The 144179-nt window shown below is 38.4% G+C and overlaps 2 protein-coding genes, 1 long non-coding RNA gene and 1 pseudogene across 11 annotated transcripts in view; 3 read left to right on the top strand and 1 right to left on the bottom strand.

The window, feature by feature from the left end:
• The window catches only part of LOC306641113 (PRELI domain containing protein 3B-like), a 1233-nt pseudogene extending 841 nt beyond the window's left edge, over positions 1-392 (top strand). The window contains exon 2 of the transcript XR_013766852.1: positions 63-392. The product of XR_013766852.1 is annotated as a PRELI domain containing protein 3B-like (transcript). The remainder of the gene's footprint in view (positions 1-62) is intronic.
• Positions 393-12986: 12594 nt separating this feature from the next.
• Positions 12987-17329, top strand: LOC306642259 (apolipoprotein R-like). The gene is made up of 4 exons (XM_079107904.1): positions 12987-13389; positions 15306-15476; positions 16152-16327; positions 16919-17329. Exons 1-4 carry the CDS (start codon positions 13305-13307, stop codon positions 17072-17074), a joined length of 588 nt encoding a protein of 195 aa, XP_078964030.1. The 5' UTR covers positions 12987-13304; the 3' UTR covers positions 17075-17329.
• A 17666-nt stretch (positions 17330-34995) lies between these two features.
• On the bottom strand, positions 34996-79727 carry LOC306642267. Of its 5 annotated transcripts, XR_013758453.1 has the most exons (8): positions 78819-79727; positions 61899-62036; positions 56311-56364; positions 54719-54803; positions 52651-52731; positions 51973-52034; positions 36854-36930; positions 34996-36652 (listed from the first exon to the last, which is right to left on the bottom strand). It is a non-coding gene; the product is annotated as an uncharacterized lncRNA (long non-coding RNA). The 5 variants fall into 5 exon arrangements; XR_013758454.1 differs by lacking the exon at positions 56311-56364; XR_013758455.1 differs by lacking the exon at positions 56311-56364 and having other exon boundaries at positions 52651-52727.
• A 241-nt stretch (positions 79728-79968) lies between these two features.
• CD55 (CD55 molecule (Cromer blood group)) lies at positions 79969-122877 on the top strand. 4 transcript variants are annotated; one of them, XM_079107893.1, is made up of 12 exons: positions 79969-80082; positions 80807-80992; positions 83578-83769; positions 84312-84411; positions 85483-85568; positions 109292-109480; positions 112398-112460; positions 113211-113294; positions 113857-113877; positions 118986-119058; positions 121016-121121; positions 121974-122877. In XM_079107893.1, the coding sequence occupies exons 1-12, from the start codon at positions 79983-79985 to the stop codon at positions 121986-121988; spliced, it is 1215 nt and encodes a 404-aa protein (XP_078964019.1). In that variant the 5' UTR covers positions 79969-79982; the 3' UTR covers positions 121989-122877. The 4 variants fall into 4 exon arrangements, with proteins under 4 accessions (XP_078964019.1, XP_078964018.1, XP_078964020.1 ...); XM_079107892.1 differs by lacking the exon at positions 121016-121121; XM_079107894.1 differs by lacking the exons at positions 118986-119058; positions 121016-121121.
• The last annotated feature ends 21302 nt before the right edge of the window (positions 122878-144179 follow it).

Genomic DNA, 144179 nt, shown 5'->3' with positions numbered 1-144179 from the left:
TACTTGGGAGAAATTGGCGTTGACATTGAGTCTCCTTAAAATAGAATTTTAACACTTTTCAGACATTGGAACTGTACCTGACATTGGACCAACTCAAAAACCATGCAAGCAGAGCCCCTACATGCTCACCTTGCTAATACAGACTAGAGTAGCCAACGTGGGGGAAATGACTCTAAAAGGAGGAATTGTATAGTGTTGAAAGACATTAAATTGTATAAAATAACTTGCTCTGCTAAAAACCCAGTGTTTTGATTTGGTACTTAAATGATATTTTTGGAGTGAAAATCATCACTAAGTCTAATATGTGACTTCAACATAAATAATATTTTATTGTATTAAAGAGTACTGTATTGATTTGCCAAAGTTTTGTAACTTAGTAAAGGTATTACCTTCCTTGGGGAAAAAAATTGACAAAAGAAAAAGTTGGTTCTTTGAAAAAGTAAACAAAATAGACAAACCCTTAGCCACACTGACAAAGAGAAGGAGAGAGAAAACTCAAATTACTAAAATTCGTGATGAAAATGAAAATATCACGACAGACACCACAGAAATATATGACATAATGAGAAGCTACTTTCAAAATCTGTCTTCCAACAAAGTAGAAAATACTGAAGACATCGACAAATTTCTAGAGACATATGCTCCTCCCAAACGGAACCAGGAGGACATACACAATTTAAACAGATCAATATCAAGCAATGAAATAGAAGAAGCCATTAAAAATATACCATCCATGAAAAGCCTAGGATCAGACAGATTCTCAGCCGAGTCATACAAGACCTTCAAAGAAGAACTCATTCCAATACTTCTCAAAGTATTCCAGGAAATAGAAAAGGAGAGTGCTCTACCAAACTCATTCTATGAAGCTAATATCACCCTCATACCCAAACCAGGCAAAGACACATCAAGGAAAGAAAATTTTAGACCGATATCCTTGATGAATATAGATGCAAAGATCCTTAACAAAATACAGGCAAACCATATCCAAAAACATAATAAGAAAATTGTGCAGCACGATCAAGTGGGGTTCATCCCTGGAATGCAAGGATGGTTCAACATTCGTAAATCAATAAAAGTAATCCATCGTCAATAGACTTAAGGATAAGAATCATATGGTTATTTCAATTGACACAGAAAAAGCATTCAACAAAATACAACACCCCTTCATGCTCAAAACACTAGAAAAAATAGGGATAGTAGGAACATACCTGAACACTGTAAAGGCTATTTATGCTAAGCCCACAGCCAACATCATTCTTAATGGAGAAAAACTGAAACCATTCCCTTTAAAAAGGGAAACATAACAGGGTTGCCCTCTTTCACCACTTCTATTCAACAATGTACTTGAAATACTAGCCAGAGCAATTAGGCAGACTAAAGAAATTAAAGGAATACGAATAGAAAAAGAGGAACTTAAGCTGTCAGTATTTGCTGATGACATGATTCTCTATTTAGAGGATCCAAAGAACTCCTCCAGAAAATTTCTAGACCTCATCAATGAATTCAGTGAAATAGCAGGTTATAAAATCAACACGCATAAATCTCAAGCATTTTTTAAAATTTATTTTTATTGTAAACAAATGGGATACGTGTTGTTTCTGTTTGTACATGGAGTAACAGCATACCATTTGCATAATCATACATTTACATAGGGTATTGATGTTTGATTCATTCTGTTATTTTTTCCTTCCCCCCACCCCTCCCACCCCTCTTTTCCCTCTATACAGTCCCTCCTTCCTCCATTCTTGCCCCCCTCCCACCCCCCATTATGTGTCATCATCCGCTTATCAGTGAGATCATTCATCTTTTGGATTTTTGAGATTGGCTTATCTCACTTAGCATGATATTCTCCAATTTTATCCATTTGCCTGCAAATGCATTAATTTTATTATTCTTTATGGCTGAGTAATATTCCATGGTGTGTGTGTGTATATATATATATACCACACTTTCTTTATCCATTCATCAATTGAAGGACATCTACATTGGTTCCACAATCTGGCTATTGTGAATTGAGCAGCTATGAACATTGATGTGACTGTATCTCTATAGTATGCTGATTTTAAGTCCTTTGGGTATAGGCCGAGAAATGGGATAGCTGAGTCAAATGGTGGGTCCATTCCAAGTTTTCTAAGGAATCTCCACACTGCTTTCTAGAGTGGCTGCACTAATTTGCAGCCCCATCAGCAATGTATGAGGGTATCTTTTTCCCCATATCCTCACCAACACCTATTGTTGGTTGTATTCTTGATAATCGCCATTCTAATTGGGGTGAGATGGAATCTTAGGGTAGTTTTGATTTCCATATCTCTTATTACTAAAGATGGTGAACATTTTTTCATATGTTTGTTGATTGCCTGTAGATCTGTGAAGTGTCTGTTCATATCCTTAACCCATTTGTTGATTGGGTTATTTGTATTCTTGGTGTAGAGTTTTTTGATTTCGTTATAGATTCTGGAAATTAGCGCTCTATGTGAATTATGAGTGGCAAAGATTTTCTCCCACTCTGTAGGCTCTCTCTTCACATTGCTGATAGTTTCCTTTGATGAGAGAAAGCTATTTAGTTTGAATCTATCCCAGTTACTGATTCTTGCTTTTATTTCTTATGCTATGGGAGTCCTGTTAAGGAAGTTTGATCCTAAGCCAACAAGTTGAAGATTTGGACCTACTTTTTCTTCTATAAGATGCAGGGTCTCTGGTCTGATTTCAAGGTCCTTCATCCATTATGAGTTGATTTTTGTACAGGGTGAGAAATAGGGATTTAGTTTCATTCTGTTGCGTATGGATTTCCAGTTTTCCCAGAACCATTTGTTGAAGAGGCTATCTTTTCTCCATTGCATATTTTTGGCACCTTTGTCTAGTATGAGAAAATTGTATTTATTTGGGTTTGTGTCCGTGTCCTCTATTCTGTACCATTGATCTACCTGTCTATTTTGGTGCCAATAACATGCAGTTTTTGTTACTATTGCTTTGTAGTATAGTTGAAGTTCTGGTATTGTGATACACCCTGTTTCATTCTTCCTGCTAAGGATTACTTTAGCTATCTGGGTTTCTTATTCTTCCAGATGAAATTCATGATCGCTTGCTCTATTTCTGTAAGGTACATCATTGGGATTGTAATTGGAATTGCATTGAATCTGTATAGCACTTGTGGTAGTATGGCCATTTTGACAATATTAATTTTGCCTATCCAAGAACATGGGAGATCTTTCCATCTTCTAAGGTCTTCCTCAATTCCTTTCTTCAATGTTTTGTAGTTTTCATTGTAGAGATCTTTTACCTCTTTGGTTAGATTGATTCCCAAATATTTTATTTTTTTTGAAGCTCTTGCAAATGGGGTTGTTTTCCTCATTTCCCTTTCAGCTGTTTCATTGCTTGTGTATAAAAATGCTTTAGATTTATGCGTGTTGATTTTATAGCCTGCTATTTTGCTGAATTCATTGATGAGGTCTAGGAGTTTTCTGGAGGAGGTTTTTGAATCCTCTAAATATAGAATTATGTCATCAGCAAATAGGGATAGTTTGAGTTCTTCTTTTCCTATTCGTATTCCTTTAATTTCTTTGGTCTACCTAATTGCTCTGGCTAGAGTTTCGAGGACAATGTTGAATAGAAGTGGTGAAAGAGGACATCCCTGTCTCGTTCCCGTTTTTAAAGGGAATGGTTTCAGTTTTTCTCCATTAAGAATGATGTTGGCCATGGGCTTAGCATAAATAGCCTTTACAATGTTCAGGTATGTTCCTACCTTCCCTATTTTTTGTAGTGTTTTGAGCATGAAGGGGACTTGTATTTTGTCGAACGCATTTTCTGCGTCAATTGAAATAACCATATGATTCTTATCCTTAAGTCTATTGACATGATGGATTACTTTTATTGATTTACGAATGTTGAACCATCCTTGCATTCCAGGGATGAACCCCACTTGATCGTGCTGCAAAATTTTCTTAATATGTTTTTGGATATGGTTTGCCTGTATTTTGTTAAGGATCTTTGCATCTATATTCATCAAGGATATGGGTCTAAAATTTCCTTTCCTTGATGTGTATCTGCCTGGTTTGGGTATGAGGGTGATATTTGCTTCATAGAATGAGTTTGGTAGAGCACCCTCCTTTTCTATTTCCTGGAATACTTTGAGAAGTATTGGAATGAGTTCTTCTTTGAAGGCTTGTAGAACTTGGCTGAGAATCTGTCTGATCCTGGGCTTTTCATGGATGGTATATTTTTAATGGCTTCTTCTATTTCATTGCTTGATATTGATCTGTTTAAATTGTGTATGTCCTCCTGGTTCCGTTTGGGAGGAGCATATGTCTCTAGAAATTTGTCAATGTCTTCGGTAGTTTCTATTTTGTTGGAAGACAGATTTTGAAAGTAGCTTCTCATTATATTATGTATTTCTGTGGTATCTGTCATGATATTTCCGTTTTCATCATGAATTTTAGCAATTTGAGTTTTCTCTCTTCTTCTCTTTGTTAGTGTGGCTAAGGGTTTGTCTATTTTGTTTACTTTTTCAAAGAACCAACTTTTTCTTTTGTCAATTTTTTGTATTGTTTCTTTTGTTTGAATTTCATTGATTTCAGCTGTGATTTTAATTACTTCCTGTCTTCTACTACTTTTGCTGTTATTCTCTTCTTCTTTTTCTAGGGCTTTGAGTTGTAATGTTAGGTCATTTAGTTGTTCACTTTTTATTCTTTTCTTGAATGTGCTCCATGCAATGAATTTTTCTCTTAGTACTGCTTTCATAGTGTCCCAGAAATTTTCATATGTTGTATCATCATTCTCATTGACCTCTAAGAATTTTTTTTTATCTCCTCACTGATGTTTTCTGCTATCCCTGCTTCATTCAATAGCATATTATTTAGTCTCCAGGTGTTGGAGTAGTTTCTGTTTTTTATTTTGTCATTGATTTCTAATTTCATTCCATTATGATCTGAGAGAAAACAAGTCTGTATTCTATTTTTTTTTTTTTTTTTTTTTTTTTTGCATTTCCTAAGGTCTGCTTTGTGGCATAACATATGGTCTATTTTCAAGAAGGTTCCATGTTCTGCTGAGAAGGAAGTGTATTTGCTTGTTGATGGATGGAATATTCTATATATGTCTGTTAAGTCTAGGTTATTGATTGTGTTATTGAGTTATGTGGTTTCTTTGTTTAGTTTTTGTTTGGAAGATCAATACACTGATGATGGCGGTGTGTTAAAGTCACCCAGAATTATTGTGTTGTGGTCTATTTGATTCCTGGAATTGAGGATTTGTTTGATGTACATGGATACACCATTGTTTGGAGCACGAATATTTACAATCATTATGTCTTCCTGATTTATGGTTCCCTTAAGCAGTATGAAATGTCCTTCTTTATCCCTTCTGACTAACTTTGGCTTGAAGTCCACTCTATCTGAGATAAGGATGGAAACACCCAATTTTTTTTACTGAGTCTGTGTGTGGTAGTTTTTTTCCCATCCTTTCACCTTTAGTCTGTGGATGTCTTTTTCTAGGAGATGAGTCTCTTGCAGGCAGCATATTGTTGGGTCTTTCTTTTGAATCCATTCTGCCAGTCTATGTCTTTTGATTGATGAGTTTAGGCCATTAATGTTCAGGGTTATTATTGAGATATGATTTGTATTCCCAGTCATTTGGGCTTATTTTTGGTTTGTAACTTGGCTTGGTTTCTCTTTTGAATGGATTTTTCTTTAAGGTAGTTCCTCCCTTTGCTGACCTACATTGTTGGTTTTCATTTCCTCCTCATGGAATATTTTGTTGAGAATATTCTGTAGCACCGGCTTTCTATATGTAAATTCTTTTAACTTTTTGTTTATCATGGAAGGATTTTACTTCATCTTCAAATCTGAAGGTTAGTTTTGCTGGGTATAGGATTCTTGGTTGGCAACCATGTTCTTTCAGAGCTTGAAATATGTTGGTCCAGGCCCTTCTAGCTTTTAGAGTCTGGGTTGAGAAGTTGGCTGCTATCTGTATTGGTCTCCCCCATATGTAATCTGATGCTTTTCTCTCACAGCCTTCAAAATCCTATCTTTATTTGAATGTTAGGCATTTTCATTATAATGTGCCTTGGTGTGGATCTGTTGTGATTTTGTGCATTTAGTGCTCTGTAAGCCTCTTGTATTTGATTTTCCATTTCATTATTCAGGCTTGGGAAATTTTCTGATATTATTTCATTGAATAGGTTGTTCATTCCTTTGGTTTGTATCTCTGTGCCTTCCTCAATCCCAATAATTCTTAAATTTGGTCTTTTCATGATTTCCCATAGTTCTTGGAGATTCTGTTCATGATTTCTTACCATTTTCTCTGTTTGGGCAATTTTATTTTCAAGATTCAATATTTTGTCTTCATTGTCTGAGGTTCTGTCTTCCAAGTGGTCTAGTCTTTTGGTGATGCTTTCCATTGAGGTTTTTATTTGGTTTATTGTTTCCTTCATTTCAAGGATTTCTATTTGTTTTTTTTTTTTTTGTTTGTTTGTTTGTTTTGTTTTGTTTTGTTTTTGTTTTGTTTTGTTTTGTTTTTTTTTTGAGAATCTCCATCTCTTTGTTGAAATGATCTTTTGCTTCCTGCAATTGTTCTTTCAGCTTATTGGTATTATCATTCATTATCTGCATTTTCTCTCTTATCTCATTCTTTGCTTCACAAATCATCTTAAGCATGTATAACCTGAAGTCCTTTTCTGACATTTCTTCTACCATACTGTCACTGGATTCTATTAATATAGAATCTAGATTTGTTTGGATCTTTTTCTTCCCTTGTTTTTTCATGTTGTTCACGTATCTTCCCCTCTAGCAGTGCAGATCTGGGGTATTGCAGTTTCCTACTTGTAGGCTTATAGTGACCCTATAGGTTTCCAAAACCTTTTCTTTAAGGGGGAGATCAATATTAGCAGTGCCCAGTTCAGACAGTATGCAACCCTAGACCAAATAGTCCCTATGAGGATATTAACAATATTGTCATAATAAGCAGAATGAGTTCAATTATTATCTTCAGTATAACAAATATATTTGCAATAAGGTCTGTATTTTCCAACAGAGGACAAAGAGGATGTGGAGGGGTGTAGGATATAGCTGTTAATGGGATAAGAAAAGAATATATAGAAGTTCTAGATAATAGAGTGAGAGTGTAATCAAAAGAAGTTGGTTGTTAGCATGGGAAAAGGGAGAAAGTGACTGAGGGAACAGGTAAACAAAAGCAAAAAAGAGAAAGAAAAGGAAAGAAATAAAAATTTAAAATTTTTCTATAAGGGGAAAAAAGAAAATACACTACAATAGGCATATAGTATTAAAACCTCCAAGTCTTCAGTAGTCTGATGTATGAGAGATACCTTACAATGAGCTTCTAGGCTCCAGCAGGTGTCTCAGGATGGGATTTGCCCTACCTAAAGATGGAAGATACAGCTTCCAGGATTATCCAAGATGGCTGCTGTGGCTTCCAAATGTGTTGGCAAATGGGGAACTGTAGCTCGGGATGTGGGCATGGTCGGCTGTAGGTCCTGGAGGCTTGGTGCGGTTGGTCGTGCAGGGGTCCTAGAGGTGGGGTGTGGTTGGTCTGGTTGTGGAATCCTGGAGGTGGGGTGCAGTCAGTCAGTCTGGGGGTCCTGGTGGTAGGGAACAGTCAGTTGATGTGAGGGTCCCGAGGCAGGGAGTGATAGGTCGGGCTGAGTGATCCTGGAGACAGGGCTCAGTCAGTCTGACCAGGGGTCCTATGGGGCCTGGCTGTTATCTCAAAATGGCGGCAGACACATGTAACCAAACCTGTAGGTACTGTGACAGTGAATTTCCAGGCAGCAGCAGGCAGCTGGTGCTCCACTGGCTGTCTGCAGTCAGTTTGCTGACTACTGTTGTACAATTGAGAGGTGAACCTTGGGCGATGGGTGATGGATAGGTTAAAGGCAGGCGATGGACAGGCAAGAGGCAGGCAAATGGCGGATGGTAGGCGCCTGACAATGAGCAATCTGCACTTAAAAAGGTGTTGATATGCTGGCAGACTTCAGGTGATCACAGTAGACAAATGCAGTAAACAGCAGGGGATCGATAAGCAGCAAAAACTGCCTCACCAAGAAACAGATATCCTCTGCTTGAAACCTGAGTTATGGAGTGACAAGGAACACATCCTCCCTCTAGTCTGCCCTTTTGATACTTTTTTATAGTTTATCTTTCTACCATTATTTTTATCTTTCTATTCATTATCAATCATTCATACCTTTCCGTCCCTAAGCATAGCTATTACAGCGGTCTTAAAAGCCTTCTTTGCTAATTCCAACATTTGGATCCTCTTAAGGACAATCTCCATTGATTTTCTTTCCCTTAAGAATGATTCAGGTTTTCTAATTTCTTTATATGTCTAGTAATTTTTTATTATATCCTGAACATTGTAAATGGATTCTATTGTATTACTCCCAAGATAAACCACTTTTCTTATTTTGCTTTGTTTAAACAGACAATTGACTTAGTTGTACTCCAAACTGAAAACTCTCCCTTGCATAGCAGCTCAAATCTCATTTCAGTTCTTTTATTCTCAGCTGGGCTGTTTTCAGCCTATTGTGCCCATGGATAACTTAGAGATTAGTCAGAGGTAGAGGCAGAGTTGAAACACAACACTGTAGTTTGTCTCCACCAAAATGTTGAGGATTGGTTCTGTAATGTACAAAGCTGCTCTCTCCGCCCTTTCCATTGCAGCCATTTCCCTGCCTCCCAACTACTGTCAGTCTGTGAACATCCTAGCTAGCTATTGGTTCATCAGTCAGCTTGCAAGTATCCTTCTCCATTATTGGTCCCCTGTTAGCCCTGTGGAATTCAACTGCTTCACAGTAGCTACCCCGTCATCTTTCTCTCTTGCTTTTCTCTCCTACACACTTGCTTACTTTCTCCTCCTTGCTTTTCCACTCTTCCTTGTGCACACCCTTTCTCTTTCTTTTCCTCTCATTTTCTCTCTTACCCTGCAGGGAGACACTCTTTTTGCTTAATAAACTCCCTTATGTGATTTCCGTGTCCGGCATGGTTTCCATGAGATTCCTTACAGGTTCCAATGTAATGATGTTGAGAATTGGTAGGTTTTTGATTCATGAAGGACCCACCCTCATGAAAGGATTAATGCTGTATGGTGAGTGAGTTCTTACTTATGGGACTAGATTAGTTACCATGAGAACACATTCTTAAAAAGTAAGGTTACTCCTCGTGTTTTGGCTTTCCCACACATGCCTTTGCAGGGAGTCATCCATGGGCTTGTAGGAGAACCAAGCTTAGTTGACATTTTAGGCAGGAGGATCTGACCTCAGGAACTGCCTGAGTCATGTGGTTATCCGGCATTGGTTCACCGCTGAAGTTCAAATACAAGCCCTGGCTGAGGGAATGACCCACTAGAGCCAAATAGCTTGCTTAACTTCACCCCCTATCCTGTTTTTCTCAAAGAAGCTCCTACCAGTCCCCTTTTAATCTTCTTCCTTTGTTAGAGCCAGACTCTTACAGACAGCTCAATTGGGCATGCCCCTGCTTTAAAGGTAATTCTGTCTCCTGTCATTATTTCTGATAAATACATTTTATAGCTTTTATTTTTCAGCCAGCCCATCCCTCCTACAGGAATGCTTTCCCTCGCCCACACAGGATGTGGACAGAGATCCATTCTTACCTTTCTGCCATCCCTAATGAGTTGAAAGAGCAAGTGGCCCTAACCAGATGAAGCCACTCGATCTAGAACATTCCAGTATCCAGAACTGTGAGCTAAGAAAGTGGACTTAGGTGCATAGCATGGGTTCCCCTTTTCTAGGCTCTTTAACTTCTGGGTTTCCCCTTCATTTTCCGGTGGTTGCTGCTGCCCCACGAGTTCACCATTTCTTCAATCTGGAAAGGCTGTTGTTTTTCTATAAGCATTTTGACCACCCCACATCATGCCAGTTTTGATCTTCTCTCAAAGCTAAAAGGTATAACAAATGGGATTCCTCTTTATGCTTGCTCCTTTCTCCCAAGAGTTGACACTCCTCTAGAACATATTTGCTTTCATTCACTCTATGGTCCCTTCAGGTAGAATTTTTGTTATTTTCCTGCCTTTTTCAGAGATTGTTATCTTTGTGAGGGAAGAACCAGAAACTTACACAGCTGTATTGATAATGGAACTCACCAGGAGCTTATTTATATTCAATCTATTTTTTGGCTCCAGGGATCAAAGCCAGGTACATGTTATCACTGAATTACCTACCCAGTTACCTACCTACTTTTTTATGTTTTATTTTGAGACAGAGATCTGAATTGCTTAGGGCCTGGCTAAGTTGCTGAGGCTAGCCTTCAACTTGGGATCCTCTGACTCAGCCTCCCTAGTTGCTGGAATTATCACTCTTTTGTACTTGTGGACATTATGTTCTCTCTTCAGAGAAAGTTTTCCCATGAATAGTTGCATGACTCACTTTCTAATTCAAGACAGGTCATTTTTTAAATGTCACTTGTTCTGACAGGTTTTCTTTGACGGTATTACCTAACATATGTCCACCCCACCTCACACATTACTTTCCAGTACTTTGCATTCCTTTCTTTTTAGACCTTCTCTTCCTGACCTTATGCTATGCATTAATTCATATTTTGTTTATATTTATATTCTTTACTAGTCTCTAAGCTCCATGAACAAGGGAGTTTTTGTTTGCTTTTGGTGCTTTTGGCATCCCAAGCACATAGAATAGTACTTGGCTCCTATCAAGTGCTCAATAAATATTTGTTCCATGACTAGTAGATGCTAGACACATAAAAATACATCCACACAGAAATCTGTTCAACTAATTTTTTACAAATGTGAAAATGCAAATCAATGGAGAAAGGAAAGCTTTTCCGGCAGATAGTGCTAGAGTCACTAGACATCTGTAGACCAAAATAATTAAAAAATTAAAAAATTTAAAAATGTCGATCTAAACTTCACATCTTATATTAAAAATTAACTCAAAATGAGTCCTGTACTTAAATGCTAAATATAATTTTAAACATTTAGGGGATTAAAAACACAGGAGAAAAATCTATGACATTCAAGAATTACATACAAAGTATAAATTTTTTACAAAAAAAATTGAAGGAAATCTTAAGGGACATGATAAGGAAACATGAATTATTTTTAATTAAAAGTACTCTGCTATATTCATAACCACAGAACACTGCTTAGCAGTAGAAAGGAAAAGAAACCAGACTCAGAAAAACTTGAATATCAGTAAGTGGGGAGCGTGAATCGGATCAGAAATTGTGGCAAGCATCAATATTCATTCATCTAGTAACTCTTTTCTTGGTACCTGGGATTGAACCCAGGGGTCTTTAACCACTGAGCCACATCCCCAGCCCTTTTTTATATTTTATTTAGAGACAGGGTCTCACTGAGTTGCTTAGGATCTCGCTAAATTACTGAGGCTGGCTTTGAACTTGAGATCCTCCTGCCTCAGCCTCCTGAGCTGCAGGGATTACAGGTGTGCACCACGCAGTTGAGCTTTGATCCTTGATTTGTTCTTGATTTGTCCTTTCATGATAATGTGGAAGGAGGAGGCAGTATTTCTGCTTTCTAGATATTAACATTTCCTATCTTTTTTGTCTCTACCTAATCACCTGGGTTTTGAGGGTTTTTTTTATATATATATACATAGTTATTTATATTATTTAAAAGTATTAGCCAAGTGCAATGGCATCTCCTATAATCCAGGCTACTCAAGAGGCTGAGGCAGGAGGATGGCAAGTCAAGGTCAGCCTGGGTAACCTAGTGAGATCCTGTCTCAAAACAAAAATAAAAAGGGTTGGGGGAGTAGCTCAGTGGTTGAGAGTGGTACTCTGTGGCTCAACCCCCAGTACTGGGGGTGGGAAAAGTAACAGATTTTAGTGGAAATCTGAACGTATCTGATCCTGGTTAGCTCAGACACTTATTTGTAAACTTGTGGGCAAGTGCTACTTAACCTATACAGAAAAAGGGTCTTAAATTATGGAATGATTATAAGACTAAACAGAATCATTTAAGGAAAGTTCTTGGAACATAGTAGGTGCTTAATAGGTAGAAGGAGTCATTTGAAATGGTCTTCTATTGAATGTTTTAGTTTGCTTACTTCTACTTAATATTCTGTGATTGTCTTGGATACTCTTTCTAAAGTTAAGTAAATTCGTGATGAAATTTATTTGCTTTCCTTCTCTCAGGGAATGCTGAAATTTAGCCATATCATAATCAATATTACATCATAACCTACCGGGGTGTTTCTGGTCAGTGGCAGCTAAGCCTTTGGCGTTTTGAACTCCTGTAACTGTCTTTGCAGAGCTGAACAGGGTGGGAAGGTCATTTGCAGGTCTTTTTCCAAATTCGTCGTCTTTTAGTAAACATCAGCATATCTTTCAGTATCACTTCCCATGAAAGATAACACTCATGCACTGAAACAACTTGTCTTTCACAGTTTCCGCTGTCAGAGAACAAGGGAGACTGGATGTACCCTTTGGCTGACTGAACGCCATGTGACTCTCACAGTCTTGGGGACTCTTCCTCCCTGCATGGCTGCCACTCCAGCTCTTCCCATGTGTGCTGGTGCATGTATTTCAGGGCTTCAGGTACCACTATTTCCTCTTTTAACAGACGAGAATGGTACCAATGAGTGCTCTACTAGGCGACGCTGTTAAATCAGGGATAACTAGAAGAAATGTCCCATAAGAATGTCTGTATTTTGGAATTTTTTCATATTTCTCATTCCCCACTGGGCTCTAGAACTTCTCTGAGAGGAAATTTCACTTTTTTCATCATTTTTTTTTGTTTGTTTCATTTTTTTGTTTTTTAATGTCATTCTTTTAAAAGTCACAACTTCTCTTGAGTAGGCAGCCCTTCACAGATGTGACTTTCTGTTCCACTGTGGTGCCTGGATTCTAAGGGAACCTCAGACTCAGTTTTATTGTCCTCCAGGTTTGTTTAAGGGTGACTGACACTTTGAACTAAAGTACCCCCTCCAGTTTTTTTCCAATCTTTGTGTCACTCAGAAAGAATCACTTATATTTCTTTGAAGCCCCATTCCCACGGTGAAAAGAGCGGAGCTCCACCATGTTCCTTGCTCCAGTATTGGAACCTGGTTGCTAGAACAGAGATTTCCAGGGCCCTTTGACTTCACTGATTCCAGGAAACCCAATTCCACCCTCTTCCCCTAAGCTTCTTCCTAATTCAGAGCTCACTCTTGACCCAGTTTCCCCCAGGGTTTAGCTACTGCTGACTATTACTCGTCTTGCCTCCAGTTTGGCAGGTGCTGCTACAAATTTGCTCTTTCCTCCAGATAGTTCCAGGTGGAATCTGCAACCTTTGAACTTCTATTGGTCGGAAGCAACACCAACATGAGGCTTGTGCCAGGGAGTGGTTCCCTGTCTCTGTGCCTCCTGGGGCTTCTGATCTTGCTCCTTTGCCCACCCAGCCTGCACGGTGAGTGATATGGTTACTAGGGTCCCAGGAAAGCAGGAGGGATGAGAACAATCAATGGAGATGAGGTAGCATCTTTATTCCACATTAGAAAATTAAAGGCCTGGTCAAATTGTAGTAAATTGATACCAATGTGTGGGAGAGAAAACACATGATTATATTAATACCAATACTTTACTTAACAATTAATAAATTAACTATTAATGGTTTAATAAATCATTGACTAATTTCCATCTTACTAATGGAAAGGTTTAACTACAAAATATTTTTTCAAAGGGTATAATACTTTTAGATACCTGCTATTCCCATTACTACAGAAAAAAAATTTAGTTTGTATAAATTTCTGGGACTCTATTCTAATAAACAGGTAAGAATAGATAGCAAGAACTTCATTTTGTTTATATAAGTACAAAAGTGTTTAAAATTCCTTTTTTTAAAAATGAGTTAACTATCCCTTGCTTTACATATGTTTACTAATTGGTTTTCAGTTTTTTGCCATCTGTAAAGCAAAAGTGAAATGACTATTGTCACAAATTCTAAGATAATTAACTGGAATCTGAATTTATAAGGTATGTATGTAAAAGTTCTCTGTATCATAAGACGTTATACAAATATAAAGTTTGAATTTTGCGGTTTGGTAGGTAATTTTTTTATTAAAATACGGAAAGTAATTTTTCCCTCTGATTCTTTTCTTTAAAAAATACAAAAACATAGAATATTCTTGGAGTTGATGGATGGGAAGGTGCTTGGGGATTCTGGGTTTGTGCAGCCCTTATAAGTTTTATTAAAAACCAATGTCTAATCATAAATGTTTCTTGAGTGGAAGATGCCTCTGTCACTTTAAATCTAAAGGTCCTTCTTTGTCCACAGATAGAAAAAACTCTTAGCAGAGTCATGTTGTGAAGCTTATGGACCCTGTGGGGCAAACTACACTGCTTCTCACTAGCTACCTTGGGAATGCTGCTTTACCCCTCTATGCTTGTTTTCCTGTTTGTGGGATAGGGACAATTACAATGCTTATTTAATGGAGTTGTTTGGGGAGAATTACATGAATTTATGTTGGTTAGATGCCTTGTACTTAATGATACATTTTGCTAAATATTTAAAATTATTGAAAATCAAATAGTTCTATACTAGGAAAACAGTTAATTCCATCCTCCCCCGAAATACACACATACATGCCCACTTTCCTTAATTCTCAACCGATGGATGATATGAGAGGTGACATCTCCTTTGTTAATTATGCTATGGTATTCCAAAAGCAATGAGGCAGGGTAGAAGTCTACCAGCAAATCCCTTTAGGCTGTAGTTTGGCTCTTGAATATCCAATAGGTACATGTGTTAAAAGCTTGGTCCTCAAGGTGGTGCTATTGAGAGGCGGTGGAATATTTAAGAAAGGGGAAGTCACTGGGGTGTGCCCTGAGAGGGGCCTGTGGGGCCCCAGCCCCCTCCTCGCTCTCTGCCACTTCCTGGCCTCGAGTTGAGTGGTTTTGCTGTGCCACACCATGGCACTTCCGCCTTCTACAGACCTAAAAGCACTGGTTGCATCTGATCATGAACTGGAACCACTGAAACTGAGCCAAAATTGACCCTTTGACACTTCAAACTATTTTTTTTTTTTTTTTCTTTTGTACCAGGGATTGAACCCAGGGATGCTTAACCACTGAGTCACATCCCCAGTTCTTTTTTATATTTTATTTAGAGACAAGAGACTCGTTAAGTTGCTGAGGCTAGCTTTGAACTTGTGATCCTCCTGCCTTAGCCTCCAGGAGATGCTGGAATTACAGGGGAGCACCACTATGCCCAGCAATAATTTTCCCTTATCTCAGGTATTTGTTGGAGTGGAAAGCTGGCTAACATATCTTAGTAATGAGTCAGAAAATTCTTTCTCTCCCTCTCCCTCCGTCTCTCCACCCAAGGCTGCAGTCCCCCGCCTAGGATTGCACACGGGCACTATACATATGTCAGTGGCTATCTATCACTCACCACTGTCGTGCAGTACGAGTGCCAGGAAGGCTATGCTCTCGTTGGAGCAGCTGAAATCTCCTGCAGGTTTTCAGGATGGTCGTCTCCAGCTCCTCAGTGTAAAGGTAATCAAGCTCCCAGGGGAAGTGACTCAGGGAGAATGGGTCCTGCCTGGTCATGGTTCAATTCCAAATATCCAGGAAATAGCACTCTTGGGTTCTTAGGCAGTCCAGAGCTTTTCAGGAGACAGTGACCTCCCTATAGGTCACCAGGCTGTTATGGCAGAATAAGCAAAATGTCGGTCAGGTTATGTCCATAATTTCACCCTTAACAACTCCAGGACCTAAGCTGCTGTCACTGCTTTTGGTACACACAGGAGAAAACAAAGGCAAGAAGAGAAGTCCTGCAGTACAGGAGAGTCCAGAACCTGGAATTAGACTGCTTGGGTCTAATCCACACTCGGGCTCTGCCACTTACCAGTGCTGTGTGTGACCTGGAGCAAGGCACTTAGCTTCTCCACACTTCAGTTTCCTCATCTCTATTATGGGCTCCCTCATAGTCTTTCCCTCATAGGGTGGCTAAAGCTTACGTGAAAGAATGCAGGTGAAGTGCTTGGCACATGGGTGATAGGTAGCAAGTGCTCAGTAAATGCTATCTAGAAGCTGGTGGTGGTACTGGCAGCAGTAGAGTCAGAAGAACCCACAGAGCAGCATTATTTCCTATTCCTTTCATTGATTATCAGTGTCAAAATGTGTTCTCTGAGATAAACAAGGTGCTAAGATAATGTGTTTTGATTACAGCTCTGTGCCTAAAACCAAAGACACCCAATGGAAAGCTATCCGTTGAGAAGGATCAGTATATCAGCCCTGAAGCTGTCACCATCCAGTGTGACCCCGGCTACAGGATGATTGGCTCCCCGCGTATCTCTTGCTCAGAAAACAGATCTTGGAACCCGGCTGTGCCCAAGTGTGAAAGGGTGAATACTCCTTCAATGACTTTTATGTCATGTGACATGTTATAACAAATCACAAGCAAGATGGTTTATAAAATAGGAGAAGCAATGTGTCCTAAGGGATGATCCCAGCTGTCTGGGTTAATGTATATGGTATTTATAGGGACTGGATCCATCCACCTTGGTAGCAAGTTGATTGCACTCATTGTCCAGCAGGTCAGCCCAGAGAGACAGGAGAGTATTAATAACCAGGGACCTTGATGAATTACGCTCTTCCTTAGCCCCAGGACTCAGAATTTTCTCTAATATCTGTCATACTTTTGCTCTATTTCTGTTTGGTCAGCAGAACTCACATGCCAGGTGTGCTTTCAGACATTTTTGGAATTACCATGGAGCTTAAACTCCCTGTCTGCTTAGTTGATGCTAATGAATCAATTAAGGACAGGTATGGATTGAGCTCTCAGGGAAATATTTGTTAGGGCACAAAGTATTTTTTCTGGCATTCCCTACCCACCTATCCTGGGGTCATTCCATTTCCCCATCATCCTGAAGGAAGCACAGTCCTTTACAAGGAATGGGAAACGGCGAATTCACTGTTTTGGTTTTCTTTTTCAGGAAGCCCCTGAAGATCGTGATATAGTGCTGGCAGGCAAAAACCTCTTACAGTGTCTCCCAAGCCCAAGGGACTCAAAAGTGGCCCTGGAGTTACATAAACTGTCTCTGGAGATTGAAAAACTGGAGCGAGAGAGAGACAAGGAGAGACACATTTAATACAATACACCTCTTTTTCTGAGAAGATAAAGGATTTGCTTTTCTGGACAGTTCTAGAGAGAAACCCTCAGTTTATCAACTCCATTTAAGCTTCGTCACTTATTGCAATAAACAACGTGGGTAAAACTTGTTCATATGTACAGCGACCCTGGAATGTGGAATTATTGATAATTTATGTCATTATCATTCTGCTTGCATTTTTACACTTCTGGATTTGGCAAGCCAGCTAAAATAAATAATCACCTATAAAGTTTAGCTTGTCCTCATTTTTATTTGGATATCCGTCATATAATATGAGTGCCCTGCACATATCTACTCCCTAAATAGTTGAGTTTCTTTTCCATTTTAAGATATCTCTGTGGTTGTGAAGGGGGATGCCTTATCCAATAATGTTCCTGTGATTCTCTCTTTCCAGACACCAGGGGCAGAGTTAGTAAATCACATTTCTTAGTTTATGAGAGACTGTTAACCTTGGTCAATGTGAATACCTCCCTCCCTTTTCTTATCTCCTCTCTCTCTCCTTTTTTTTTCCTTTCTGGTACTGGGTATTGAACTCAGGGGCACTCAACCACTGAGCCACATCCCCAGCCCTATTTTGTATTTTATTTAGAGACAGGGTCTCACTGAGTTGCTTAGTGCCTCACCTTTGCTGAGCCTGGCTTTGAACTTGTGATCCTCCTGCCTCAGTCTCCCGAGCCGCTGGGATTACAGATGAGTACCACCACTGTCTCTTCCCTTATCTCTTGATTGTTATTCCCATGTCCTTCTCTCTGCCCCGCAGGAATCCACTCTAATGTGTTTGGTAAATGTCCTTAAATATGCACATTCCTCATCACATTCCTCATTCCCAAATGCCCCTAAGAGGTCATAATATGTGTTCCCCATATTTTGTTTACTCATTCCCCTTGTGATCAATATCGAGGTGACCTCCAGCTCCCCCTTTACCCCAAATGACTCCGTGATGAGCGTCCTTGTATGTGTTTCTTTACAAAACTACTTGAGGCCTTCTTTGGATTTATATCCCTAGAAGGAGCTACCGTATCAATTTACTTCTCTGTGCAAAAGAGTGTTTTTCTATATATATTCACAAAGACAGTAACCACCTTATGATTTGCTTTGGCCAATGAGACAATAGCAAATATGCAAATAGAGACTTGGAAAGCACTAGGTGGTCTAGGACTTGCCCTGTTTGCTGCTGCTGGAATTCTGTGCCCATCATCAAGGGAGTAAGCCCAGTCTATCCTGTGAGGTGATGAAAGTCACGTGGTCCTGCTTTGCCCCAGTTGATAGTCATCCAACTGTCAGACATGCAAGTGAGACCATCAGATCAGACAGTCCCCAGACAACTTACCAACTTACTCTAAGCACATGAGTGAGTCTGAGACCAGCTGAGCCTGGGCCATACCCCAGGTTGCCCAGAAGAATCTCTGTTTAAATAAATAGTTGTTTCAGGCTACTCCATTTGGGGATTATTTTGCAGCAAAGTCATTCAAAACGCCCTCTAATTTGCTCCAAGTTTGTTAGACGGAGGCACAGAAAAGGTTGCTGTGGCACACGAGTGATCCAACAGACTCATTGTATGTGAGATAGATTCAGCTCACAAAGAACTGATGGAGTCTTTGTCACATGAAATAATTCACTTTTTATTGTTTTATTGAGGTGTCAGTAAGTGTGGTCTTTGTGTTAGACTATACTAAAAAAATAAAAATAAAAAATAAAGGCAAGCCCTTGAAGGGAAAGAATGAGGCAGGGCCCTCACCCCAAGCAGCCTTTCCAGGGGGTGGGAACCAGAAGATGTGGGCGACACTGACGCAGGACGTGAGTAAGGATGGTAAGGAAGTGTGACAGAGGCTTGTTCCCCTCATGCTGCCACAGACCCTCCGATACCAAGGAGACTGTAGGATGCTGCTGGGAAGGGCTTTGGAAGCTAGAGTGAGGATCTTCCCAGCAATGAATCAGGACCAATCAAGGAAGCAAGGACACACAAGGGATTTCAGAGGCTTTACCTGCAGCACTCTGGGAGAATATGGGTTCAGAGTTGTAGCAATGAGGGTTATGTCTCAAATTAACTCTTATTTATGTCTTCTTTCAATTTCTTTGAGGGAGAATGGTATAACAGATTTGTTGGGGTAATAAATAATTTTTTGGAGAAATGTAGCAAAAGATAAAGAAATTTTTTATCAGGAAAAGTTGGTCAGAGGGGATGGGGACAACACTCACACAGAGTGTATATCTAGAGCATGGACCTCTGGAAGGGGCCCTGAGTCCTCAGCTGAGCCCTGGGAGGAGGATCACTGAGGAAGCCCACAGGCCACCGTGGGTAGCCACACAGCACACCAAGAGGTCCTTCCTTGTATTCGTTGGGAGGAACTGGGTTTACTGCCATAGCAGACAATCTGCAAATCTCAGGGGCTTTAAAAATAAAAGCTTACTTATTGTGAACACTACAGCCCATCTTGGATTGGGAGGGAGAAGAGGTGGACTCTGCTCTGGGACCCAGAGAGAAGGAACCTCTGCTTCAGGGGGAAGAAATATGACAGTTGTATGTCAGCTCTTTAAGATCCTTGATATATGAGTCTTGTAAATGCTGTCCACATTTTACTGGCAAAATCAAAATTCTTTAAGGGTACATTAAAGGAAAGAGGGAAGAACAATCCTACTATGTGCCTGGAAGGAAAAGAATCAGAATCATTGGGAACCACACTACCACACTGGGAATACAGAAATTCGTCGCTGGCTCTTTGCGGTTCCAAAATATTTGTCACTGCCTGCAGCAACAACTTGCACGGGTCTTATGGGTGGTGGAGTAGAAACTGAGGCACTTCTATCTTTCTCTTTAGTGCACTGCTTTCTTGCTTGTTTACTTATAGAGGATAGAGGAAATGAGGTTTACTTGCTTTGAGAGGAGAGAGAGACTTTGCTTAAGAGAGAAACTTTGAAAGACAGGCTTTGCTTAGAGCTTAGAGGAAGAGGCTTGCTACACCTTAAAGTCTTGCATCCTGTGAACTAAGGGTACGTCCACCCAAGGTGCCCTAGTGATGCGTCTCAGTTCTCTGTTCCGCGATCTGCCTTTCGCTGCTGCCCCTACTTGCTGCTGTGTTCTTTCTTCTGGCTTTTCTGCTAATGGTTGCTGCAGGCGCGTCTTCTCTGTCTACTGCCTCGCCGCGCGTCTTCTGCTACTGCTTTTCTTCTAATGGCTGCTGTCCGTGTTTTTCCCTCTGGCTGCTTCTAATGGCTGCTGTGTCGTGTCTTCTTCTCTGGCTACTGCCGCGTCGCGTGTCTTCTGCTACTGATTTTCTGGTAATGGCTGCTGTGTCTCTGTCTCGCTCCGCCTATACTTATATCACCTCCAGGATGCGGAGAGCAGGGCCACACCTCTTACGCAAAGATTAGGCGAGACGCTCCCAGCAGGCAATTAGTGCTCCAGAACACATGCACATACATTGTGTGCGTGGACAAGAAAATCACCTGAGTGTGCTTATATCTATTAACCTCCTCACTGCCGATGTGATCAGGCGCCATCCCGGCGCCGCCAACATAGCACAGCCCCCAACAGAAATTTCCAGCAAAAGCTATACAATTTTGTATCTTCATCTCTTAAGTTTCTTGTCAGTACCAATCAAGGGCAGTTTCTCAGTTGATTAGCACAGGAAGTAAAGCCTATTGTTGTAAACATAAATGTGAGAGTAGAGGTACTGAGTCAGAAGGATGTAAGGACCAGGAGATGCAATTGGAAAGGAACATGGCCTTACCTGGAACCATTCAGACTAAGCTTATCTGTAATAACAACAAGCTGAGACCACCCACATGTTAATCAACAGAGGTTTAGTGATCATATCTAACCTCTACTGAGTTAAACCAGTCATTGGTTTAAATACGATGTGCTTACAGTGGGATTCACTCATCCATTCACTCACTAAAAGTTCATACAGTCCCTACTATGTGTCAGGTGTTGTTCTAGGTACCAAGGATAGAGCAGTGAGCATTAAAAAGTCACTAAAATCCTAATTAGAATGCATTATACTCCTGGTACGTATAATATGTCAAAATGTACTCTACTATCATGTATATATAAAAAGAATAAAAAAACCACTAAGACGAAAAACAGCTATCAAAAAGGATGGTGTATGTTTGCATGTGTTGGTGTGGAAAGATACCTAAAATGTGCAAAATGAAAAAAGTCTGTGGCAAAACAATATGTATCATATGATCCCATTTGTGTGAGAATCTTACTCACACACACACATACACATTTATATCTACACACACTTAATTCTTGTAGTGATTATCTCTGGGTTATGTGTTTGGGAAATGCTTAGGAAGAGAGAGAATTAATTTGACACTTGATACTCTTATGTGCTATTTGCAACCTAAGCATGTTTTGATATACAATATAGATTAATAGGTAATATAATAAATTTTATTTCTATCTTTAGAACAATAATAGAAAACACAACTATAAAATAATTTTAAAGATAACAAAAAATTATATTTGGCTACTAAAGAAAGAACAGAGAGGAGACATCAGGTTAATGGACAAATTGGCTACAGAAGACAGAGGGAGGCCGAGTAGAAGAGAGTGGGATGAGAAAATAGGTGAAAGATTTTCCTGATAAAGCCAAAGGAGATGAGACTCGGGGCTCACTTGGGGGAAAATGACCTCAGATAGGAGGATTGGCATCTCTGACTTACGAGGATGGAAAGGAAAAGGTGGGGTGGATTCTCTTTGGTTCTATATCAGGTGTCTTTTATGTTGGCATCTATTCTCTCACTGAGGCAGGAGGTGAGGTCACCTTTCCAAAGAGGGAGAAGTGGAGAAGCCTGCATTTCAAGAAAAGGAGAGAAAATGTGGGAAGTGTAGCAGCAAACTTAAAGAGAGAATTCCAGAGCCTCAGAGTGAGGGCCCAGGTGAAATTAGTAGCCATAAATGTAGAGTGGTACTACTCTGCTTAATTCTACATGTTTGGTTTGTTTTTCCCAGAGATCTGTTGGCATGGAACAGTAGATTCCTGATTCATTCAAGGCTTGAGATTTTGTTAGATGAATGATGAAGGGATAAAAGGAACAGGGAGGTTTAGGATATCAGTACAAGGTTGAAATGGTGCACCATGAACTCAGCTGGAGAGGAAAGAAATGGTATTGAAGAAAAAGTGTTCAATGGCAAGCGATTATTAGAAATGAACCAACTGGAAAGTCAAAAGTTGGTGGCCACAGAGTGGGGTATCTGAATTTTACACTCTTCACAGAACAGTCCTGGGTAGGGACAAAGTCTAGGGAGGCCATTGCAGTGGAGAGAAAGTCAGAGTCCAGCGAGGAGGAGAATGTCAATGGAGGTGTGGGGCTCAAGAAACTGAAAGGCAGGTCATGGCTGGGGAAATTTCCTGACCTATGCCTTGTAGTTAGGAAGCCAGGCCAAGGGGGCAGGGATGAGGACAGAGTGGTGGCAGGGAAGGGGGTTGTATTTGGCAAGCAGAATTCAGATCTTCCTGTGTCCCTGGGCAGACTGCTATTTATTGTCATCCAAATCCCTGTGTGGCATCTAATAATGATCCCTGCCTTAGCTTCTGCCTCCTGGGACCTAAAATTCCATCACTGACCTGACTGATCTTTGTTCCAGTTCCCCTGGAGTGAAGCCTTGGATGTTTTTCTGTAAATCTGTGCTTCTTTCAGGATGCCATTTGGTAGACCTCGTTTATGGTCAATGTCTCTTCACTGCCCTTGGAAAACATGGTACCAAGAGAGGACCAAGAGGATTCAAGATGGCGGACTAGAGGGTGGCTGCATTTCGTGTTGCTCCAGGACTCAGGACTCAAGAAGAGGAGATATAGAGAGCCTTGGGACCAACTCAAAGCAGCCGGGCGAGAGTCTCCCACTGGGCAGGCGTCCCGGATGGGGCAGGCGTCCCGGACGGGGCGGTAGCCCCGAAAGCAGGGATCTTTGCAAAGTAGAGCTGCTGGCGAGACGCCCCTCCCCCTGCCGGAGCAGGGATCGCAGACAGCTGGGAGCATTGGAGAGGTGGCTGTTCACCACAGCGCTTGGACTCGGCGCAACCCACCCGGGCTCTGGGAGGCTGCCCAAAGGAGAAGGTGCTTGGTGAGCTGTTTGGACTGAAAGTGACCACCCCTGAACACAGGGGGCTGCCCAGAGGAGAAGGAGAAATACGGGCTCGGCACGTCGCTTGGAATTGGAGCAGCTGCGCCAGGGCTCTGGGCGGCTATCTGGTGGAACAGCGTGGTGAGTGGTTTGGTCCCAGAGCATCCGCTACTGAACACAGGGGGGTTGTCTGGAGAAGGAGGAGGAGCGCGGCGGGGTGCTTGGGCTCGAAGTGACTGTACCAGGACTACGGGTGGCAGTCGGGACAAGAAGGTGCACAGTGAGTTCTTGGGACTCGTGACACACCAGATCTCTGGGTGACTGCCTGGTGGAGAAAGAGGTGCATGGTGGGTCACTTGGTCTTAGAGCGACCGCACGGAACAACAGGTGGCTGCCAGAGGAAAAGGCGTGTGGCGGGTCACTGGGACTCAGAGTGATTGTAAGGGGCTCCAGGTGGCTGCTCAGAGGAGGGGCCGCATAGCCAGGCGAAAAGTGCAGAGCAGGGTCCTAGACGGCTTCTTGGTGAAAGGACCCCACAGACAAACTGAGGGGCGGAGCGAAGGCTCCAGGACTGCAGGCAGCTTCTCTGAGGAGAGGCAGCCAAAGGAGATTCGTTTGCGAAGGCTGAGGCTTCCAGGCCCAGGAGGTAGGTCTGGGTCCCTGGGAACATTGCAGAAGAAGGCTGACCAGCCCAGGCGGTAGTTGTAAATTGAACGGAACCTCTGGGAGGAAAACCAACCAGCGAGACCTCCCCACCGGGTGACTCCTCCCTGTTGGGTGAGGTTCTCCCAAAAGGACTGTAAAATCAGAGACACAGGCCCAAACTGGTCTTGCATCAGCTCACATCCTACTTCCCTTCTGGATGACCATTCATCAGCAAGTGAAGGTACCTCTGCCCACTAGCAGGGAATATACCCCACTGGAAGGCCACCACCCCTAGGGAGTCAGCTCCCTTGTGGAGCACTGCATTATCAACTTCCTCCAAGATTTCAGGCTACTGAAGACTAAGAGGGGGTATAATAGAAATCTTCAGGGATATTATAAGACAATAGAGGAAATCTGCAATATCACAGCGGTCAACTGATACCTGAACAATATGAGAAAACAAGGAAAGAAAATGCTGCAAACAAATCTAGATGTTACATCAATGAAACCCAACGACAGCATGGCAGAAGAAATGACAGAAAGGGAGTTCAGAATGTACATAATTAAAATGCTCAGGGAAGCAAATGACGAGATGCAAGAGCAAATGCAGGCACTGAATGATCGCACCAATCGACAGTTAAAAGAGCAAATACAGGAAACAAAAGATCACTTCAATAAAGAGTTAGAGATATTGAAAAAAAACCAAACAGAAATCCTTGAAATGAAGGAAACAATAAACCAAATTAAGAACTCCATAGAAAGCATAACCAATAGAATAGAACACCTGGAAGACAGAACATCAGACATTGAAGATAAAATATTTAACCTTGAAAACAAAGTTGAACAAACAGAGAAGATGGTAAGAAATCATGAACAGAATCTCCAAGAACTATGGGATATCATGAAGAGGCCAAATTTAAGAATTATTGGAATTGAGGAAGGCTCAGAGAAACAGACCAAAGGAATGAACAATCCATTCAATGAAATACTATCAGAAAATTTCCCAAATCTGAAGAATGAAATGGAAGATCAAGTACAAGAGGCTTATAGGACTCCAAATATACAAAATTACAACAGACCCACACCAAGGCACATTATAATGAAAATGCCCAACATACAAAATAAAGACAGAATTTTAAAGGCCGCAAGAGAGAGGAATCAAATTACATTCAGGGGGAAACCAATACGGATATCAGCAGATTTTTCAATCCAGACCCTAAAAGCTAGAAGGGCCTGGAACAACATTTTTCAAGCCCTGAAAGAAAATGGATGCCAACCAAGAATCTTATACCCAGCAAAACTTACCTTCAAATTTGATGATGAAATAAAATCCTTCCATGATAAACAAAAGCTAAAAGAATTTACAAAAAGAAAGCCAGCATTACAGAACATTCTCAGCAAAATATTCCACGAGGAAGAGATGAAAAACAAAGAAACAAATCAGCAATGGGAGGAACTATCCTAAAGGAATTGTCAAATAAAGGAAGAACCAAGTCATCTCTAAATAAATAAATAAATAAATAAATAAATAAAATGAACCAAATGACCGGGAATACTAATCATATCTCAATAATAACCCTGAATATTAATGGCCTGAACTCATCAATCAAAAGACATAGACTGGCAGATTGGATCAAAAAGAAAGATCCAACAATATGTTGCCTGCAAGAGACTCACCTCGTAGAAAGAGATACCCATAGACTAAAGGTGAAAGGATGGGGGAAAACATATCATGCACATGGACTCAGCAAAAAAGCTGGGGTATCCATCCTCATTTCAGATAATGTGGACTTCAAGTCAAAACTAGTCAGAAGGGATAAAGAAGGACATTACATACTGCTTAAGGGAACCATAAATCAGCAAGACATAACAATCATAAACATCTATGCCCCAAACAGTGGCTCATCCATGTATGTCAAACAAATCCTTCTCAATTTCAGAAACCAAATAGACCATAACACAATAATACTAGGTGATTTTAACACGCCTCTCTCACCACTGGACAGATCTTCCAAACAAAAATTGAACAAAGAAACCATAGATCTCAATAACACAATCAATAATTTAGACTTACTTAACGGACATTTATAGAATATACCATCCAACCAAGAGCGAATACACTTTCTTCTCAGCAGCACATGGATCCTTCTCTAAAATAGACCATATATTATGCCACAAAGCTAATGTAAGCAAATACAAGAAGATAGAGACACTACCTTGTATTCTATCAGATCATAATGGATTGAAGTTAGAAATAAATGAAAGAGTAAAAAACAGAAGCTACTCCAACACCTGGAGATTAAACAATATGCTATTACATGATGAATGGATAACAGAAGATATTAGGAAGGAAATTAAAAAATTCTTAGAGGTAAATGAGAACAAAGAAACATCATATCAAAATCTTTGGGACACTATGAAAGCAGTACTTAGAGGAAAATTTATTTCATGGAGCGCATTCAATAAAAGAAGTAAAAATCAACAAATAAACAACCTAACACTTCAGCTCAAAGCCGTAGAAAAAGAAGAACAGACCAACACCAAAAGTAGTAGAAGACAGGAATTAGTTAAACTCAGAGCTGAAATCAACGAAATTGAAACAAAAGAAACTATACAAAAAATTGACAAAATAAATAGTTGGTTCTTTGAAAAAATAAACAAAATTGATAAACCCTTAGCCACTCTAACAAAGAGAAGACGAGAGAAAACCCAAATCACCAAAATTCGGAATGAACAAGGAAATATCACAACAGACACGATTGAAATACAAAACATAATTAGAAGCTATTTTGAAAATCTATATTCTAACCAAATAGAAAATTTCGATGACATCAACACGTTTCTAGAGACATATGAATTGCCTAAATTGAACGAGGAGGACATACACAATTTAAATAGAACAATTTCAAGTAATGAAGTAGAAGAGGTCATCAAAAGCCTACCAACAAAGAAAAGTCCAGGACCAGATGGGTTCTCAGCTGAGTTCTACAAAATCTTTAAAGAAGAGCTCATTCCAATACTTCTCAAAGTATTCCATGAAATAGAAGAGGAGGGTACCCTCCCAAACTCATTTGATGAAACCAATATTACCCTGATAACCAAGCCAGACAGAGATAAATCGAGGAAAGAAAATTTCAGACCGATATCATTAATGAACATTGACGCAAAAATTGTCAATAAAATTTTAGCAAATCGCATACAAAAATATATTAAAAAGGTAGTGCACCACGATCAAGTGGGTTTTATCCCAGGGATGCAAGGTTGGTTCAACATCCGGAAATCAATAAATGTAATTCACCATATCAATAGACTTAAAGTCAAGAATCACATGATTATTTCAATAGATGCAGAAAAAGCATTTGATAAAATACAACACCCCTTCATGCTCAAAACACTAGAAAAAATAGGGATAGTGGGAACATTCCTTAACATTGTAAAGGCCATCTATGCTAAGCCCATGGCTAATATCATTCTAAACGGTGAAAAACTGAAAGCATTCCCCCTAAAAACTGGAACAAGACAGGGATGCCCTCTTTCACCACTCCTATTCAATATTGTTCTTGAGACTCTAGCCAGAGCAATTAGACAGACCAAGGAAATTAAAGGAATACGAATAGGAAAAGAAGAACTCAAACTATCCCTATTTGCGGATGATATGATTATATACTTAGAGGAACCAGGAAATTCCACCAGAAAACTGTTAGAACTCATAAGTGAATTCAGTAAAGTGGCAGGTTACAAGATCAATGCTCATAAATCCAATGCATTTTTATACATAAGTGAGGAATCCTCAGAAAGAGAAATTATGAAAACTACCCCATTCATCATAGCATCGAAAAAAATAAAATACTTGGGAATCAATCTCACAAAAGAGGTAAAAGACCTCTACAATGAGAACTACAGAACACTAAAGAAAGAAATCGAAGAAAACCTTAGAAGATGGAAAGATCTCCCATGTTCTTGGATAGGTCGAATTAATATTGTCAAAATGGCCATACTACCAAAAGTGCTATACAGATTCAATGCAATCCCAATTAAAATCCCAATGACGTACCTTACAGAAATAGAGCAAGCAATCATGAAATTCATCTGGAAGAATAAGAAACCCGGAATAGCTAAAGCAATCCTTCGCAGGAAAAATGAAGCAGGGGGTATTGCAATACCCGAACTTCAACTTTATTACAAAGCAATAGTAACAAAAACGGCATGGTACTGGTACCAAAATAGACAGGTAGATCAATGGTACAGAATAGAGGACACAGACACAAACCCAAATAAATACAACTTTCTAATACTAGACAAAGGCGCCAAAAATATGCAATGGAGAAAAGATAGCCTCTTCAACAAATGGTGCTGGGAGAATTGGAAATCCATATGCAACAGAATGAAACTAAACCCATATCTCTCACCCTGCACAAAACTCAACTCAAAATGGATTAAGGACCTTGGAATCAGACCAGAGACTCTGCAGATTATAGAAGAAAAAGTAGGTCCCGATCTTCAACATGTCGGCCTAGGACCAGACTTCCTCAACAGGACTCCCATAGCACAAGAAATAAAAGCAAGAATCAATAACTGGGATAGATTCAAACTAAAAAGCTTTCTCTCAGCAAAGGAAACTATCAGTAATGTGAAGAAAGAGCCTACAGAGTGGGAGAATATCTTTGCCAATCATACTTCAGATAGAGCACTAATCTCCAGAATCTATAAAGAACTCAAAAAACTCTACACCAAGAATTCAAATAATCCAGTCGACAAATGGGCTAAGGAAATGAACAGACACTTCACAGAAGAAGATGTACAAGCAATCAATAAACATATGAAAAAATGTTCAACATCTCTAGTAATAAGAGAAATGCAAATCAAAACCACCCTAAGATTCCATCTCACCCCAATTAGAATGGCGATTATCAAAAATACAAGCAACAGGTGTTGGCGAGGATGTGGGGAGAAAGGTACACTCATACATTGCTGGTGGGGCTGCAAATTAGTGCAGCCACTCTGGAAAGCAGTGTGGAGATTCCTTAGAAAACTTGGAATGGACCCGCCATTTGACCCAGCTATCCCACTCCTTGGCCTATACCCAAAGGATCTAAAATCAGCATACTACAGAGATACAGCCACATCAATGTTCATAGCTGCTCAATTCACAATAGCCAGACTATGGAACCAACCTAGATGCCCTTCAATTGATGAATGGATAAAGAAACTGTGGTATATATACACAATGGAATATTACTCAGCCATAAAGAATGACAAAATTATGGCATTTGCAGGCAAATTGATGAAATTGGAGAATATCATGCTAAGTGAGATAAGCCAATCTCAGAAAGCCAAGGGACGAACGATATCGCTAATAAGTGGAGGATGACACATAAAGGGGGGGAGGGAAGGGTTAGTGTTAGGGTTAGACTTAGGGTTAGGGAGGGGGGCAAGTATGGAGGAAGAAAGTACTGTATAGAGGGTAAAGAGGGGTGGGAGGGGTGGGGGGAAGGGAAAAAATAACAGAATGAATCAAACAACATTACTGTATGTGGATTTATGATTACACAAATGGTATGCCTTTGCGCCATGTACAAACAGAGAGGCAACATGTATCCCATTTGTTTACAATAAAATAAAAAAAAAAAAAAAAAAAAAGAAAGGACCAAGCCTACCCTCTCAAGGAGGGAGCAACCCTTGAGGGCTAATTAGCTGATATTCAGCTGGAAATATTTTCTCTCTTACACAGGCCCTTCTTTGTTCAGCTTCCCTGTTCTCCTTGTTTTCTACCCCCTGGGGCTGCAAAATTTGCATGGGAGAGTAATTCAAAGTAACTGCAAGGCTTATTGTGCAATATTTATCTCTTATAAATAATATGGGTTCTTGGTATGATTGGAAGAAATGGAATTCTAATGTCTTATTTTACATGGAAGGTGGAAAAAATAAGTGTTCATTCATATGAAACCTAACTTCCAGTTCTCAAGCACAGAATGGTGAACACTCTTCACAGGCATGCCTAGCCTGAGGTCTTGGGTAATATTATCTTTTTTTATTTCTACTGTTATAGCACTGGGGCCTTCTGGAAAACTGAGGCAGCATGAAGGCCCCCTCCAAACTCCTGATCAAATCAGGATTTCAGATATGTCGTTCAGAGTAACAGGTATGAGTTTATTAGAAGGGAAAGGGGAAAAGGGGACAGTCTCAAGGGAGAGGATGGGTCCTCTCAAAGAGAGAGGAACAGCATGCCTCTCCTACATTCCAGTTTTATTAGGGTCCCATGAAAGTTTCCAGAGAGTCCAGTCCAGGTTCATCTCTTGACTTTTAACTGACAGTAGGATGACATCAGACTTTCAAGTCCCCACTGGCCATGACAACTCTAGATGACTTTGGCCCATGTTGACCAGTTCTAATTTGGAACCTGTACTTACAGATCTTATCGTTAGGGAGAACTATCCTTATCTCCCTGAGTTCCAGAATATGGGTTATGTAACAAAAGTTCCTCTCCTGCAGGAGAGCTTGTGTTCTCCTTACCAGCATTTTGGAAACTATTTCTCCTGCAGATAGCAGGTAGTTTCTTGAGGAATGGAACATGTCCTATCCACTTAAGCCAGGCAGGGCTGTAGATAAATTGCTTTTTAAAAGAGAAAGAATGTGGAGGTCAGCAGAGCAGGCCCCTTTTATAGAATTATTCCCTTAAGAGATCAGTAGAATAGAGGAAAGGGACCAAGTGAAGGGAGGAGGGGAAGGAAAGGGGAAATACTGGGGAATGACATTGGCCAAGTGATATTATTATATTGTGTGCATGTATGAATATGTAACAACAAATCTCACCGTTAGGTATAACTATAATGTACTGATAATAAGATACGAAAAAAATTCAATTAAAAAAAATAATTCCTTTAAATTCACGTTCCCCCAGATTCCCCCTATCACTGCCAAAGTGAAGAGAATTTTGGTAATCTTGCATCCAAATGCTTCCCCAGAATTTGTCCCCCAGAACAATCTAAGCAGTTACAGTGTACTTCAGGCATACTGAGCAAGGCCTATTGGGTTTTGGGCCCCCATAACTGATAGCCTTGACTGATGACATGTGTAGCCAGGCTAGAGCTGCATGCACCAGCTCTGCCCATGTGTCCCAGGAAAAGCATCACACTAGCTTTAACAATAAAGCAAGTCCCCTCAAGCTCGTAATACCAGTTTAGGGGAACAGACACCAGAGATGCCCTGGTAGCCCCAGTATTTGACCATAGTTTACAATTCAGCTTTGTCACCTGAAAGTCAAATAGCTCAATACTTACTGCAAAGCAATTTCTCGCATCTTGAATACCACAACTCTCAGACTAGCAATGTTGGTAATATGCAAAAGAAAAAAATGTCAATTCAGATTCACAGTCAATAGTGAACATTGTTTTTTAAATATAAGTAGGCATTCTAGATGTATCTCAGGATGAAAAGTCTCCTTATGTGCATTATATTAAGATTCAATCAGTTGAAGAAAAAAATACTATACAAGTATTGTTATAATATATCCTATATATGTACTATTGTGATTAATGATGACTGTTAAAGATATTGATTGCATATACGATGAAAAATCTTTTTAATATTTAAATAAACAGATAAATAGTTGGACAGTTAATGTAAATATTGAGAATGCATTATTCAGATGACATTAGAGAAAACAAAAATTTTCAGCCAACAAACATCTAATAAAATTAAATGACTATACAACATAGAATAATGGGTTAGACTGTATCAAGGTGATAACTTTTCTATAATTGTTCAATAAACTGGCACACATTGTATTAAAGGTAGTGACCTTTAATATCTATGTTGAGTAGTTTTATTTCATTTAGGCCACTATACTTTTAAAAATAGGTTCCATGGGGACTCACCAGAGCAGAACAAGGAGGAGAATGTCAATACTGCCACCTCACAATTTGACAAAGGAGAAAAACTTCCAAATCATATATAATATTCACGGTAAGTTGTCATCAGTATGAATACAATAAATTATTATCAGATGTATGAAGGAAAGAAGAAATTGTTAAGAAAAAAATTAAATATTCCCCAAATACCTTACTCTTCCTCTGCCCTTGATTTAAAGCTAGACCTGCATCACTAATAAGCAGTAGAGTAACCATGCAAGTAATCAGGCAGCTACCAGTGTTAATAATTCCTGTTCCTGCAGGAGAATATCACTAAAAATGTGACTACTGAATTTTCATAATATATTTGCGCTAGTTGTTCAACTACTTAGGGTAAAATTTCTAAATTTTTCCAATTTCATTTCTTGATACTGACAACAAGCTTTGGGCTCCTCTTTGCATAAATATACTTTAATGTTTGGCCATTAGGTATTAGACCAAAGTGTATATTTGATTTCCCTCTCTAAGTTCCCTTTCCAAAATGGTACTCTTCTAACTTACAACTAAACTTCAAGCTTTGCCAGGCATAAGTCATTCTGCTTCCAGGGCTACCTTGTCACTTGCATAACTTCTCCCATGTTTCAGAATTTACATCAAGATTCCTTTTTTTAAGAAACAAATTGCATTTATTGTACATGTTTAAGAGGTACCACATTCTGTTTTGCTGAACATACACATAGTGAAATAATTACTACAGTCAAATAGACCTACCTGCCCATCATCTTCCATAGTTACTTTTCTCTGAGTTGTGCAAGCACTCTCTTAGCAAATGTTCAGTATCCAACAGGATATTAACTACAGTCTTCATACTGTACATTCAATCTCTAGACTTACTTATCTGACCTAACTGCAAATTTGTACCCTTTGACCTACTTCTCCCCAGTACCTCCCTTTTCCACCCCTGGTAACTTCTGGTCTACTCTGTTTCTATTTAAAACTCTTAGAGGAGAACAGGGTAAAGCTCCTTGTTATTGGCCTTGGCAATGAACTTTTGGATATCACATCAAAGGCCCAGGCAACAAAAGCAAACATAACAAAGTGGGACTAAATCAAACTAAAAGGTTTCTGCACAGAAATAATTCACGGAAGAAAAAAGCAGCCTTTATCTGGGGGAAGAGATTTGCAGACCACGTATCTGATAAAGGGCTTACATTTAAATTATATAAGGAACACCTACAACTCAACAGCAAAATTAAAAATCCAATTAAAAAATAAACAACAGAATTGAATAGACATTCCTCCAAATAAGACAGACAAGTGGAAACAGCTTTGCTAATCAGGAAAGTGTAAACTCAAAAATACCGTACCCCTGTTAGGATGACTGTCATCAAAAAAATTCAAGAGGGAAGTATTGGCAAGAGTGAGAAGGAAAGGGACCCCTTATATGCTGTTGGTGGGAATGGAGAATAGCATAGTCATCATGGAAAAGAGTACAATGATTCCTCAAAAAATTCACATTAGAACTATCATTTCACAAAGCAATCTCTATACTAGGATATATGCCCAAAGGAAATGCAATCTGCATCTTGTGGAAATGCCTGAATTCTCATAATTAGTGCCGCATTATTCATAATACTCAAAGATATAGAATCAGCTTGTTTATCAAGGAATGGATGGATAAAGAATGCATGATATATCGATAATGGAATACTATTTGGTATTGAAAAAGAGATCTAGCCATTTTCAACAACACAGGTGAACCTGGAGAACATTACATTCAGTGAAACAAGTCAGGCACAGAAAGGTTCTTACTCAAATGTGTAATGTAAAACACAAAGATCCCCTTTAACACCCTCTTCACTGCTCTCCATATTTGTCCACCAAACAGTCACACAAAATGAATCAAATTAACTCTGGAATAATTCCTCACTGCTGCCCACTGTGCAGGCCACAACAATTAGGGCCCGCTTTCCAGCACAGTGTTTTCTCTACATCATCTTTATCCTCGCCTGCAGAACACATGCATTTTATATACAGAACTATTTTCACCCAAACCACAGCTTCTTATAAAACCTGACAGAACTCTCTGGAAGACCACCAGAATATTTACCAAAAGGTCAGAGAATAATATAAAGCACATTCGTTTATCCACCGAGAACCTGAAGGGGAGGAACCATCAGAAAGCTCACTGACTCTTCTCTTCCTACATAGGCAGATTGCAGCCCTGGGAAGCCCACGGAGTCCACTCTGCATCTGTTCTTGTAACACCCTGACCCACAAGCTGAAGTCAGAGTACGGCAAGCAAGACTCTCACCTTGAGCATAAAACTTAATAGGGGGAAATCCACAACTCAGTAATGAAGATAATATTGTAATGCAATATTTTTTAATTACAATTATTGGCAAAAAGTCATGATGAATGCCTTAGACAGGAAAAATGTAAAGTAAACCCTCCCATTATTTTACTATAACATCTTGTTTTTCCCTTCATAGCTCTTATGATTTATATGTATTTATTTCTCTACCCATTTGTGCGTCTCCAACCTCAGCCTCCACCAGCAGAGTGTGAGCTCTACTGGCATAGACACAGTGCTGGATTTCCTGTCCCTCCACACACCGGCCCACAGGCATGTACCATTGCTCTCAATCCTAAAAGGGAAGGTCCAAGCAGATCACCCTCATTCTCTAAAAAATTCAAAATAATAAACACTAGCTGGTATTTAAAAAGCATAAGAAAAAGTGCTCAGGATACATCATCATCTATAGTTTATAACAGCTCAATTCACAATAGCTAGATTGTCCTTCAACAGATGAATGGATAAAGAAACTGTGGTATATGTATACAATGGAATATTATTCAGTCATAAAGAATAATAATATGGCATTTGCAGATAAACGAATGGAATTGGAGAATATCATGCTAAGTGAAATAAGCCAATCCCAAAAAACCAAAGACTAAATATTTTTCCTGATCAATGGATGATGATACATAATGGGGTTTGGGGGGTGGCGGGTAAGAGAAAAGTGGAGGAACTTTAGATTACATAGAGGGAAATGAGAGCAGGGAGGGGGCAGGGGTATGAAAGATGGTGGAATGAGACAGACATCATTACCCTGTGTACATGTATGATTACATGAATGGTATGAACCTACATCATGTACAACCATAGTAATGAAAAGTTGTACCCCATTTGTGTACAGTGAGTCAAAATGCAGTCTGTCAAAATAAAATAAATAAATAAATAAAAATGAAGGATATAATTTTTTAAAAAAGAAATTAATCCACCACCCTTTGTCTCTATGATTTCTGGGTGATGTGATTCAGGGACACCAACTGACTGACAAACCCTTTTATTTGGCAGTGAGAATTCTGAAACCATACAAACATAATGTAACACTGTTGCAAGGGACAAGTGATAAGTATTATTTAAACATCCTGAATATACTTACAAAGATGTTCCCTGGTTTGGAAAATAAAACCAATAAAAACTAAATAAATCTAATAAAATCTAAAGAGAGAACATGAACACTATAGAAGGAAACATTTTTTGGAACATGAAAGCCAGAAATAAAAGATCTTCAAAATGTTTTTCAAACAATATTTGATAACTACACCCATAAAAGTGACCACTACCCTTTACGAACATGACTGGCGAAAATACAATAAAAGATAATTCCAAATATATCATCACAGTACATTCGATGTAATGTTCCACATGCAGAATCTGTGATGTGTTGTTAACTCAAATTCTGGGTTCTCCACCCACATGCTGTGTATCCTAACCTCTTTGTATCTTCATCCCCTTATTCATAAAATGAGGATTTTTTAAATATTACCTAGTTCATAAGGTTGTGGCTAGTCAGGAAACAAATATTTACTATCTATTAGGTTTTTATAGTGAGGTGTGAAAAAAAAAAGACATAAGTTTGTTTCCTTATAGAATTTATATCCTGGAAAGAAAAGACAGGTAATGGACAGCAAGCAAAATAAAAAGTAAATGATATACTACATTAGAAGGTGCTTTAAAAAGAAGAGAAAGTATAGCAGGTTAAGAGTGATTGGAGGACTGGGGCTGTAGCTCAGTGGCAGGCAGAGCGTTTGCCTGGCACATGGGAGGCACTGGGTGTGATCCTTAGCACCACATAAAAATAAACAAATAAACAAAGCCATGCTGTCCACCTGCAACTACAAAAACCATTTTTTTTAAAGCAATTGGAAATGGCAGGAGTTTGTGAGGGTGTAACTAAATAATATGGTAAGAGTAGAGCTATAAACAGTGTTTGGATCAAGAGGATAACATACCACAGTGTGCGACACGCTGTAAATACTATTAGCTATGATGATGATGGTGAGAAGGCAAGTGATACTAATCTTAGAAACTGTAACATGATTTTAACACACATTTCTGTTACTGGAAGTTAAATCCTCTCCATTTTACTAAATAAGTATTGAACCACAATTCATATAACAACTTAAGGTGGCACCAATTATTTAATCCCCCATATATCTCATTTTGGACCAGGATCCTCAGAGACCAGATGGCTCTATGACAGATGTAATCGCTACTCCAGCCAGATCTCATGCCTGATGCAGGAGAAAGGAGGTACAGCAGCTGACCAGTTCCAGATGTGTGTCAGTCTGCCACCGTTGGATTTGTTGTTATATTTGGATGTTTGTTGGAGCATGACTCACACAGTAGAAAAAACTCATACACCCTATAAAGTGATAAATTGCCTTCCCGGATGCACTTCTGGATATGTAGAGATATGTCCATGACTCTGGAAGTGGGTGGGCAGGGTTAGGTTTCCCAAGAGGAGGCAACAAGTGCAGAGGGACAAGACAAGAAAGTGCGTGTCGTCCGTCTATAGCTATGTAGGCAGTGAGGCTGCGTTCAGTGAGAGACTGGGACAGGGAGTGGCGTTCAGAGGACAGACTTGAACAGATGCCGTCAGAAAGACTGTCCACATGTGTGAGAGGTTTGGAATTTGCCCTATAGGTTACAGGAAGTCATTAAACAACTTAAAAGGGAGGAAACAGTAGAATCATACATACAATTTAGAAAGATTTTTTTTCTAGGTCCTGCCTTTCTGATGCATTCTTTGAGATAAGACAGGAAAAAGGAAATGACTTACAAAATTACTATAACATTTGTATAAAATAATTGATGAAGCCAGGTACATGGCACACACACCTGTAAGCCCAGCTAGTCAGGAGTCTGAGGCAGAAGGATCACAGGTTGGAGGCCAACTTGGGCAATTCAGCAAGACCCTGTATCAAAATAAAAAAAAAATAAAAAGGGCTGGGAATGGTCCTCAGTGATAAGAGCAGCCCTGGGTTCAATCCCAGTGGGGGAACAAGAAAGAAAAAACGAAAGAGAAAGAAAGGAAAGGATTGATGAGACTAATAACTAGATTTTATTAAAACAAATACAAATTAGAAACCAACTCAGTAACTAACTTATGGGGACTAATGACACTACTCTGTGAATTACAGGTGGAGGGATGGGAAAAGGGATTTCAAAAAGAAGGATTTCAACCCTTCCTGAAAATGCCTCCTTATCAGGAGAATACACACCTCATCGGGGAGTGGATTGACAGGTCAGTTCTAGACCTATATAGAGAAACAGAGGCAGCACTTAAAAAAGAGTTTTAAAGGAAGAAGAAAAATAGGATGATACAGGAGTTAGGGTTAGGGACCAGCACAACCGCTTTAGGGTGCGGAATGTTTTAAAGTCAAGGAAAAGGAGTGGATAGAAGATTATAATGCAGGAACTAGGAAGCCAAAGAAAGGAAGTAAGAGAGGTGGCATTCTGTGAGCTAAGAGTGAAGCCCTGGAGCTTGACAGAAATAACCCAGGAAGATCAAGGGCACCTGCCTGTCAGGTGAGATGACTCAAGCTTGACTGGGGGCGGTCATGACATGGCTGCTGTGGGAAGGATCTTAGGAGATCAACAGATGATTCCAGAAAAACACAGCAACCTTTTGTCTTAAGAAAAACATGAACTACAGGGGGAAAAAAGAAAAAAAAAAAAAAAAAAAAAAAAACAGGGATATATATTACAGTCCTGGGGTGGCGGAGAGGGGGCAGCGGATGGTCAAATATTTTATTGCTGTTGCCTGGGCTCTGTCTCCATGAAACCTGCTTTATCTTGGAAACCAACCTCCTCCCTTTTTCTGAGGTTCTGACCCTCTCGTATAAGGGACTCTATGATTCAGCATTCAGGACAGAGGAGATGAGTGAGACCCCTGGGGCTAAGGGCGACTTCCCTGCTGTTGTTTTCTTTGGCTCTGCTTTCCTATTTAAGACACTGACCACCGCCTGATAGTGCTGCCTCTGGTGTCCCTCCTGGGTGGCCTCTACTACACAGCTGCCCTGGCCACAGCAGCCACAGTTGATCCTGTTGGAGGCTCCTGTTCCACAGAGTTGCTTAGCAATCTCCTCCAGTGAGATCCCAAGTTCTCTGCAGCACCAGAGGTTGAATATTTCCTTCTTTACAAAGTGTCACATCCTTTAAATTCAGCTTAGATAATTCAAACACTAAGCAATCCTCTCTCTTTCAATCATTAAAAGGTAGCCTTGTTTTTTTCAAAAAGATCCAGCCCCTTCTATCTAGGACCAAATCCGGCTACAGAATGAGTCTGAGTGAGGAACATTTGTTTAAACCACCCTGAGACAACTTGAACAAAATCAAGGGCAGCTGTCATCTTCCTGTGTAGGATTTAAATACAGGCATCCTGGAAACTTACTCTGTTTCCATCAATCCCTATTGGCATATACTCTAAGGGACTAAATGGTCTGTCTTGATGTCCCAAAGACCCCACAAAATACATAAACCATACCACACTATACCTCCTTATGCAAAAGACATTTAAGCAGCAGCCAAAGTCTAATGGGAAATAGACATTAATTGGATGTCAAAGTATGGTAGGTGCTATAACAAATAAGCCCTTATATTTCAAAGGCCTAACACAGTGGGAGTTTCTTTCTCTTGTAAAGTCTAAAATGGTTGTTCCCTGTCAGTTCTCTTCCAGGCAGCGATTTGAACACTCAAGTTCCTGTTCTTGTGTCTTCACTGTTTCTGGCATGTGGCATTCAAAGTCACCATATTTATCTTCATAAAACCAGAAAGGGAAAGAGTGACTATAGAGAAGGTTGGACTATTTCTTAACCACCTCTCCTTGGAAGTAGCCCCCCTCACCTGTCCTCACTTCACTCTTCAGTGAAGCCCTCAGAGCAGCTGTTTCATAGCTCTCGTTGCTTTCCAAGGAGGGGATGACAGGCCTTGGGTGAGCAGCTCTCTCTCTGCCACACATAGAGTGAGTCAGACTGTCATGATTACGGATCTTTTCTCAGGAGTACAGTAGTCTGGGCCCAAGTTCAGAGGACATAGATAGGACACTAGAGGTGATTCACAGTTGGAAAATGGCAGGGCAGCTATGGCGGATGGTGGATAGAACTGCTTATGGGGCATCTCCACTTGGGAAATCTCATAGACATCTAAATTTAACATGTTACCCAAGGAACCCTTTCCCTTCTGTCTGCCATGCCCCGCCTACACCCACCAATTCTCTCTTCTCCCTGTCATGCCTTTAAGCACAAATAACGGAGGTGGGAGCAGACCTCAATGGATGAAGCCATGCCATTTATTAAGCTGCAGTCAATCAGTCAGGCATTGGAGGGGCCTGTTTTCAGGGTAGAAAATGGCTGCCAGTTACAGAAGGGGTCTGTGTTTTATAGTTTACGATGACAGTGGATTAATCATTGGAGACCAAAACAGAACTTGTCGATTTGGGCAATCAGGAAAACAGTGGGGAAAATCTGAAACTCATTGATGCTGGGAAGGGATGAAAGCCAGAGGCTGGCCTCATTGCTTATCTTCCTCCTCTGGGATCCGCTGTTACCCAGTTTCACTACTTGCTTGTCTCCTTCCAGGACTCATCGACAATGGGAAAGGGTGAAAGTCCAGGGCCCAATGCTAAGTATTTGCCTCCTGCCTTCCAGACCCATTGCCACTGGAGAGGATCAATGTTTGCCTTCTTCCCCCCTCCCTCCTCTTCTCTTCCTGGGGGCTTCCTTGGGGGATATTATTTTCCATATCCTTCAGTGACCATGTTCACAAGTAGCACCATCAACTACCCATAGTCCAACTGAGAATCCTGGGGACCAGTCTTGATTTCTTCTTCTCTTTTGTTTTCTCAATTTACTCTAGTCTCAAATGTTGTTGATTCTGCTTCCAAAATACATTTGCAATACTTCCACTTCTCTCGCTCTCTTCTGCCATTTCTCCTTTCTGAGTCACCATCATCTCTGACTCATAATATCTACAAGAGCCTCCCAGTGATTCTCCCTTCTACTCTTTAATTTATTTTACACAGAACATACCAGGAGATCTTTCTAAAATGTAAATGTTATCACATTACTCTGCTGCTTTAAACCCCAAATAATTTTCCATTGTGCCTAGAACAAATTCTAAACCTCATAGCATGGACTCCTATATTTCATAGTCTCAGAATCCTCTCCAACCTTCCAACCTCATCCAAAGTCTCCTTCCAGCTTGCTTCTATCACAATGGATTCTCCTGTCTGCAAGGACTCCTGCCTATTTCCTATCATAGGACTGTATATATCCTCTTCTTTCTCTTGACTTACAGTCATTTACCTTCCAATTACTTGGATAATCATTGTTTTAAAAATAATGGATAATACCTCCCCATCCCTCACAACTTAGCTTAAATGCCACTTCTTCAGAGTACACTTCATGACCCTCTCTATCTAAAGTGGATCCCCCATTTTTCTCTCCCAGCATCCTTCATAGATCTTCATTTGTAATTAGTTATTTTATAACTTTGTACTTATTTGTACATTGCTTGTGTAAAATGTCTTCTCAATTAAACTGTAAACTTTAGGAAGGCAGAGATCATGTCTTTTTTTCTTCCTGAACCAGAACCTAGCTCTTAGGACAATACCCGGTACATAGTGAGTGCTCAAAACTGCTGTTTAAAGAATGAATGGATGTGTGGATTATAGGGGAATACTGGAAAACATGAACTCAGGGTTAAATAGGGAATGTATAACTTTAAAATTTGAGTAGATTAAGCCATCAGAGATCCTGGTGATAGTCAAGAGCTGGTTCAGTGGTTATGCGAAAATGGTAAGTGTGGGTACAAAGGTACAAAGAAGTGAGGGGCTGGCTCAAGGGGGAACATGGAGGTGGAGTTTCAGGGTTTTGAGAGATTGGGTCAGTGGAGATGGGCTGGTGGGAAAAGGAGAGCAGATGAGGATCAAGTAAATTGAGAAACAGGAATTGGGGCATAAAGGTATGGAAGAGGTCACCATGGTAGATGCACCCACAGAGTACTTTAAAAAGGTTATTCCATGAAATGAATAACAAAAGCAGGAGTCTGGATGGAGAAAAAGATGGGAGAGGAAATATCATCAATAAAATGTTATAAATGTCAATAAATGTCATCAAGATCATGGATTTACAGTCTGTAGAAAAGACAACGTAGGACTCAAGGGTTGGAAGGAGTTTTAGGAAAAAGTGGGCTGAAAGGCACAAGATGTCAGTTTCTCTTCCACCATGGAGCAGGGGGTGGGGATTCCCTAAGAAGTCAGCCAGGCATGAAGTATCCAGATGCCAGGTTTCTGCCTTGTCTGTGAGACAAGAGGGAATAAAGGCCAACTGTTTGATGAGGGTGTGGTCCTGCCAGCAGACTAGGTGGAGAGCAGAGTTGGAGTCCCTCACCTGGTCACGAAGGGAAAGCAGGGCACTGGTTTTGGTTGGTTGGTTTGGGTCTTGTCCTTCAGGCAGCAGGAGTAGTGAGCAGGGATGAAGGGAACTGAAGGCTTGAGTAGCAGTCTGGGAGCGAAGCCCAGCACCAGGGCAGAGAAGAGGCAACTGAAAAAAATCCTGCTGATTCTGGAAGTTTGGGGTGGGTGGCAGGGAGGTGGTAATTTGATAGATTTGCCCAGTAGGTGTAGTTTTTTTTTTTCCAAATAAACACGCCTCCCATTTGATTAGATATTTGGCTAGGCAACAAATGTTTTCTAGAAGTGTCCCTTTTTTCACTGAATAGAAAATACTTTGTTCTTGTCTGAATTCATGTTCATGAACTCTGCAGGGTCAACAGATCAGAAGACCATATCCTGCTTTTCCCTGTAGGGTCAACAGGCCAGGGGACCATATCCTGCTTTTCTCAGTTTTAGCAGTCAGAGAACCATACCCATTCACCATGGTTCTTAAGGAGGAGCAAGCTCTTGACATAATTCAACAGGCTCCTTTTCCAGCCTATTAGCTTCCTGACATTTACTATGCAATTAAAATGACTGAATTTAGAATGACAAAGATATTCATGCTCAATAATGACCAAATTATTCAATCCTCTGTCTTAGCACCTTGAGTCTGGCCACTGCAAGCCCAGTTTCTCCTGGCTATACATGTCTTCTCCCTGCAAGGACTCATCTAACATTATCAAACAAATCCAGGGTTCTATATAGGTTTGGGCATCCTGATCTCAGAGAACAGAGAAAAGGAAAAACTTGAGAGGTGGAAATCTTAAATATGTCAGTGGGAATCATTATATGAAAAGTACAGTAGTGGAAAAATCATCAAGCCTCTTTGCTTTATCAACTCTCTAATGACAACAATGCACTGATGAGTTCCTGGAAAAGAAAAAGTTAGGTAATTCCCAATGTTAATTTGTGGGCAAGGGACAGCTTATCCTGTTTTTAGTAGGGCCAGGTACAGATTTGGAGCTGCCTCAAACTCCTCACTCACTCTCATTGTATAAACATGGAGATGTTATGTTAATTAATCATTTATGGTATTTTATAATATTGAACCTCTACAGGATGGAGGTATCTTCTGCTGTGGGGGATTAGTGGAACCTGAAGAGTAGGGTCATTCTTGGCATCAATCGCCTGGCTAAAATACGTTTCTCCAGGCAGAACATGGTAGGAGGTCCCACTGGTGGTAGTAGGGGATGGGAGAGGAGGCCCTGGTGGTTGCATGGAACTCTGTCTCTTCTGATCTCAACCTTAAAGTAGTCAAGATGTCTAGGAGTTGAGATTATTAGGATGTTGAGATGACTCCTTCTTTAGGAAACTGAGCCAGAACTTTGGAAGTAAGAACACAGAGAGAAGGCTGTACATTCATGTCAGCCATTGAGGATGAAGTAAAACCATCACAGAGGTAGCATATAATAGGCCAAGGTATACAACAGCATGCATAAAATCAGAAAATTATGGTTTAAATGTAAAATTTTTCTGTTCATTTTTCTTGGTGTTTAGATAAACTTTTCTGAAAGTTCTGATCTGGCTTAGCGATGCTAAGGGGAGGAAACAAAGAAACAAGTTTGTGTTCACATTTTGGTCAAAATTAAAGGACTTGGATTTCAATGAGGGGTCAGTATAGGATGGTAAATTAATCAAGCCTTAAGCAGATGGTGAATGGCAGGAGCAACAGAGGCAAGGCTAGCTGTTGGGCTCCATTTAAAGATTCTTTTACAAAACAAAAGCTCAGTAGTGGGGCATTTCCTCTTACCAGGGGTCTGATTTTCCCTTTCCAGTCAAAAGTCCTGGTCTCAGGACAGAGATTCATTGCTGACCTTTAGCTGTTTTCATCCCAGAATCTTAGATCACCAAACAGCTGGGTGAAATGACTTCTCCCTTTTAAAATAAAGCAGCCCTGAGTGATTTGAGCCTTAATATTTGCCATCTTATTTCTCCAAGAAATGAGAAATGGCCTCACAAATACTCATGGTCTGTAGTTACTTACTGTCAAATAAATGAAAACAGTATTATTTTGCATCTGGATTGGGCTAATGCTTGAATTTCTGCCACTAATAATCTATTTGTGTTAATCATCACTCTTTTTCTGTGTCATCTTGAAAACATTTTTTCCTAATGGGGAAATTTATCAAGTTGTATTTGTTTCTAGAAACAAAATAGTTCTTGTTTGGCTTTTTGAAGTCTGGAGTAATATTAAATAATTGGTCAACTTATGGTGAAGAAAATCATTGAGGTGGGAAGTGAGGGACACTTAGGATAAACTTTACCTAGTCCTGTCTACCTGGAACTGGTTATGGTTGTTTTTTTTTTCAGTTTATAAAAGGGAATGACCTTTAGGCCTGCAATCAGAATGATATAGGAATAATATCATTTAACAATCTTTCCATCCCAACTTTTATCATAATTTATGTAACTTCACTGTATTATCTGGTTTGTTTTGTTTTCAATGTCATGTGAAGTTGGGAAACTTCCTCTGAAGGTTGTTGGCAGGTTGCAGAATGAGGGTGGCAGGAGCCAAAAGTGTCTCCTGCTGAAGTCATGACTGGCCCACTCTCCCTAGGCAACACCTGCTTGATCTCACTATAGTCAGCCTTGTGGCGATTAAAACCCAGAAACAAACAACAACAACAAAAACAAAACAAAACAAAACAAAAAACAGATGACTAGTTGGACTCTGGAGTGTAAACTGTGGAGGGACTCAGTTTAGTCTGATGGGACTGACAGAAGAGAAGGGAGGAAAAGTTGTTCATTAATTAAAGGAGTATTTAACGAGTGCTTATTGAAGCAGTTGTTACTAGGACATAAAGGAAAAGCTAAAACAAGGCTTCCATCTTTAACAGCCCAAAATAGTTTGGAGAGATAAGGCATCAATAGCAGAATAACAAGGCGGATGTGCAGAGCTGTTTTGGTTGAAAATCAGTGCAATGCATCAGGCCAGTTCAGGATCAGGACTGAGCTGGAAGGCTGTGTGTGGAGGAGGTAGAATTTTGGATTGAATATTAAATTTAATAATTGTCTCTTTCCAATAAGTGTGCCAAAGAATTTTGAATATTGCAATTTTTTGAGACCCCCAATTAGTTCAGCTATGGACAAAACAGAAACCACATGACCCTCCTGTGGCCATGGGGGGACAATGGGATTTTCAGTTTATAAAAGGGAATGACCTTTAGGACTGCAATCAGAATGATACAGGAACAATATCATTTAACAATATTTCCATCCCAACTTTTATCATAATTTATGTAACTTCACTGTATTATCTGGTTTGCTTGGACGTTCTGGTTTGGAAGAACGTTAATCATAACTGATATGATTACCTTACTTTTACCGAGTTCTATGAATGTTCATTTCGGAGGAAAAACTATGTTTTTGTGTTCTGAGGGTTGTTTAGAACAAAGCAAAAATCCACAACTCTGGGAATGTGATTGGATCCAGCTGAAGCTCTCCTAGCTCAGCTTCATCCAGTTATGCATCCAGCTCAGTCAAAGGCTGTTACAGTGCCCAGCAGTGTCTCTCTCCATAGCTTGGAATGAAGACCAGACACTTCTCTCCATTCCTCAGTTGTTCCCATGTGAAACTGTGCAGACTGGAGTCTGCCAAAAGAATGCTCTCCACATGTTGAAAAGAAATATGCAGAAAAGGAACACATCAATGCCACAAGATTTGAAAGGGTGGTGGATCCAGGGAATGGGAATTCTAAAGATGTAAAGAATGAAAAAAATATGAAAGAAACAGAACAGCAGCTTGCCTGGCACGATGCCTATGAACTTTCTCTTTCCCCTAGAACATGTATGAGAGGCAATGGTCATAGTTCTATCTCAGTTCCTAGCTGTGTACCTGTCTTTATCTTCCCGAGTTGCTCTCTCTGTAGTTACAAGGAATGAATGTAGGAGTTTGAGTTATTCAGATGTGAGTAATAAGCATCCAGCAGGATCACTTTGTAAGCACTTTCCCTTAAGCAACAGGTAGACCCTGTGCCTCTCTCCCCACCTTCACCAGCAACTCACATTGCCTTTCTGTAATACTGTTGGCAAACCCCACAGATGACAGTCTATCAGCATCAACTAAGCTACTGTGAGATGGCTGGTTTAAAAGGGCATGGCTGACTAAATTGGTGCAATCACTCTGGAAAGTGGTATGGAGATTCCTCAGGAAACTTGGAATGGAACCACCATTTGATCCACTTAGCCTGCTCCTTGGCATATACCCAAAGGTCTTAAAATCAGCATACTACAGTGATGCAGCCATATCAATGCTTATAGCAACTCAAATCACAACAGCTAAATTTTGAAACCAGTCAAGGTGCCCTTCAACAGATGAATGAATAAAGGAAATGTGGTATATATACACAATGGAATATTACTTGGCCAAAAAGAGAAATGAAATTATGGCATTTGTCAGTAAATGGATGGAACTGGAGACAATCATGCTAAGTGAAATAAGCCACTCCCAAAAAACCAAAGGCTGAATGTTCTCTCTGATATGCGATGCTAACTCACAATAACAGGGGTGGGTAGTGAAGAATAAAAGTACTTTGGATTAGACAAAGAGGAATGAAGGGAAGAAAGGGGGTATGGGAATAGGAAAGATAGTTGAATGAATTGGACTTTACTTTCCTATGTTCATATATGTATACATGACCAATGTAACTCCACATCATGTATAACCAGAATGGGAAGTTGTACTCCATGTATGTGTAATATGTCAAAATACATTCTAATGTCGTGTATAATTAAAAAGAACTAATTTTAAAAAATCACAAAAATAAGTAAATAAACAAAAGAGCATGGCTGTTTGGGGCCAGGATCTGCCCTCCCCCAGGGCTTCCCACCATAAGTATTTGTGATAAGGGATTACTCAGGCAGACAGCAAGAAGTTTCCACTAGACTGAAAAACCTTAACTGAATCAGTGAAATCGAAGGATATGGTGGTTGGCCAGTAATTTCTTTGTGGCTCAGAGTCAACAGTAAACAGCTTTCCATTTCTGGCAGCAAGAGTTCAGATGCCAAAATAAATCTTCCCAAAGTATTTATACACACATAATATGGGTGTGTGTCTCTCCTTGAATTCCCTTACTCATTCCTTCTTACTCATCCTTTTTGGATTTTGGTATATCTGTCCTAAAGGATTATAAATAAAAAACAAACCTCCCCCATGAATTTGCCATAAAAGTCACAGATCCTTATTTATGGGAAAGTTGTTTTATTCCCACAGATTTTCATCTGGTTTATAATTTAAAAAGTGCATGCTCAGCATAATTGTCTTTGGGTGGGCTGGTGATATTCAAGGACACCAGAGATGGAAGAAGGATGGTATTTCTCCTCTGAAATGTCTATATTTTGACTAGGCATCTGCTGTACTTAATAAAGGGGATGTTTTGATATCTTTAGTGTATGTAGTTGCCTTCTGGCTCTTAACTAATAATGCTTCTAGACTTTTCACAAAATTAATGTGCAAGCAGCCACTTCATTGCAGGATGGGGAAAGATTCCAAAGTTGTTTTATGCTGATAGCACAGATGAATGGCTATCAACTGGTGTTTGTGAATTGTATTATGCCCATTGATAAGGACTGGATGGACTGGGGCATTTAGAAATGGTCTCAGCATTACATTACATTGCTCTGTCCTAGAGCAACAGATTATTTATAATTTAACAAGTTGGTACTGAAAAATATGTTCAGTACCAATTTTCCCATCCAAGACCATTTTGGGGGAAAATTCTTTTTTGTTGTTGTTCAGTATTGGGGTGCTCTAACACCAAGCCATATTCTATTTTAAGACAAGGTCTCTCTAAGGTCTAAGATTGTCCTCAAACTTACGATCCTTCTGCCTCAGTCTCCCCAGTTGCTGGGATTGCAGATATGTGCCACCATGCCCATGCAGATAAATTTCTTTAAACCATGGAACAGTTTATGGGTCTTGATATATCTAAAGTTTTTTTTTTTTTTTTTAAGAAACTGCTGGTTAATACTGGTATTATACCTTCCAGTGGCCTATAGTAGAGGTCATTAACTAAATGTGATGATGCTGAAGATTAAAGGAATCATCAAATTTGTGATGTCAGTAGTCACACTTGAAATTGATGCTTCACTCCCCCTGGACACTCAAACACACATATGGAACATTCTGAGTCCATTGCAAGAGTTCAAAATATCAAATTCAGGTTAATTGATGACCAAAAAAAAAAAAAACAAAAAAAAAAACCTCTGCTTCTATCTCCCTTAAATCTTCTACTCAGGCTGCTGCTGAGCAACCTCTGAGGATCCCAAGGGCTGGAGCAGCCAGCTGGGGTAGGTACGCCATTTGGCATATACACCTGGGACTCTGCAAAGCAGCACAGCCTATAATTCCCAAAGTGGAAGTCCAAGAGGGAAAGGGGAATAAATAGGCCTCACTTAAAGTACATTCTAACCATTCGTAGCTCCCTTTGGAAGAAACCAGCTCAAAATATCCCTGGGAATTACTGAAGTTAAGTATTCATAAGTAACCTCATAAGGGTACAAGAAGCATAGGGGTAAAATTTGACTGAAATGCTCTTAACAAAACCAAGGGCTTTGCCCAAATAAGCAATCGCCTGGACGAAAGTTTTACAGGTATGGTCTGTGTTAATGGGGGATTGAAAGTTTGTCCTTTAAAACAATTGTTCCCAGAGGTGACCATCTCATGAGCCAGGTTGAGGGTTGCTAAGCAGTGAAAGGAAACAAAGGCCAGTTTCAAGAAGTTCATTAAAATCTACAGCTACAAGGCTTTACTCTAAGGTTCACCCCAGTGGAAAAGACACTCGGTCAGAAATGATCCCTTTTCTCTCTCTAGTCCTATACCCCACCTTCCCTCCACTGACTCTGTTCACACTGTTAACTTTAGCATGGAATACATTTGGCTTTTAGTATATCTACATACTTCCTAATTAAATCACTGGCATTTTTCAAGGTAGGTATCATGTTTTATTTGTCTTCTTACCAGCTTAGTGCCGAAAACAATCTCTTCCTATACATGCTAGGTTGACCATAAATTGAATGGTAACTGTAAATTAATGATCTCTGCCCACTGAAGTTCCAACCTTCCTTTAAGACCTATCTCAAATGCTCCCTCTTTTAAGAAGACTTTTCTTATCTTTCAGGTGCTGTTATTTTCCTCTGAATCCCAACAGAAACTTGTGTACCTCTTTCATGGAACTTATTGGATTGGCCTTAATCATGTGCTTGTCCAGAATAGGAGACAGATCTTACTTAGCTCTGGATCCTTGGGCACAAAGATTTGCTAACAGCCTTGTTCCTTCATTTATCCCACAAACATAAATGAGCATCAACTGATGTAAGGACTGGTGATATAAAGCAAATGAAACAACATGACTTTTATTCTCTTAGTGCTTAAAGCCTCAGAGGTTGTATGAACAAATTAATAGGAAATTACAGCTCAGTGTTTTGATCAGGAGCTATGCAGACCATAGTATCACCTGACCTGATTCAAGGAATCAAAGAAGACCTGCATGAGGACGAGACGTGCTGAGACCTAAAGAATGAAGGACATGCATGCGCAGAAGCCAGGACGTAAGAGACACCCTGGTAAAATGAAGGAGCCAGAAGAAGTTCAGAGGTTCAAACTGGTTCATGTGAAGAATGCTTTCAATTTATATCATATTATTCCCTCTAGAAGACTGAAATCGACAGAGATAAGACAATAAAAATGGGAAACCCAAATTCATATATATGGCTAAGCTAGCAAGGGGCTCATGTATTCTGCCTCCCACATTAGCTTTCTTCCCAGTAAATGTTTCTATCTCTGCATTTCTTTCAATATCAAGCCTCTCTTTTCCTTGGAAACCTTTTGGTGCAGAAAATAAATATATAAGAGCAATTGATGTACTTTGTTTCCCTACATCATTCATATATTTATTTCTAGGTTCTAATTCGACAATTACCTCTGATTGTTCATTCGTAACAGAAAAAAACAGAAGCCCAAGAGGGATTCCTGGGACTTTGCCACAGTAAGTTGGGTCTCTATATTTGGGGAGCAATTTCACAGTCTGTGAACACATACATCCTCATGTTGACTTGGGCAAAGTTAGCTTGAGGAAATCAGCGTTTAGAAGACTTTTGCTTTGCTCATCTACAAAATTTCAATGAGGAAGGAAGAAATGAGACTATAAATAGGGTAACTGTTATCACAAAAAGATCAGGCAGGACGCAAACCTCACACATAATCTCAGCTCTTTATTCAGGGGGATGAAATGGTACCCGTGGACCCACTCTCCTGGTGGAAAATAAGCCACTGAACAAAGAAAGGAACTGGGTTTATATAGGTTATTTTGAGGAGTGGTCTAGTGAACATATATCAGTTTGCTTGGACAGTCAGGAATGTGAGACTTTTGGGTCAAGGTCAGCAGACTGTGTCTGAAGACAATTTACTTTGGAAGAGATGAACGCCTTCCAGAGATGGTTTCCTTTAAGGATGATAAAACACCTCCTCCCTGTCTGCAGCTGGCTGACACCTGGAAAACATTTGTCCTAGGAGATGAAAGCTGTCAGTGCTTGGCCTTCATTTTTACTTCTTTTCTCAGGCCTCATTATTTGGGAATTTCTTAGCCTCCATATCCATTAGTGAACATATAATTTACCATCCAAACTGAGGCACTGTGACAATAAAAGGGAGACCTCTTCATAATTATGCTGAGAAAACAGGTGCAAACCGAGACTACTCAGGTACATAACTAAAAACCCTCCACAGACTTAGCCATCTTAATGTTCAGGATTCCGCTTTTCTTTGTCTTTATTCCAGGTCACTTTTTGCAGAGAAAGCGCTCTGCAAATAGTACATGTTTGAAGACCGTGCTAACTATACCCTAGAAAACACTTTCTCTGCCCTTCTCCCTAGAATGTGGGCATTATATCAATCATGAAATTTCTAAATTCTGGCCAAGTGCACAATTTTCATGGGCCTGTGTAACTACCTAACACTTTTGCAAGCTTAAATGACTAATACTAGATCAGCACCATCTGACAGATCTTTTCGCAAGAATGGAATGTTCTATATGTGCCCTAGGTAGTAGCCACCAACCACACATTATTGAGGCTTGAAACATGATTAGTATGATTAAGGAACTAAATTTTAAACTTTACTTAATTTTCATCACTTTAAAAGTACATTTAAATAGCTACAAATAGCCAGCAATTAGCATATTAAGCAAGGAACCTGCAGAAAAGAAAGTAAAAAGGGCAACTTGTGCCAGAACATCTTTTGTTTTTCCAGTGGGCTAAGGTCTCAGCCTTTCCTTTTGTTTGACTCCACCTCAAGAATCAATTTCATCTCTATTAAATTTAGGGAAAGGAAGGACCATAATATGTACAGGTATCAACAGTATTTGCAAAGGAGAGTACTGATATTTATCAATTCTCCTTGAAACACTAGGGAAAGCATCTATGCTAGCACAGTTATGCTGAACATAATTGCAGGATTTCTTCATTCCATCATACACATGTTTTAAAGAAACCCAAAATTTCTAAAGGAAGTCCTATTTCTGCCAGAGTCTTCTATAAAGGGCTTTTTTTTTTTTTTTTTTTTTTTTTTTTTTGTACCAGGGATTGAACCCAGGGGCACTCAACCATAGAGCCACATCTCCAACCCTTTTAATTTTTTTTTTTTTTTTTTTGAGAAAGGGTCTTGCTAAGTTGCTCAGGGCCTCACTAAGTGGCTGAAGTTGGCCTTGAATTAGCAATCCTCCTGCCTCAGCCTCCCCTGCTGTTGGAATTATAGGTGTGCACCTCCATGCCCGGCCTATGCAGGGTTCTTACAGTCCCAAAGCTGTATCTCTAGCATTTTATTGCTAGAGATAAGACATGAAACAATTTATTTATATTTGAAATTCCCATCTCATCAAATGTTTCCTTCTGAGTAAACATTAAACTTTCTGTATCTCTTTGATGTCTCTTAATACTTTCTGCTTTTGTATCACCTGTGTAAATATACTAAAGAGCAAGAAGTGAGTACAAAAGAGGGCAGGTATATATTCCCTCTCCTCCTGGTGAACAGGTACTTTGAGGGCAAGGATTTTATTTTCTATACCATCAGGTACAGTTCTTTGCACATAGTAGCTGCTCAAGAAATTTTGGTAAGTTTATTTGGAAATGTGTTGTGGAGCTACCCACTTCTGTAAAGTTAAGCTGCTGGAACATGAAATAGGATAAGGTAAATTCTTTTGCAACAAGCCTACTTTCAGAGAGTCGTGAGAACTCAAGAGTGCCTTCTAGTTATATTCCTCATAGATGAGCAATGCAGATATAACTGAGCATAAATTTGAGGGTGTGGTAAGACCAATTCTTTTCTCCTAGGATTGCAAGCTAGCATAATTCTTTTGGAAAGCAATGTGGAAATTCATATCAAAAGTTTTTGATATAATATTTTTGTACAGGACACTTCATCCCAATTAAGTTATTTGTAACTATTTTACTAAAGCATGATTTACACACAAAAGCTGTGCATATTCAATATATGTAACTTGGTATGTTTGGAGAGAAGTACACACCTGTGAAACCACCACCACGATCATTCCCATAAACATGTCATCACCTCCCAGTTTCCTCCCACCTCTTTGTCATTGTGTGTGTGTGTGTGTGTGTGTGTGTGTGTGTGTGTTAGAGAGAGAGAGACAGAGACAGAGACAGAGACAGATCACTTAACATAAGATATACCCACTTAGCAAGTTCTTAAGCATACATTGTTAACTACAGGCACTGTATTGTGCAATAGATCTACGGGACTTATTCATCTTGTATTTACATTTCCACCAACCAGTACACCTGAAACTTTGCACCCTTTGATTAATACCGCCCTATTCCCCTTAACCCTAGCCCTTGGCCAACCCCATTCTGTTCTATGCTCTTATGGGTTTCTTTTAGATTTCTCATATAAGTGGTACCACTTTGTCCTTCTGTGTCTGGCTTATTTCACTTAGCATAATGTTCTCCAGGTTCATCCATGTTACTGCAAATGGTTAGATTTCCTTCTTTTCAAAGACTGAGTAATATTCTAATGTATGTATACCATATTTTACTTATCTGTTAATCTGTCAATATGTATTTAGTTTGATTTCATGTCTTGTTGTGAATAATGCTGCAATTCACATGGGAATTCAGATGACTTTGAGATCCTGATTTCAATCCCTTTGAATATATAGTCAGAAGTAGGATTGTGTGACACTCACCTATAATCCAAGTTACTCAGGAGGCTGAGGCAGGAGGATTACAAGTTCAAGGCCAGAGGTGGCAACTTACCAAGATCCTGTCTCAAAATTTAAAAAAAATATATTTTTTTAAGGTTTAAGGGGTTGGGGTTATGGCTCAGTGGTAGAATGACGTGCAAGGTCCTGGGTTAAATCCCCAATACTGACAAAAAAAAAAAAAAATAGTGATATTGTTTCTGGTTTTTGAAAACTGCCATTCTAATAGGAGTGAGTTGATATCTCATGATTTCTCTTCCATTTCCCTAATAATTAGTGATGTTGAGTGCCTTTTCATATACTCGTTGCCCATGTGTATATCTTTTTTGGAGAAATCTCTTCAGTTCCTTTGCTCAATTTTTAATTGGGTTATTTGGGATTTTATTTTATTGCTGTGGCGTTTCAGGAATTCCTTATATGTTTTGGCTATTAACCCTTTGTTAAGTACATGATTTGCAAACATTTCCTTCCAATCCATAAGTTACCTTTGCATGTTGATTGTTTAGCTTTGCAGAAGACTTTAGGTTACTCTATTTTTGGTCATTTTCTTGCTTTTGTTTTTCAGAATGATACAATAGTTTATTATTTGAAAAGTATCTGGAGGTTTGGAAGGAGAGGATAATCAATTTTGATGGGTAAGGTCAGAAGAAGGTATGACAGGGAAAGTTCTGGTTGGGCCCTGAAGAATGGAAAACTGTTGACTGGTGATTTTTTTGCCTGTGCTTTTTAGTATCATGTCTAAGAAACTATTACCAAGACCAATGTTATGGGGTTTGTCCCCCAGTGTTTGCTTCAAGGAATTTTATGGTTTCAGATCTTCAAGTAAGTCTTTAATCCATTATGAGTTATTTTTATGTGTAAGATAAGGGCCCATCAGTGAAATAATTTAAATATAGGGAAAATGCATGAATGACATTCATCTCTGCTTAATTTATAGTAGTAAAAAACTGGATACAACCTAAGCATCCAACAATAGGAGAATTATTAATAAATCATTGGTCAAGTAGAAATAGACTATTATATGGCTATTTTAAGAGTTTATACTGATGTAAGAATATTTACAACATAACATTAAGTAAAAAAGCAATCATAAAAGAAAAAGGTTGGGAGGGAATACAGCAAGTATCTTGTTATGGTTTGGATCTGAAATGTCCCCCCAAAGGTCATTATGTTGAAGGCTTGGTCCCTAAAGCAACAATGTTCAGAGGTGAGACTTTGGGGAGGTGATTGGATCATGAGGTTAATCCATTGATGAATTCACAACTTAATGAGCTATTGAGAGATGGTGGAAACTTTAAAAGGTAGGACCTTACTGGAGAAAGGAGGTCATTGGGGCCTGCCTTCAAAGGCTGTATTTTGTACCCAGCCCCTTTCTCTTGCTTGCTCTCTTTCTTTCCTGCTCACATGTACCATACCATCATGTGCTGCCCCACCACAGGCCAAAACAAGGGAGCAAAGTGACCATGGACTAAAACTCTGAACCCATGTGCCAAATAAATCTTCCTTCTAATTAAGTTATTTATCTCAGGCATTTTGTCACAGTAGCAAAAAGCAAACACAGATCCTGAGTGGTCACTTTTGATGATTCAATTAGAAATAACTTTTTACCCTTTTTTATCCTTTATATTTTTCAAGTTTACTTAACATCAATACTTTGAAATCTGTATTAGCAAGTAATATATAATTTTGACACTGTTTCTTCATTTTAAAGGTAATTCTAACCAAGACTTATAAGAAAATTCAAAATTCTAGAAAACTAGGCACTCCTAGATAACATGTTTAGAGTTTTTTCCACAATTTTTATTGGTGCATTATAGTTATACACAATGGTGGGATAGTTATCTGTTCATACAAAAACACAACATAATAATATAGTCTGGTCGATATAATTTTTCAATATTTCCCCCTTCCCTTCTTTCATCCCTCCTGGTCCCTTTTCTCTACTAACATCCCCTTAATTTTCATGAGATCACCTCCACTTTCTGTTTTTTTCTTTTTCTTTTTGTGGGAAGTGGGAGATAGTTGGCCACTCCAACATGGCACTATCACTTACCAATTCAATATCTTGATTTGGCTCAATAGAATGAACTCCAAGATTTCTGCAGCTGAATAAGTGAGGACTGGTCAGTAGTTTCAAACTGAAAAAGCCAAAAATATTCATACAAAAATGTATCTCAATTTTAATGTATTGATTCTAAAAATATGTCTTTTGTAAAAGAACACATACAAGCTCTCTTAGGAAAACTACAGTCAGTATAAATAATGGGGTCAGGTCATGGGTCTATTTATAGTATTATGTGGAATATTCTCCAGTGTAAGCTGTTATCATCATGACTCCCTGTGAAAAACTCTGTTTTTCTGATCAGTGGATTTAAAAAGGGTCAGTATTTGTGTTGGACATGGAAGATAAGAAACAGCAAGTGAGAGAGAGTGGAAAGCTGGAAAAGTCCAGAGATGGTTGTGCAGGTAATGCAGCTCTTAGGCAGTGTGGTTTGAAATCTGAATGGAAGAAGTGCACACTTCACCGTACACAGCAGATGATCAATATGTACTGAATGAATTGAAAGCCTAGAGTTCATATTTCACCAGCTGAGATGATTTGGTTTTCAGAATTTTGTTTCAGGACACTGTCTTTTCTAACAAGCAGCAATTTAAGGAGTAGTGGTTGAAAAGGAGCTAATTGTAGAAAAACCAGAGAAAGACATAAACACAGTCTTTTCCTGGAGGATTTGCCATTTAAAACCGCAACTGCTTTTAATGCCAGGTATCCTTGGTGGCCAGCGCCTGTGCAAGTGCAGAAGCTGCAGAGAGCAGGGTTCAAGTGCTCCCTAAGGGCGTGGCTCGTAGCTTTCCACTCATTATGGAACCAAGTGTTGAGAGCCAGTCTCCTGTCTGAGCTGACTACAGGGCCACACCAGAGAGAGAGAGAGAGAGAGAGAGAGAGAGAGAATGAATCCGAAGAGTACAAATTGGAAGACACTTGGATGGTGGTTGCATTTAAGTATGGGCTCTTTTATTTTTCCTAAATTCATTCTGAGAATATATATGTATATATACACATTTATATATATTTAAAGGTCAGAAGCTGGCTTTCAACCTGAAACATACTATTTTAAAGCAAAACGTTTGAGGAAGGGGATATAAGATAAGGTTGGATGAAATCTCCTTTGCAGTATCCTTAGAGTATGAGATGTATGGTAGTTGTCCAGATGGCACAGTGGGCTTCAGTGATACCAAAGGCTCTTTCTTCCATTGCTGCTTTCGAGTTTTCCTGCCACCATCTCCTAGGCCTCTTGGAGAAATGCAATGGTTGTTGTGATTATGTCTAACACTTCAAAGTCATTTTTAACTAAATCGAGCATATCTGCATGGAAAAGCAAGGGCTTCAGTGCCCAAGAAATTTGAGTGTGGTCTCTACTCCATTACTTCCTAATTATGCGCTTAGAGGCAGCTGCTTAACCTCTGGCCCCAAGCTTCTGTCCATGGATCAGGGCAACCCACGTCTAAGAACTGCTGAAAACCACAGCCTCGTAGCTGGTATAGAGTAATCTCATGGTGCATTTTAGGTATTATTATCTGTTCAGCAAATAGTATGTTTCAGGTCTTTATTGGAAACTTAATATAGGCTCTTTATTTCAAACTTACCTTCACAATTTAGGTAAGCCCAAAAAAGTTGGAAATGCAGTGCAACCAGAAAGCCTGGGATTAAAAAACAAAACCAAGATGAAACAAAGGCATAACAATAAATAGCACAGAGGCCAGGGGAGAAAGAGGCCACAGGGGTGAGATACTCTCAAACCGCCTTTGATTCTCATTGCAATTCTGTGATGGGGACAAAAGTGATCAATACCTTCAACGGACTGGAAAAACCAAAGCACGGATGGCATTCAGCTCCCTTCCAGCCACTGTAGAATGAAGCGATGGGATTAAGAAAACACTGAAGTTCCTTTCAAGGCTGTGATTGTATTATTCTTTGACTTTCCTAAAGTAAGCCTAGGAGATGATGTGAGATTTGGTCCTACGACTCACATTTCTTGATTCTCAGTCCAGAACTTTGTGCTGGGCCAGGAGTGCTGGGGGAGTAGGAATTGTTGCTCCAAAGGAAAATGAAATTCCAGCTGTGCAGAAATGTCCTGCCTTTACTACAGGTAGCATTTTTACATAAGCTTAAATCTCAATAGATGGCTTTAGCAATGCCTGTTTCAGTGTGCTCACCCCTGAAGACGATTCCCACCCTCACACACCTGAGTCCTTCCCTCTGCCTATACCCAGCTCCAAAGTGCTCGCTAGAGTTTACCTACATCTCTTCCAGATTGCTCCCTACTTAGGCTCTGCCTTGTGCCAGAGGAAACACAGCTTTCCACCTCTTTCTTTTTTAGTCGTCTACTCTAATAAGTTAATATTGCTTTCCAAAATAAATATTTCAAGTTGTTCTGTTGTAAACAAGACAACCCTGGCAAAAGAACAAATTACACTTAGAATATTCAAGGAGGAAGCCAAGTGTTCTTATTCATGGGTGTGCCAGTGTGTACTTTCTGGTTGACTCCTTTAGACTCCAGTTTGATCTGAAGTCCAAAGTGGCCTCAGCTCCCCAAAGACCTTGCGGACTTATTTTGTTTCAAGAGACAATGCCATAGCAATGTCATGTTTGCCTGGTTACAAGGACTTCCACAGAGGCCAGCATATTCCTGGCAAGTTTTTAGCAAGCACTAAATTTGAAATAACCGCAACACCTCTATGATTTGATTCTGAATGTTTTTATTTAATGAATCTGGATATATATATATATATATATATACATATATATATATATATGAAATTCCTATTATGCGGAGGATAAGGGAAAGTATTTGACCTACTTTTTAAAATGTTGGATAAATTACATCTGCATTAAAGGTTAAATAATTGGGGATATATCAAGTTATCTTTTAAAATTTCACTACTTGTTACATTTTATTATAAGAACTTTGATTTGTACAAACTATTCTTATGACCTTCCCTGAGCACTGAGAACATAAATTGGCAAAGATGATGCATTATCTTCACATGGATGCTGAGAACACTACGATGTATCCTAACATATACTATACACTGAAAAAAAAATCAGATATTTTGAGGATGTCTTTAGGATTAATTAAAAACTTTGCAACCTAACCAAATCATTAATTTCTTCCTAGATCAAGTGGTAAAAACCACAACATCCTAAAAATGTTACTGTTGGAAACCACTGGTTCAGATTGATGGCAACTGAGGGCCTGGGAGCATGACCTAGAGTAAGGTCTAGTATGCTGGCTCAAGAAACTCCTTGAGCCAGGCACAGTGGCTCACAGTTATAATCCCAGTGGCTGAGGAGGCTGAGGCAGGAGGATTTCGAGTTCAAAGCCAGCTTCAGCAATTTAATAAGGCCCTAATCAACTCAGTGAGACCCTGTCTCTAAATAAAATATTTTAAAAAGGACTGGGGATGTGACTCAGTGGTAAAGCACCCCTGGGTTCAATCCCTGGTACCAAGAAAAAAAAAAAAAGAAAAGAAAAGAAAAGAAAAAGAAACCCCTTGAGTCAGGTTATGACAGTTTGAGTGTTTCCCAATAAATCCAACGATACATTTTCATAATAGCATGCACAATTGTATTCTAACTTTACATATTTGCACATGAAAATGTTTAATTCTCCCATAGCTATGATGTCACATCAATTACTATTACAAAAAGCAACTGCATACAGGGTCACATGTTTGGAATTGAGGCTAAAAATCATCCTTCTCTCAAACTTCAGATAAACTGCAAATTGACAGAGTAAAACAATCACAAAGTAGAAATGTGAAAAAGTGCATAGCTTTGAAGGGAAATACCTCTTCAAAGAGGATGATTCTTTCTCTTCCAGAGATGATGGGCTTAGCTAGCTCCTCCGAGATAAAAAGTTGTTTATTTTGCACAGGTCCTAGCAATCCACAGTGGGAGTTTCTGGTCTTATAGTTAGAGCAGTCGACAGCTCTGGGCTCTATTATTGTGTGGAATGCTATTACTTCTCTCCTTTCTTATTAGGCATGGAAAGGAATTGCTGCCTTCTGAAACTTTAAGCTTCTTGAACAGGGTGTGTTCATATGCTAGCAGGGAGAGGTTAGTCTGCATAAATTATGGAGGGTGTTAACATGAATTTGGTTCCTGTTGTTCAAATAAATATTAATTTGCTATTAAATATAGAGTTTGGAGTAAGTGGCAGGAATATAGCACTCTGCAGAAATGAGAGCTACCTGACTGGTCCACACTTACTCCGTGAGTCATGAGTGGACCAAAAGCTTCAAGACCAAGAGGAAATGGGCATTGAAGGAGTCTCACTTGAACTCCAAAGGGACCAGATAAGAGGCTAAAGGAAAGGAGATGAAGACAAGGATTGCCTGCACTTGTCAGAAGAAAATACCAAACATACCCAACAGATAGCTAAGGCAAAATCAAGGTTGAGACTACCTCAGTTTATATCTTTTTTCTCTACTGCTCAAACACTTATTGATATCTTCACATCTCTCAAACTTTGTTCTAGGTTTTAGACTAACAGAGTGGGCAAGACAGCCATGACCTCTTCCTTCCTAAACTTGACAATTGTTCCTTCTAGCCATGCATTTCAGGAGGTGGCCAGTGGTGCAGCAAGAGTTTGTCTTGGTGGAGTTGGGAAAGGTGAAGAGAAACAACCAGTACAGAGAAGCAGCTTCCAAAAGGCTAAGTGACAAACCCTTCCTTCCCCTGTAACACCAGCAAAGGGAACCTTTTTTTGGAGGTGGTCCTGGGGTTTGAACCCAGGAGTGCTCAACCACTGAGCCACATCCCCAGCCCTTTTTAATTTTTTATTTTGAGACAGGCTCTCACTAAGTTGCTCAGGGCCTCACTAAATTGCTGAGGCTGGGCTTGAACTTGCGATCCTCCTTCCTCAGGCTTCCAAACTGTTGGAATTATAGGCATGCGCCACTACACCCTTGAAGAGGGTGTTTGTGGAGAGGGCTGATGCTGGCCTTACATCTGCTAAAGAGAAGGGAAAATCTACCACTGTGGGTCAGGGAAAGGTGTGTTGGAGGAAATGGTGGAGACTTGAAAAGAGTGGAAATCAGGTGAGGTGGAGGGTGTGAGAAAGCTGATTTAGAAGCATAAGCAATGAACGTTCAGCTGAGATGAGTTTGTGTGCATTTGGTTGTCTTGTTTTCTCCAGCAGATGGTTTAAAAAGGGAAGAGTGAGGTTCTTCCAGCTTTGGTATTTTATCTGGCAGGTATAACAAAGAGCAAGAAGACAGGAGAGTGAAGGTTCTTGGCAATAAAGAGGGAGAAGAGACAGATCATGGCTGTCAATCAGGAGAAGGAATGAAGATAACCACTGAGGGAAACAGAAAGGAATCCATGAATTACAGGTCTCCATGGGGACACAGGAATAGCAGACTGGGGGATGACAGACTAAGAGTAACTGGTTAAACGTGATGCTTGAAGAGTGATGTCTGAGTCTGCTCAGAGTTGGAGCAATTCCAGGTAACAAGTTCCAGGGTGTGTCTGAGAAAGAGCGGCTGGAGCAGAGGAGGTCACTGGAAATGAGTAAGATGGGGAAATAAGTGTTCAGAGTGTCAAATGTGGGTATGAGGTCATTCTGACGAATGGGTGGATGCCGTGGAAAGGAAGGCCACCAGGGTGCCAGGGCTGTCAATGAATCGAGAGCAGTGGTGAAGAGAGGTCGCCAGCTGACGACCAGCAGAAGGCCCAGGCTGGCACTACTCAAGGAACTGCCTCCTGATGCGGATTATGAGAGGGTGGAGGAGCGATGATTTGAAGTTGACCATGTGGAACAAATGCAGCGTTTTTATTTCCTAGTAGACATCATGGGATTGGTGAGGTGGGGTTGGTATTTTAGAAATTTTTTTCTTTTAGAAAACTTTAGAAAGAAAATGAATTAGCATCTTATAAGTGGCAGGTCATTTGTTCTCATGCTTGCATCATTTTTCTACATCATGTTTCCTGCTCCTTGAGTCTACATGAGTTTTAGATTCCATGTGCTGCTTGTGCCTGGTAGAGCAGTTCACTTGTTTGCACAGTCCATATTATATTTAATATTATGACATAGCATGTAACATACCACACCCAGATCCTATGTTTCACAATTCCTGGGAAAGACTGATAAATACTTTATCATTTGTATACAGCTAAGGGATCTGTTATTTTATTCTTTTATTATCATAAGCCCATGACTTGATGACTAGTACATATACAATCCCTGCAACAGAGACTGCTAGTAAAAGGAAATGAAATTGAACAAACTCTCTGTCCTCAACAACTTTTTATCCACTCATTCTTGTGTTTATTGAGCATATCTTATACATCATACACTGCGTTAGTTGCTAGAGATATAAAAATGATTAATGCTTTATTATTGTCCTTGAGAGACCATGGTCTAGCGATATGAACAAATAATTGGCAATCTTTGTTAAATGCTGTAATAGAATGCAGTGCAGTGCATGGGGGAAGGTCATTGAAGGCTTCGTGAAGCTGGTAAGAGTTAATCTACATTCTGAACTAATAGGAGTTACACACATATGTAAGGGAAAGGCATCACAGGAAAAAGGCAAAGCAGTTGAGGTAAAGAGAGCACAGAATTCAGAGAAGAGGAAATAGTACAGACAGGCTTTGGCACAGGGTGTATGGAAGGAAGAAGTGGGTGATAACACATGGGAAGGTAAACAGGAAGATGATCTGAGGGTCTTAGACACCACGGTTAAGGGGTTTGGATTCTATATAGAAAGTCAAGACTATACACACATACACACACACACACACACACACACACACACACACTCTTATATATATTCTAAAAAGATTTATTTTAACTCATATATATGTTTTGGATGGTATTGTTAGGAACCTGGACTGGCAATGAGTTGTGTGAGGGGAATTCAAGACCCGAAGGCCAAGTATGAGATTATTATAAAAGGCCAAGAAAAAAAAAGTTGATGTTGAAAGAAAAAAGAGAGAGAAAATACAAGATGTTCAGAAGATACAAGTCATAAAAATTGGTGAATGAAAGATATGTTGGAAAAGAGGGGAAAAAACAGCAATTCTAGAATGACTATAGAGGATGGCCAAATTTACCTGGTGTTTTGTTGTTATTGATTATAAGACACAATGGGGAGAATGGAATTCTGGTTGGGGGATGAAGAAGAGGTCTGAGTAGCTGGTTAGAGGGAGATGAAAACAGCCTTCTTACAGGATGGATTCGCGATGAATCTGACGACTCCCAGTGGTGGTCTTGGTTAAGTAGTTGGTTATGCAAGTGTGGAGCTCAGCTGAAAGTTTGGAAGCCAGTGTCTAGATGTTCATCAAGGTCACAAAAGTTGATGATTACCTAAAGAGAAGGCACAGAGTACAGATGTTCAGTCTGAAAGACTCAAGATGAACTTTAGAGCAACCCTGAAGCAATCGTAAATGAAATTAGTTTTTCCTTTAAGTTCCTTCCTGCTACTTTGAAAATTATCTCTGGAAAGAAAGCCAAAAGTATGGCTTCCCTACCAACACAAAAGGGACCAAAATGAGTTATACTGAAGAGAGTCAGGTAATGTACAATCAACATGGGTGAGAGACAACGGGAAGGGTTGAAAACATGCACCACCCACATCTGAAGGAAGCAACCCCTTCCCAGGTTGTTAGCCAGGGAAGACATACCCCAGGTGTTACAAAATCTGATATTTCAGGAGAAACTATAAACATGCTGTTTTACAGGAAATTTCATGTAATAAAAAAAAACCCGTGCATAAAATTTATTGATCAACTACTATGTACCAGGCACTAATCTAGAATCTGGAGATTTTGCAGTGAACAAGAGACAAATGTCCTTTCCTGGAGTGAAGCCTAGATTCAATTGTGGGAACACATACAATAAATTAAATGGGTAAAATATACAGTCTGCTTAGTGGACAGGCAAGCATTGAAGAAATATCAAGAGGAATGTGGGATAGATAATGTTAGTGTGGGCTGCTCCGTGAAGAGCAATGGGAAAGAAAGGCCTTGCCAAAAAATCTTGAGTAAAGGACTCGGGGAATCAAGAAGGTGAGCCACACTGGTACCTTTCTTCATATCCACACTAAGAGAAGACAGCAAAGTCAAAGTCTCTGGGTAGGACTTTGCCCAAGGAGCTCAAAAAGCCAGTGTAGCCAAAACAGTGAGATCTGAAAGGAGAGTCTGGGGAGATGGAGTCATAGAAATAAGGGAGAGCAGGACTCTTCAGGTCTTGTCAGCATTGTGAGGGTTGGAGCTCGTTTTCTGGATGAGTCAGGAAGCCCCTGGTGCATTTGGAACAGAGCAGTGAGTCTGTGCTCGCGCGTTGAGAGCATACAGAATAAGGGAAGGGATGGGAGACCCCGGAAAAAGACTCCACTGCAGTAACTCAGACTAGAAATACTGGCTGCTTGGGTAGGACCGGTACAGGTGGAGGGCGAAGAGAAGGTCCGACTGGGTCCATATTCTGAAGACAGACAACAGTTGTGTTGAGAAGTGTGAGAGGAAAATGAGACATCAGCAACTCTGTTTGGCCTGAACCAGATCAAGGATGACTGGATTACCATTAATAAATATGGTAAACTGTGAAGTTGGGGGGCGTATTAAAAAACTGGAGCTCATTTTTTTAACCTACTAGGTTTGAAAAGTGCATTAGATCTCCCAGTGGACTCAACATCTGGGAAACTAGTCTGTATGTTTAGAATTCCAGGGGAGTGAGCCAAACTGGACATAAAAGTTGAGGAATCAGAGCATTTAATGACATAAGATTGGAGTTATCGGGGAACTGAGTGCCTACTAATGAGAAGGGCAAAGGACCGCTATTTGGAATTGAGGGAGATGAGAAGGAGACAGCAAAGCCTACTGAGAACTCGCAGCCAGGGAAATAGGAGAAACCCCAAGAAAATGAGGTACTTCAGAGAAGAAAGTTCTTTAAGGAGAAGGAAGTGGTCATCTGGGACATAGGTTGCTGTCAGCCCCAAGAAAGGCACACTTAGCAATGTGAGGATCGTTCGTGACCCAGATGAGAGCGGTTTTAGAGTGATTGATTGTAGAAAGATTGCTAAGAATCAAAGTGCTCAACAGGTTCAAGGAGGAGCAGGAAAATTAGGCCTAGTAAGTATCACAAATCTGCCGAAGAATTCCTAGGGAAGTAAGAAATAGGGCAGTGGCTGAAGGGAGAAGTGGCCCAAAATAGAGGAAAGTTGCTTCTTTGAAGATCGGAGAAAGATGTGTGTTTACAAGAAAAAAAATTCAGTAGAGAAAAAACTCATGATGCAGATGAGAGAAGACAATTGCTAGGAAATGCCCTAGAGTATCAGAGATGGGATGGGACCCAGAGCTGGAAGGGAGAGGCTGGATCCCAGACAATGACTGACACATGTGCTGGCTCCAACATGCAGACCACTTGTTTGAACCTCTGCACGAGGCCTCTGCTCATCCTGAAAATGCACTCCTCCACAGCTGAAAAGGCTTCACTTAGAAACACTGAAACACAACCAGTCTTCAGATTTTCTTTAAGATACACTTCCAAATTAAAAGATGCTCTCCATGATTAGTGGGATTTGGAAAAATCACATGTGCTGGAAATATTTGCATCTGTAATGAAGACAAAGGCTTGACCAACTTCAACCTGCATCCAGTGAATTCACACTAGGACTGTTTATATTTTAAAAAATTTATTTTAGTGTGAGTCCATAAGGAATGGATAGCTTCATCATTTCAGCAACTAAATTAAAACTACCGACATCTTTTAGTCTGATTTTTCTGCTAACTACATGCTAATATCACCTCAGAAAAAAAAAAAAAAATCTTACTTTGGGAGCTCCTTGTGGAAAGTTAGATTCCAATCACACATCTGAAATTGTGAAAACTTTCTTTGTCAAACAGGGCCCCAACTAGAAGTTAATATATTAGTGCTTCCTGCACAGATTAGCACTGTGATCCTTGGCAAACCTGGACTGGCTGCTTAAAGAAGAAAGAAGTCTGCCCATGGGTCAAGGTGCCTGCTGCTTAACTGGAAGACACTGGTATCAAATGACCAGTGATCCTACTTCCTGGAATAAAGCAGTTAATTTAGTAACCATTTGTCAGTTACTAAATTAATGAGTAAAAATTAGTTCTACCATCAGAAGCATTGCCATCTCCATCAGAACCCAGATCTTGAATGAGCATTCTTTTCAAGGGATTTCATTAATTAAGAATCATGAGTAGAACCTGAAGATTTTCTTGTATAACTCACAAGAGAACTGGCTTTCAGACAAGTACTGATGTGCTTTGTTGCATTTTAGATAGCATAAGAAAAGCTGATTCTCCAGGCCATTTAAAAGGAAAATACTGATTCACAACTTGCTTTATTTTCTGGATATTTCTATCCTAAGGGCAAAGAAGATTTTTTTCAACTTAAGCCTCTGTTCTCTATTTGTCATTGACAAGTCCAGTTTTTTCCAAGTTCCTAACTAGATGTTAAATAAATAGTAGTTTATAAAGCACTCTCCACCTTTAAGTGGTAATAGAGAACATCATATGAAATGATTTATATGTATATATATATATATACACATATCAATGTATAAATGTGTTTATATATATATATACACTCTACACACACAATTTTTATTTTTTAATTTTCATTCTTTTCAAAATGCTACTTCACTAAAATGATAGTAAAAGAATTTTTAAAGGTATAAAAACACAAGAGAGTGTCAACAGCATTGTTGATAACAGGTAGTCAACAATGACTACCTGTTTGGTCAAGGGTAGGGAGCTGAACCTTCGGCTGTAGACAGTCATTTATGGCGCAGAGCCTTAGAGGGGCTGAGAAACCGGAGGCACCAACCGCCTCTGAAGATGAGGATAAGGGACGGAACTGAAAGCAGGGTCAGCTGAAGGTCTATATGAAGTGGAGAGATCTGAAGGACCCTTCTTATATGCAGAGCAAGTGGGTGACTATCCTCTTCTACCTTGAAGGATGCAGGGAGTAGCTCTGGACTCCCGAATGCCAGAGCGTGGAAGAACAGAGGTCAGGATGGAAAATACTGAAAGGTGAGAACCTGGATTGCAGAATGCTGGTAGCCAGGCTTATCATACCTCTCTGTTCCACACTTGGCATGGCTCTAGAAGACTTCTTTCGAGAGACATGAGTGAGTCTGTGTAAGAAGATGCTCTCAGATGACAATAGGCGGTGTTATTTCCTACACTGTCAACTTCCCTGACCAATCACCTCAAGCTTATGCCAACCAGGAAAGCAGTAGAGACTACACACTCGCAGTTTGCAAATAGTGTTTTGGACTCTCACTTCTAAATATTAAAGCAAAGGCATGGGCCATAAGACACTTGGGGAAGCTTCCAACATAAAAAACTGAGGCTCAAACTCACAAATAAATGCAGATAAAAAGAAAATCAGAAAATAAACAGATAATGCAGGAGGAGAAGGAGAAGAAGAGCAGAAGGAGAAAGAGAGAGGAGAGATAAAAGGGGGAGGGAAGAGGGAGGAAAAAACACCCTACAACCAAAACAAAACTGCATAATTGATAGAATCAGATACAAAATAAGATATTCTATATATATATATATATATATATATACACATATGTATATTGGTGAAATGAGAAAAGGATGCTAATTTAAAGAGAGATTATTCAAAGAATAAGAGCTCATGAAAATTAAAAATATCATAGCAATAAAAAATACAATAGGACTAGATGATACAGTTGAGGAACAATTAAAAATAAATGATACAGAATAAGACAATAGAAAAGACACAATGATCAGAGAACAAATAGGAGTTTTAGGACTAGTAATCTGAGTAATAAGAGTCTTGAAAGGGAACAGAAAACAATTATGAAAAGATTAAAAGGAGAATATTTCCCCAAACTGGGAGACATGAATTTTGTAGACTGAATGATCAAGCACAGGGAATGAAAAAAGATGAACACAAGGCACATTGTGAGAAAACTTCAGAGTGCCAAAGTTAAAAGAGAAGAAACCATGACCTTCTGGAGAAGAAAAAACAACCAAACATAAATAATCTGGAACAAGGGTAAACCCAATTTTGAAAATTAGTAATTTGTAAAATAGAGGACAGTGAAGAAATGCCTATAAAATTTTAAGGAAAAAGATCTTAACTTTTTTTAATGTTTTTTTTTTTTTTTAGTTGTAGATGGACACAATGTTTCTATTTTGTTAATTTATTTATCTTTATGTGGTGCTGAAGATCAAACCCAATGTCTCACAAGTGAGGGGCAAGCACTCTACCACTGAGCTACAACCCCAGCCAGATTCTTAACTTCTGATTTAGACAAAATTACAATCAAGTTTGTGGGCAGAATAAAGACTTTTAAACATTAAAAATACTTAAAAAGAGCCAGGCATGGTGGCACACACCTATAAGGCCAATGACTCAGGAGCTGAGGAGGGAGGATCACAAGTTCAAGGCCAGTCTCAGCAAGTTAGAAAGACTAAGCAACTTAGCAAGACCCTGTCTCAAAATCAAAAATAAAAAGGGCTCGGGATATGGTTTAGTTGTAAAGCACCCCTGGGTTCTGTCCCCAGTACCAATAAATAAATAAACAAACAAACAAACCCACAAAACTGAAACAAATTTACCTTTGTGACTGTTTTTAGGAAGCTTTTGGAGGACATACACCATCAAAATAAGAAATACAAAAAAAGGAAGACAAGGATCCAAGAAAAGGGACTCCATCTAGAACAATAAGGAGAGGCAAACGTAATTCTCAGGATGATGGTAAAAGTCCCAAGATAAAAGAAGTCTGAATTGGAGGCTGGTGAGGGGACCATCAGAGGGCTTTACTATATATAGGACGAAGAAAAAAATATCTAATGTCTTTGACCATATTTTAAGAAAATGTGTGGCTCAATACAAAGTTAGCCAAAGGTCCACAGAAAAGTGGAGCAAACAATACAATGGGACCATTATCACCTGAAAGAAATATTTAAAAGCTGCTAAGAAAAAGGAAATTTAATAATGCACCACATGCCAATTTGTTAACTTATTTACAAAGTACTAATAATGTAGGCACTGAACATTAATTTATAAAGTGTATATTTGTAAACTATATTGGGGACAGAGAGAGATGGGAAGTGTGGGGGCAGGTGGGAGTGTAACAGTTAAATTCCAATCTTCTATAATAGGAAGTAAACACATAGTATCTAAAATCAATAAAAAATAGTAAGACAAAGAATGGAGATATCAAGATATATAACTAAAAGTACAGGTAAAAATGATGAATATTGCTACTTTTAGGGGAGATGCTGGGTCAGGGAACTACTGTTTGATGTATGTAAATACAACGTGGCTTTCTTTCTTTTTTTCTTTTGTTTTTTTTTTTGCAGTGCTGGGGATTAAACCCAGGGCCTTGTGCTTATGAGGCAAGCACTCTACCAACTGAGCTATATCCCCAGCCCACTACTTGGCTTTCTAACTGCCTGTGTGCACTCACACATCCATGCATGCACACACATCCCAAAACTCAAAAAAAAAAAAAAAATACAAAGTCATGTGCTATGCAAAGTATTGGATACATTTAGCAAAATAATATATGTATAGCATATAATATAGTATCATAGAATATTAATATATATCATAGAATATTAATATATACCCCAAGATTTTCCAGCTTGGGATATAAAGGTAGTCTCATTAACAAAGTAGTCAACAAATGTAGACAGTTTTAATCATTGTTTCTTAGTAAAACATTGTCTAAAGAAATATTAAATATAATTCTTACACATAACTTTGTGTGTGTGTGCGCGCATGTGTGTGTGTGTGTTGCTAGGGATTAAACCAGGGCCTGTGCCATGCTAGGCAAGCATTCTACCACTGAAATTACATCCCCAGCCCTTTTTATTTTATTTTAAAGTAGGGCCTCACTCAGTTACCCAGGCTCTCCTTGAACTCTTGACCATTCTGCCTCAGCCTTCTGAGTCCCTGGGATTACAGGTGTGCACCACCATGCCCAAATAAATAACTTCTAATACCAGCTATGATAGCTAATATTTAATGGGTTTTACATGCACACCAGTCTCTGTTCCATGTTCTTTCCTTATATTACCTCACTTAATTCTATGAGACAGATACTACTATTATCTGTATTTTTAAATGAGGAGACTGAGGCCCACTAAAATGTAGTCACTTGTCTGGGTAATGGAGCTCCTTGGAGATGGAGGCAGAATTCCAATGTATATAACAGAAGACTTGAAAGTCTGTGCTATTACCTAATGAGTCAAATTGCTTCATAATCTAGTTGAGGAAAGTACAAACAGAGCAAAACAACCTCCTAGGATTTAAGGGACAACTCAATTTTTCAGAAGAGATATTGCAAATGAATGCAAGCGTTCTTTAGGAAAGATCCACGGGTTACTGTAAGAACTCAGAAAAGGGGGAGAACCCCTCAGGCTGATGGCCCAGGAGGCATTTACTTGGACCAAGCTGGGGGGACAGGGCACTCTTTATAAGTGAGTCAAGATGCCCAGGTGGTAAACTGCAGCACTCCCGAGATGTATTTTGCATGTTCTGTTCATCTACAAATGGCACTAGGGAGAGCAAGGCAGGAAAGGTCTAATATCAAATTATAAAGGGCCTTGAAAGAAGGCAAAGAAGCTTGGGCTTTACCCAACAGAAATGACAAGTAATTGCTGAGCATGTGAGGGCCTAATCTGGACACATAATCACTTGACAAGAGAAGACCAAGCAAGGGCTTCTTTTGGCAGCTGAGATGAGATTCATCAAGATCTCAGCGAAGACTGGGATGAGTGATGTCGGGAAAGGGCTGGACATCTGCCAGGACGCCCAGAAGCAATTTGCATTTTATCCTCTCTACCAAGGAGAAAGATTAAAAAAAAAAAAAAAAAAAGAACAGATATAATTAAAAGGGAACGTGTAACTCTACTTATAAGACATTCAAGTAGAGTATCTGCTTTAAAAAAAAAATAAGTCTCTAAATTCAAAGAAGACAACCCAGAATAATAAAATATTTTCTTATTATAATCATGAAGCAGCTAACAGGATTTCTTTGAAAGTGAAGGAAGACTTCTAGCTGTAATAGTAATACATGTTCAGTATGAGAAATACATAAAAATAGAACGAGGAAAAATCCATGAACATACCCCATTATCCATAATTAATATTTGGGGATTTTGTTCAATATTTTCTATTTAACTTTGTTCTATGCCAAAATCTAGTTAAGATTATCATGTTATATGTAGACTATATTATTTTCATCTTGAATTTTTAGCATTTTAATAAAACACTTCATAGTCCATTACAAATTTATTTGTACATATAACTCCTAATAATTGTATAATATTAAGTAATGTGAGCATATGTACTAAAATATTTAAGAACATTCCTCTCTAGCTGCATATGTAATCATATTCTTATGGGGCTGGAGAGGAACATAGGGCCTAAAACATGCTAGCAAAGTGCTCTACCCCTGAGCTACACCCCAGCCCTAAGTACACTCGAAATTCACGTTTTACATACATTTGCTTAAAAGTTGTTTTCTGTATTGTAGATTAATTCTTTAGGCTATTTTCCAGATAAAACTTTTTTTTTTTTTTTTGGTACTAGGGATTGATCACAGGGGTACTTTACCACCTTGCCTTTTTTATGTTTTATTTCAAGACAGGGGCTTAAAAAATTGCCCAGGGTCTTCCTAAGCTGCTTAGGGCCTCAATAAATTCCTAAGGCTAGCCTCGGACTTGTAATCCTCCTGCCTCAGCCTCCCACGTCACTGGGACTATAGTCCTGCGCCACCACATAGCTGGTTCCAGATAAAAATCTTTTAAGAAAAAACAATGGTAATTAAAGAAGTAATCAGTTTAAACATAACTTCTCTGTAAGAGGGGATAAAAGAGTTAAACTATAGAACTTCAGAGAGGCAACAAAGACCATTTTTAACCACACGGCTGCCCCTAAGGGCAACTGATAATGACATATAGGGCTATTTGAGTCTGGTATGTCCTCACCAATACTCAAGTTGAGGTTTGGTCTCCAAAGGAACAGTGTTCAGAGGGGATGGGACCTTTAAGAGTTAACTAGGTCATGGAGGCTCTACATTCACAAAAGAATTATCATCCTATTATGTTTTAAAACTCAATCAGTGGAATCTGTAGGCACTGTTACAAAGAGCTGTCGGAGCCAGTGAGTACCCACTGACACTTATAGTGAAGATTCTGGTGCTTTGGAATGAGCAAACCAAATACACATGACCCTTTAAAACAGGGTGCCTTCATGGCTCTGCTTTTTATTTTGAAGCTTATTGTGAAGTGAATGTGGCATGATGAGCTAGGCACAAAATATGCAGACAGACGACGTGGGGTCAGGCATCCCCCAGTCATTACCAGATAGATGATTTTGGACTTGTTAGACAATAGTTGAAATTCATTTAGAGAATGATAACAACATCTACCTCATGGAATTTTTTTGAGGATTGAGAAATCAGTTGCTGTGGTTCAAATGTCCCCACCATAATTTGTGTTGATGCTTAATGTCCATTGTGAATTATTAAGAGGTAGGACCAGTTGGGACCTTTAGGAGATGAATAGTGAATCTTGCCCCAACAAATGGATGAGTCCATTTGTAGACTGGGGGGTTAATGGTTATCTCAAGAGTGCGTCGTAATAGAAGCCAGTTTGGATCTGTCTCTTGTATATGCTCCTCTCATCCTGGGATGCCCTTTACTGTCTCAGGACTCTGCAGAGTCCTCACCAGCTAGAAGGCCCTCACCAGAGATAGCCTCTCAATCTTTCTCTCAGCCTCCAGAACCATGAGATGGATAAACCTTCATACTTTATGAGTTAACGCATTTGCTGTCCTGGCATAAGACTTTAGTGGAAATTCACTGCAAAGGGGAGAGGTCATTTAGAGGACAGCCATAAAATCACCTTCATTAGCTCTGAGAGTATAATGGCAGCTCTTCAGATAGAGCAGAGAGAGGAAGCAGAGATCAAAACAATATGGATAATGGAATACCTCTGGTTCTATTTGTTTCTCTTTGGAATCAGAAGTTCCTGTAGATATTCTGGTAATCAGTGAGCACTTTAGTTTGACACTGTGCCTCTCAGCATACAGTAAGCAACTGAGATTATACTATCCAAATTAAATGGCTGATCCTACATGCTTATAATTCTTCTTTTGATTTCTGTCAATTTTCTCATATATTTAACAACTCTGGTTTTTGGAAGTGAACAAAATTCACTAATGTTGTCCTTTATAGCCAAAGATTATTTCATAAGCTGGTTATTTGTCAACTTTTCATCCTATAACAAATTACCTGACACAGGATGCTTATAAAGCAAAAGAGGTTAATTTAGCCCCCATTTTGAAGGCTGAAAGTACACAGTGCTTTCCCAGTGAGGGCCACCTCTCGTCTGTACCATCTCATTGCCTGGAGAACAGCAGGAACATGTGCAGGAACATACAAGTGATTTCATCTCCAAACAGAAGAATTTGAGTGGGACCAATCTCTCTACTTTTATAACCACTCTCCCAAACACCTGGGTCGGGGTAGGTCACATAAAAATTACAGAGAGCACATCTCTCGATGCCTAAGGACCTCCCACAAAAGTTCCACAGTGCCTCCCAAACCTGCCTCCCTGAAGACCAAGCCTCCAACTACATGAACTTTAGTGGGGAATACAATCAAACTGTGTCTAAACCATAGTACAAGGTGAACCCTACTTCAAACTGATCTACTAAATTAGGGGGCAAAACAGAAAAAAAGTATCTTTGGCTAACCTTGACATAAAGAACCAGTTGGTTCTATGTTGAAAAGTTCACCAAAACTACAACTGAAAACTTCGAACCTACTTAATGATTTTTAATCAATACCCCTACAGTAAAACAAGAAACCAATTGCAATATTTAAAGTTGTCCCTCCGTATCCATGGAGATTGATTTCAGGACTCCTGTGGATACCAAAATCTATGGATGCTTAAGTCCCCTGTAAAATGGCATATTACTTGCATATAATCTATGTACATCTTATTGTACTCCAAAAAGGTACTAAATGCTACAAAAATATTGTTAACACTGTATTGTTTAAATAATAGCAAGAAAAAAATGCCTATACATGTTTAGTTCAGTATTCACAATCTACAGTTGGTTCAATTTGTGGGTAAGAAACCCACGGATAGAAAGAGCTAACTGTATTCCATTTGATTAGTTTTAATAAATGTGTGCACATACTTACCCCTATGCCAGTCAATGTATGAAATAATTTTTGTTGCCCCCCCCAAGTGTTGCCATTAATTCTATTCCTTTGTACTCCTTACTCCAAGAACTCATGAATTTTATTTTTATTGCCAGAAATCCATTTTGCATGTTCTAGAATTTGACATAAATGGAATCATGTAGTATATACTTGTATGTGTCTAGCTTCCTTTGCTCGGCATGTTTGTGAGATTTGTCTATGTTGCTGTGCTTATCATTAGTTTGTTGCCAAGTCGTGGTCCACTGCATGAAAAGTACCACTCTCTCCACTCAGCTGCTGATGACCTATGTCCAGTTTGCGGCTGTTACAGATAAAGCTGCCTGAACATTTATGTGCAAGTCTTTGGCAGACATATTTTTATTCTTTTTGGCTCCAGATAGAAATGGTTTTGTTGGGTCATATGGTATGTACTTTTTAACTTTATAAGAAATTGTCAAAATATTTACCAAAGTGGTTGTTTTCTGAGATCAGGCATGTTAAAGATGGTATGACCATAGACAAAGTGGTTGTTTTCTATATAAACCCCCCTACCCCCCCCCCCCACACACAAATTATTTTAGCTCTTTGCACAGAATAGACTAAGTGACAGAGAGGAGAGACCAGGTGTTCTGGAAACAGGAGGGGGAGAGCAAGGATATAACAAAAGAGTTGGAGGCAGAGGTACTTAGATAGGCCCTGAGGACAGAGCAGCGTTTTCAACATAACTGTAATTATTGTTTGTTTCAGGCAAACTGCTTGCTCTAGAGCAGACCATTTGGCTTTATGAGAAAGTGCAATTTGCCCTGGGGAAATGCTCATCATTTAGGTCAATGGCTTCTACTGACAACTGAATGAAAAGTGCTAGGAAAAGAGCGACTAATGAATACTTCTGAGAAACATCAAGGAAACACTTAGCTGTAATTATGCATTGAGACACATACGGTAACACTCCTGGTGGAGAGAGCACATATTAATGCTACCCAGACCTGGGTTCAAATCTCACTTTACATCTGCATTGTTCGGTCCTCTCTCCTCCCCTCTGCAGTTGCTTCATCATGTGAAAATGGATGTAATCACACACTACTCCTGGACGGCACTACTGTGGTGGTAAAGCAAGGGAAGGTCTCAAACTGGGCAGCACACGGTAGGTGGTCCTTCAACGCACATTTCTTTCTTCTCCCCTCACCCTGTGAAATCCCAATGAGCTCTGATTGTAAATCTGCTGCTTAATTTGCAAGATCATAAAAATCAAGGAAAATACACTGCAGATGGGCCGACAGTGGAGGTAGGGAAACAGTCCAATGTTTAAACAATTTCAAATCTTTTGGTAAATGACCTAATCTTTGCCAAAAAACAGATTCTACTGGGTGGGGAAAGAAACAGGAGAACAACTGGATGATCTCAACACCATTAGCATCTCCTCTGAAAATTTTATATTTCTTTAATAGATATTTCAGACTCTATGTCATGACATGTCCTTTTAAAAGATAAGTGGGCAAATCTGGGAATATAAAATGTTCATTCATATCAGTCAAATTTACCCAATTTCTGTCTGTAATTAACTAATATCAAATATTTGTTGTAGGCCAAGCAAAGGACCAAATGCTTTACATACAAGACCTCCTTTATTCCTCACAAAGGCCCAACCAGGTAGGAAAAATCACACCGGCTTTATGAATGAGGAATTTGTGTCACAGAGCAGTTGAGCACTGAATCAAACAGAAAGCAAGGAAGCCATGATATCAGAATTTCAGTCCACATCTGTCCAAATCCAAATGGCCCACTCAGTCCTATGCTGCGTCTACACACACACACACACACACACACACACACACACACACACACACAGTTTTCTTTCTACTTCCTCTTCCTTCACTTTAGCAGAAATTCACTTTGGTCTCAGAAAACTCGAGCTTGACAAAGATGCATGTGCTTATGTGAGTCCAACATCACATTTCCACCCAGAAGGTAAGCCTTTCCTCACACACAAAGGGCAAGATGCCATCCCGTCAGGTGGAAATGTCACACGGCACAGGCCACTTTTACTAAATAATGCTGAACCTGCACTTCATGGAGGCAACAACAAAAGCCGTCTGCTAAAGCTCAGTGAGACCTCAATTACTGAATTATTCAGAATTATTCAGAATTACTGAATTCTTAGAAAATAAAACTCCTTTTAAGAGACAGGGATCTGTTCATTCGTTTTCATTTATTTTTTTAAAAAATACACTTCACATATTCTGCAAAGCAGAACTGTCTGTATGACAAAAATACCTCATTATGAAGTTATTGTTTTTCCTTGGCCATTTTAAGTGGAGAATAATTCTAGGCTGAGCTATGAGACTCCAGGAACTGACAGAGTGTGCCTTGAGAGCAGGGAGGAAGGTACTGGGTGTGGTGTCAGCAGCAGGGAGATTTCCCAGAACAGTGAGGCAGAGTGGCCCAACAGAGCCCTTAAGGTCCTAAGCCCCAGCTCAGCTGCCTGACCCTGCGGTTTGGGGCTGGCTCCCTAACTTCCCTAAACACTGCAGGCCACACCTACAGTAAGGATATTTGGCTCCTAGTTTTGTACCTTGGCTTTCAGGAAGCTGTATTATTTTCTTCCATTTTAACTACCTTCTACTTCCCCTTTACCATTTAGACTTTGGGTTTCTGTGTACTACATTCTCTTCCTTGGTTACTTAGCCACTTTTCCAAACACACTGCAGCCCAGTGTCACCTACACTTCAAACTCCTGCAGTGGGTCTCCACATAGACACACCACTGCTAAGGCCCTTTCCCCTCAGCCCAAGTAAAGCCAAATTTGTGATTTCTTCCCTAAGTTATCTCCTAACCCTTGGAATGGACAGTTCTTTACAATATGGCCCCTCATCTGGCAGACTCTAAATATTCAAGTCACCCTCAGGTTTGTTTTTCTTGTTCCTTATCGAGGCAGTCACCAAATTCTGTTCCTTATCTAATTCAGTTCTTTCTTTGAAATGTCTTTCTTTGAAATGTCTTCCATCAGAGCAGGAATGGAAACCCAAAGGTTTATAATAATTTTATCAGTGCTTGTTCACGTGCCTGTTTTAAGAGTAACAGGGCTGTTCCTTTCATATTGATTTATTAGTATTATTATTATTTTCTATTTTGCAATGCTGGGTATCAAACCCAGATCCTTGCACATTCTAGACAAGAGCTCTACCACTGAGCTCCACCCCAACCCCACAGATTCATTACTTTAAAAACTGAAATTAAACACATTTCTGTTCTCTAATTTTAACCACCTAACTATTATATAGTTAGCTAAATTGGTTCTGGTTTTCAGAGTCACTACCTTTCTGGTGTCTTATAGCAACTTGCAAATTAATCTGTGCTTCCCCACACTGTTGGAACTCTCCAACAGTGTTGGAAGTCTTGTATTTAAGGCTCCCTCAAATTTCTGTCCAGTCTGTCTCTCAGCCTCCTGCATTGCTCCAGTTCAGTGCCCTGTGCTCTCTGTACATTCCTTACTCTTCTTGGAAATCACCTAGCCTTTTTCTGAACAAACCTTTGTTCATACCATTCTTATCTCTTTTTCATACTCTTTGCCTTAGCACACCAAGACTCACTTGCCATACATGGCTGAATCAGCGGGGCTTTAGCCTCTCCCACCCCAATTATTCTGACTTTTTCTCTACTTTTTCAACTCCATATCACTTTGGGACAGCAGTTTCATAGCATTTATCACATATAACCTCCCTTCTAGACTACTGAGTTCTTAATATACTTATTGACATTTTCCTAGTGTGGTTCTGAATACTGACTACTCCCCAACTGACTAAGCTTTAGTCTTTGATTGAGTCACTGAGACATGTGTAAGAGCTGTGCTTCCTTGTTCCTGCCCAAATCACAGACCAACTTTCTATTTTCTATGTTTTTTTAACCTAATTATATAAACTTATCATTTTGGAATTAGAGGCTCAGTAGAGATTTTAGTCCCCACACCTTTCTCATCAATGTAGAAGTGAGATGTTGAGAAGAGTGTCAGTTCAGAACACATCACTGGCTTTTGGCAGATCAAGTACCAAGATGAGAAACCACTGTGCACACCAGGAAACCCCTGGGTTTCCTAATTGCCTCCCCAAATAGTGAACTCAAGTGTCCTGCACATAAAAAAATCTTTGTCAACTGATTCTAATACAAAGAACACAGTAGAAGGTCTAGGCTGTAGACTCACTTATTAATTGCACAGATTTTAGTAAAAAGTATGGTTTCTCAGTCTGTTTCCTCATCTGCAAAATGGGGACAGTTATCGCCACTTCATGAAGCTGTGTTGGTGAAATGGTATGTGTGTGAAGTGTTTGGCACACAGTAAATTCAGGCTATAATTTAAAATAATATCCAGTAAGTTATAAATTTTCAAATTTGATTTTTCTTAATAATGCTTAGATTTTAGCACAGACCTCTTCCTAAATTAAATAAATGCATCATGGATTTCAGTTTTCTTTCCTTTCCCCTCAAAATGTTGTAATTATTTGAGCTTCTGTGTTACTTAAGAGTTCACCACATTATTTCTTGTAAAAGTTCCTTTTCTTAAAAAAAAAAAAACAAAAAACACCAAGAATGTAGTATTCTGGAAGGTGAATGCTTACAGCATTTGGTGCAGCTAAGCTGGGTGACAGAGATAATGTTGTTCGTTCTTTTTTTTTTTTTTTTTTGACACTTCGCTGAGCTCATTGTTTTATCTGGATAAAAGACTATGACATTCATTTGATAAACACTTAGTTCTACGGCCATACCACCCTGAACGCGCCCGATCTCGTCTGATAAACACTTAGTAAGCTCTATCTGGCCTCAGTGTTAACTCTCCCGATAGTTTCCTAACTGGTCTTGACCTTCCGCTCTTTATCATGATACTGTCTTACCTTTCACAAGCAGGCACAAAGATAGGGGGGATAAATAAAAACAGGTACCATTCTAAACCACTGCTGTGTTCTGACATATTTGTGCTTTATATCAAATATGGGAATAATAGTAATGTGTTTTAACTTCAATTATGAGGGTCACACTAGATGATCTTAAAAACTCCTCCCTTTCCCTGACTTCTAAACTCCAGAATGTCTGAATACTGGTAGCTTTCAGCAGAAGCCTATAGGAACTCCCTTTAAGGAAATCTCTGTAGGATTGGTTCCTGCATTGGGGAACACAGGATTTGGTTCACTAAGTACGCATAAGTCAGAGAAAATACTATTATGGAAAACTGTTTCTTCCTCCCTTTAAAGATCATACTAACTGTATTAGTCAACTTTTTCACTGACATGACCAAAATACCTCACAAGAACAACTTAGAGGAGGAAAAGTTTATTTTGGCTCATGATTTTAGAGATTTAGTCTACGGTCAGCCCTTCCTCTGTTCTAGGCCTAGGATGAGGCAGAACATTCTGGTGAAGGAAGTAGCAGAGAAGTTGCTCACCTCAAGGCAGCCAGGAAGCAAAGAGAGAGGGGAAGGGGCTACAAGGAAGATGAACCCTTCCAGGGTCCGTCAAGCCCCACCTGCCTGCAGTTACCACCCAGTTAGTCCATTCAAACTAGGAAGGACTGACTAGGTTACTGCTCTCAGAATACAATCATTTCACTTCCAAACATTCCTGCATTAACATAGGAGCTTCAGGGAGATACTGCATGTTAGGTTGGGAAAAAGTCAGATTCCTTACACTGCATATCTAAACCAATAAAGAGCTACTAGAAATCACTCCAGAAAATATCATAATAGAATGTAACCAACACCCCCACAGCTGGTCCCTGGATGAAGGCATATTTCCAAGTAAAAGATTTCACTAACAAGGTGAGGTATTTTAGGGACTAGGGAATCTAAGCTAGGAGTCTGCTAACCGGACCTGGATTAATTATTACAGAAAACATGTTGTTGAGGCTCTTCTCCATGAAGATAATTAACTCACCTTTCCATCAATGTCCCTTAGTGTTTGTTTTTGACAGCAACGTGCTGGGTGGATGGATCTTTACTTTGGTACCATATAAATCTGAGGTTCTGTAGTTCCCAAACTGGTTACAAGTGGAACAGTCAAAATAATCCTATAATCCTTATAATCAGCCCCATCCCCAGAGATTCTGGTTTAACTTGTCTGGGGTGCAACTTGGCCCTCTGGATTTTTAAATATCTGTGCATAGGATTTGAATGTGTGGCCTGTCTGTTCTTAGTCATGTAACAAAATTTCCTCTTAAAACCCACCGCCTCACAATTTAGCCTTCTGGCTACTGCTTACAGTCTTCCCCGCCCCCACCCCCAAATACACACAGGGAGGTGAATTTCACTCTACACTCAGACTAGAATAATCCCAAAGTGGAATTCAAGAGGTGTCCTGGGTAAACAAAGAGAACCAGGACAAAGTTGAGTGATTCCCACCCAAATATGGTAGGAAGGAGGCTCACTGCCTGCCAGCTCTAGACCGGTTTTTTGGGGTCCTTTCCTACTTGATGTTTTCAGATCATGGGGTGTCCTGGGAGACCACACCCTCCGTCGTTATTTTTCCCACCCTCACGCTGGCATTTGACAGATCTCCCAAATGAAGCTACCAAAGCCCTGGGCGTGCACTGTTTCTCAGTTCCCGAGGCCTCGGAATTCCACCGCCCCTACCGCCCCGTTTGGCGGCACTCAAGCGCGCCAAGGTCCACTTTAGTTAATTCAGATTCCCGGGGGCGAAGCCTGCGCCACTTGCACCCCTCCCCTCTCCCCAGTTGCCCCAGGTTCCTTGTTTACTTGGAAAGATGGTATTTACTTCTCCTGGTGGCGGCTCCACGCAGGCCCCACCCAGCAGCGGAAAGAGAGGCCCGGCGAGCAGCCCGACAGCTCCTCCCCGCGCCGGAACCGCCGCGCGCCTACGCCCCTCGGGGGCGGTGATGCGGCCCCGCCCAGCCCCAGTCCTTGCCCAGCCCCCGTCCCCGTCGGCTCCGCCTCACCCGTTGGTGACACGGAGACCGAGCTCCGCCCAAGGCGCTAAATTAACTCCAGTCTGGAGAGCGTTCGGCGCTGCTGCTCCTGACTTTTACCGGCCCGGCTCGGCTTCCTCTCGTGGCAGACGCGACGGAGTCTGTCCCCACGCGCCATGAGCCCCGCGCGGCCGAGCGTGCCCGCAGCGCTGCGCCTGCTGCCCCTGCTGCCGCTACTGCTGCCGCTACTGCTGCCGTGCCCACCCACCGTCCGGGGTGAGTCGGGCCGGGACCCGGCGGCGCCGCTAAGCCGCTGGGCTGCGTGGGCGCGGTTAGGTCGTCCCGGTGACTGCGCCGAGGGGCTGGGGACCGGGCAGTGGTCGGTCATTCCTTGGTCATTGTTCCCGTAATCCTCCACCTTCGAGACTTGATCCCGGGACGGGAGGAGCGTCTCCGCGGGGCCGGCCCCAGCTGGCCTGGCTTGGGGACAGGTGTGAAGGGTTGGGAAAGTACAAGCTGACTTTCCGGAGCAGCCAAACCTGGGACAACTGAAAGGATTTATGGAGTATGCATTTTCAACCCCCCAACAAGTCTGCCCTTTAAGCGTGGGGCCAAGGAGCTGTCCACTTACGCCGGTGACACAGCACTGTGCACTTGTGTCCCTGGCCTGCGTGCCTGGCAACTGCACCAACGTGGACTCTCAGTAAATCTTAAACCACGGCTTTTTGTTTGTTTGTTTGTTTGATTGGTTGGTTGGTTGGTTTTGTTGTTTTTTGATTTTTTTTTTTTTTCTTTAGGAGGAGGGGTTATTCTCTTTAGTCTTGAATCAATTGACAAGATGTTAGACCTGCCAAGTTCTTGGTATGCCAGCTCAGCTCTGGGCAGAAATAGAGGTTTATCGGAAGCCATTGCCACTTCCCTTTCCAAGGAAGTCTTGGAAAAGAATACTGCTGTGAACTGAAAAGCAGTATTTCCTTCAGGTCTGCTTCTTCCTCTCTAGGTGACTGCGGCCTTCCGCCAGAAGTGCCAAATGCCCTGCCAGCTCTTGGAGGGAATACCAGTTTTCCTGAGCGAACCACAATAACATATACGTGTAATGAAGGCTTTGTTAAAATTCCTGGCAAGCCAGACTCAGTGATCTGTCTTTCCGACAATCAATGGTCAGAGGTTGCAGAATTCTGTAATCGTAAGTTCTTCGTTTCATTTTAGAAAAGTTCTGGGAATGGAATGTGTCTTGTTAAGTTTACTATTATACCTCTTTAGAGTGACTGGTAATTGATAGTTTTCTAGCATTATTAAGCCCCAGTGTATACTGTGTTGGCATTTCACACTCCAGCTAATTGAAGGCATTACTTCCCTGCTTCTTCATTAAGAGTTTTTTCCCCTAACACTGCACCTCCTGAACAGACTAATAGAGAAAATAAACAGTAGGTACTGTTTAGGGAGTAAATTATATGTGAATATATTTGGCAATTATCTTGAGACACATACCTAGGTGATCTGTTTTCTTAAATTTCATTTTATAAAGTAGGATTTAGCAAATATAACTCTTAAGTGACATTTTAAACTCTATATATTTACTTCAAAATTTATTGGATTCATAGCCCTGTATCAGCTTTGAGATAGTCATGTGTCCCTTAAACATGGGGTTAGGTTCTGAGAAATGTATTTTTGGGCAATTTTGTTATCTGGACAACACAGACTGTACTTACACAACTTTAATAGTACAGCCTACTACACACCTGGGCTATATGGTGTAGCCTGTTACTCCTAGGCACAAACCTGTGCAGCATGTTTTGCATTCGTGTGTCTAGACATATCCTTACATAGAAAACATACAGTAAAAATACAGTGTAAAAAGTGAAAAAATGGTGCACCTGTGTGGGGCTCTTACCATGAATGGAGCTTGCAGGACTGGAAGTTGCTCTGGGTGACTTAGTGAGTGAGCGGTGAGTGAATGTGAGTCCTAGGACATTACTGCCCCACTACTGTAGATTTTTTAAACACTTAGGCTATGCGAAATTTATATAAAAAAAATTCTTCAAGTAAATTAATCTTGACTTACTATAACTTTTTTACTTTATACACTTTAATTTTTTAACATCAGGATCTCTACATATTGCCTCAGACTCCTGGTCTCAAATGATCCTTTTGCTTCAGACTCTTGAGTAACTAGGAGTATAGGCATGTGCCACCATGTCCAGCTTGATTTTTTTTTTTTAACTTTGATGCTTTTGTAATAGCATTTAGCTTAAAACACAAACACATTGTACAGCTGTACAAAACTACTTTTCTTTGTTATCCTTTTTCTATATTTCTATTTTTAAAATTACTTTTTTTTTTACTTTTTAAAACTTTTTGTGTTAAAAACTAAGAAGCACACACATTAGCCCAGACCTACACAGGGTCTGAATCATCAATACACTGTCCTTAACCTTCACATCCCATCCCAGTGGAAGGTCTTCAGGGGCAGTCACAAGCATGGAATTGTAATCTGTGATTAAAAAAAAGTAGAAAGAGTATACTCTAAAATAACAATAAAAATATAGTAATACATAAACTAATAACAATAACTTCATCAGTATCAAGTATTATGTACTAGCATAATTGCATTTGCTATAAATTTATATGACTGGCAACACAGGATATTTGTTTCCACCAGCATCACTGCAAACACATGCCATATGATGTTATATCAGGATGACTGTGGCGTCACTAGGTGATAGGAGGTTTTTGGCTCTGTTATCTTCTGGAACCACCATCACATATACAGTCCGTGCTTGACTGAAACATCATTATGGGCTGTCTGACTGTATACAAGCAAAGATTAAAAAAAAAAAAAAAAACAACTTGATTCCTCCTTTCAAAAACTTGGATCAAGGGAACTACAACAAATACAGATACTGCCACAGATAGTCTTTGAATCCATGTGTGAAATAGGCTCTAACTTTATTTTTGTGTGCCCCTGATAGATGAAGCATCCAAGTCTTTGCACATGCATTGTGTTTAGAGTTTATAACCCTTCCATACCTATTGCTTCACCTAATCCTCCAAACATTCCCATGAGTTCAGCAGGGACTCCTAGTCCTCTCTCAAAGTTGAGAAAACAGACTCCTAGAAGGTAAATAACCTCCTCAAGTCAGCATCTCTTATGCAGAAGAGCCACAGTCAAGCTTGGGGCCTTTGACTACTAATCCAGTGTCCTTTTCTGTTCACCAAGCCTCTCTAGACTCACATTTGCCCAGCTGTTTATAGTTTGTACATCATGTACAGCCATCAGATCCTTGGCCATCAGATCCTTGTCCCCAGGAGTTGTTGATTAAATTAATTTATATGTGCAAAGCTTACATGTTCAACCAATATTAGCTATCATTGTTGTTGTCCAGAACATTAGGCCACAGATCTGGAATATTTGTTATGTATCCCGGTACCTCATGTTATGGTGCTGTGTAATTCCTCAGAACCATAGCAAGGTAACATTTATTGAGTCTCATACTGTGCAAGGAAACTTAAATGGGTTTGTTTATAGAAAGTGGTAATAGTGACATTTATATATTGGATCTATTTCAAAGGCCTCTGATAACTAGGAAATTAATGTATATATGCAAATACACTAGGTAGGCTACAAATGCCATAGTGACATTTTGTTAAATATCAAGCATATTTAAAGAAATAAATGAAAGGGGGCCATTTGAGGACCAGATAATTAAACATAGATTATAAAATAAGGTGATATGACTTTCCTGTTGTTGCTTTTGTTACTACTTTTAGGTAGCTGTGATGTTCCAACCAGGCTGCTTTTTGCATCCCTCAAAAAGGATTATAGTATGCAGAATTATTTTCCAGTTGGTTCCACTGTAGAATATGAATGCCGACCTGGATACAGAAGGGACCCTTCTCAGCCAGTAAAACTAACTTGTCTTGAGAATTTAACATGGTCCAAACCGGCTGAATTTTGTAAAAGTGAGTATAATTTTTAAAAGTATCCTCACTTATCTGGTGTTTGGGGAAATAGCTCTTCATTTGTGCTGGAACACTGGGTACATGTTGTTATTTAGAATGATTCTTAAAAGAACTGGGAGAGTCATTTATTTTAAATTAGACGAACTAAGTATTATATGATAGGAGTGCGTATTCACTCACAAATTTCACACTTCCTTAGTGTGAGATTCTAGATATGTATTCTTTTGAAACTTATCACAAAATGAAGATAGAATTCAAGAAGTCTAAGGATTAGATGTATCAGTGGTTTAGATGATGAATTTTGCATATATGTGCCTGATCATTTTTAAAAAGTCTAGCTTTACACTTTATAAGTATACCTTTTACTAAGGTATAATTAAAAAATAAAAATTGCATATATACAAGGGATACAACATGATGTTTTAATATATATATGTTATGAAATGATGACCATAATCAATCTAATTAAAATATTCACCACGTTTATCTTTTATTGTGTGTATTTGGGTAATTCAGTGGAAAAAAATTGTATTTTCTTTTAGAAAAACAATGTCCTAATCCTGGAGAACTACAAAATGGTCATATCAATATCACAACTGACATTTTATATGGTTCACCCATCTACTTCTCATGTAACACAGGGTAAGTTTTGTCTTGCTGAAACTCTATGCTTAACAAATAAAGAACCAATTTGTATATGACATGGAGATTGTTAGATTTGTGACCATTGTTCATAGACTGGTGGCAACCAAAACAACCCCTCTCTTCAAAGATTTTTTTTTATAAGCTCATTATAGTTAAACTTTGTAAAAGAGGTCAAGAAAGGGAATTTTTATACCATAGACTTCTCTGAATTCTTAGATTTCAGTACCTTATGTGATTTAAAATAAAACTTAAATGTGATTAGTAAAGGAAAAAATTGAGATATGTTGATATAGAAATAGTAATTCTTCAAGTGTTAAATATGAAATTAATTTTTAATTGATCTAAATAGAAATTAGTACCTGAATTTTTCCATATGTAAACAACTTATGAAATATCACGGGCTAAAAACATTTATTCCTAGTTTGAGAATATCCTTCTAATATAAATCCTTTTACCTTTCTCTATGGAGGGAAAAAATGTACTCACTGAGTACCATCAGTGCCTCAAATGCAGTTGAAAACTTTATTTTCTCATTTAATATTTTCAGATTGAATTATGCATCTCTCCTCCCTCTTCCTCCCTCCCTCCTTCACCTGACCCATGGACTTTATAAGATAAAAATACCAGTTTCATTTGTCAATTAAACACAGATGTTTGTTGGGTCATTAATATAAAATCTGAGAAGTACTTTGAACCCTTTAACTATAAATGCTTCTATTATTCCATGAAGTCTGTACTGATCTTTTGGAACTTAGAAATCTAAAATGTTTATTCATCTGTATCATTTAAAAATGTTTTGTACACTTTTATGTTTTCTAACATATGCCCCATGCAAATAAATGTTCTGTGTGTCCTATGCTTTTTTTTTTTTTTTTTTAACCCTTTGGATGTTGCTCTTATAACTTAATTTTTTCTTTTCCTTTAACTGCCATATGGACTTTTTATCAACTATTGTTTTGTCTCCATCTACTGGTGTAGTAAATAATTTTAAGATGACATTCTGGAGAATCTGAGAAAAGCCAAGTTGTGTGGATATAACTTAATTTTTTTCTCTTGCTTTTGTTCTAGGTATAAATTAGTTGGCGCAACTTCTAGTTACTGTTCTCTTTTGGACAACACTGTTAAGTGGAGTAAACCACTGCCAGAGTGCATAGGTAAATCTTTTTTAAAAATCTAAGTAGTCAGATTGTAGAGATTATCATTGAATAATCAATGATAAATTACTTCTGCTTCTTAAGAATTATCCACAATGTATATTTCTGGTGTCCTCATCTTTCAGTGAGTGTCTTTGCTAATTGAAAGACCTTCTCTAGTGATGCTTCTTAATTTATTAACTGTGGGAATAAACTATCAAGCTTCTCTTAGTCTCAATATCCTTAACTATAAAAAGGGAATTAAAAACAAACATAGGTTTGCATTGTACTTGATCATTTATTATCTAACCATTCCTCTGAGAGTCAGTAAAATAGATTTTCCCTGCAATTTTATGGGGAAAAAATACTGTTAATACTCTGATTAACACTATGTATGACTTAACCCCACATCCTAATGCAAACTGCAATAGAAGGCATTTAACCCAAGTCTCTTCAGATCCATCATTTTTTCTAAGATTCAGTGTTGCCTACATGTGCACTTATTTTAAGGTTATAATTATCAGCTTTAACGTATTCTTATGTACTTTAAGGTATGCTATGTTTTAATCCTTAGAGAAGGAAGTTTGCACAATAAAACAAATGTAGTTTTTGCACTTGTGAATCTTAACTTCTCAAAGCAAAGAAGGGGCACAGAAATAATATCAAAATGGATATATCCAGGAAAATATGTGTCCACTAGAGACACATATTCTGAAAATTGAGAGAAGTAAAATATTTGCAACTTACTCATTTATTTGGTTATTTACTTTTCAGAGCTTGGTATATAACCAAGGGTCTTGCACATGCTAGGCAAACTCTACCTCACAACTACACCAACAGCCTGCAACATTTTTAAATGTAGGCTTTATTCTTCTCACTATTCTCTGTTTATACATCTAACTTACTCTTCTGAAAATGACTTATGAAAATTCTGTTGTCAAACTTATTATTTAGTTCATTTTTTATGAGTTATTAAGGACAGAAAATGACTGTGATTTATCAAGTATTTATTGACTGATACTCTCTGGTACGAAATGTGTAGAGTCAAATAAATAAATGGAATCCTTAAGATGAAGGAGCCCACTTCTGTCTCACCCACCTTGTGCCCTCATTTCAAGGCCTACTCCTTTTTTCTCCTTTGGATTATTTAAATTTTTTTTAATTTCTTTTTATTGTAAACAAATGGGATACATGTTGTTTTTGATTGTACATGGAGTAACAGCATACCATTTGCAAATTCATACATTTACATAGAGTAATGATGTTTGATGCATTCTGTTATTTTTTCCTTCCCCCCCACCGCTCCCACCTCTCTTTTCCCTCTACAGTCCCACCTTCCTCCATTCTTGCCCCCCTCCCACCCCCCATTATGTGTCTTCCATTTGCCTGCAAATACCATAATTTTATTATTCTTTATAGCTGAGTAATATTCCATTGTGTATATATATATATATATATATATATATATACCACAGTTTCTTTATCCATTCATCAATTGAAGGGCATCTAGGTTGGTTCCACAATCTGGCTATTGTGAATTGAGCAGCTATGAACATTGATATGGCTGTATCTCTGTAGTATGCTGATTTTAAGTCCTTTGGGTATAGGCCGAGGAGTGGGATAGCTGGGTCAAATGGTAGGTCCATTCCAAGTTTTCTAAGGAATCTCCACACTGCTTTCCAGAGTGGCTGCACTAATTTGCAGCCCCACCAGCAAAGTATGAGTGTAGCTTTTTCCCCACATCCTCTCCAACACCTATTGTTGCTTGTATTCTTGATAATCGCCATTCTAATTGGTGTGAGATGGAATCTTAGTGTAGTTTTGATTTGCATTTCTCTTATTACTAAAGATGGTGAACATTTTTTCATATGATTGTTGATTGCTTGTAGATCTTCTTCTGTGAAGCGTCTGTTCATTTCCTTAGCCCATTTGTTGATTGGGTTATTTGTATTCTTCATGTAGAGTTTTTTGAGTTCTTTATCTATTCTGGAAATTAGTGCTCTATCTGAAGTATGAGTGGCAAAGATATTCTCCCACTCTGTAGGCTCTCTCTTCACATTGCTGATAGTTTCCTTTGCTGAGAGAAAGCTATTTAGTTTGAATCTATCCCAGTTATTGATTCTTGCTTTTATTTCTTGTGCTATGGGAGTCCTGTTAAGGAAGTCTGATCCTAAGCCAACAAGGTGAAGATTTGGACCTACTTTTTCTTCTATAAGATGCAGGGTCTCTGGTCTGATTTCAAGGTCCTTGATCCATTGTGAGTTGATTTTTGTACAGGGTGAGAGATAGGGGTTTAGTTTCATTCTGTTGCATATGCATTTCCAGTTTTCCCAGCACCATTTGTTGAAGAGGCTATCTTTTCTCCATTGCATATTTTTGGCACCTTTGTCTAGTATGAGAAAATTGCATTTATTTGGGTTTGTGTCCTTGTCCTCTATTCTGTACCATTGATCTACCTGTCTATTTTGGTGCCAATACCATGCCATTTTTGTTACTATTTCTTTGTAGTATAGTTGAAGTTCTGGTATTGCGATACCCCCTGCTTCACTCTTCCTGCTAAGGATTGCTTTAGCTATTCTAGGTTTCTTATTCTTCCAGATGAATTTCATAATTGCTTGCTCTATTTCTGTAAGGTACGTCATTGGGATTTTAATTGGAATTGCATTGAATCTGTATAGCACTTTTGGTAGTATGGCCATTTTGACAATATTAATTCTGCCTATCCAAGAACCTGGGAGATCTTTCCATCTTCTAAGGTCTTCCTTAATTTCTTTCTTTAATGTTTTATAGTTTTCATTGTACAGATCTTTTACCTCTTTGGTTAGATTGATTCCCAAGTATTTTATTTTTTTTGAGGCTATTGCAAATGGAGTAGTTTTCCTCATTTCCCTTTCGGCTGTTTTGTTGCTTGCGCATAAAAATACTTTAGATTTATGCGTGTTGATTTTATAGCCTGCTATTTTGCTGAATTCATTGATGAGGGCTAGAAGTTTTCTGGAGGAGGTTTTTGGATCCTCTAAATATAAAATCATGTCATCTGCAAATAGTGACAGCTTAAGTTCCTCTTTTCCTATTCGTATCCCTTTAATTTCTTTAGTCTGCCTAATTGCTCTGGCTAGAGTTTCGAGGACAATGTTGAATAGAAGTGGTGAAAGAGGACATCCCTGTCTCGTTCCCGTTTTTAAAGGGAATGGTTTCAGTTTGTCTCCATTAAGAATGATGTTGGCCATGGGCTTAGCATAAATAGCCTTTACAATGTTCACGTATGTTCCTACTATCCCTATTTTTTGTAGAGTTTTGAGCATGAAGGGGACTTGTATTTTGTTGAATGCTTTTTCTGCGTCAATTGAAATAACCATATGATTCTTATCCTTAAGTCTATTGACATGATGGATTACGTTTATTGATTTACGAATGTTGAACCATCCTTGCATTCCAGGGATGAACCCCACTTGATCGTGGTGCACGATTTTCTTTTTCTTTTTTTTTTAATGTAAACAAATGGGATACATGTTGTTTCTCTGTTTGTACATGGCGTAAACGCATCCCATTTGTGTAATCATAAATTTACATAGTGTGATGTTATTTGATTCATTCTGTTATTTTTTCCCTTACCCCCACCCCTCTTTTCCCTCTATACAGTCCTTCCTTTCTCCATTCTTGCCCCCATCCCTAACCCTAACTCTAACCCTAACACTAACCCTTCCCTCCCCCCATTATGTGTCATCATCCACTTATTAGCGATATCATTCGTCCTTTGGTTTTTTGAGATTAGCTTATCACATTTAGCATAATATTCTCCAATTTCATCCATTTGCCTGCAAATGCCATAATTTTATCATTCTTTATGGCTGAGTAGTATACCATTGTATATATATACCACAGTTTCTTTATCCATTCATCAGTTGAAGGACATCTAGGTTAGTTCCACAGTCTGGCTATTGTGAATTGAGCAGCTATGAACATTGATGTGGCTGTGTCTCTACTATGCTGATTTTAAGTCCTTTGGGTATAGGTCAAGGAGTAGGATAGCAGGGTTAAATGGTGGTTCCATACGAAGTTTTCTAAGGAATCTCCACACTGCTTTCCAGAGTGGCTGCACTAATTTGCAGCCCCATCAGAAATGTATGAGTGTACCTTTCTCCCCACATCCTTGCCAACACCTATTGTTGCTTTTATTCTTGATAAGCACCATTCTAATTGGGGTCCATGGAATCTTAGGGTAGTTTTCATTTGCATTTCTCTTATTACTAGAGATGTTGAACATTTTTCCATATGTTTGTTGATTGCTTGTACATCTTCTTCTGTGAAGCGTCTATTCATTTCCTTAGCCCATTTGTCGATTGGATTATTTGCATTCTTAGTGTAGAGTTTTTTGAGTTCTTTATAGATTCAGGAGATTAGTGCTCTATCTGAAGTATGATTGGCAAAGATTTTCTCCCACTCTCTAGGCTCTTTCTTCACATTGCTGATAGTTTCCTTTGCTGAGAGAAAGCTATTTAGTTTGAATCTATCCCAGTTATTGATTCTTGCTTTTATTTCTTATGCTATGGGAGTCCTGTTGAGGAAGTCTGGTTCTAAGCCGACATGTTAAAGATCTGGACCTACTTTTTCTTCTATAATCTGCAGGGTCTCTGGTCTGATTCCGAGGTCCTTAATCCATTTTGAGTTTAGTTTTGTACATGGTGAGAGATAGGGGTTTCATTTCATTCTGTTGCATATGGATTTCCAATTCTCCCAGCACCATTTGTTGAAGAGGCTATCTTTTCTCCATTGCATATTTTTGGCACCTTTGTCTAGTATGAGAAAATCGTATTTATTTGGGTTTGTGTCTGTGTCCTCTCTTCTGTATCATAGATCTACCTTTCTATTTTGGTACCAATACCATGCCGTTTTTGTCACTATTGCTTTGTAGTAGAGTTGAAGATCTGGTATTGCGATACCCCCTGTTTCACTCTTCCTGCTAAGGATTGCTTTAGCTATTCTGGGTTTCTTATTCTTCCAGATGAATTTCATAATTGCTTGCTCTATTTCTGTAAGGTACGTCATTGGGATTTTAATTGGAATTGCATTGAATCTGTATAGCACTTTTGGTAGTATGGCCACTTTGACAATATTAATTCTTCCTATCCAGAACATGGGAGATCTTTCCATCTTCTAAGGTTTTCTTTAATTTCTTTCTTTAGTGTTGTGTAGTTCTCATTGTAAGGTCTTTCACCTCTTTTGTGAGATTGATTCCCAAGTATTTTATTGTTTTCGAGGCTATTGTGAATGGGGTAGTTTTCCTAATTATTCTTTCCAAGGATTCATCACTTATGTATAAAAATGCATTAGATTTATGTGCATTGATCTTATATCCTGCTACTTTACTGAATTTACTTATGAGTTCTAAAAGTTTTCTGGTGGAATTTCCTGGTTCCTCTAAGTATATAATCATATCATCAGCAAGTAGGGATAGTTTGAGTTCTTCTTTTCCTATTCATATCCTTTTAATTTCTTTGGTCTGTCTAATTGCTCTGGCTAGAGTTTTGAGGACGATATTGAATAGAAGTGGTGAAAGATAGCATCCCTGCCTTGTTCCAGTTTTTAGGGGGAATGCTTTCAGTTTTTCACTATTTAGAATGATATTAACCATGGGCTTAGCATAGATGGCCTTTACAATGTTAAGGAACGTTCCCACTATCCCTATTTTTTCTAGTGTTTTGAGCATGAAGGGGTGCTATATTTTATCAAATGCCTTTTCTGCATCTACTGAAACAATCATGTGATTCTTGACTTTAAGTCTATTGATATGGTGAATTACATTTATTGATTTCCTGATGTTGAACCAAACTTGCATCCCTGGGACAAAACCCACTTGATCAGGGTGCACTATCTTTTTAAAATGTTTTTGTATGCGATTTGCTAAAATTTTGTTGAGAATTTTTGCATCGATGTTCATTAAGGATATTGGTCTGAAATTTTCTTTCCTGGATGTGTCTCTGTCTGGTTTAGTATCAGGGTAATAGTGGCTTCATCGAATGAGTTTGGGAGGGTTCCCTCCTCTTCTATTTTATGGAATACTTTGGGAAGTATTGGAATGAGCTATTTATTCTTTAAAGGTTTTGTAGAACTCGGCTGAGAACCCATCTGGTTCTCGACTTTTCTTTGTTGGTAGGCTTTTGATGGCTTCTTCTATTTCAGTACTTGAAATTGGTCTATTTAAATTGTGTATGTCCTCCTCGTTCAGTTTGGGCAATTCATATGTCTCTAGAAACCTGTTGATGTCTTTGAAATTTTCTATTTTGTTGGAGTATAGATTTTCAAAATAGCTTCTAATTATGTTTATGTTATTTCAGTCGTGTCTGTTGTGATATTTCCTTGTTTATTCCGAATTTTAGTGACTTGGGTTTTCTCTCACCTTCTCTTTGTTAGTGTGGCTAAAGGTTTATCAATTTTCTTTATTTTTTTGAAGAACCAACATTTATTTTGTCTATTTTTTGTATTGTTTCTTTTGTTTCAATTTCATTGATTTCAGCTCTGAGTTTAACTATTTCCTGTCTTCTACTACTTTTGGTGTTGGTATGCTCTTCTTTTTCTAGGGCCTTGAGCTGTAGTGTTAGTTCATTTATTTGTTGAGTTTTACTTCTTTTATTGAATGCGCTCCATGAAATAAATTTTCCCCTAAGTACTGCTTTCATAGTGTCCCAGAGATATTTGATATGATGTTTCTTTGTTCTCATTTACCTCTAAGAATTTTTAAATTTCCTTCCTAATATCTTTGTTATCCATTCATCATATAATAGCATATTGTTTAATCTCCAGGTGTTGGAGTTGTTTCTGTTTTTTACTCCTTCATATATTTCTAACTTCAATCCATCATGATCTGATAGAATAGAAGGTAGTGTATCTATCTTCTTGTATTTGCTAACAGTAGCTTTGTGGCATAATATATGGTCTATTTTAGACAAGGATCCATGTGCTGCCGAGAAGAAAGTGTATTCGCTCTTGGTTGGATGGTATATTCTATAAATGTCTGTTAAGTTTAAATTATTGATTGTGTTATTGAGATCTGTGGTTTCTTTTTTTTTTATTGTAAAGAAATGGGATACATGTTGTTTCTCTGTTTGTACATGGCGTAAAGGCATACCATTTGTGTAATCATAAATTTACATAGAGTAATGTTGTTTGATTCATTCTGTTATTTTTTCCCTTCCCCCACCCCTCCCACCCTCTTTACCCTGTATACAGACCTTCCTTCCTCCATTCTTGCCCCCCTCCCTAGCCCTAACTCTAACCCTAACACTAACCCTTCCCTCCCCCCATTATGTGTCATCCTCCACTTATTAGCCATATCATTCGTCCTTTGGCTTTTTGAGATTGGCTTATCTCACTTAGCATGATATTCTCCAATTTCAACCATTTGCCTGCAAATGCCATAATTTTATCATTCTTTATGGCTGAGTAATATTCCATTGTATATATATACCACAGTTTCTTTATCCACTCATCAATTGAAGGGCATCTAGGTTGGTTCCACAGTCTGGCTATTGTGAATTGAGCAGCTATGAACATTGATGTGGCTGTGTCTCTGTACTATGCTGATTTTAAGTCCTTTGGGTATAGGCCAAGGAGTGGGATAGCTGGGTCAAATGGCGGGTCCATTCCAAGTTTTCTAAGGAATCTCCACATTGCTTTCCAGAGTGGCTGCACTAATTTGCAGCCCCATCAGCAATGTATGAGTGTACCTTTCTCCCCACATCCTCGCCAACACCTGTTGTTGCTCGTATTCTTGATAATCGCCATTCTAATTGGGGTGAGATGGAATCTTAGGGTGGTTTTGATTTGCATTTCTCTTATTACTAGAGATGTTGAACATTTTTCCATATGTTTGTTGATTGCTTGTAGATCTTCTTCTGTGAAGTGTCTATTCATTTCCTTAGCCCATTTGTCAACTGGATTATTTGAATTCTTGGAGTAGAGTTTTTTGAGTTCTTTATAGATTCTGGAGATTAGTGCTCTATCTGAAGTATGATTGGCAAAGATATTCTCCCATTCTGTAGGCTCTTTCTTCGCATTGCTGATAGTTACCTTTGCTGAGAGAAAGCTTTTTAGTTTGAATCTATCCCAGTGGTTGATTCTAGCTTTTATTTCTTGTGCTATGGGAGTCCTGTTAAGGAAGTCTGATCCTAGACCAACAAGGTGAAGATTTGGGCCTACTTTTTCTTCTATGATCTGCAGGGTCTCTGGTCTGATTCCGAGGTCCTTAATCCATTTTGAGTTTAGTTTCGTGCACGGTGAGAGATATGGGTTTAGTTTCATTTTGTTGCATATGGATTTCCAATTCTCCCAGCACCATTTGTTGAAGAGGCTATCTTTTCTCCATTGCATATTTTTGGCACCTTTGTCTAGTATGAGAAAATTGTATTTATTTGGGTTTGTGTCCGTGTCCTCTATTCTATACCATTGATCTACCTTTCTATTTTGGTACCAATACCATGCCGTTTTTGTTACTATTGCTTTGTAGTAGAGTTGAAGATCTGGTATTGCAATACCCCCTGTTTCACTCTTCCTGCTAAGTATTGCTTTAGCTATTCTGGGTTTCTTATTCTTCCAGATGAATTTCATAATTGCTTGCTCTGTTTCTGTAAGGTACATCATTGGGATTTTAATTGGAATTGCATTGAATTTGTATAGCACTTTAGGTAGTATGGCCATTTTGACAATATTAATTCTTCCTATCCAAGAACATGGAAGATCTTTCCATCTTCTAAGGTGTTCTTTAATTTCTTTCTTTAGTGTTGTATAGTTCTCATTGTAGAGGTCTTTCCTCTTTTGTGAGATTGATTCCCAAGTATTTTATTTTTTTCGAGGCTATTGTGAATGGGGTAGTTTTCCTAATTTCTCTTTCTGAAGATTCATCACTTATGTATAAAAATGTGTTGGATTTATGGGCATTGATCTTGTAACCTGCTACTTTACTGAATTCACTTATGAGTTCTAAGAGTTTTCTGGTGGAATTTCCAGGTTCCTCTAAATATATAATCATGTCATCAGCGAACAGGGATAGTTTGAGTTCTTCTTTTCCAATTCGTATCCCTTTAATTTCTTTGGTTTGTCTAATTGCTCTGGCCAGAGTCTCAAGAACGATATTGAATAGAAGTGGTGAAAGAGGGCATCCCTGCCTTGTTCCAGTTTTTAGGGGGAATGCTTTCAGTTTTTCACCATTTAGAATGATATTAGCCATGGGCTTAGCATCAATGGCCTTTACAATGTTAAGGAATGTTCCCACTATCCCTATTTTTTCTAGTGTTTTGAGCATGAAGGGGTGCTGTATTTTATCAAATGCTTTTTCTGCATCTATTGAAATAATCATGTGATTCTTGAGTTTAAGTCTATTAATGTGGTGAATTGCGTTTATTGATTTCCTGATGTTGAACCAACCTTGCATCCCTGGGATGAAACCAACTTGATCATGGTGCACTATCTTTTTAATATGTTTTTGTATGCGATTTGCTAAAATTTTGTTGAGAATTTTTGCATCGATGTTCATTAAGGATATTGGTCTGAAATTTTCTTTCCTTGATGAGTCTCTGTCTGGTTTAGGTATCAGGGTGATATTGGCTTCATAGAATGAGTTTGGGAGGGTTCCCTCCTCTTCTATTTTATGGAATACTTTGAGAAGTATTGGAATGAGCTCTTCTTTAAAGGTTTTGTAGAACTCGGCTGAGAACCCATCTGGTCCCGGACTTTTCTTTGTTGGTAGGCTTTTGATGACTTCTTCTATTTCAGTACTTGAAATTGGTCTATTTAAATTGTGTATGTCCTCCTCGTTCAGTTTAGGCAATTCATATGTCTCTAGAAACCTGTTGATGTCTTCGAAATTTTCTATTTTGTTGGAGTATAGATTTTCAAAATAGCTTCTAATTATGTTTTGTATTTCCATCCTGTCTGTTGTGATATTTCCTTGTTCATTCTGAATTTTAGTGATTTGGGTTTTCTCTCGTCTTCTCTTTGTTAGTGTGGCTAAAGGTTTATCAATTTTGTTTATTTTTTCGAAGAACCAACTATTTATTTTGTCAATTTTTTGTATTGTTTCTTTTGTTTCAATTTCATTGATTTCAGCTCTGAGTTTAACTATTTCCTGTCTTCTACTACTTTTGGTGCTGTTCTGTTCTTCTTTTTCTAGGGCTTTGAGCTGTAGTGTTAGGTCGTTTATTTGTTGAGTTTTACTTCTTTTATTAAATGTGCTCCATGAAATAAATTTCCCTCTAAGTACTGCTTTCATAGTGTCCCAGAGATTTTGATATGATGTTTCTTTGTTCTCATTTACCTCTAAGAATTTTTTAATTTCCTTCCTAATATCTTCTGTTATCCATTCATCATATAATAGCATATTGTTTAATCTCCAGATGTTGGAATAGTTTCTGTGTTTTACTCTTTCATTTATTTCTAACTTCAATCCATTATGATCTGATAGAATACATGGTAGTGTCTCTATCTTCTTGTATTTGCTAACGTTAGCTTTGTGGCATAATAGATGCTCTATTTTAGAGAAGGATCCATGTGCTGCTGAGAAGAAAGTGTATTTGCTCTTGGTTGGATGGTATATTCTATAAATGTCCGTTAAGTCTAAATTATTGATTGTGTTATTGAGATCTATGTTTTCTTTGTTCAATTTTTGTCTGGAAGATCTGTCCAGTGGTGAGAGAGGCGTGTTAAAATCACCTAGTATTATTGTGTTATGGTCTATTTGGTTTCTGAAATTGAGAAGGATTTGTTTGACATACATGGATGAGCCACTGTTTTGGACATAGATGTTTATGATTGTTATATCTTGCTGATGTATGCTTTCCTTAAGCAGTATGAAATATCCTTCTTTATCCCTTCTGACTAACTTTGGCTTGACGTCCACATTATCTGAAACAAGGATGGATACTCCAGCTTTTTTGGTGAGTCCATGTGCATGGTATGTTTTTCCCCATCCTTTCACCTTTAGTCTATGGGTATCTTTTTCTATGAGGTGAGTCTCTTGCAGGCAACATATTGTTGGATCTTTCTTTTTAATCCAATCTGCCAGTCTATATCTTTTGATTGATGAATTCAGGCCATTAACATTCAGGGTTATTATAGAGATATGATTTGGTTTCCCGGTCATTTGGTTCATTTTAAAAATTTTATTTATTTATTTGTTTGACACAACTTGTTTCCTCCTTTATTTGACAATTCCTTTAGGATAATTCCTCCCTTTGCTGATTTGCTTCTTTGTTTTTCATCTCTTCCTCATGGAATATTTTGCTGAGAATGTTCTGTAATGCTGGCTTTCTTTTTGTAAATTCTTTTAGCTTTTGTTTATCATGGAAGGATTTTATTTCATCGTCAAATTTGAAGGTAAGTTTTGCTGGGTATAAGATTCTTGGTTGGCATCCATTTTCTTTCAGGGCTTGAAAAATGTTGTTCCAGGCCCTTCTAGCTTTTAGGGTCTGCATTGAAAAATCTGCTGATATCCGTATTGGTTTCCCCCTGAATGTAATTTTGTTCTTTTCTCTCACCGCCTTTAAAATTCTGTCTTTATTTTGTATGTTCGGTATTTTCATTATAATGTGCCTTGGTGTGGGTCTGTTGTAATTTTGTGTATTTGGAGTCCTATAAGCCTCTTGAACTTGATTTTCCATTTCATTCTTCAGATCTGGGAAATTTTCTGATATTATTTCATTGAATAGGTTGTTCATTCCTTTGGCTTGTTTCTCTAGGCCTTCCTCAATCCCAATAATTCTTAAATTTGGCCTTTTCATTATATCCCATAGTTCTTGTAGATTCTGTTCATGATTTCTTACCATCTTCTCTGTTTGTTCAACTTTGTTTTCAAGGTTAAATATTTTGTCTTCAATGTCTGAGGTTCTGTCTTCCAGGTGTTCTATCCTATTGGATATGCTTTCTATGGAGTTCTTTATTTGGTTTATTGTTTCCTTCATGTCAAGGATTTCTGTTTGGTTTTTTTTTAATATCTCTAACTCTTTATTGAAATGATCTTTTGCTTCCTGTATTTGCTCTTTTAATTGTCGATTGGTGCGATCAATCAATGCTTGCATTTGCTCTTTCATCTCATCATTCAGTGCATGCATTTGCTCTTTCATCTCATCGTTTGCTTCCCTGATCATTTTAATTATGTACATTCTGAACTCCTTTTCTGTCATTTCTTCTGCCATGCTGTCACTGGGTTTTATTGATGTAACATCTAGATTTGTTTGCAGCATTTTCTTTCCTTGTTTTCTCATATTGTTCAGGTATCAGAGGACCGCTGAGATATTGCAGATTTCCTCTATTGACTTACAATGTCCCTGAAGATTTCTATATATATCCCCCCTTAGCCTTCAGTAGGCTGAAGTCTTGGAGGAAGTTGATAATGCGGTGCTCCACAAGGAAGCTGCCTCTCTAGGAGTGGTGGCCTTCAGGTGGGGTATAATCCCTGCTAGTGGGCAGAGGTGCCTCCACTTGTTGACCAATGGTCATCCAAAGGGGACCTAGGCTGTGGGCTGAGGCAAGGCCTGTTTGGGCCTGAGTCTCTGGTTTTACCGTCCTTGTGGGGAAACCTCACCCAGCAGGGAAGACTCACCCGGTGGGGAGGTCTCGCTGGTCAGTTCCCTCCTAGAGATTCCCCTCAATTTACAGCTACCGCCTGGCCTGGCTGCCTTCCTCTGCAAAGTTCCCAGGGGCCCGGCCCTACCTCCTGGGCCTGGGAGCCTCACCCTTTGCAGATGACTCTCCTTAGGCTGCCCTTCCTCAGAGAATCTGCCCGCAGGCCTGGAACCTTCGCTCCGCCCTAAGCCTGTCTCTGTGCGGCTCTTCCACCAAGAAGCCTCCTAGATCCTGGGACCCTGCTCTGCACCTAATCGCCTGGCTATGCGGCCCCTCCTCTGAGCAGCCACCTGGGGCCCTGTACAATCGCTCTGAATCCCAGAGACCTGCCACACGCCTCTTCCTCCAGACAGCCGCCCAGTATTCCGGTGCGGTCACTAGGAGTCCAAGAAACTCACTGCATGCCTCCACCTCCACCAACCACCCGTAGCCCTGGGCAATCAATCACTCCGAGTCGAAGTGACCCTCCCCGTTCCTCCTCCTTCTCCAGATAACCCCCGGGGTGTTCAGGAGCGGTCGCTCTGAGTGGCTCTGAGTCCACGTGACCCGCAGCACAGGTCCTCTGGGCAACCGCCCGGAGCTCTGGTGCGGCCACTCAAGACCAAGCGTCTCTTGCAGGCAACATATTGTTGGATCTTTCTTTTTAATCTCATCTGCCAGTCTATGTCTTTTGATTAATGAATTCAGAGCATTAACATTCAGGGTTATTATTCAGATATGATTTGTATTCCTGGTCATTTGGTTCATTTTTAAAATTTTATTTATTTATTTATTTTTTTGACATGACTTGGTTCCTCCTTTATTTGACAATTCCTTTAGGGTAATTCCTCCCTTTGCTGATTTGCTTCTTTGTTTTTCATCTCTTCCTCATGGAATATTTTGCTGAGAATGTTCTGTAATGCTGGCTTTCTTTTTGTAAATTCTTTTGGCTTTTGTTTATCATGGAAGAATTTTATTTCATCGTCAAATTTGAAGGTATGTTTTGCTGGGTATAAGATTCTTGGTTGGCATCCATTTTCTTTCAGGGCTTGAAAAATGTTGTTCCAGGCCCTTCTAGCTTTTAGGGTCTGCATTGAAAAATCTGCTGATATCCATATTGGTTTCCCCCTGAATGTAATTTTGTTCTTTTCTCTCACCGCCTTTAAAATTCTGTCTTTATTTTGTATGTTAGGTATTTTCATTATAATGTGCCTTGGTGTGGGTCTGTTGTAATTTTGTGTATTTGGAGTCCTATAAGCCTCTTGAACTTGATTTTCCATTTCATTCTTCAGATCTGGGAAATTTTCTGATATTGTTTCATTGAATAGATTGTTCATTCCTTTGGTTTGTTTCTCTAAGCCTTCCTCAATCCCAATAATTCTTCAACTTGGCCTTTTCATGATATCTCGTAGTTCTTGGAGATTCTGTTCATGATTTCTTACCATCTTCTCTGTTTCGTTAACTTTGTTTTCAAGGTTAAATATTTTGTCTTCGATAGCTGAGGTTCTGTCTTCCAGGTGTTCTATCCGATTGGTTATGCTTTTATGGAGTTCTTAATTTGGTTTATTGTTTCCTTCATTTCAAGGATTTCTGTTTGGTTTTCTTTTTTTTCAATATCTCTAACTTTTTATTGAAATGATCTTTTGCTTCCTGTATTTGCTCTTTTAACTGTCGATTGGTGTGATCATTCAGTGCCTGCATTTGCTCTTTCATCTCATCATTTGCTTCTCTGATCATTTTAATTATGTACATTCTGAACTCCCTTTCTGTCATTTCTTCTGCCATGCTGTCATTGTATTTTATTAATGTAACATCTAGATTTGTTTGGGGCATTTTCTTCCCTTGTTTTCTCATATTGTTCAGGTATCAGTGGACCACTAAGATACTGCAGATTTCCTCTATTGACTTAATGTCCCTGAAGATTTCTAGTATATTGCCTCTTAGCCTTCAGTAGCCTGAAGTCTTCGAGGAAGTTGATAGTGTGGTGCTCCACAAGGAAGCTGCCTCTCTAGAAGTGGTTGCCTTCAGGTGGGGTATATTCCCTGCTAGTGGGCAGAAGTGCCTCCACTTGTTGACCAATGGTCATCCAAAGGGGAACTAGGCTGCGTGCTGAGGCAAAGCCTGTTTGGGCCTGTGTCTCTGGTTTTACCTTCCTTGTGGGGAATCCTCACCTGGCAGGGAAGACTCACCCGGTGGGGAGGTCTTGCTGGTCACTTCCCCTCCTAGGGGTTCCCCTCAATTCACTACTACTGCCTGGGCTGGGCTGCCTTCCTCTGCAACGTTCCCAGGGGCCCGGACCTACCTCCTGGGCCTGGGAGCCTCACCCTTTGCAGACGAGTCTCCTTAGGCTGCCCCTCCTCAGAGAATCTGCCCACAGTCCTGGAATCTTTGCTCCGCCCCTAAGTGTGTCTCTGTGCGGCTCTTCCACCAAGAAGCCTCCTAGATCCTGGGACCCTGCTCTGCACCTAAGCATCTGGCTATGCGGCCCCTCCTCTGAGCAGCCACCTGGAGCCCCGTACAGTCACTCCGAGTCCCAGCGACCTGCCGCATGCCTCTTCCTCTGGACATCCGCCCGGGGTTCCGGTGCGGTCACTAGGAGTCCAAGCAACTCACTGCGCGCCTCCTCCTCCCACCAACTGCCCGTAGCCCTGGGCAGTAACTCTGAGTCCAAGTGACCCGCCCGATTCCTCCTCCTCCTCTGGGCACCTCCCCGGGTGTTCAGGAGCGGTTGCTCTGAGTCCAAGCGACCCACCGCGCTCCTCCTCCGGGCAGCCCCCCAGTGTTTAGGAGCGGTTGCTTTGAGTCTAAACAACTTACCACTTGCCTCCTCCTCTGGGAAGCTGCCCGGAGCTCTGATGCAATCACTCCGAGTCCAAGTGACCTGCCGCGCTCCTCTGGGAAGCTCCCCGGTGTTCAGAAGTGGTCACTCTGAGTTCAAACAGCTCACCGCGTAGCTCCTCCCCTGGGCAGCCGCCCGGAGCCTCGTGGGTTGCTCTGAGTCCAAGCACTGTGCTGAGCCGCCTCCTCTACGATGCTTCCAGTTGTCTGAGTTCACTGCTCCAGTGGGGAGTGGGGTGTCTCATTGGGCAACTCTACTTCACAAAGTTCCCTGCGTTCCAGGACTACCGCCCCATCCGGGACACCTCCCCAACGGGAGAGACTCACCCGGCGGTTTTGAGTTGGTCCCAAGCCTCTCAATATCTCCTCTTTTGAATCCTGAGTCCTGGAGCAACATGAAATGCAGCCACCCTCTAGTCCGCCGTCTTGAAAACCCCTCACAATTTTCTTAAATGTTTTTGGATACGGTTTGCCAGTATTTTGTTAAGGGTCTTTGCATCTATATTCATTAAGGATATTGGTCTAAAATTTTCTTTCCTTTTGTGTCTTTTCCTGGTTTGGGTATGAAGATGATACTAGCTTCATAGAATGAGTTTGGTAGAGTACCCTCCTTTTCTATTTCCTGGAATACTTTGAGAAGTATTGGAATGAGTTCTTCTTTGAAGATCTTGTAGAACTCGGCTGAGAATCTGTCTGGTCCTGGACTTTTCTTGGATGGTAGGTTTTTAATGGCTTCTTCTATTTCATTGCTTGATATTGATCTGTTTAAATTGTGTATGTCCTCCTGGTTCAGTTTGGGAGTAGCATATGTCTCTAGAAATTTGTCAATTTCTTTGGTAGTTTCTATTTTGTTGGAATACAGATTTTCAAAGTAGCTTCTCATTATGTTCTGTATCTCAGTGTAGTCTGTCGTGATATTTCCTTTCGCATCATGTATTTTAGTAATTTGAGTCTTCTCTCTCCTTCTCTTTGTTAGTGTGGCTAAGGGTTTGTCTATTTTGTTTACTTTCTCAAAGAACCAACTTTTTGTTTTGTCAATTTTTTGAATAGTATCTTTTGTTTCAATTTCATTGATTTCAGCTCTGATTTTTATTATTTCCTGTCTTCTACTACTTTTGCTGTTATTCTGTTCTTCTTTTTCTAGGGCTTTGAGCTGTAACGTTAGGTCATTTAGGTGTTGACTTTTCATTCTTTTCTGAAATGCGCTCCATGCAATGAATTTTCCTCTTAGTACCGCTTTCATAGTGTCCAGAGATTTTGATATGTTGTATCATCATTCTCATTGACCTCTAAGAATTTTTTAATCTCCTCCCTGATGTTTTTTGTTATCCATGTTTCATTCAGTAGCATATTATTTAGTCTCCAGGTGTTGGAGTAATTTGTGTTTTTTATTTTGTCATTGATTTCTACTCTCAGTCCATTATGATCTGATAGAACACAAGGCAGTATCTCTATTTTTTTTTTGCATTTCCTAACGTCTGCTTTGTGGCATAACATATGGTCTATTTTCAAGAAGGTTCCGTGTGCTGCTGAGAAGAAAGTGTATCCGCTCGTTGATGGATGGAATATTCTGTATATGTCTATTAAATCTAGGTTATTGATTGTGTTATTGAGTTCTATGGTTTCTTTGTTCGATTTTGTTTGGAAGATCTATCTAATGGTAACAGCAGTGCATTAAATTCACCTAGAATTATTGTGTTGTGGTCTGTGTGATTCCTGAAATTGAGTAGGATTGTTTTGATGTATAGGGATGCACCATTGTTTGGGGCATAAATATTTAGTATCGTTATGACTTCCTGATTTATGGTTCCCTTAAGCAGTATGAAATGTCCTTCTTTATCCCTTCTGACTAACTTTGGCTTGAAGTCCACTTTATCTGATATAAAGATGGAAACCCCCAATTTTTTACTGAGTCTGTGTGCGTGGTATGTTTTTTCCCATCCTTACACGTTTAGTCTGTGGGTGTCTTTTTCTATGAGATGAGTCTCTTGCAGGCAGCATATTGTTGGGTCTTTCTTTTTAATCCATTCTGCCAGTCTATGTCTTTTGATTGATGAGTTTAGGCCATTAACATTCAAGGTTATTATTGAGATATGATTTGTATTCCCAGTCATTTGGCTTATTTTTGGTTTTTAAGTTGACTTGGTTTCTCCTTTGAGTGGTTTTTCTTTAAAGTAGTTCCTCCCTTTGCTGACCTCCATTGTTGTTTTTCCTTTCCTCCTCATGGAATATTTTGTTGAGAACATTCTGTAGTGCAGGCTTTCTATTTGTAAATTCTTTTAACTTTTGTTTATCATGGAAGGATTTTATTTCATCTTCAAATCTGAAGGTTAGTTTTGCTGGGTATATGATTCTTGTTTGGCAACCATGTTCTTTCAGAGCTTGAAATAGGTTGGTCCAGGCCCTTCTAGCTTTTAGAGCCTGGGTTGAGAAGTCGGCTGCTATCTGTATTGGTCTCCCCCTTTATGTAATCTGATGCTTTTCTCTTGCGGCTTTCAAAATCCTATCTTTATTTTGAATGTTAGGCATTTTCATTATAATGTGCCTTGGTGTGGATCTGTTGTGATTTTGTGCATTTGGTGTTCTGTAAGCCTCTTGTATTTGATTTTTCATTTCATTCTTCAGGCTTGGGAAGTTTTCTGATATTATTTCATTGAATAGATTGTTCATTCCTTTGGTTTTTATCTCTGTGCCTTTCTCAATCCCAGTAATTCTTAAATTTGATCTTTTCATGATGTCCCATAGTTCTTGGAGATTCTGTTCATGATTTCTTACCATCTTCTCTGTTTGGGCAACTTTATTTTCAAGATTCAATATTTTGTCTTCATTGTCTGAGGTTCTGTCTTCCAAGTGGTCTAGTCTTTTGGTGATGCTTTCCATTGAGGTTTTTATTTGGTTTATTGTCTCCTTCATTTCAAGGATTTCTGTTTGGTTCTTTTTGAGAATCTCTATCTCTTTGTTGAGATGATCTTTTGCTTCCTGCAGGTGCTCTTTCAGCTTATTGGTATTATCATTCATTGCCTGCATTTGCTCTCTTATCTCATCCTTTTCTTTGGGAATCATCTTAATCATGTATAATCTGAAGTCCTTTTCTGACATTTCTTCTAACATACTGTCATTGGATTCTATTAATATAGAATCTAGATTTGTTTGGATCATTTTCTTCCCTTGTTTTTTCATGTTGTTCATGTATCTTCCCCTCTAGCAGTGCAGATCTGGGGTATTGCGGATTTCCCCCTATAGGCTTATAGTGGCCCTATAGGTTTCCAAAACCCTTTCTTTAAGGGGAGATCAATATTAGCAGTGCCCAAATCAGACACTGTGCAATCCTACACCAAATAGCCCCTATGGGGACAATAACAAAATTGTCATAGTAAACAAAATGAGTTCAAATATTATCTTCGGTAAAACAAACAGGTTTGCAATAAGGTCTGCAGTTTCTAATGGAGGACAAAGAGGATGAAGAAGGAAGTAGAATGTGGCTGTTAGTGGGTTAAGAAAAGATTATACAGACGTTCTAGAAAATAGAAAGGGTGAGAGTGTAATCAAAAGAAATCAGATGTTAGCATGCAAAAAAGGGAGAAAGAGACTCTGGGGGAACAGGTAAACAAAAGGAAAAGAGAGCAAGAAAAGTAAAGAAATAAAAACAAATTTTTTAAAAAGGAGAAAAAAGAAAATCTACAGTATAACAGTCATATACTAATGAAACCTCCCAATGTTCAGTAGCATGACGCATGAGAGGTACCTGACAATGTGCTTCAAGCCCCCAGCAGGCGTCTCAGGATGGGATTTGCCCCACCTAAAGATCGGAGCTACGGCTTCCAGGATTATCCAAGATGTCCGCCCTGGCTTTGAAATGTGTTGGCAAATGGGGAGCTGCAGCTTAGGGGTGGACATGATCAGCTGGAGGTCCTGGAGATGGGATATGGTTGGTCCGGCAGGGTTCCTGGATGTCTGGTGTGTTTGGTGTGGTTGTGGGATCCTGGAGGCGGGTATAATCAGTCAGTCTGGGGTCCCGGTGATAGGGCGCAGTCAATTGATCTGGGGATCCTGGTGGCAGGGAGCAGTTAGTCGATGTGAGGGCCCCAGAGGCAGGGAGTGTTCGGTTGGGCTGAGGTATCCTGGAGACGGGGCTGTCAGTCCGGCCAGGGGTCCTATGGGGCCTGGCTGTTGTCTCAAAATGGCGGCAGCCACGTGTAATCAAACCTGCCGGTTCTGTAACAGTGAACTTCCAGGTGACAGCAGGCAGCTGGTGCTCCACTGGTGGTCCATGATCAGTTTGCTGACTGTTGTCGGACGATTGGGAGGTGAACCTTGTGCATTGGGTGATGGATAGTTGTAAGGCAGGCGATGGACAGATGAGAGGCAGGCAAATGGCAGATGATAGACGCCTGACAGTGAGTAATCTGCACTCAAAAAAGGCTCGATATGCTGGCAGACTGCAGGTCACCACAGCAGACAAATGGGGTAAACACCAGGGGATCGATAAGCAGCAAAAACTGCCTCACCGAGAAACAGATATCCTCTGCTTGAAACCGGAGTTACGGAGCGACAAGGAACGCAGCCTCCCTCTAGTCCGCCGTCTTGGATCTCTCCTATTTTAAATTTTTTATCACTACTACCCACTGCCACCCTTCCCATTTCCTCTGTACAGTACAAGATATTATCAATGACACTACTTTTAAAATAGAAAGGAAGAAGTAGCTGACCCAGCAAGCTGTCCCAGAGCCTGGATGAGCAGTCTTCCAATCTGAGGCCAAAATTTTTTACAAGTAACTAGGACCATGGATTTCACAGAAATATAGCCATGAAGCATATATTCTAGCAGAGAATAGTTTTGCACTGAAAACCCACTTTCTCTTCATGCTGCTATGTCTTGACACTGTCCCATTCCATTTGATGTCTTGCACTCCATAGTGAATATCCTGATGTCCATACTTTCCTTTTGGTTCTTATCCGTCTTCTTGAAGTCAGCTATCACTGGTGTCCTGCAGGAAAGCAATCCCAGTGTTTTCAACTCTCCCTATAAAGGCGTACTTTTAAGATCTGGTACTGATTTCCCACATAACTTACTTTTTTTGCTTTGACAATACTAAAAAGAGATTGAATGGAAATTAAGTTCTTTATAATGAGCTGCTTCCCATCAAGTATGCATCTCTGATCTGTAGACACATAAGATTGCATTTGTGTCCCTGGATGAATATGGATGTGGAGATATGGACATGAAGAAGGAAGAACAGTGAACACTTTACGAGTTATCCTTAATTAAATATCAAACAAAGGTTGGATTTTATCTTTGAATGAAGCCTCACTGTCAGAAGGATCTGTTTTCCTCTCCCTGCCAGTGTTTTTCAAAATCAATTTCAGTTGACTGATTGTGTCTGCTAGCATGCACTCAGTCCCTGCTATACAATGACCATCTTCCCAGATCCCTCTCTTAACTCCCTACATGTAATTGCTAGGTCATCTTGCTTTACCTCCTCAATATACTTTTCAAACCTGTGTTTTAACCCCATCTGTATCACTTCTAACATTTTTTTTTGATAAAATAGTCTTTAAGAGTTTTTTTATTGTTACTTGAGATACACATTTGTATCAGCCCTTCCAAAAGTACTTACTTGGAGGGTACGAGAGGGTATAGAGGAAGCGTTTTTATACTGGAATGCCTGATAAATATCACAAAAAGCTCTGTCTGAATCACAAGCCTCCTGTGTGTCAATTTGAGACCTACAAATCTTCCTAATCCCATGCATAGGCCAACTTGATCTATTTGTTGGTTGGTTATTCTGCTGTTATGATATTTTGAGCTGCTGCTCAAACTCCTTCACTGTAGTTTATAATTCATCACTTGTAGTCTGGCTACTTGGTTTTGTTTTTTTGTTGTTGTTGTTTTATTTTTTCATAGTTTATTATTCCTCACCTGGAGTATTGCAATCAGGGCAGTTGTAAGCAGGTCCTGGGCTAGACTATAAATAGAGATCCTAACTTACACACCCTTCCCCTTCCCACACTATGAGAGGTTCTCTAGTGCATGCAAATGTACAACATGGTCTACATATCCAAGTCATGTCCACTATGACCCTTAACCCAACTCCATTTTCTTTTGGGTTAGAGGTGAGTATACTAGCAGTAGAGACCACCCTCTTGAATGTGACTCAGGGAAGGGAAACCTGGAAGGGGTATTGGTATAGGGAATTCTGGGCTGGTTCCTGGATCATGTTCTAGAATAGAGGAAGAGGTAGTATGATGGCTTTCATTGAGCATATCTTCTCAGCCCTATAAATACCCCTACTGGTGAGACAGAAGCATCCACAGCAGGGCCAGCACAGAGCCTTCAAAGTGTGAAGCCTGGGGAGGACTCAGTTGGCAGAATTCCATTGGTGCTACCGACAGTAATGGCCTCCTGCCTCCATTGCTATACCCCATTAACATACCATCCATAGTCTTAATCAGAATGATCTATTGGGCACAGAAATGTATCTTTTTCTTAAACTTACTGTATACCTCATCATTTACAGAGTCTGGACAAAGGAGTCTGGACTCCTTAGTAAGGTATTGTCTACTTACTTTTCCACACTCATGCTTTGTCCTCATATTTTACGTTCAACCCATGCAAGCTGCTTGTACTTTTCCATTTACCTTATGCTTCTTGTGCCTTCACATTATTCCTTATGTTGCGGCCTCCACCTGGAATTTCCTTTTCCCCTTTTTTGCTTGGCTGTTGTTTTCCTAATCAAGAGTCTGTCCTCTAGTCCTTCAGGAAGATTTCCCAGGCTGGCAAACATCTTTCTTCACTCTTTTCATACCACCTGCATATTTCTGTGTTAACCCTCACTTTGACTCTCTTTCACCACTAGATTTTATGGTACAGGAACTACACATTGGTCAGTTTTGCACTTCTGTTTATAGAACAATGCCTAATATGAGGTGCTCAGAAAAATGTTTGGAATGAACTAATTGGTATGTGTGTAGCTCCTGTATACTTCAACTTGATATCAGTCAAAATAGGCTGTTCTTGCTTTGATTAATAGCTTTAAAGGACTTCATAAATTTGCCAGTATTCTATGAATACTTAAGTACACCCATGTAATTTAATTTGTTGCACACATGTAATTACATTGCTTTCCTGCTTAAAAAAACTTCATGGCTCTAAAAATTATGGAACCATTGAACTTTTTATCAGGGTAACTGCCAGGAAGAGACCTCTTTTTACAACATAATTAGAGCAATTCTGCTTGTATTTGTTTTACAAATTCAGTTGCTAAGATTTACCTTGAGTCTCTGTGAGTTAATACATACTAAAAATTTTTGCTCTAGAAGTAAAAATGTAGTTCTGACACTTAAGATCTTTTACTCCGTTCAGAATGATCTGTTCTTATTTCTGAAGCATGCCCTTTGAATTCCCAACTCCTTTAATTTAGTGCCATTTCATCCCTGGAATGAAGATCTATGCTCTTGCTCCTGTCTTGGAAGAAGGGGACATTTTACAACAAACTCAAGTTCCATTTCCTCCCTTAAGTCATCTTTGACTGTCCTGTTTTTGACTCTCATATCTGGCAGCATTGACTTTTTCAAGCAGTGATTTGATATGTAGCATTTACAAACCTTATGGGAATTTTTGTTTCACCATGTGTCCTAATTCTAATTATTTCTGTAAATTGATCTCAAGATTAGTATTCATATCCTATAATGTTTACATTTAGAGCTCGAAATATTCTACCCATTACTTAGTAGGCATTTACAAGCATCCCTGTTGATAATGCTGACCTTGTGGTGGTACAAGTGGGGAGCAACCAGAGACTTGACTATGGGGGTCCCAATAGACAACATTTGGTCACCTGCCCATATTATTCACATGTGTAGTCAAAAGGGAGAAATGATGGTGAAGCAAAAGAAATGAAATTTATTCACAGTTTGACCCAAAGCCAAAATAGCACAGAATTTTATACAGTGAGAACAAAAGCCAGTAACTCTGCATATTATGTTGTAAGTCTGGGTCATAAATCCGGTTCACCTTCTGGTTCCCTCAGCATGGAGGTTGGGGGCAGTTTCCATTCTCAGCATGACATGGGGCTTGGGAAGGGAAAAAAATTTAAAAAAGGACCAATTAACTGTACTTAACCAGTACTTAGAAGTTACAAGCTGGGTGCTTCTTTTAAATCTTTTAATTTTAAAGAGGGTCCTTTTACACACTGAGAAACTGATATATTTTGATTTTTAAAACTCTTTAGCATATTTTAGTTTTTGTTATTTGTAAAAGTGACTTGCTAGTTGGATATTTTAAAAAAGATACTGTAATTCTTTTTAAGAAATTCACTGTCCAGAACCACCCAAAATTGACAATGGCTATATTCAAGAGGAACATGAGGTTTATGTATATAGACAGTCTATAACATATGGATGTAATAAAGGATTCACCCTGGTTGGAAAGAGCTCCATTTATTGTGCTGTACAAGACAACGAAGGAGAATGGAGTGACCCACCACCTCAGTGCAAAGGTAATCAGTTTGCAATAGTTATATTTTTGTTTATTCTTACCCTTAGGCCTGTGTATGGACTATAAAGATTCCGTGAACTCTCTTGAGAAATAAATGTAAAATGGTGTATATATTGCATGTCTTCACTTTTCTGTGGGACAGTTTTTTCATCAGATTCTCAGAGGGGACTATGACTTCTATACACACAGGCAAAAAGAATATAAAATAAAGATAAAAGCTTAAGAGACATTTGAGATATGTTAAAATTCTGACTTAGGTTAGAAAGAGAGGAGAGAGGGAGAAAAGCAAAAAAGAAGGAAGAGGAGGGGAAGGGGAAGAAATTGAAGGAGAAGGGAAAAGGATGAAGGCAAGATATTGGAAAAGATAATGACCAAGAATTTTCTATAACTGATGAAATCTACTAGTCACTGATCACTCACTTCTCAACCAAAAATAATGCAGGCCAAAAGATGATAAAAAGAAAACTTTAAAATATTGTAAGAAAATTACTACTCATTTAGAGTTCTATACCAAGTGAATTTATCTTTCAAAACTGCATACAAAGTTAAGATATATTCAGACAAAAACTGAGGGAACTTGTCATCGGCATACCAGATGTTATGAAAACTAAAGGAAATTTTCAGGTAGAATGAAAATAATCCCATGTTATACGTGAACTTGCAAGAAGAAATGAAGAATATGGCGATGGTTAATGAACACTGACTTCATGAAACAGCAAAATACTGTCTTATGATATTTGAATTATATGTAGAATATAAACATACAATAGAAATAAAGAAAAAAAGGAAATAAATTCAGTGTAGAAGTTCCAATGTTCTAGATGGACTGAAAAAAAGGGAAAATAATTAATTTGCATAATTGGCTTATAGTCTAATGCATATTGTATCACTAGAGTTGCCACAAAAGAATTTTAAAAGAATGTGTATATCACAGGCAAAAAGGAATGATAATATTTAATCCTGAAGAAAATGAGAGGAAAAGAAAAAGAAAGAAATGTAAAATAGGTGGTGGTTGAAACCCAAACTCATCAGTAATTATATTAATTATAATTTGACTAAGATTGTCAGACTCATTTTAAATATAAAGTCTAACTATTTACAAGAGACACAGTTAAATGAGAAGACAATGAATTGATTGAAAACAATGGGAAAGTATACTATGGAAACATTAACAAAAAATGGGGTAACTGTTCATATCAACGAGTACCTAAAGATAGGACAGTTTATCATAAAGGAGTCAATTCAGGAAATCTGAAATATGTATGCATTTGAAAAATAGCTTTAATTGATATGGACAAGAATGGACAGGAAGAAAAACAGACAAATCCACAATCACAGTTGGAAAATTCTACGTACTATTTCAACTAATAGAATGAGCAACAAAAATCATTAGAAATATGGAAGAGCCGAGCAACAATTAAGCTTAAACAAATTTATGTTTAAGAATATGGAAATCTTAATGACAAATGACCCATTTTTTTTCAAGTGCTTGTGAGACATCTACCAAAACTGATCATATGCTAGGCTCCAAACTTAAGTGGATTTCAGAAGATTGAAGTTACTCAGAGCATGCTTTCTGTCCACAGTGGAATTAAACTAAGCATCAGTAACAAAAAAATTAATTTTCAGGAAATATAAACCCTACAGTAGTATATAAATCCTCTGAATCAAAAATAAAAGCACTAACTCAGTGGAACAAAGAGTACCTTTTATACACAAGGGTTTTAAAATCAAAAGTCCATATAAAAACCTTACTTACTCCAATAATGACATTATTTGAGTGCCTGCTAAGTGCTGTGTTCTTTGCTAGGTATTTTATTAACTTGCCCCTTATCGCATCCTGTGATGTAGGCAAAGGAAACAGAAAAAAATTGGTACACACCATCTGAGTACCCAGAATACGGGGTGTGTGATGGGGGTGGCTGTAGTACTGGCTGATACAACCTGTTGCTTCAGGAACACGGCAGTGCGAAGCAACTTACTGAGTCATTTCCATTCATCTTTACAGGGATGCCATGCAATCTGCATTGGGCTTTTGGTTTTGTTTTCATTTTTTTATTGATTTATTTTTTTAATTGACACAATAATTGTACAAATACTTGAAAAATCTACAACTGTGCAGTGATCAAATCAGAGTAATTAGTATCAATCCGTTCTGGCTTTCTCCTCAGTTTACAGACGAGAAAAGCAAAGCTTAGAGGGATTACAGAACTAGGGATTAGACCTTGGCATGTGGCAAAATCAGCCTGGCACTGCCTGGACAGGAAGTCTGTATAAACAACCCAGACGTTGCCATTTTGCTAGATTTGTGGTTCTAAGAATATGTTTTAATGGAAGTTTCGCAATATGTGTTCTTTGGCCTGACATCTGAAGAGGAACTAAACAGATATATATAGAGTTGGTAACTGGTACAAGAGGAAAAGTGAATTATTTATACTCAGATCTATGAATTACTTAAAGAAGTGAAATAGGTTTCCAGACTAACAAACATATCCTGAAAGCACTGGAAAAAGCAACAGTGCTATGACTGTCCACAACAGTTCAGTGATAGCATCCTGTTGTTCCTTGGTCATGGCATAAGGGAAGGAAAACAGTTTTGAAGAGAAAATAAAGAGAACTGAGAATGAAATAACTACCAACTCCAACTTTGATTCCCCCCCCCCCACCCCCACACAGGAAACATAACAACCTCAATATGGTGTAAATAGAAATCTACTCTAGTCACTGGTAGGGATCAGAAGCAAAAACAATGTAGTATTTCAACTCTTTGACATATACATCAAGACTAGGTTTCCCAAAAAGTCAATTTAGGCCTTTGATGGGGGCAGAAAGGCCACAGAACGAGCAATGGCCAAGAAAGTTCCACTGGGAAAGCAATATTTAGCTAATTTTTTTTTCTTAACATTTTTTCTCCACAGGAAAATCATCAGGTCCCAAGCCCCCACCAACACCTCAGAAGCCCACCACAGTCAGTGTACCAGGTACAGAGGCCCCGCCATCTCCTCAGAAACCCACCACAGTAAATATTTCAACTACAAGAGCCCCACCAACACCTCAGAAGCTCACCACAGTAAATATTCCTCCTACAAGAGCCCCAACACCTCAGAAACCCATCACAGTAAATGCTCCAGATACAAGAGCCACAACACCTCAGAAGTCTACCACAGTAAATGCTCCAGATACAAGAGCCCCACCAACACCTCAGAAGCCCACCACAGTAAATGCTCCAGATACAAGAGCCCCACCAACACCTCAGAAGCCCACCACAGTAAATGCTTCAGATACAAGAGCCCCATCAACACCTCAGAAGCCCACCACAGTACATGTTCCAGATACTGAAGTCCCACCAACTCCTCAGAAACCTTCCACAGTAAATATTCCAGCTACAAGAGTCCCAACACATCAGAAGCCCACTACAGTAAATATCCCAGCCTCAGAAGCCCCAACAACTTCCCAGAAACCTACCACATCAATCAATTCAGAGACCCCAGCAACAACTCAGACATCCCCCATATCAAATGCTCTATCTATAAAGACCTCACCAGCAGCCCAGAAAATCATCATGGCTAATGCTTCTGCTACACAGACCACAACAACCACCCAAAGAGTCACCACTACCAAAGCTTCATTTACACAGAGTTTTCCAGCAACACGAAAGTCCACTACTTTACATGTCCCAGTGACTCAGGGTCTCCAAAGTACAAAAAGATTCACCTCTGCTCGTATTACAGCAACACAGCGCACACCTGTTCCCAAGGCAACCACGAGTTTTCATGCAACAAGCACATCAAAAGGGAAAGAAATGTCTCCTTCAGGTCAGTTGATATTGTTCATGAATGTGATCTAATGCTGTATAGTGAAATGTGAACTTGACCGAGATTGCAAGATTGAATAGTTTCCAATTTAGTATAGCCAGGGTTTATCATAATAATGCTTTTGACTCATTCATAATCATTGATAAATATAAATTGTTACGATAATTTTGAGTTTTGTTAGAATCTGCTGACAGGGAGTTAAGTTTCTGATAATTTCTTGATAGTAAGATTGGTTCAGTAGTTACTTACTGTTTAATCTTTTCAAACTTGTTTCTTGCCACCAAGTTAGATTACCAAATTTAGATGATGTTTGTTTTGGTATTCAATAACTGTCATAATTTGTATTTGTAGTGTTGAATGTCAAACAGATATAGGCTCTGGTGTTTATGTTACTTGGTTAAGTAAATAATGTGTAATTGTGTAAATTTATAATTCTTTTAGTTATAAAAATTTGTTGCTTTTTTAGTTTATTGATAGATATCTATAAATATTAAATTTCTAGCAAATCAGAAAAAAAATTAAAAATTTAAATTTTGTAAGTATTTTTTTCCTTTTTCTTTAGGTGCCGTCAGTCTTATATATGGTAAGTTTGGCTCCCAGACAGTTAAAAGAAATTGCCATCACTGTGGGATGTACAACCCATATTCCTGGAAGAGAATATTATCTTTTAACTGTCTTAGAAAAACCATCAAAATGCAGTGTTTGTGGGTACCTAAGAGAAAACGGGTAAATTCATTTTATCAGCATGTTATGTGGACACCATTCGGTACTCGATATGTTCCTATGTATTCCAAATCATGCTCTTGTTCCAAGGTAATTTTAGGACAACTTCAGGTCACAAGTCCAATCAATCAAGTAGTCTTACGTGCCCACTGTCTCAAAGCCCCATTCTAGGAATTTAAAGGAGTGTCAATACATTTTTTAAACAGGTATCAATACAGTTTTTATCCTCAGGTGTTTGACAATTGATCATAAATTACTCCTTCACCATTTCTAGATCTCTGTTCTATCCCAGATGAAACAAAAAGTGCTACTTTTGATGACATTTTTGTCTTTTCCCCTTCTCTGTCATTTAAAGCAAAGTTCCTTTATGAACTATTCTATTGCTGTAGACATGAGGCCAAAAACAAATCTGCATTGCAATTTCTTCTAGCATTTGGTACAGCATTTTTCTTTGTCCATACATATTAGATGTTATGAATTAACAAAAAAAAAAAATAAACTAAAAAGATGGTAAGAGAAATGTTAAGGAACAGTACAGCTAAGTTGATACACTGATAAGAATGTCCAGTTGAAAATACACTTTTATAAAAAAGTGCTTATTTTTATATTATGTACTTTTCAGCAAAGTTCCTTGTCTTACATATGCATGAAGTATCAAGGGACAATAAACCCTAAAACATATATTTTGTTATTGTTATTACTATTATTGTTATTCATTATGGTTATTTTATACTTCAAATGCTAGAAGATCTTAAAAGCTAACCGATTTATCTTAAAAGATTCCATCAGTTCGAATTCTCTGTTTATTCTATATTTAAAATAGAAATAAATGTATTCTAAATGAATTAAAAAAATCTCATGATTTAATGATTCACTGTTCACAAAAATGATGAGTTTTGTGGATGACCTTTTTCTTACCTGATTAACGACTTTCAGTGAAAGTTCAAAGGGCTTCTTTTTTCTCTGAAGTTCTCAAGGTCTATAATCCAATTTATTTCCCAGGAAACTCCTCAGGGTTGGTTGTAATTCCAGCTTGTGTTAAAAAACAAAAAGGAGCCCCTGCTTTCTTAAACCAGACATACAGCAACATTGTGTGTGTGTGTGTGTGTGTGTGTGTGTGTGTGTGTGTGTGTGTGTGTGTGTTTGTGCACACACACGTGCATGATATCTTGGGACATAATCCTGATAATTATCTTTAATTCTTAGATTTATTTTGTGAATCAGATCATTATCTCACTTTAAAGATAAGTAAACTGTATTGCAAAGAAATTGCTTTTGATTATACTGCAGTGTAAGGGAATGATGCAGATGATAAAACTTGAGAAATATTTGATTTTTTTCTATTTAATTCAAATAAGACTGAGGAATCTTCACAGAATTTCCTAAATTACCTTTTAAATGACCCTGGCACTATGAATTTTAAAGATACTCTTCTACTGGCTCTGTTGTCAATGGTTCTCAATATGTATTTATTCTTGCCTTTCATCTGCCAAGGACCTGTTTAGACTTTTGCCCCCCTAATCATCCTCTATGAGATTTTAACACTGTTCATTAAATCTATTTATGTATTTTATATGTTACTGTATTTACACAGATAAAAACTATTTTTTTCACCTACTTGGGATATTGTCCCCATTAAGAATTCGTGCTCTATATAGTTTCACTGGTTTTTGTTTTTGAAGACAATATCATATAGAAAAGAAGAAAGTGTTTGTATTTTGTGCTTTGGAGTCAGTCAGACCTTGGTTTGAATCTGTTTTTTTTTTAAATTTAGTAAATATTCAGTGCAAGTAATTAATCTCTTTCAGTCCCAATTTTCTCATTTATGAGACAGAGATTATGATTCCTATACAAAGTCTTTGAAGCTTAAGGTGATATTGGATTTGAAAACTCTAAGCACAGTGCCAAAACTTTAATGAATGTAGCTTCAAGAAGTTATAACACATCTGAGGAAAAGTTGTTTTCCTAATATGGATTCATAACAATTTTATCATTCCCTCTGGCCACAATGAAGAATAAAAGCAAATTTTAATTCAAGTAATATTCACGTTTGCTATGTAGCAAGTACTGTACTGACATTTTTATATGTATTAATTTGCTTCTTCCAATAGTCTTATAATGTAGCATTTTAATATTTTTCAGCTGATAAAACTGCAGTTTTACATAACTTGTAACTTATCCAAAGTTCCAGAGATAAAAGGCAATTATCCAGTGAAGGATAGCATCTCTTCCTAGTAATAGAACAAAAGCCTGTATAACTCAGATTAGACAGGGTAACCTTGATTCTTTCTAATATTGTTTTATTTTCCCCCTCTCATTGCTGAAATCCCATATTGTGACATTCCTAAATTCTTTATGGCCAATTGAAAGAATATTAAAGAAAAAGAGAACACTCAGTGAAATACATAGTTCTCTATATCCTTAATCATATACATATTTATCCTTTTATATTTACTTGACTATGGCATGAATTCCCAATATTCAAATGTAGCCAAAACCTAAGTGTACTTGCAAGAGTCTAACAACTTATGAGTTATTTCAAATGAATAAGTTGCTGATTCAAGAGTTACCACTGTGTCTTATTATGTTTCTTCACCTGACATACTTTTGTTCTACTACAAAGTGACCATAATTATCCATCTGCTATTCAGAGTTAAGACATCAGAAAATATAATCATGTAAGTTTTCTGTAATAGTTGTAGTCTGGAAAAGGAAGTGTGTGAATTTCTTTTATTTAAAAAATTGGAAAAACTACAGAGACAAAATCCGATGATCGTGTCAAGACACTGAAAGGGTCCAGTGGGTGTTGCTCAGAGGCAGTCGTGTTGAGAAAATTTATAAATCTGAAAATTTAATGTTTACTCAAGCACATTCTTTGTCCATCAAGACAAGTCTAGTGTGACTTCACTTGTCCACAGGCTCTGTATTCTTTTATATTAAGTATGATTATAAGCAAGAACCAAAACTGCTCATAGCTTTGTGTTTTTCATAACAGGTGGACTGCATTTCCACTGTGTTAGATATACAAGCATGACTTTTTGAAGTGAATAGGCAAGCCCACATTTTTTTCAGAAAAAGACATCATTTAATTAACACCAACTAACAGATAAAATTCTGATAAGGGTTCTTTGGGAACAGAAATGATACTCTATAACATAGCACCCATCTCTTATAAATTTTATTTGAATAACCTGTTACTTTTATTTTAAAATATTATGAACAATTAAAATCATGTCATGAACCTGGAGCTAGAAATAAAAATATCTTTTTTCAGTCTCAGTTTTCTCATCTTCAAAAATGATATTCAGTGCAATTCACTAAGCACTTCCTTCTGTGTGCTCAGCACTATACTGATTATTGAAAGTGATCAAATGAGATAATAGGTGGCAAACTGCTTTACAGTGTTTTAATTACTATGTAAATATGGTTCTACATAATAGGAAATCTTACTAAAATACTACTTTTGTTAGAGAATCTCCTTTTCTAAAATTATGTAATTTTACTAACTAATCAATTTAGTGATTCAGGACACTTGAATTATAATTATAATTTCCTTTTTATTTTATAATTTAATTTACCCCAAGTTGTATAAACCTTAAATTGACTTTGATTCACCTTTGAGTTGGTTTCTATAGATACCAAGTGAATTTTGAGATTATAAATTATTCCCTTTTTTCCAAAAGTTGTTTGTTTCTAATTTGAGAGCTAATATGCTCTTATTAATTTACAGAGAATGTATAGAGAGTTTCATTTCTCATATTTCTGTTTTGCTCTGATTTTCTGTTAAACTGTCGATCTCCCAAACTTTGAGAATTACATACACGTGTTGATCAGTGTTCTTTCTAGTAATAATCTTGTGTTTTTGTCATCTTCATATTCTGCATCACTTTTGAATTTCCTATCCTGATTTTCATTCAAATTCCAGTGAGATTAAAAATGGTATGATTGATGGGAATAGGTAAGAGAAAGGAAATCTCAAAACTTTTGAGGAGTTGTGATTTATTTTATGAGCTAACAATATAGTGCTGGAGGATCAGTTACATTTACTAGGGAAAATAGTACAACATCCCTGTTGTGAAAACAGCTGGGTTTTAACAGTCGTACACCTACATGGCAATGCAATTATGAAGCATCTATAGTTTGCTGATTTGGAACCAAATACACTCATTCGTTAAGGACATTGGTGGCAAATGGGGTAGGGAGGGAAAGGGAGAAAGAGAATGAGAAAAGAGTGAATGGGTAGCTTTCAAAGAAAGGTCATGTAAAATGCAAGTTATGAAAGTGGTTTTCTGTTGACTGATGTATCTAATTATTCCCTGCTGTTCAGCTCAAAATTGTGTTTTTTTAATCTTAAAAGTAAATACAGCTTGCCGAAGTGAAATTTCATCTCTAATAGACTGTACACTGAAAAACATTCTGTAATCAAAGTAAATACATTTTTCCTTCCAGTCTCATTTAATAGTGCAGTTCTCTTTCCTGTGCTGGAGATATGCCTACAAATCAATTATCTCTACCATGAACTAAATAAATGGCCTTCCTATTAACCACATATGTAACTTTGACTTTTCTGGATCTCTCTATATATATTCACCTACAAAATGAGAATGAACTCCATTATTCCTTCTAACTCTTATTCAGTCATCATATTTGAACTACTAATGAACAAAACCTTTAAAAGTAAGCATGGTTGTGTTGAAACACCTCAGAATTCTCTAAAATCTGTCAAATATTTGTATTTGAGCACTGTGATACTTTATTTCTTTTTCTTTCAAAGAAGATAGAACAAATAACATGCAGTATTTATTGTCAATCCTGTGACATAAGGAATCCATATACCAAATGCAAGCCATGTCTCCCGTTTTTTTCTTTAATTTGTTTCATAACTACTCTGTGTCATTGTGAAGCTCCAATGTATATGCCATTGCCCATGTTTCTATTAACTGTGTTACCACATTTTTCCCCCTCAAGGATTTGTTGCTGCTGCTATAATAATTGGTATCCTAATTCTAGTCAAATTTTTCTGGGACTATGGAAAATCAGGGTGAGCAGAAATTCTGATAATTTTTAAAAAATCTATTCTTAGCTATTTTTTTCCAGCAAACTTGATACTATATCAGTAGATAACTTTCTTACCTTAATTGTATTTTTGGACATTACCTCTTCATTCCTTCTGTCTGTAATTTCTGTCCTGGGAGAAGAGACATTGTCTTTTTCCCCGCCCCAAAATATTCAAGGACATTAGCCACATTTCAAAGGAAAATGATTGAAAGCCAATCTCACTTTATGATCTCTTAAATCAGTATATTCTTTTTCTACTCAGTATAATTTATAATATCTATGTATTATACAGAAGAAAAGAAATCTAGGAAAGGTCAACCTCTAACATTGTTAGATTGCCTGTGATGAGATCTTTTTCTGTACTGTATTTATTAGCTATCAGTCTAACCAAAATCAGCCCATCAATTAAGAAGGCAGGCCCTGGGTGTGACTGCTCACTGAGTCTGTCATTCGTGAGCTCTGTGACTGTGCTACTTAACCTCTCTATGCTTCAATTTTTCATGTGCAAAATGTCATACCTACCCCATGGGACTGTAAAAGGGATCACCTAAGTTGTAGAGAGTAGAACAAGTTGGTTGGCACACAATACATATTCAGATGTTAAAACAGCAACAGGACAAAAAAAATCAGTATAATTCAAAACACCCAATCTGCATTGAATCCTCATTTTAACTATAAATGTCATGGTTGGCTTTGATGTAGCCTATAGACAGAGTGATTTAAATGCACCCTGATTTGTTTTAGAAATTTAACTGTTTAGAAATCTAATTGTGAAATTCATTTAGACCTGAGTTAGTTCTCAGTTGCCTGAATGCCTGTCCTTTCTTTTTTCATTATTTAATACAAGTAACTACATTTTAATTTTCTTACAAAATTTCCTGTTTGGTTGATGTGGACTATCTAATTTTTGCCCTCAATGACTCTCTCTTTTCTCCTTAAATTAACAATAGTATTTAAGCCTATTATAAGCTGAAGTATATGAACATTCTTTAAATCACTAAGTGTTTTAATCTTTTGGTAAAAATACTTGGCCATCAGGTCCTAGAATTAAGGATGGAAAGGTTAATAGTTTTTGCAGGTACTTGTTTAATATCAATTAAATAGTCTAGATGCTACAATAGCAAATATATTAGGATATAACTTTTTCTAACTTAAGAATGTGGTTTAGAGCCTAATAAAAACTGTTGGAGTTCTTAGACATACAGAGTGAGTGAAATTGGAACAAATACCTGAGTAAAATTACCTGGGAAAAATATTCAGTCAATTCACCAACCTTATGTACTTGTTTATATTTGTTCCCTATTTTTAGAGTGTTATGAATTTATCAACTTGTAAATTATTAGTTTACCAAAGTTAGTTCTTTGGTGCTCCATGGGTCAGGAGAAGTATGGCAAGGATGCGTTTACCAGCTTTCATCATCATCTTTATATACTTCGGTAAAGTAATTTGCCATGATATTGTAATAGGATGAAAAGTGCTGGAATGTAGAAGCAGTGAGTATTTGTTTTGAATTGTATTTTGGGATTTTTGCAGTAAACCTAACTGCTTAATTTTGGAAACAGGGAAAGTCATGCAAACCCATAAGAATCAGTCTTTTCCATGTATACCTAAAAGATAATCTCCTTGTCTTATTTTGAAAATATAAGCTGTTGAGGGTAAGAACTGACTTTATACATATCTAGTTAGTCTCCTGATTCCATATTTATTTAATTAAAAATTTGAACTTCATTAGGACAGAAGATACAGTTAATTAATGTGAAAGTGATAATATAACTATCTAGTCATCCTTTGTGTCTGTCTGCTAGAGAGTTTACTTCTTTCGAAGTGTTGGGTTTGTACAGTAAATTTTAGTATAGGGATGGGAGAGTAAGCAAATGCTTGATTTTGTTTTGAAATTTACATTATATAATTCAATTAGTTTTTCCTTCTTTACTATCCAGCTCTTATAACACACATGAGAACAAGAAAGCACTCAATGTTATGTTTCATAATTTAAGTGAGGCCGATGATACCTCAGAAGTCAGATCTTCTGACAAATTACAAAAGGTATATATGGTTTAATAAAAGCACATTTCTGTATCTTGCAAAATATCCGTCAAGACAGTTGGCTTAGGGTTTCTGCAGGCTCTTAAAGGATAATAGAGTCTTAAGTCTCTATTATTGTCAGAATTGTTTTTCTTTGTTGAACAAATGATTAACACTGAATCTCTCCTGTGACGTACATCATCCATTCTTGCCTTAGCAGTATGCTCATCATCTCATTCTGAGTCGCACGCTGTTCATTGTACTGATTAGATGCTATGATGCCACAAATATTTGGGAGGGGAACAATGATCCGTTAAGGCTTAATAACAGTGCTTTCATTATGACAATTTGCATAATGAGATGATTGGCCTGTTCTGTATTTATTTCTCCTTTTTCTTAGTGGCTTTTAGACTTTTCAGTGTTTAAGAAATTTACAATATTTGTTAAGACATCTTTTTATGAGTCATACCTATGGATCTTAAAATGCATTGTTTGTCTCTACACAAAAATTACTTGATGTAAATGTACCTGTGAAATTTTTGTTCTAAATCTCCTAATGAATCTTCCCTCTATTTCACATGTTGTATTTAGGATATTTTCATTGATTTTGGTATAAAAGTATCTTAAATTATTCTAACTTGGCTACCATTAATCTTAGAAACTAAACACTATGTCAGATTTTTATTGTTGCTATAGCTACTAAACTGTACTTGCAAAGGTTATTCATGCTTTTTAGTTACTAATTTTGCATTTGTTTTGTGCCCCCAGTTAACCAACTGTTTTGGGCATTTTATCACATAGAAACTAAAACTTGATGTTATCAGTAAATAAAACCATTTTGATTTTAATTTTTTTTTTTTTTTTAACTTTCAGGGCACACATGTATAACTTTGACAGTTTTGCTTGTGACACTAGTAACCATTGGCTATCTGAATTAGCCAAAGAAGAGTTAAGAAGAAAGTGTACTCAAGTACACAGAACACTTATAGTTTGTTAGAACGTTCTGGAGGAGTGGATACAATAAATGCAGTAGTGCTCTATGTTTTACATGTTATCCCTGTCTTTAAGGTATGTTAGGAATGTCAACAAAGCAAGGAGAAAGGTGCCTGTCTGGAATCATGTTCCCAGTGCACCCAAGGCCTCTTGAAAATAGAACAATTCCCAGAATGGAGGGTGTTCACTCTCCTAAAAGTGTAGGAACATGTAGAGATTTGTTCCTGCTTAGACTAAGAACATGAAGAAAAGGAAATAACTGATTTCTTTCACTAGATGTGTAATGTTACTTTTATTTAATGAAAAATAAAAAGTTAAAAACATTAATTGGCAAGCAAAAACAAAAAACAGAATCTAGTCTCTTCCAAACAGAATTGCCAAAAAGAGATGAATCACATTCTAAAATGATTCTTGACCTATCGGGCATTTTCATCTCTACTTAGTCTATCACTTGTAAAATGGATAAACTGTAATTTTGTCCTGAGAACAAATGTTTTGTTTTGTTATGTTTTTCCCAGTAAAACAGAATTGTGAAAAGTGTCTTCTTTGATTAATATCTTTAAAAATACTCAGATTGCACTAACACAAGATTCTTTATTTCTGAAGAAATGTGTTATGGCCAATTGTAAATCTTATTCTTTTATAATATTAAGATTAATTTATTTATATTTATTTATGTCAGTGAACATTTTGGTTTCACATGTATAACAAGAAAACTTAAGCAATGTAAAGAAAAATTTATTTTCCCTAAATAGAAATAAATAATCACGTTTTGTCTCATGTAGTATTTGAAATTTATTTTCTTAAATGTGAATATTTTATTTCTCAATCAGAGTTTCTCTTCCTGCCTGTAAGTAGTTTAGAATGTTGTCTTTTGATTATCTTGGGGCAAATCATTTTCAGTTACTTTTAAATTTTACTATATTGTACTTTCCTGTTATGCCCTTTCTTTTTAGTTTATTATTTGTTATTGATTCACTTCAAGGCAACACATTAATTTCTGAGTTCTTAATATGTTAAGAACATATTAAATCCTTATTGTCATTTGGTTACATTCTAAGTGTTTGACTAGACTAGTCTATACATATAACTAGACTGACAATTATGTTTGCTTCATCTATTTTGTGGGTGGCAGTGAAAAACTTTGACAAATTCCACATTCTTCATGACATTTCTCTATAAATACTAAAATAAAACTTTAATGAGGACATTCTTAATCCTAACCACAATCATCACAATTAACAAGATTAACACTTATTTTTGTTAGTTTCTAATATTACAAAATTCTTTAAGCTCTCCTAAATACTCTGGGAATGGGCACACACCCACCTATTGATTCATCCCTTCGTTAAGTATGAGGGCCTGCTCTACTCTCCTGCAACAACCTGGTACTTCTTAAAAGCAGCAAAGACACCACTGGTTCAGTTATTCAGAAAAACATAGAGCCTACTACCTGCTAGGTGTTAGGGTTCCAAAGATAACCACAATGTCTGTCCTCAAGTTGCTTATAGTCTACCTCAGGAAGACTGAAACTATGCTTATATGCTTATTGAGAGAATGCAGACTTGAGTTGTAGCACACACCTGTACAGAACACAGTAGGTGCTCATACTGTTATCTATTAAGGAGATGAGTGGTGGGCAGGGTGGCATCCAAGACGTGGTGCTGAGCAAGAGAAGACGAACAGATGGAATTACCAGGGCAGGACTGGGAATGACAGTGAAGCATAGTAGAAGTAGGAAGAACTTGGAAGAGGATGTGTCGTGTTCATTGTACGAGTAAAACGTATAAAACTCGAGTCTTTATTCTGCCTTAATCCAAATAAAAGAATCAATGGGAGCAGGTTTATAATAGTAAGTATTTTAAATATTGAAGAATAGTGAACTTTGACAACATAATGCTTTGAATTAGCCTTAGTACTTAGATAAGGGCAAAAGCTAAAAAAAAAAAAAAAAAAAAAAAAAAAAAAATAACACTCAGTTACATTGGAGAAAATAATAATTCAACCATTAGGCATGTGGGGGATGCCAAGATGTTCTTGTAGGATTTATATTCAAAGCCCATTGTCATGAGCCTAACAGTTTTATTTTATCTCCAGATAAGCTCCTTGAGAGATTGTACTTTGATAGCAAAGGTTGTGTGACCTTTCCCTCTTGAGACTGATCCTTATTTGATCTAGCAAACTATACTTGCTTACCACAGAAATTTGATATAACAGTATGTAACCACTATCATTACAAGTTGAGCATCCCCAGTCTCAAAAAGTCCAAAGTCTCAAACCCTCCAAAGTCCAAGACTTTTTGAGCATCAGCATGATGTCATAAATGGAAAGTTCCACACCTGACCTCCTGTGATGGGTCCCAGTCAAAATGCAGGCAATACACACTAAAATATATATAAAATTACCTTTAGGCTGTGTGTATACCATACATATGAAACACAAATGAATTTCAGGTTTAGACTTGGGTTGCATCCCCAAGATATTATGTATATACAAATATTCCAAACTCTGGAAAAAATTCAGAATCAGAGACAATCCTGGTCCCAATCAACCTGTTATCAATTTGGGGAAGTACTTGGACATTAGCAGTTTTTTTGTCTTCCTTACCACACCTCATTCCTGTTTTCTTTGGTCAATGTCCAATGTGCAAATGCCTCATTTTCCACACACCCACCTTGGCTTTTTTCACCTTGCTTAAACTCAAAAGTAGCCTCTTCTGTGAAGTCACTTCTCCCTTTGCAGCCTGTTCCAGTGGTGGAGGGTGTATTCCTTAGGACTCATTGGGAGAGATGGTACAGGTATTATTCTTGCTCCCATAACCACTGCTTCCATCTCAATCTGTCCACTCTCTGCTTCTTCACTCTGACAAGAAATTTATGAAAATGTCCCATATTTTCCCTGTAGTTCTTCCTCTCTCAGTTCCAAGCAGGTAGAAGATGGTCTTCTTGCCACAGGGGACACCAATGACAGCATGAAAGCAGAACTGCTTGAGGACAGTTCTCTTCCTTGCTAGCCTCTGACATCTGCCCAATTCTCAAGAAGTTAGCTGTGGGGATGGGGGAGAAACAGAATAGGAAGAAGGAAGATGCCTGTGATTGACAATGACAGATACTGATATAGCCTCCTAGCCATGCATCCTGACCATCTCTAATGCAGGGTGGTAAGAGCTCACAGGTGAGTGATGTGAAGTGGTAGGGTTAAAACTGTATTTGGAAGGTGGGGCTAGCTGGATTTGTTAAAGGATTAGACAAATACTTTTTTTTAAAAAAAGACTGAATTAAGGATGATAACCCAATTTTTAACCTGAGCAATGGAAAGGGTGAGATTGCCATCTACTGAGAGTTTTTGTAACAGAAACATGAGGTGTTTGTTTTAAAGTTTGAGAAGCCTTTCAGATTCAGTGTGAAGCTGTTGTATAAGTTGTCAAAAATACAAATCTAAAGTTCCATGGGGTATGTCTAGGCTTAAGACAGATATGGGAGTCATTGGTAGGAGAGAATGTGTCAAGGAACACAGCTGGAGAAAGTAAGATGAAGACTCAGATTGGGGATTAGGGTTACAACATGGAGGTCATTGGTGGCCTTGACCAAAACTTTTCAATTCAGTGATTGTAGGTAAAAACCTAAGAGAAGAGAATGGAAAGGATTCAACGGAAGGCTGTGGGGAGAGAGATTGGAGATAACCAATGCAGAGTAATACAATTTTTTTGAGAGGTTTTGCAGAAAAGTTGGGGCACAGAAGTATGACCAATGCTCAGTGGAAGGCAATGTGGGATTGGAGAGATTTTATTTTGAAATATGTGGACAATTATATGATATTGTATAATGTGAGGGAATGGGGAGAACAGCTGACCTCCTTCAGGAGTTGAAAGGTGGTTGACTCTTCCATTTTGAGAAGGATTTTGGCCAGTGAAGAGCATGGATTCTGAGGACAGACTACTGGGGCTCAAATCAGAGCCCACTGCTTATCAGCTGTGTAAGTAGAGGAATGTCCCTTGTCTCTGTACCTTTGTTACCTATCTATAAGGTGGTGATGATAGTTATACCTCCCTATTGGGTTGCAGTGAGAAATCAGTCAGTTAATAAACAAAGGGCTTAAAATAGTGTTGACCACATAGAAAGTTTTGGTTCTTTTAATATACAAGTGGAGAACGTGGCCTTAGGAGCAAGCGGGGCTTCTGTAGTTAGAAGGAGAGCACTGTTGTGGATGGATGGGGGCATTCCATGGTGAGTGCTTCTGGAAATTTTCTTCATATTGCTTCTGCTTTTTTCAGTGACAAAAAGCAAGGTCAGCATGAGAATGAAGACACATGAGGAGGTGTTATCGTTGAGGACAGAAAGAGAAGGAAAGGACTAGAGAAATTTACTGAAGTTAGCAGGCAGTGATAGGACCCGGTTGAGGTGGGTGCTCATGCATTTTGACTGCAGCCATAAGCTTGACTCAGGGTTTTCCTGCAATTATGTTTAGCTACCTAGATGAAGTCTCAGGAAAATCAGTTGCATGGATTTAACCAGGATTGGAATGTTCCCAGGTGAATGTATGAAAAAGTGAGTGAGCATGTGTACAAGGAAGTGATGAAAATGTTGAACCATAGACTAAACTATGTGAGAGAGGAAGTGAGGACATGTGCAGGCTGAGAAACAGTGAAAAGTTGTAAGATCAGTTTTTCTGTAGGTCCTGATGGGATCAAACCATTGTTAGACTTGGGGTACTAGCAAGAATGAACTGAAATGGTAAGAGGTAGTACAGGGAAACAGTGATGCCTAAATTGAGGCAAAACAGACACCTGGTGACCAGAAGCCAGAGCTGTCTCCACCTGTGTCCTCTTCTCTCTGGACTCACAACTAGCCTTTCCAAGTACCCTTGTAGTAAGTTGTGGACACAGGAATCAAGTATAGTCAATTCGCAGAGAAGATGTGTGTCATTTCCAGCTCTGTCCCTAAAACACTCCCATACGCAGTCCTGCTGCCTCTTTGTCTCTAATGATTTGATGAAGGTGGCTGCAGTGAACGAGGAAGTCATGTGTTAAAGATGACAGGGTCACAGAAAGGAAGGAGCATGGGTCACTGCCCAAAGGATAGCTGTCTGCTGATCAGGCACACCACCTTTAGATGCCATGTAAGGAAGGAATAAACTTCTGCCATGTTTACATCCTAATGTTTTGCAGGTTGGTTAGTAAAGTTATTGCAGTTGACATGACCTAAACTAATACAGAAGGCCTATAGTTTTCAGTGATTGAAGGATTTTGACAGAACCATGATTGTAAGAGTTGAAATAAAATGGTGCACAGAAACATTGGGAGACGGGATGCCATAGAACATCTACATAGATGTTGAAATCATAAAGAAGCATGGGAATTTGTGTGACAGAGAATGGCAGTGAGTTCAGAGCTAAAATATTTAAGAAATGCAGAGTGGTTTAGGGATCTAAAAATAACTGCAGAGAGAGAGAGAGAGAGAAAACAAGTAGTGTATTCTAATAACATGAGATCCAAAAGAAAGAGTTCTGTGGAGAAGAAGGGAGAGTGGTCTCCAGGTAGCAATGTTGAAAAAAAAAAAATAGAATATCCATTTCATCTTCAACAGGCTGAACATCCCTAATCCGAAAATCTAAAAACTCCTAAATCTGAAACTTTTTTAGTACTAGCATGATGTCACAAATAGAAATTTCTAAACCATGCAATTTTAGTTCATGCACTTAAAAACATTACATGAAATTACCTTCAGGCTATGTATGAAAGGTTGTGTTAGTCAACTTTTTGCTGATATGATCAAAATACCTGACAAAAACAACTTACAGGAAAAGTTTATTTTGGCTCATGGTTTCAGAGTTTTCAGTCCATGGTTGACCAACTCCATTGCTCTGGGTCTGAGATGAGGCAGAATATCATGGCAGAACATGTGGCAGAGGAAAGCTGCCTAGCCTGTGGGAGCCAAGAAGCAGAGAGAAAATCCAGGAACAAAATATAATCCCCAAAAAGGCAGACCCCCAGTGACCTACTTCCTTCAGCCATACCCCACCTACCTACAGTTACCACCCAGGAATCCATTCAAATTATTAATTAATCAGATGGATTGATCCCTTGGTTAGGTCATATCTCTTATAGGTTATGGCTCTCATAATCTAATCATCTTGCCTCTGAACATTCCTGCATTGCCACATGAGCTTTTCAGGGATATCTCATATCCAAACCATAACAAAGGTTCATAGGAAGCATAAATGAATTTTATGTTTAGACTGGTTCTGTCTCCAAGATTTCTTGTGTATATGAAAATATTCTATAATAAATAAAAGTCCAAAATCTGAAATATATCTGGTCTCAAAAATTTCAGATGACCCTCTTCTGCTTCTTGTTATTGCAATCTTCCTACTTTCTGGCCACTCACCCATGTTCATTAAGAGTTTTAAAACCTGCATCACTATCTCCCAACCATCTTAAAACCTGATGATGATTTCCTATTACCAGGGCATTCTTTCTAATATCCTCACCTCTGGTTTTCTTGACCTTCTCATCTCCAACAACCTCCTTTGTTCCAACTAAATTCACTTATCTCTGTGAAAACTGTTTTTGTTCCCTTAACCCATTAAGTCTCAGGTTTTCAATTCTGCCAATACTTCAGTGAATTTGACACAGGCATGCCAATAGGTGGGAATCATAATCTGAGCTTAAATATATATTGCTATATTAATTGATATTATAATTATATTCTTATTATATTTCATATAATCATATATTTAAGTTTTTATGTTTGTTCCACATCTGTACTAATGCTACAAATTCATATAACCATCTATCTTTCCAGCTTCACAGTCAGGGATGCCAATGTATCCTATTCATCAGTCTCCTGTGCTGGATATTTTCCATTTTCTCATCTAAACCACTTTCTACCGAACTTCATCTTGCTGTGACTCAGGGACTGACCTATACTGGGAGCTGGTGACCGGCAGAATTGCCACCAGTCCTTTAATTTTTGTTGTGTCTCAAGGGTCTCAACATTTCTCCTTTGTTTCCTTTACAGCTCTGTCACCAAAGGTGCCTGTCCTTCCTCTTGTCCCTTATCTCTTCCAGAAGCCATTCCTTTTAAAGACTCCAAGCCCTTCCCTGAAGTCAGTGCTCTGGTCTACCATGACTTCAGTATTTTTGTGTTTAGGGTAGGGTAGGTTCTGGAGCAATCTGAGGGCTGCTGCTAGCTTCCCCTTTTCCTATTTCATGAAGTCTTTCCTCAGACAGCCCTGGCTCATCACTAAGGCTTGTGGGAGTAGTGTGAGAGATTGCTGGGCTATTTTTGTTGTATTTAATTTGTTTTCTTACAGAAATTTGAAACCTGACCTCTTCTCAAGGGTATAGTTTTTGTATGACCACACATTCTGTTAGTGTGGCTGTGGAAAATCAAGTGTAGTCATAAGTCATTAGTGGGAGTGCAAACTGACCAAGCTCTTTTAGAGGGAACTTTGCAATATTTAACAAAGATATGCATTTACCCTTGACCCAGTAATCCCACTTCTAGGAATGAACCCTGAAGATATGCTTCCAACACAAAAACGTGCATGTAGAAGGACACTAATATAAATATTACAACTGCAGAAGATCAGAAACCATTTAAATACCCATACATAAAAGGTCATCTCAGAAACTATGGTATATCCAAACAGTGGAGGTCTATACAGCAACACAAAAGAACAGGGAATGTCTCTAAACTTTTGTAGAATTATCTCCAGACTATATTGCTAAGTTTGAAAAATCATGTGCAAAAGAGCAAGAAATATGAGGAATAAAAAACACGTACGTGTTTTATTCATTTGTGGAAAAAGAAAAAGGAAGGATAAACTACAAACAGTGATGTTGGATAGATGCAAGGAATGGGTGGAGTGAAGTGGAAATGGTGGAGAAAATAAGAACAGGATATATTGTATGATTTTAAGTTTAGAATCTTTGCCTCACATGTGAAAAAGTCAAGAACTATAAGTAACGAAAGTAGGGAAAGGAAGAGTAAAAACCATATGAAATACAAACACAACAAATGAAACAATGTGTTTCAAAGGAATAACACAACCACATTTAAGAGGAGATGGTGAATTAGAATTAAGAAACCTCAGAACACAGTGATTTTATTATACAATATAGAAGCTAAAGAAAAAAGAATGCAGAACAGTGTTATTAGATTCTATTTAATAAATTTGTTTTTCATTGTGGTATTGGATAGCAATCCCAACACTATATTATGTGTATTGAAAGTAAACATTGTGACTGTCAACTTTCATACTGTTGTAGATGTTAGAAATAAAGAGGAATGTTTGCATGAAGTCTGTGGTATTTAATTGTTGCTCGTGTTATGAAAATGAATTATTTTGAACATAAAACACATAGATATATACACATACACATTTATAGAGGGTTAGGGGAATAGATATAAATATGAGTATGCATATCTATTTTGGTCAGAGTTCTCCAGAGAAACAGAACCAGCAGGACATATGTGTGTGTGTGTGTGTGTGTGTGTGTGTGTGTGTGTGTGTGTGTGTGTAGTAGTAGTAGTAGTAGTACATGGAGACTGAAAAGTTCCATGAAATGCTGTTCACATGTTGGAGATTCAGATGAGACTATGATGTAATTATGTCCAAGTTCAAAGGTTTGAGAACCGGGGACTTAATGGTATAGTTCTCAGTCTAAGACCTGAGAACCCACAGTGAGGAAGGGAGTTGCTGGAGCAAGTTCTGAAGTCCAAAGGCCTAAGAATCAGGGGTTCTGACATCTGAGGCCAGGAGAAGATGGATGTCCCAACTTAAGAAGAGAGAGCAAGAATTCACCTTTCTCCACCATTTTGACCTGTTTGAGTGATTGCTCAATGGATTGGATGATATATGCCCACATTGGTGAGGGTGATCTCCTTTACTTAGATTACTGAGGCAAATACTTGTCTTTTCTAGAAACATCTCCACATGCACACCCAGAAATGTTTTATGAGCTATCAAGATATCACTTTACTCTGTCATGGTGACACATAAAGTTAACAAGTGTATTTGTATAAAATAAGTATTATATATTTGCAATACATATATATATAAAATAAATATTATATATAATATGTCTTCTCAGAAAGCCTAGAAACAATGAGAACCCAGATTCTGATATATACTTTCTCTAGTGAAAGAAATCAGAGTCCATTGGAGTAATGGCTGATTCCAGGAGTAGATGAGTTTGAAAATCTTTCCAGATAGTAAAAATTAAGGGTTCCAGAAAATAAACACTTGAAAAATGATGATGACATGTCAAAAGGACTCTTAAGCCAGTGTGAACAAGGTCCCACTGACTAAATCTAGGACAATCAGAAAAGAAAAAAAAATAATGATGGTAATGGATTATAACACACAGAATTACGTAAGAATTTGAGTCCATACTGCTTTAAGTGAACAAATCAACAAGAGAAGGAAAATCTCCTTCCTTATATCAGGATTCAAACTAATACATGGAGAAGGAATGGTGCAATTAAAAAAATCACTGGACAGTTATTTCAGATAAGAATCATCAGTGGATGCTAAATTTGTCAGCAAAAGTCTAATGAGAAATAGAATAATTAAGTAGTCTCCAGTTTTCTCCATCTAATTTGTATTAGCTATAAATAGAACTTTACAGTGGAAAAACCTGACCAACACTACTTCGCTACTTCAACCAAGTGATCAAAATTAACATCACTGATAATGGGACAAATAATGCTTATGTTCTTCCTGATATGACACATTGAGAAAAACTCATCATGATTTCTGTGGTATTCTTGCCTAAAAGCCATAAATGCAATAACAAATTATGCATTCAAATTATGAGGATATGCTTCAGAAAAAAACAATGTGGGCTACATTCTACAAGATAGTTGACCTGTACCTTTTTAAACTGATAAGTTCATGTAAATAAAGTAGGAGAAAGAAAATAATAATTTTTTCAATGTTTAAAAAGAAAAATAATAAAGTACAAAATAATTGAAATAGAAAACAGAAATAGAGAAAGTCAATGAAACAAGAACTGGGTGTTTGAAAGAATTCAATAAAACATCTCCATTTAGACTGATAAAAAATAAAGAAGAAAAAAATTGTTATCAGAAACAGAATACATCACTCACTATAGAATGTAGCCATTAAAAAATATGAGAATATGATGAGGTAATTTATGCCAATAAAATTGGCATATTGGGTATTTATAAACAAATTCAATGAAAGACACAAATTAAGCAGCCCAATCCAGTAAGTGACACAAAATCTTAATAGCTATGTATTAATTTAAGACATTGAATTTTTAATTAAAAATCTCTTCAAAAAAATTTTATGCCCAAAAGGCTCTATTGGTAAATTCTAACATTTAAGGAAGAAATAATATCAGTCCTAACAAACGCTTTCAGAAAATAGAGAAAAGAGAAAATACTTCCAAATTCATTTCATGAGGGCAAAGGCAACAGATTAAGAGAACCACAGACCAATATCCCTTATGCATCCAGGCAAAATATCCTTAAAAAAATTTTAGCAAAGCAAAGCAAACAGGACAGTCATGTGCTGAATCATGATGTTTTGGTCAACAACAGACTCCATGTTTGAGGATAGTCACATAAGATTATATTAGCTAGTGTTGTCACAGCCACATTAGTTTGTGTAAATACACACTGAAGTTTAAATAACAACAAAATTGCTTAATGGCACATTCTCACCATTAAGAGATGCATGACTATATATATATATATATATATATATATATATATATATATATATATATATATATATATATTACATATATATGTAATAAATCATGATTAAATGAAGTTGATTCCAGGAGTGAAAGGTTGGTTTGAAAACCAAAAATTAATTAATGTATGACCACCATAATAGAAAAGAAGAAAAATCAAATGATCATTTCAGTAGATACAGATAAAACATTGGATAAAGTTCAAAAACATTTCATGATAAAATCTCTGGCAAACAAGAAAGGAAAAATTTTTAATCTAATGAAAGGCATTGTCAACAAACCTACATCAATTATCATTATAACAGTGGAAATGTCAATGCTTTCTACCTATAATAAGGAATAAAATCATGGATATCTCTTCTACCACTCCCATTTAATATTTTACTAAAGGTTTAGCCACTTTAGTGAGGCAAGAAAAAAATAAGTCAATGAATTGGAAGGGTAGAAGTAAAGTTGTTAGTGGCAGATGACAGGATCATGTTTAACGATTTACTAAAGCTAACAAGTGAATTTAACAAGGTCACAAGATATAATGTTAATGTATATACAGCAATTATAATTTTATATACAAGGAATGAATAAGTAGAAAATGATTTTTAAAATACAACTACATTTCCAATAGCCTGCAAAAATATGAAATATTTAGATGAAATTTTACAAAATATAGAAGAAGTCTATAAAGAAAATTATAAAACTTTCTCGAGAGGAAATACAGGACTAAATAAGTGGTAAATCATTTTCATGGGTTGAATACTCAATATTGTTAAAATAGCAGTTTTCCACATATCAATTTATAATTCTAGTAGAGATTTTAAGAAACTCATCCTAAAATTTATATTGAATGAAATTGTCTCCCATCACAATTTTTTAGAAGGTTCATATGCTCATCAGCTTTTCATAGCTGTGACCAAAACACCTGACAAGATCAACTTAGAAACGGAAGATTTTATTTGGGGCTCAATGTTTCTGAGGTCTCAGTGCATGCTTGGCAGACTCCACTGGGTCTGAGGTCAGGCAGACCATCATGGTGGAAGGGCAGTTGTGAAGACAGCTGCTCATTTCATGGTAGCTGAGAGACAGAAAGGGGAAGGGATTACAGGGAAGATGCACCCTTCCAGGGTACACCCCCAGTGATCCCCCTTCTCCAGCCATGCCCCACCCACATACAGTTACCACCCAGTTAGTCTATTCAAACTAGGACGAACTAACTAGTTTATAGCTCTCATAATCTAATCATTTCACCTCTGAATATTCCTGAATTAACACAGGGGTTTTTTTTTGGGGGGGGGTTGCATCTCATATTTAAACTATAACAGTCAGAAAACTAAAAACTATATTTTTCCAACTTTATCAAATCTACGAGTCTGGAAAAAAAAATAGGTGTACCAGGTAAAAGGAGACACAATTTTGGAGGTCAGAATAAGGCACAGACCAACTTCCTGCTGCTTAGTTCTAAGAACTAAGCCAAAACAAGTATAAATGTCTGTGACCTTTCCCCTCTTTCCTTCATCTAGTTATCAACTTCATGGGAATAAAATTATGTTGTGGCAGAGATAGTGATTGTTGCAACAGCAGCATCTGAAACTCCAGAATAAGACTTTGAGAGTGTGATCCTGAAGTCAGCAGTTCAAAGGTAGTTTAACTTCTAGCTTTCCCAGCTCTTTATTTCAAAGAAACTTGGAGGAATTTCTATTTTTTTTTTTTTTTTCACTGCAGTGTGACTGATCCAACATTTCACAATTTTTTGGGCTTTTTTAAAAAATTCATTTTTATTGTAAACAAATGGGATACATCTTGTTTCTCTGTTTGTACATGAAGTAGAGGCAGACCATTTGTGTAATCATACATTTACATAGGGTAATAGTTTTTGATTCATTCTGTTATTTTTTCTCCCCCCAACCCTCCACCCCTTATCCCTCTATAGAGTCCCTCCTTCCTCCATTCTTGCCCCCTTCCCACCCCTGTATGTGTCATCATCCACTTATCAGTGAGATCATTATCCTTTGGGTTTTTTTTGAGATTGGCTTATCTCACTTAGCATGATATTCTCCAATTTTATCCATTTGCCTGCAGATGCCATAATTTTATTATTCTTTATGGCTGAATAATATTCCATATATATATATATATATATATATATATATATATATATATATACATATATACCAGTTTCTTTATCCATTCATCAATTGAAGGGCATCTAGGTTGGTTCCACAATCTGGCTATTGTGAATTGAGCAGTTATGAATATTGTTGTGGCTGTATCTCTGTAGTATGCTGATTTTAAGTCCTTTGGGTATAGGCCAAGGACTGGGATAGCTGGGTCAAATGGTGGTTCTATTTCAAGTTTTCTAAGGAATCTCCACACTGCTTTCCAGAGTGGCTGCACTAATTTGCAGCCCCACCAGCAATGTATGAGTGTACCTTTTTCCCCACATCCTCTCCAACACCTACTGTTGTTGGATTCTTGATAATCGCCATTCTAATTGGGGTGAGATGGAATCTTAGTGTAGTTTTCATTTGCATTTCTCTTATTACTAAAGATGGTGAACATTTTTTCATATATTTGTTGATTGCTTGTAGCTCTTCTTCTGTGAAGCGTCTGTTCATTTCCTTAGCTCATTTGTTGATTGGGCTATTTGTATTCTTGGTGTAGAGGTTTTTGAGTTCTTTATCTATTCTGGAAATTAGTGCTCTATCTGAAGGATGAGTGGCAAAGATTTTCTCCCACTCTGTAGGCTCTCTCTTCACATTGCTGATAGTTTCCTTTGCTGAGAGAAAGCTATTTAGTTTGAATCTATCCCAGTTATTGATTCTTGCTTTTATTTCTTGTGCTATGGGAGTCCTAGTAAGGAAGTCTGATCCTAAGCCAACAAGGTGAAGATTTGGACCTACTTTTTCTTCTATAAGATGCAGGGTCTCTGGTCTGATTTCAAGGTCCTTGATCCATTGTGAGTTGATTTTTGTGCAGGGTGAAAAATAGGGGTTTAGTTTCATTCTGTGGCATATGGATTTCCAGTTTTCCCAGAACCATTTGTTGAAGAGGCTATCTTTTCTCCATTGCATATTTTTGGCACCTTTGTCTAGTATGAGAAAATCGTATATATTTGGGTTTGTGTCCGTGTCCTCTATTCTGTACCACTGATCTACCTGTCTATTTTGGTGCCAAGACCATGCCATTTTCGTTACTGTTGCTTTGTAGTATAGTTGAAGTTCTGGTATTGCGATACCCCTGCTTCACTTTTCCTGCTAAGGATTGCTTTAGGTATTCTGGGTTTCTTATTCTTCCAGATGAATTTCATGATTGCTTGCTCTATTTCTGTAAGGTATGTCATTGGGATTTTAATTGGAATTGCATTGAATCTGTATAGCACTTTTGGTAGTATGGCCACTTTGACAATATTAGTTCTGCCTATCCAAGAACATGGAAGATCTTTCCATCTTCTAAGGTTTTCTTTAATTTCTTTCTTTAGTGTTCTGTAGTTCTCATTGTAAGGGTTTTCACCTCTTTTGTTAGATTGATTCCCAAGTATTTTTTTTTTTGAAGCTGTTATGAATGGGGTAGTTGTCCTAACTTCTTTTTCTGAAGATTCATCACTTTCGTATAAAAATGCATTGGGTTTATGAGCATTAATCTTATATACTGCTACTTTACTGAATTCACTTATGAGTTCTAAAAGTTTTCTGGTGGAATTTTCTGGTTCCTCTAAATATATACTCATGTTATCAGCAAATAGGGATAGTTTGAGTTCTTCTTTTCCTATTTGTATCCCTTTAATTTCTTTGGTCTGTCTAATTGCTCTGGCTAGAGTTTTGAGGACAATGTTGAATAGAAGTGGTGAAAGAGGCATCCCTGCCTTGTTCCAGTTTTTAGGGGAAATGCTTTCAGTTTTTCACCATTTAGAATGATATTGGCCATGGGCTTAGCATAGATGGCCTTTACAATGTTAAGGAATATTCCCACTATCCCTGTTTTTTCCAGTGTTTTGAGCATGAAGGGATGCTGTATTTTATCAAATGCTTTTTCTGCATCTATTGAAGTAATCATGGGATTCTTGACTTTAACTCTATTGATATTAGACTTACATTTACTGATGAAATTGGTGAATTACATTTATTGATTTCCAGATGTTGAACCAACCTTGCATTCCTGGGATAAAACCCACTTGATCATGGTGCACTATCTTTTTAATATATTTTTGTATGCGATTTGCTAAAATTTTGTTGAGAATTTTTGCGTTGCTGTTCAATAAGGATATTGGTCTGAAATTTTCTTTCCTTGATGTGTCTCTGTCTGGTTTAGGTATTAGGGTGATATTGGCTTCAAAGAATGAGTTTGGGAGGGTTCCCTCCTCTTCTATTTCATGAAATACTTCGAGAAGTATTGGAATGAGCTCTTCTTTAAAGGTTTTGTAGAACTCGGCTGAGAACCCATCTGGTTCTGGACTTTTCTTTGTTGGTAGGCTTTTGATGGCTTCTTCTATTTCATTACTTGAAATTGGTCTATTTAAATTGTGTATGTCCTCCTGGTTCAGTTTAGGTAATTCATATGTCTCTAGAAACCTGTTGATGTCTTCGAGATTTTCTATTTTGTTGGAGTATGGATTTTCAAAATAGCTTCTAATTATGTTTTGTATTTCAATCGTGTCTGTTGTGATATTTCCTTGTTTATTCCGAATTTTAGTAATTTGGGTTTTCTCTCTTCTTCTCTTTGTTAGTGTGGCTAAGGGCTTCTCTATTTTATTTATTTTTTCAAATAACCAACTATTTATTTTGTCTATTTTTTTATTGTTTCTTTTGTTTCAATTTCGTTGATTTTAGCTCTGATTTTAACTATTTCCTGTCTTCTACTACTTTTGGTGTTGCTCTGTTCTTCTTTTTCTAGGGCTTTGAGCAGTAGTGTTAGGTTGTTTATTTGTTGATTTTTTCTTCTTTTATTGAATGCGCCCTATGAAATAAATTTTTCTTTAAAAACTGCTTTCATAGTGTCCCATATTTTGATATGTTGTTTCTTTGTTCTCATTTACCTCTAAGAATTTTTAAATTTCCTTCCTGATATCTTCTGTTATCCATTCATCATATAATAGCATATTATTTAATCTCCAGGTGTGAGTAGTTTCTGTTTTTGACTCTTTCATTTATTTCTAATTTCAATCCATTATGATCTGATAGAATACAGGGTAGTGTCTCTATCTTCTTGTATTTGCCAACAGTAGTTTTATGGCATAATATATGGTCTATTTTAGAGAAGGATCCATGTGCTGCTGAGAAGACAGTTTTTTCACTCCTTGTTGGATGGTATATTCTATAAATGTCCGTTAAGTCTAAATTATTGATTGTGTTATTGAGATCTATTTTTGTTTGGAGGATCTGTCCAGTGTGAAAGAGGTGTGTTAAAATTACCTAGTATTATTGTGTTGTGGTTTATTTGATTTGTGGCATTGAGAAGGATTTGTTTGACGTATATGGAAGAGCCACTCTTTGGGGCATAAATGTTTATGAGTGTTATGTCTTGCTAATTTATGCTTCCCCTAAGCAGTATGAAATGTCCTTCTTTATCCCTTCTGACTAACTTTGGCTTGAAGTCCACATTATCTGAAATGAGGATGGATACTCCGGCTTTTTTGCTATGTGCATGTGCATGGCATGTTTTTTTCCCATCCTTTCACCCTTAGTCTATGGGTATCTCTTTCTATGAGATGAGTCTCTTGCATGCAGCAAATTGTCGGATCTTTCTTTTTAATCCAATCTTCCAGTCTATGTCTTTTGATTGATGAGTTCAGGCCATTAACCTTCAGGGTTATTATTGAGATATGATTTGTATTCCTGGTCATTTGACTCCTTTTTTTTTTTTTTTTTTTTTTGACACAATTTGATTTCTCCTTTATTTGGTTGTTACTTTAGGGTAGTTCCTCCCTTTCCAGATTTAAATCATTGTTTTTCATCTCTTCCTCATGGAATATTTTGCTGAGAATGTTCTGTAATGCCAGCTTTCTTCTTGTAAATTCTTTTAGCTTTTGTTTATCATGGAAGGATTTTATTTCTTTGTCAAATCTGAAGGTAAGTTTTGCTGGGTATAAGATTCTTGGTTGGCATTCATTTTCTTTCAGAGCTTGAAAAATGTTGTTCCAGGCCCTTCTAGCTTTTAGGGTCTGGATTGAAAAATCTGCTGATATCCTTTTTGGTTTCCCCCTGAATGTAATTTGATTCTTTTCTCTCACAGCCTTTAAAATTCTGTCTTTATTTTGTATGTTAGGTATTTTCATTATAATGTGCCTTGGTGTAAGTCTGTAATTTTGTGTATTTGGCATCCTATTAGCCTCTTGTATTTGATTTTCCATTTCATTCTTCAGGTTTGGGAAATATTTTGATATTATTTCATTGAATAGATTGTTCATTCCTTTGGTTTGTTTCTCTAAGCCTTCCTCAATCCCAATAATTCTTAAATTTGGCCTTTTTATGATATCCCATAGTTCTTATAGATTCTGTTCATGATTTCTTAGTGTCCTCTCTGTTTGGTCAACTTTGTTTTCAAGATTAAATATCTTGTCTTCGATAGCTGAGGTTCTGTCTTCCAGGTGTTCTATCCTATTGGTTATGCTTTCTATGGAGTTTTAAATTTAGTTTATTGTTTCTTTCATTTCAAGAATTTGTTTGTTTTTTTAAATATCTCTAACTCTTTATTGAAATGATCTTTTGCTTCCTGTATTTGCTCTTTTAACTGTTGATTGGTGCGATCATTCAGTGCCTGCATTTACCCTTTCATCTCCTCGTTTGCTTCCCTGATCGTTTTGACTATGTACATTCTGAACCCCCTTTCTGACATTTCTTCTGCCATGCTGTCATTGGATTTTATTGCTATATCATCTAGGTTTGTTTGGGACATTTTCTTCCCTTGTTTTCTCATATTGTTCAGGTAGCTACCTAACAGTGAAACTCTGGGATATTGCAGATTTCCTCTATTGACTAATATTGTCTCTGTAGATTTCCAGTAACTCAGCTCTTAGCCTTCAGTAGCCTAAAGTCTTGGAGGAACTTGATAATGTGGTGCTCCACTAGGAAGCTGACCTTCTAGGGGTGGTGGCCTTCAGGTGGGGTATATTCCCCGACGGCTCTGAGTTGGTTCTGAGTCTCTCAATACCTCCTCTTCTTGGCTCCTGGGTCTTATCAAAGGTCCTCTAGCCTCCTGTAGGTGTCTCAGGAAGGGAGCTGACCTTCCAATGATGATGACCACACCCTCGGCAGTAATTCAAAATGCCTGCACCAGCCTATAAAGAAGCCTCTGGCTAACTCCGCGATGGCAACAAACCTTGGTGTGGTGGTCGGGCAGGGTTGTTCAGTGATGGCGTCTGCCTTTGGCCTGGTGGTTTGGCAGGTTGGCTACCCGCTGCCCACCTCCGCAAGGCAGGTGGGTTGTGTGCCCGCCTGCTACCTCCACAATGCAAGTGACCTGACTCACCCGCCAGCTCGCCTCGCGACTGCGACCAACCAGTGATGGCACCAACCTAGGTGCAGGGGTCAGGTGGGGTCATTCAGTTGTGATGTCTGTCCTTAGCCTGCTGGCTGGGTGGGATAGCTGCCCGCTGCCTACCTCCATGATGTAGGTGACCTGGTTCGCCTGCCCACTCACTCTGCGACTGCAACCAACCAGTGATGTCATCGACCATGTTCATTCCACAATTCTTAACTATTTTTAATCAGTTCCTTTAATCAGAATGTACTGCCTTCCAATTCTTTTATTTTCTCTTCAACTGTGTCCATTATGGAAATAATGCTATTAATTGAGATTGCAATTTGGAATTTCTAACCTTGTTCTTTGCCAATATTTAAAAAAGCTTTATATCTGACCATTTGTGTTTCATACATGCCAATTTTTAAAAATAGGTCCTTGTTTAGTTTTTAGTGGATGTTAACGTTTCATTTATTTCCTGAACATACTTATTTTAGTGTCTTTCATACTTTTCTATTAAAAGGAATTTCACTTAGAGTGAATTCCTGTCCAAATGTTGATTTTTGTCAGTTGTCTCTCACAACATTACATTTCTTCATGTTTTGCAGTTGTGGTTCACAATTTTTAAGTAGATTTTTGGTTTTGTTTTATTCTTTTGTAGACAATATTAACGTTTCTAATTTCTCACCACTTCCCTTGCATAGAATTGTACCTGCGCACCTTTACCAGGAGACTTTTCAGTATTTCCCACTGTAGTAGGTGTAATATAGTAGTCCTCCACTCCATAGTTACTAAGGTAAAAGATTATGTGATTTGCTTTATTCAAAGGAATGCCAGCAAATATAAAGCAAGTAATGATTTGTAATTGTCTTATTTTATTTGAATTAGCCACTTCGGATCCTATTAACTATCCTGAGAGGAGCATGTAGCAGGTTATATGTTAGACCAAGAATAAATATGTGGGGAACAAACCTGAAACCAGACTTGAAACCTAGAGCCAATCCGTCTCCTAGCCACATCCCAACTCTTATTGATCGGCAATCTAAAATGAAGAAAACTTGTTTTTAAAAGGGACTGAGATTTTGAAATTGTTTATAGTATCACAGCAAAATTTGACTAAGAGAGAACATATTCTTAGAAATTGATTTCTTAAAAAAAATCCTAAAATATGTCTATTATAGGAGACTAGAAAAATGGCAACACTAATTGTGCAGTCATGAAAACTTTGGCCCCACTCTTGCCTGTGATAACCTGGGGAGTAGAAATGCACCCATTGAATTCATGTCCCTGAGCAAAGAGTTTTAGAAGAAGAATGTTAATAGCATAAGTGGTTACTATTTCTATGTTTGATAAGAGATAGGAGATAAACTCAGAACATAACTGGCTAGCATGCATACAGAATTTTAAAATAAAACAGAAAGCCCAAGTTGTTGAGAGCTTTGGAGATATGAAAATCAAACTAGTTCTCCTCTCCAAATAAATAATAACATTGAGACAAGGAGACAATAAAATTGAGAAGTGCTTGGAATTGGAAGTTCATTCTGGCACATGACTTTAGGGCAAAGCTTAAATCAAGTCTGTTGTCATCACCTTCTTTACCAATCTTAAAGGATTAAGGCAATGCCTAGCAGATGGTTTTAAAGGAGTCTAAGGGCATGGACCCACACATTCCCCGTACACCCAAAGTGGGGACAATTAAGAATACATACATTTCTCAAAGAGAATTGTGAAACCTTTGTCACACAACAGTGTTTTGTACTCTCTGTTGTTCCATGCTTCAATCTGTAGATATATAACCATGCTGGATTGAAAGTCCTTCTATTAAGCTTTCTCAGCACTTCCAGCTCTGTTGGCCCAGTCATATTTATCTGTGGATTATCAGGAAGGACTTAGGAGACCCGTGTGTTGTGCTTTACCTGATTCCTAAATTGTTCCCCATAAGTCATGTTATATACAAAATTGTGTGTCACCAGTATAGATCTGTGTCCCAGGAAGGATCTTCCTTGTCTATTTTTCTCTGTAACCTCTTCAGAAGTGAATGTTAAGGGCTATGTTCTCCTCAGGGGAAGTACAGCTTCTGTATCTCACTTCCTATGGCATTTTGGGTACCCAAAGTTTCAGTCAAAATATCTTAAAGTCCAGAATCTTAATTCCTTTAACTATGCAATTCCATCAAATACTCACTAGGCTTCAGATCTATTTGCTTCCAGTATATCATGGAACAGTTTTCACAGTCAAATTGAAAAATAAATTCTCCAGCCAGAGTTGTTTTTCTTGCTGCTACTCACCATGTTATCTTTTCACCTGTTGCTTCTGCAGGTTCTCACTCATGGGGACTATTTCCTTGTGTGTTTGGTTGACTATGACGCTCATTCAGGGAGAATTTCATTTTCCATCTGGTAGACTTATTTGGCAGTATCACTGAGGCACCATTCAGCATAGAACATGGAGTCTCCTGACCCACCCAGGTCAAGGCTTGTTCTGTGACAGCCAGGGGCCACAAATTCTCAGGGTTAATTTTTACATTTCTATTCCTTTCTAATTTCTACTCCACCATTTAGTGAATGTGACCTTCCCTTCGATCCTCTGGGGCTAGGTTCAGAAAAGGCAGGTTTACTTTCAGTTTGTTCTAACCACAAGGATAGAGTCCTTTGCATTTCTAGTGCAAGGCTGGGACCATCTCTTTAAAATTTTCTTGCTTGAATAGGCCTTGGGCATTGTCCCCTTACCCCATGAAGTTGAAAAGATAAACTAAGCTTCATAGTATCAGAAAATGACCCAAGGACAGATTTAATTTTGTTACTTAAATTCCATTTTTCATTTTCTAGGTTCCATTTTTCTCTCAGAACTTTCTCTGGCAACACTCACCCTATGTTGTCATCAGTGATTTTAAGATAATTTTTTTAATCCAGTTACCCTGGTGACTTTTTGGAGAGTGATGAGTCCCAATGACTTAGATGACCATTATTTAAAAATGCAATTCCTAACCATAATGTATACTCCTCATACATTACATATTACATTTACATATACTGTTAATTTAAAAAAAAAACTGACATGAAGGTCAAAAGGAAATAAATTTATTTGAGAAACAAAGAATTACAGTTTGACTGCAGTGAATCAGGGCAGCCCTGTATAGTGTCCAGTAAGGCCAACTCAGGAAAGGTCTTTAATAGGGGATTTCCATAGTAGTTGTTTGCAGAGGCAGTTCATTGGCTGGGCAGAAGTCCTAAATTGCCAACACTTTCTGACTGGTGAATTAGGGTACTTCCCACTGAGAGGTATTGAAAGCAAGTGGATACCGGATTCGGCTGTTTGTCTACATTTATTGCAACATTCTTTGCCTTAACCTTTATCAGGTTATGAGCCCAGTCCTCGTGAAATCTTCCCACTCCACTTTAGAAGGTCTCAGAGCTAATTACTTCATTTTCCTTCACAATGCCTTTGGAAAGTAAAATGTTGAGAAAAAAAAAAAAAGTATGTTGCAGAATTGTATAATCCATGTAAATTAACAATATTGAACCAAAAGAAAAAGAAATGTGTAGTTAAATGATTATTTTCATATATATGAAAACCTTTAAAGCTAACCTCAAAAGATAAGGACTTCCGATAATGAGGAAGATAAATGGAAAAGTCGAAGAAAATAGAAATGGGTGGAAGATAGTGCTTTATCTGAGATGTTTTATTTCTTTATTGAAAAACAAGATTTGAAACATTTGACAAAAAATATTAATTTACATAATTAGAAGTGACACCATGGATTTTGTGATACACACATATATATGCATACACACATGCATATACATATATATGCATAAATATAGATATACATATTTTATGTATTCTAAGATACTTCCAAAATAGAAAATAAAGACAACCCAAGATTCATATTGTGGCAACAAAATTAT

The sequence above is a fragment of the Sciurus vulgaris genome (assembly GCF_902686455.1).
Source record: "Sciurus vulgaris genome assembly, chromosome: 12".
In the NCBI taxonomy this organism is placed as follows: Eukaryota; Metazoa; Chordata; class Mammalia; order Rodentia; family Sciuridae; genus Sciurus; species Sciurus vulgaris.
Note: the sequence above shows the minus strand (reverse complement) of the source record. Positions and strands in the feature narration are given on the sequence as shown.

What these genes read in the sequence shown, in the direction of transcription:
- CD55 (XM_079107891.1), top strand. Translation starts at nt 79,983, where the DNA reads ATGAGCCCCGCGCGGCCGAGCGTGCCCGCAGCGCTGCGCCTGCTGCCC. An exon ending in ACCACTGCCAGAGTGCATAG is followed by an intron (nt 85,569 to 109,291) that starts GTAAATCTTTTT and finishes ATTCTTTTTAAG; the next exon opens with AAATTCACTGTCCAGAACCA. An exon ending in CACCACAGTCAGTGTACCAG is followed by an intron (nt 112,461 to 113,210) that starts GTACAGAGGCCC and finishes CTCGTATTACAG; the next exon opens with CAACACAGCGCACACCTGTT.
- LOC306642259 (XM_079107904.1), top strand. Translation starts at nt 13,305, where the DNA reads ATGAGGCTTGTGCCAGGGAGTGGTTCCCTGTCTCTGTGCCTCCTGGGG. An exon ending in TCCAGCTCCTCAGTGTAAAG is followed by an intron (nt 15,477 to 16,151) that starts GTAATCAAGCTC and finishes TTTTGATTACAG; the next exon opens with CTCTGTGCCTAAAACCAAAG. An exon ending in CTGTGCCCAAGTGTGAAAGG is followed by an intron (nt 16,328 to 16,918) that starts GTGAATACTCCT and finishes TTTCTTTTTCAG; the next exon opens with GAAGCCCCTGAAGATCGTGA.